This window comes from Nomascus leucogenys, chromosome 2 (assembly GCF_006542625.1).
Source record: "Nomascus leucogenys isolate Asia chromosome 2, Asia_NLE_v1, whole genome shotgun sequence".
NCBI classification, from domain to species: domain Eukaryota; kingdom Metazoa; phylum Chordata; class Mammalia; order Primates; family Hylobatidae; genus Nomascus; species Nomascus leucogenys.
Window position 1 is genome coordinate 70,106,079 of NC_044382.1, and position 144,179 is coordinate 70,250,257.

Consider the following 144,179-nt stretch of genomic DNA (forward strand, 5'->3'; position numbering starts at 1 on the left):
TCAACAAAAAACAAAAAAGAAAAAAACAAAAAAAAAGAATGTGAACATGCAGTGTTTATTTAACTTTCTGTTCCCTGCTTATTTCACTTAAAATAATGTCCTCCAGTTCGATCCCTGTTGCCTCAAATGATAACATGGCTGAATAGTATTCCATTGTGTAAATATACCACATTCTCTTTATCCATTCATCTATTGTTTCCAGATGACTGGATAAAGTCGATACCATATCTTGGTTGATTCTATATCCTGGCTATTGAGAATAGTGCTGCAATAAACAAGGGGGTGAGATGTCTTTTTTTTTTTTTTTTTTTTTTTTTTGAGATGGAATTTTACTCTTGTTTCCCAGGCTGGAGTACAATGGCGCGATCTCGGCTCACTTCAACCTCTGCTTCCTGGCTTCAAGCAATTCTCCTGCCTCAGCCTCCTGAGAGGCTGAGAGTACAGGTGCACACCACCACGCCCGGCTTATTTTTGTATTTTTAGTAGAGACGGGATTTCACCATGTTGGCCAGGCTGGTCTCAAACTGACCTCAGGTGATCCACTGGCCTCGGCCCCCCAAAGTGGTGGGATTACAGGCATGAGCCACAGTGCCCAGCCGAGATATCTTTTTGGTATACTGATTTCCTTTCCTTTTAATAAATATCCAGTAGTGGGATGGCTGGATCATATGGTAGTTGTATTTGTAGTTGTTTCAGTACTGGTTTACATTCCTACTAACACTGCATGAGTTCGCTTTTCTCCAGATCCTCACCAGTATTTATTATTTTTTTGTCTTTTTGGTAATAGCCATCCTAGCTGGGGTGAAATGATGCCTCATTATGGTTTTGATTTGCATTTCCCTGATGATTAATGATTCTGAACACTTTTCTCCTATATTTGTTGGCCATTTGAATGTCTTCTTTTGAGATCATTTGTCCTTTTTTTTTTTTTTCTTTTGAGATGGAGTTTTGCTCTTGTCACCCAGGCTGGAGTGCAGTGGTGTGATCTCAGCTCACTGCAATCTCCATCTCCTGGGGTCAAGCGATTCTTCTGCCTCAGCCTCCCAAGTAGCTGGGACGACAGGCGCCCACCACCATGCCAGGCTACTCGTATTTTTTAGTAGAGACAGGGTTTCACCATGTTGGACAGGCTGGTCTTGAACTCCCGACCTCAGGTGATCTGCCTGCCTCAGCCTCCCAAAGTGCTGGGATTACAGGTGTGAGCCACCATGCCTGGCCCTCATTTGTCCATTTTTTAGATTGGAATTTTTTTTTTTTTTTGCTGTTGAGATGTTTGGGTTTTTTGTATATTCTAGATATTCATCCCCTACTGGATGAGTAGTTTGCAAATATTTTCTCCCAATCTGTTGGTTGTCTCTTCACTCTGTTGATTGTTTCCTTTGCTGTTCAGAGGCTTTTGAGTTTGATATAATCCCATTTACTTATTTTTGCTGCCTATGCTTTTTTTTTTTTTTCCGACAGGCTGTTTCTGTGTTGCCCAGGCTGGAGTGCAGTAGTACAAAAGGTTCACTGCAGCCTCAGTCTCCTGCTGCCTGTGCTTTTGAGGTCTTATTCATAAAATCTTTACGCAGACAATGTCCTGAAGCATTTCCTCTCTATATATTTTCTTCTGGTAGTTTCATAGGTTCCAGTCTTATATTTAGGCCTTTGATCCATTTTGAGTTAATTTTTGTATAGAATGAGAGGTGAGGGTCTAGTTTCATTCTTCTGCATATGGATCTCCAGTTTTCCTAGCACCATTGGTTGAAGAGACTGTTCTTTCCCCAGTGAGTATTCTTCACACCTTTGTCAAAAATCAGTTGGCTGTAGATAAGTGGATTAATTTCTGGGTTCTCTAATCTGTTCCATTGGTCTATGTGTCTACTTTTATATGTCAGTACCATGCTGTTTTGGTTACTACAGTTTTGTTTTATACACACACACACACATACACATACACACATATATACATATATATACACATATATATATTTTAGACAGAATCTAGATTTTTCTTTCTTTAGACAGAGTCTAGATTTTTTTTTTTTTAAGACAGTCTTGCTCTGTTGTTGTTGCCCAGGCTAGGGTGCAGTGACGTGATCTTGGCTCACTGCAACCTCCACGTCCTGGGTTCAAGCGATTCTCATGCCTCAGCCTCCTCAGTAGCTGGGACGGCAGGTACATGCCATCATGCCCGGCTAATTTTTTTTTTTTTTTTGAGATGAAGTCTCACTCCGTTACCCAGGCTGGAGTGCAGTGGTGGGATCTCAGCTCACTGCAACCTCCAACTTCCAGGTTCAAGCAATTATCCTGCCTCAGCCTCCCTAGAAGCTGGGATTACAGGTGTGCACTCCACACCTGGCTAATTTTTGTATTTTTAGTAGAAATGGGGTTTCACCCTGTTGGCCAGGCTGGTCTCCAACTCCTAACCTCAGGTGATCTGCCTGTCTCAGCCTCCCAAAGTGTTGAGATTACAGGCGTGAGCCACTGCACCTGGCCAGGAGAATTATCTTCTATCCTAAGGCAAGAAATCTAATATAATTGCCCTATACATTGACAAGCACTACTCCACACGTGTGACTAATGAATAGAACTCTTACACACCCAGAATGTAAATTTATGAACTTGCATATCTTAGACACACACAGAAAGACATTTCCCCTACTTCAAAGAACAACTTAAATATAACTTAAAAGCTGGGCATCGTGGCTTACGCCTGTAATTTCAGCACTTTGGGAGGCCAAAGTGGGCGGATCATTTCAGGCTAGGAGTTCACGACCAGCCTGGCCAACATGGCGAAACCCCATCTCTAGTAAAAATACAAAAATTAGCCGGGAATGATGGCACATGCCTGTAGTCCCGGCTACTCGGGAGGCTGAGACAGGAGAATCGCTTGGACCCAGAAGGGGAAGGTTGCAGTGAGCCAAGATTTTGCCACTGCACTCCAGCCTGGTGACAGAGCAAGACTCTGTCTCAAAAAAAAAAAAAAAAAAAAAATTAAAAATTAAAAAATTTTAAAACATGCCAGGAGTGGCTGTGGGCACCCATAGTCCCATCTACTTGGAGGCTGAGGCAGGAGATTCTCTTGAGCCTGGAAGTTTGAGGCTGCAGTGAGCTATTATTGCACCACTGCACTCCAGCCTGGGTGAGAGGGAGACTTCAGCACTAAAAAACAAACAAAATAAAACAGAACAAAACACACACTCTCTCCCTCTATCTGTCTATCTATATAACTCAAATATGTCTTGCGTTGCTTTGAGTTCTCCCAAGGTTTCAAGTGCAACCAGTCGTGTGGGAAGTAGGTAATCCCAAGAAACACCAATGGGCAGAGGGGAATTCCAGTAGGGAAGGGATGGGAGCAAGAGTGGGTGTGTTTTCCAGCAGGGTCCCCTGGGAGCCTCTAAAACCTAATCTGTCAGAGAACTCTGGGAGCCAATGTAGAATGCGCATCTGATCCTCCTGCCTAAGGGGCAGGAGTGTGGGGCCTTTATGCACCCCCACCTGTCAGTCATCCATGGAGGGATTGGGGCAGGTTAGTCCACTCCCTGCACTTCTGACCTGTCATCCTGTGGCAAAGGAGGACCTGGGGGCTCAAGGAAGTCCTCAGGCAGGGAAATGCAGTGGGTGGCAGCTGGAAGTCAGGCTGGTGTCACCAGAGTGTCAGGATGAGGGCAGGAAGGCGGGACTCCAACTGCACAGGCCACATTCTCTTCCTCAAGCTTCTACGTAGGCTTTAGTGCCTCTTTTCTCCTGTTTCTTTCAGAATTCATTGGGTGGTGTCATCCCACATACCACAGAGATTTCTCAGGCTTCTCATTCTTGTCAGCAAGCCTTGGAAGGCAGGAAGGGACAGGGACTTCCTCACCTTCCAGCACCTGCAGGGAACCAGCGTGGTGAGCGCTGAATCACGTGTGGCCTCCAGATACCAAGTGACCCATTCTTTCTAAAGCCCTCTTTAAAGCAAGGAGAAAATCCAGAACGCAAGAGGGATGCTCAGGTTTCTGGTTCTTATTTTTCTTTCCAAATGTAAAGAGAATAAATCTAGGCTGGGTGCAGTGGCTACCGCCTGTAATCCCAGCACTTTGGGAGGCTGAGGCAGGTGGATTGCTTGAGCTCTGGAGTTTGAGACCAGCCTGGGCAACATAGTGAGACCTTGTCTCTAGAAAAAAGTACAAAAATTAGCCGGGCATGGTGGCACGTGCCTGTGGTTCCAGCAACTCGGGAGGCTGAGGTGGGAGGTTGGTTTAAGCCGGAGGTTACAGTAAGCCAAGATCACACCACTGCACTCCAGCCTAGGTGACAGAGCCAGACCCTGTCTCAACAAAACAAAACAAAACTTTTCTTTAAAAAAAAAAATAGAAATAGGGTCTTGCTGTGTTGGCCAGGTGGCCTCAAACTCCTGGTCTCAAACTATCCTCCCACCTTGGCCTCCCAAAGTCCTGGGATTACAGGTGTGAGCCACCATGCCCAACCCAAAATACTTTTCAAGAATTATCTTCTAGGCTGGGCGTGGTGGCTCATGCCTGTAATCCCAGCACTTTGGGAGGCTGAGGTGGGTGGATCACCTGGCATCAGGAGTTTGCCTGGGCAGTAGGGTGAAATCCCATCTCTACTAAAAATACAAAAAATTAGCTGGGCGTGGTAGCAGGTGCCTGTAATTCCAGCTACTTGGGAGGCTGAGGCAGGAGAATCACTTGAACCCAGGAGGCTGAGGTTGCAGTGAGCTGAGTTCGCACCATTGCATTCCAGCCTGGGCAACAAGAGCGAGACTCTGTCTCAAACAAACAAACAAAAAAAGAATTCTCTTCTAATATTGTTTTAACTGTTTATCATGCATGAGTATTACCTGTTTTATTAAACACAACTTTAAGAAAATAGAAAGGAAGTATACCTTCTTTGAATACAGCAATGGAAAATGTCATCTGAAATTTCCAGAACTTATTTTACCTTATTATTTAAGGTGAAAGTGACAGATCAAAAGTAAACATTTCCATATCTTTCGTATAGCTTTAAGGCTTTTTTGGTAGTTTATAAGAATATTTTGTCAAATTATGAAATGCTTTAAATTTATGTGCAAATTTTCATGAAAATAATTGTGCAATATGCAGTCATCTATTTCATTGCAGGATGTAATGTTTTAAAGACTCTAATGATTTTAAACTTAATTTCCATTTTTGTACATTTATCTTTGAAAGAAAAAAGGAGGCTAGACATGGTGGCTCATCACTGTAATCCCAGCACTTTGGGAGGCTGAGGCAGGTGGATTGCCTGAGCCCAGGAGTTCGAGACCAGCCTGGACAACAAAGGGAGACCCTGTCTCTATTTCTTTTTTATTTAAAATTCTTTTAAAAAATGAAAAAAAATGAAGGCGATTATTTGAAACAGCTTTGTGAAAATCACTTCAGCTCCATGTTCCATACCTGTTCCATTATATGTAATTTTAAATCTGATGGGCCTAAAAGCAAATCCATTATTCCTTTATTTATCTATGTATTTTCACTGCAGCCTCAAACTCCCAGGCTCATGCAATCCTCCTGCCTTGGCCTCCTGAGCAGCTGGAATCACAGGTGCAAGCCACCATGCCTGGCCATTATTCCTTTAATGCAAGAACATTCATTCAAAAATATCTTCATTTCAGGCCAGGTGCGGTGGCTTACACCTGTAATCCCAGCACTTTGGGAGGCCGAGGTGGGCAGATCACCTGAGGTCAGGAGTTCAAGACCAGCCTGGCCAAGATGGTGAAACCCTGTCTCTAGTAAAAATACAAAAATTAGCCAGGCGTGGTAGTGGGCGCCTGTAATCCCAGCTACTTGGGAGGTTGAGGCATGAGAATCACTTGAACCTGGGAAGCAGAGGTTGCAGTGAGCCGAGATTGTGCCATTGCACACCAGCCTGAGCAACAAGAGTGAAATTCCATCTCAAATCAAAATAAAAAAAACTTCATTTCTTCTTATTTTACTGGAATAATTATCATTATGTTAAATAAACTCACGATATTGGTTCCCACAAACGAGAGTAGAAAAGTGTTCTTCATGGTTTCGCTCTCTGTTTTTTTTTTTTGAGATGAGGTCTCACTATGTTGCCCAGGCTGGTCTCAAACTCCTGAGCTCAAGGAACCCGTCTGCCTCAGCCTCCCAAAGTGCTGGGATTACAGGCGTGACCACTGCACCTGGTTTTACTCTTACTAAATGGAAGAAATTGAAGATAGTAGATTCTTTATTCAAAAAGAATGTGTTCTTTTCATAGGCAAGCATACATTGCTGAAAATGTAAAAATTTTAGGGCAACTGTGTTCTCATAATTAGGACTCCTATATAAGAGCAGGAGGGATAAAAATACATTTAAGCAAACTCTCGAAACCACTTGTTTATAATTTCTCACTCTGCATAGAAAAAAATGACTGAAGTTAATTCTGTTCACTAAAAGAAGAAAATGGTCAATTAAGTGGACCAAAGTAGTCCCAATTAAAGATACACATTTCTCCGATGAGCAAAAATTGGGAATCTTCCATGATATGAAGACGTAACTTTTTTTATTCTTAGATAAAATAATATGTACTTTTATCTCACAAAAGGGACAAGATAAAAAGAGCTTTAGGCCAGGAGTGGTGACTCACGCCTATAATCCCAGCATTTTGGGAGGCTGAGGCGGATGGATCACTTGAGGTCAGGAGTTCGAGACCAGTCTGGCCAACATGGTGAAACCCCATCTCTACTAAAAAATACAAAAATTAGCCGGGTGCGGTGGTACGTGCCTGTATTCCCACCTGCTCTGGAGGCTGAGGCAGGAGAATCACTTGAACCCCAGAGGAGGAGGATGTAGTGAGCTGAGATCACACCATGGCACTCCAACCTGGGTGACAGAGCGAGACTCCATCTCAAAAAAAAAAAAAAAAGATAAAAAGAGCATTAAAACTAAGACCTTGTTAGACACAGTGGCTCGTGCCTGTACTCCCAGCACTTTGGGAGGTGGAGGTGGGAGGATCACTTGAGCCCCAGAGTTTGAGACCAGCCTGGGCAACATAGCAAGACCCCGTCTCTACAAAAATAAAAAAAAAAATGATCTGGGCATGGTGGCATGTGCCTGTGGTCCCAGCTACTTGGGAGGCTGATGTCGGAGCATTGCCTGAGTCCAGGAGGTCGAGGTTGCAGTAGTCCGTGTTCATGCCACTGCACTCTAGCCTGGGCAACAGAACAAGACCGTGTAAGATTTTGAAGCTCTTGATTGTGTACGTGTGTGTGTAAAACAACAGAAGCAGTAGGCAGGCTTTGAGGTTTGGAAGTAAAGAACCCAAAAACTTCCCTAAAAATGAAATTAAGATTTCGTAGGAAAATGCTTTCTCACCTCAAACTACAGGTGTGTTCTACCTACCTTAGGCCTTGTTTTCCATCTCAATAGACCAATATTCAGTCCGTTCCCTAAGTGGGAAACCCAAGCGTCATCTTAGCATTTTCCTTTGCTCCCTCCTCCAAATCCTCTGCATCACCAGTTCATCCATTTATGCAGGAGGAGGACATTAGCAATTGCGACTCCTTCCTTCAGCTGTGGCTGTCTCTGTTTTCTCCTTCATACATTTCTCTGAAGACTGCTTTGACTTCACCGGCTCCATTTCCTCCTGTCTTACACTCCCCCAACTCCCTCCAACCTGACTTCTGACCTGCTCACCATGGAAACATCCCCTGCTAAGATCCCCAGTGATATCCATGCCTCGAAACCAACAGACGTCCCTCATCCCTCTTCACATCTCTCAACTGCATCCATGCTCGTGGCCCCTTCTTCCTTCTGAAGCCACTCCCTTACTTCTTTTTAAATTTTTTTTTCTTGAGACAGGGTCTCACGCTGTTGCCCAGGCTGGAGTGCAATGGCACAATCTCTGCCTCCCATGTTCAAGCAATTTTCGTGCCTCAGCCTCCCAAGTAGCTGAGACTGCAGACATGCACCACCACACCAGGCTAATTTGTTGTATTTTTGGTAAAGACGGGATTTTGCCATGTTGGCCAGGCTGGTCTTGAACTTCTAGCCTCAAGTGATCCACTGGCCCTGGCCTCCCAAAGTGCTGGAATTACAGGCCTGAGCCACCGAGCCTGGCCACTCCCTTACTTCTTGACTGCACTCTTCTGGTTTTTTTCGTTTTTTGTTTTTTTCTTTTAGAATGTATAAAATGAGGCCAGGAGCTGTGGCTGTGGGACACCTGTAATCCCAGCACCTTGGGAAGCAGAGGCAGGTGGATCATTAAGGTCAGGAGTTCGAGATCAGCCTGGCAAACATGGTGAAACCCCCATCTCTACTAAAAATACAAAAATGAGCCAAGCATGGTGGCACATGCCTATAGTCCCAGCTACTCGGGAGGCTGAGGCAGGAGAATCGCTTGAAGCTGGGAGGTGGAGGTTGCAGTGAGCCGAGATCATGCCGTTGCACTCCAGCCTGGGGAACAAGAGAGAAACTCTGTCTCAATCAATCAATCAATAAAATGTATAAAATGTAGAGGCGGGGTCTTGCTTTGTTGCCCAGGCTGGTCTCAAATTCCTGGCTTTAAGTGATCCTCCTACCTAGGCCTCCCAAAGTGCTAGGGCTACTGGTGTGAGCCACTGTACTCAGCCTTCTGGTTTCTTCTACATCTCAGGGGACTCCTGTGTTTCTTTTCAGGTTCATTCTCCAACCAGGCCAGCACTTACTAGATTTCTTCACAACTTCGTCTCAATCCTCCTCATTTTCTCTTTCTAGCTCTTTCTAGACCAGTAGTTCTCAAAGTGTGTTCCACAGATCCTTTTCGGGGGGGCTCATGAGGTCAATACTGTTTTCACAATACTAAATGTGACTTGCCTTTTTTTTGCTGTGGTGGCACATTGGGGCTGTGGACACTAAAGTGATGGGATGAAACTGTTGGTGTCTAGTATGAATCAGGGCATGGGCACCAAACTGTACTAATTATCACTGCATTCTCCCCAGTCATGCACTTATAGGAAAAACAAAGCAAGCTGCACCCAAGACTGTACTTGATGAATTAGTAAAAAACAAATAATAATTTTATTAAACTTTGACTCTTGAGTATGTCTTTTTCCATATAGATACCCGTTATTCTAGCACCATTTACTGAAAAGACTATTGTTTCTCCATCGAGTTAACTTGGCACCCTAGTGGAAAATCAATTGATCATATAATTATGGGTCTATTTCTGGACTCAATTTTGTTCCATTGATCTGTATGTCTTTACTTATGCTAAAACCATACTGATTTGATTGCTTTAGCTTTATACACAGTAAATTTAAAATCAGGTCGCATGACGCATATGCACAGCCAAACACACCCAGGTCAGCTCCCCACCTTTTTTTTTTTTTTTTGAGACGGAGTGTCACTCTATAGCCCAGGCTGGAGTGCAGTGGCACAGTCTCGGCTTACTGCAAGCTCCGCCCCCCAGGTTCATGCCATTCTCCTGCCTCAGCCTCCCAAGTAGCTGGGACTACAGGCGCCCACCACCACGCCTGGCTAATTTTTTTTTTTTTTTTTGTATTTTTTAGTAGAGACAGGGTTTCACTGTGTTAGCCAGGATGGTCTTGATCTCCTGACCTCATGATCCACCCGCCTCGGCCTCCCAAAGTGCTGGGATTACAGGTGTGAGCCATCGCGCCCAGCCAGCTCCCTTTTTTTTTTTTTTGAGACAGAGTCTCGCTCTTGCTGCCCAGACTGGAGTGCAGTGGTGTGATCTGAGTTCACTGTAACCTCCGCCTCCCATGTTCAAGCGATTGTCCTGCCTCAGCTTCCCAGTAGCTGGGACTACAGGGGCATGCCACCACACCTGGCTAATTTTTGTATTTTTAGTGGAGACAGGGTTTTGCCATGTTGGCCAGGCTGGTCTCGAACTCCTGGGCTCTAGTGATCTGCCCATCTTGGCCTTCTAAAGTGCTGGGATTACAAGTGTGAGCTACTGTGCCCAGCCCCCAACCTTTTTTTTTTTTTTTTTTTTTTAAGAAAGGTTTTGCACTGTTGCTTAGGATGGAATCATGATTCACTATAGCCTCAATCTCCTAGGCTCAAGCCATCCTCCTGCCTCAGCCTTCCAAGTAGCTGAGACTACAGGTGTGTGCCACCACGCTTGGCTAATTTTTTTTATGTTTAGCAGAGACAAAGTTTCCCTATGTTGCCCAGGCTGGTCTCAAACTCCAGAGCTCAAGTGATTCACCTGTCTTGGCCTCCCAAAGTGCTGGGATTACAGGCGTGAGCCACTATGCCTGAACAGTGTATATTTCTTTTTTTTTTTAACAGAGCTCACTCTGTTGCCCAGGCTAAAGTGTACTGGTGCAATCTTGGCTCATTGCAACCTTCACTTCCTGGGTTCAAGTGATTCTCGTGCCTCAGCCTCCTGAGTAGCTGGGATTACAGGCATGGGCCACCACACCCAGCTAATTTTTTTTTTTTTTTTTGAGGTGGAGTCTTGCTCTGTTGCCCAGGCTGGAGTGCAGTGGCGGAATCTTGGCGCACTGCAACTTCCGCCTCCCGGGATCGAGTGATTCTCCTGCCTCAGCCTGCCAAGTAGCTGGGATTACAGGTCCATGCTACCACACCCAGCTAGTTTTTGTATTTTTGTAGAGATGGGATTTCCCTATGTTGGCCAGGCTGGTCTCAAATTCCTCACCTTAAGTGATCTGCCCACCTCCACCTCCCAAAATGCTTGGCCTCCAGTGTGTATTTCTAACGGGCTATTCTGGGTGATTTTCAAATAAGTATATTTTAAAGCAGACTTTTTTTCCCCTGTGGTCATACAGAAAAAGCTCTCCATTTTCCTGTGCCATGAATAATACTTGCATGCTCTATCGAGCTATTATGTAAATAGTTAAAACTGTATGCTGTATTTATGAGTTGTTTTCCCTTCTTTTGTGTTGTTAGAGTGGTAAAGTTGAATGGGAGAAATCCAGACCCAATTATCCATGCCTCAGAATCTAAGAGATTTTTAGGATGGCACATCTTCAGTGTCATCTCATCTTCTACTGTGTTTGATTCTGCATTCAACAGCTGCTTTAGAGCTTGCTTAGTAAAACAGAAAATCATACACAAAACGAGAAAATCACCAGCATTATTTATCAAGAGTCGACTATATACTAGGTCCTGTGCTAAATATCCTGGATATTGTTTATAGGTCAGAAACTGTGGGGAAGAATAAACAGAATGAGGAACTTTCTTCTCCTTGAAAATAATTATATTTTATAAGTAACTGAGGCAGAGAGAACTCTAATACTTCCTTTTTTGGAAGAATCGTTCTCCAAGGAGACATGCTTGGGCCAATCATTTAGCTGAAATGATCACTAAACATACACATATACCTTAAAATTAATGAGCAAGGACCATAATAAGGCAAGGTGTTGTATGTGGTATGCCATTTCCGTTTTCCTACCATATACACAATTTGGGTTATTTGACGTGGTGCCATGGGCTAGGAACTCTTAGGGCTGGGAAACAATCTTGGTTTCCCAACAGTCTATATCATATAGGTAAAAACTGTAAAATACCTCACAGTGCAGATGAAATCTAACACTACTAGCTCATTTTGTGCTGCTACGGAAGCAGTGAATTAATTAAGTCTTGTACTGGGGATTGGGCCTTTTATCAGGGCAACTGAGATCAACTGTACAGAAATTTTCAAATTTCCCTTCTCATCAGGCAAACGGATGGACAATGAAGCCGGTTCAGAGGCCCAACCAAGGTAATGATGCACAGGGAAACTCCCTCGAGCCCCAGCTGTCACCTAGTACTTCAAAGACATTGAGAGGTAATGCTGCAAAGTCGTGCTGTCATTTTTTTAATGTCTCACATATATTCCAAGCAATATCCATTAGCAAACAAATATCCAGGAATAGTATCATCTCATTTTCTACTAATAATCCTTTATTTGGTATTTTAAAAAAGATTTTGTAAGACACAAAACTTCCCATTAGAAAGTTGTTTATTTAAAAAATACCTTCTCCCAATTCTGATTCCATATCAAATTAAATCAAGAAGTGATGTTACAGCAATAACTCATCAAAGTCATGAGTAGGGTGGATGGCAATGACCCCATTAGCTCATTAGTATAATCTAGTAAGTGAAATACAAATTCAACTCATTTACTTCTTCACAAAAGGCAAACATAATTGATATACTTCATATCAAAAAACTAGTTTATAAAGCTTGTCTTCATATTTCAGTTTAAGGTTCAGCTGATATAAAATGCCTTAAAAGACCATCCAAGCAATGCTTTCGATTGTCTTTTTTTGCAAAATTCAAGGAAAACATGATTGTTTGAAGTTTCTTCACTGCTGGCGAATTAGTTAAGAGCTACCTGAGATTCCTTTGCACTTCCACTCTTCCACTCTGAGTTTCCAGTGATTAATATATGCCGGAGACATAATTTAGAGAGCCCTAGAAATGCCACACAGATCTCAACACTTAAAAAAGAGTTTCTGGCCAGGCACGGTGGCTCATGCCTATAATCCCAGCACTTTGGGAGGCCAGGGCGGGTGGATCACTTGAGGTCAGGAATTCGAGACCAGCCTGGCCAACATGGTGAAACCCCGTCTCTACTGAAAAAAAAAACAAAAAACAAAAAACAAAAACCAGGTGTGGTGGTAGGTGCCTGTAATCCCAGCTACTCGGGAGGCTGAGGCAGGAGAATCGCTTGAATCTGGAATGGCAGAGGTTGCAGTAAGCCAAGATCGCAGCACTGTTAATACAGCCTGGGCAGCAGTGAGACTCCATCTCAAAAACAAACAAAAAAACCAAAACAAAACAAACAAAAAACACACAAAAAAACCAACAACAGAGTTTCTGACAGGTTTTGAAGTTTTGTTTTTTGTTTTGTTTTTTTTTTGGAGACAGGGTCTCCCTCTGTCGCCCAGGCTGGAGTGCAGTAGCGTGATCTCAGCTCACTGCAACCTCTGCCTCCCAGGTTCAGCCAATTCTCCTCCCTCAGCCTCCCAAGTAGCTGGGATTACAGGCATGTGCCACCATGCTCATGCATGCAGTTTCACCATGTTGGCCAGGCTGGTCTCAAACTCCTGACCTCAAGTGATCCACCTGCCTCGGTCTCCCAAGGTGCTGGGATTACAGACGTGAGCCACCGTGCCTGGCCTGGTTTTGAAGTTTTTACAGAATGTACAGAATGTAAGCATTAAAAAATGACTTTCAGAAACATATACATTCAAAGAAAACTTTTTAGTATTCTAAGCATTGAATACTTTGGGGGAAGAACTGGTTTCTTTTTTGGATTGTTTAAGGAGTCAGTCTTTTCTCAACAGTTTCTTGATAAGCAATAAATCTTCTCAAATTCATTTTCACATTGTCAAGAACACACAGCTGATCTGTGCTATAGTTACCTCTCCCTTCTTTACGTATCTGCAAACAAAAAACAAAAAATCATATGTGACTTGGTGGATATTATTAATTCATTTAAATAAAGTATTTAATTTAGGGTGTATTTAACCATTTGCTGAAGCAGACAGCTGTAAGAATTTGGAAAAAACGTTTTTACTTCCAAAGTAAATGGAACTCGGTAAGTAAAGAATAAACTGAGAATGTGCATTATTAAAAATGATAGTTACAAAGGTGACTGAACAGCAGGTGGTAAGAGTTATATAAACTATAGAAAGGAATTATGTAAACCATGAATTGGGAAAACAACCCCTAACCTCTGAAAGGTCTGCTGTTCAGATTGATTTTCCTAGTTAGTATGCATTGCTATGGTAATAATACTTAATTGTTTTTCTTCTCTCAAAGGTATAAAGCCTTAATGAAATTCCTTTGTTAGGCTGGGTGCAGACTCATGCCTGTAATCCCAGCAGTTTGGGAGGCCGAGGCAGGTGGTTTGCTTGAGTCCAGGAGTTCGAGACTAGCCTGGGCAACACAGTGAGACCCCCCGCCCCCACCTTAAAAACAAAATTCCTTTGTTAGCCCGAGGTTAGTCTGTAGTGTTGTGGTTTTTTTGTTTTTGGAACAGGGTCTCTCTCTGTCACCCAGGCCAGAGAGCCATGCTGCGGTCATGGGTCACTGCAGCCTCGACCTCCCAGACGCAAGTGATCCTCCTGCCTCTGCCACCACAGTAGCTAGGACTACAAGCGGCGCACTACCACGCTGGAGTAATTTTTTTAAATTTTTAGTAGAGGTAGGGTCTCACTGTGTTGCCCAGGCTGGTCTTGAACTCCTGGACTCAAGTGATCCTACCACCTTGGCCTTCCATAGTGCTGGGATTACTGGTGTAAGCCACCATGCCCAGCGCTGGTTTTGTTTGTTGGCTTGTTTTTTGTTTTTAATAGAGATGGGTCTTGCTTCGCCGCCTAGGCTGGAGTGCAGTGCTGCAATCCACTGAGCTCACTGTAGCCTCCAACTCCTGCGCTCAAGTGATCCTCCCGCTCAGCTTCCTGAGTAGCTGGGATGACAGGCATGAGCCACCACTTAACGGCTAACTTAAAAAATTTTTTTGTAGAGACAAGTTCTTGCTATGTTTCCCAGGGTGGTCTTGAAATCCTGGACTCAAGTGATCCTCCCACCTGGGGCTCTGAAAGTGCTGGGATTACAGGTGTGGGCCACTGCGCCTGGCCTGTGGTTTTTTAGATCAATTGTATGGAATCTGAGTTTGATCTCACCTCTAGTCTAGAGCAGTGGCTCTCACGTTTTAGTGTGCAACAGTATCATCTGGAAGGCTTGTTGAAAAATAGACTGGTGGGCCCATCCACAGAGTCTGTGACTCAGTAGGTCTGGAGGTGGGGCCGAGGACCTGCATTTTGAACAAGTTACCAGGCAAGGGCTGATGCTGCTGATACAAGGAGGGCATTTTTGAGAAACACTGCTCAAGAGAAGTTCTTGATTGCACATAAATGCATTTTGTAGCTAAATATACACTGAATAGCCTTTAATACAAATTGTGGCTTCATTTAGCAAAACAAAGAGTTTCACATAAGTAACTACAGGCTAGCCTCTGGCTAGTAAGAAATCTTATTAGAGCTTTATACCTTTGATAAAAGAAAAACAAATGTTATTACCACAGCAATACATACTGAGTAGGAAAATCAATCAGAACAAAGACCTTTCAGAAGTCAGGGGTTATTTTCCCAGTTCACTGTTTAACCTCTTTTAAGCACCTGCTTCTACAGAGTTTGATGACTCTAACTATTAATATATCTGCTTTCCTTGAAGCTGCAGGGAAATAGGGGATATTTTTTTCTTATCTTGCAAGCTCTTTACCCAGAAATTTAAAGGACTGTAACCTTTAAGAACAATATGGCTGGGCACGGTGGCTCACACCTGTAATCCCAGCACTTTGGGAGGCCAAGGTGGGCGGATCACCTGAGGTTGGGAGTCCGAGATCAGCCTGGATGACAAGGCAAATCCCCATTTCTACTAAAAATACAAAAATTATTTGGGTGATGTGGTGGACACCTGTAATCCCAGCTACTTGGGAGGCTGAGGCACAAGAATCACTTGAACCAGAGAAGGGGAGGTTGCAGTGAGCCAAGATCGCGCCACTGCACTCCAGCATGGGCGACAGAGTGAGATTCTGTCTCAAAAAAAAAACAAAAAAAAGTAAAATTAAATAAATGCAAAATGTGTATGAAAGTGCTTTGTAAAATACAGAGTATAATACTGACATATATGAAACACCGTCAAAATTACTAAACTGTTAAAAAAAGAAGAACTTGTCAGATACCATTTTAGCTTCAGTTTCAGTGATTCGATAGTCACACTGTTGAGCTATGACTCAGTCAATAAACATTTTACAAAGTACTGGGGATGCTGTGCTACATATGGGGATTCGTCATGCACATGCTTCTGAGTTGCACAGCGGTAACTACACACACCCTTGTCCCCACAGAATGTTCAGACTTATGTATTTATAAGTTAAATGGCTACAAACCTTCATTTTAAAGACTGGCTGGAATTCTTTCAGAGCAGATAATAATTTAATTTGAATCGAGGCTCTTTCGGCTTCTTTACCATCTGCAAAAACATCAAAGAGGGCATCCAAAGCTTCTCCTGCTACCACAAGGGAAGGATCTTTGGTGGTAACTTCAAGCAGAAAGCACCCAATGTCCTGGAAACAGCAAAACACATTTAGTATGACTAACACCAGTCTCCAAAACAAGTATCAACTTTGAATGTGGCAATAACTCATGCATACTATTTTATATACAAATGCCAGGGAAAAATGAAAACTTTAAGAGATTAGACTTAAATACTTATAAACATACCAAGCATAAGCAAGATAAATTAAACATATTAGAGTTTATGTTCATAAATAAAGTGAATTAAAATCCATAAATGATGTATGATTTTGGAAATCACTAAATTTTCCCCTCTACCTCTCTCAAAAAGGCTTTCTCCATGATGTCAAGATGCATAGAAATCTTATCTGTAACAACAACAACAACAAAAAATCTGCTTTTAAAAGCATAAGAAAAACACTTTAGGGCCAGTCGCAGGTGGCTCACACCTGTAAGTTCAGAACTTTGTGAGGCTAAGGCAGGAGGGTCACTTGAGCCCAGCAGTTCAAGACCAGCCTCAGCAACGGAGCAAAACCTCATCTCTAAAAAGCGTTAAAATAGGACTGATCTGAATCGAATCTAGTCTGTAGATCTAACTGTCAGTTTGCAGGAAATACAAGGATAAAAGAACAAATTTAACACCACAAGGTAGCAATCAGACAAATCCAGAAGGTTGGACACTATATAGGACAACTGATCCAGGAGCTGAGAATAACCACGTGGTGCTGGGGAGGAACTGTTCAAGATTAAGAGAGAAAGAGAAGACCCCACAGGAAACATAATATGTGGACTTCAGCAGTGTAAACAAGCTCTCTGTAAACAGATAATTTTGAGGCAACTGTAAAATTATGAATATGGACTGGGAATGAAACACACTAAGAAATAACTGTTGCCGGGTGCAGTGGCTCATGCCTGTAATCCCAGCACTCTGGGATGCTGAAGTAGGCAGATCGCTTGAGCCCAGGAGTTCAAGCCCAGTTTGGCCAACATGGTGAAACCCCATCTCTATTAAAAATACAAAAATCAGCCAGGTGTGGTAGTGGGCACCTCTAATCCCAGCTACTCAGGACGCTGAGGCAGAAGAATTGCTTGAACCCAGAGGCGGAGGTTGCAGTGAGCCGAGATCGGCTCACCGTTGCTGACTACTGAACTACTGCACTCCAGCCTGGGTGACTGAGACTCCATCTCAGAAAAAAAAAAAAAGAAAAAGAAAAAGAAAAAAAAAAAAAAAAAGCTTTGCAAGTATCATTTTTCAAAAATAGATTCTTAAAAACATCAGTCATCATTGTAAAGTTCTTAGCAGGTTAAGAGGTACTTTATAATAATGAGTTTATTATCCATTAGTCTCATACTTCAGCAATTATTAGCACACCAAAGTGTAATTTTACTATGACTGTCCTTTTAATTACTAGTGATGCTGTACTCCTAACAGTGCAGTTTGTGAACAACTGTGCTAAGTGCTAAGAGCAAATATGCTGAGGGAATTGCTAGTATATTGGCACTACCAGGGTTGCCGCTTAAAATTTATGGAGTGGTATTAGAATTAACTGTGTGGTATTTTTCAGAATGCATGTTGCCTGGTGTGCAAGGAAAATGGTGTGGATTGTTCATTCATCAGCAGGAGAATGTAACATGCATACATTGGATGCAACAGCAAAGGCAGAAGGCATCTTTAAAAACTCTGAATTTGCCCTTTCACTAAAGACAGATTTATTTCTTTAAAAAAGTACCTCTGGAATAACGTTAAATTATAAAATGTGGCTCAACTTTTCAAATACTTACCTAATTAATACACATAGTTAGATCAAACCAAAGGGTATATTCTAATAATATAACTCAATAAAGCAACTTGATATGACTTCTTCTCTTCAAGTCCACATAAGTTTTAAGAAATCCTACACCAGCAGTTCTTCTTCTCCCATTTCTAATTATTTAACATGTTAGGTCAGAAGCAAATTGTTTTACCTTAAGAGTTTCAAGTGTACCATCTTCTTTGGCAAGGACGCTGCCAGTGATTCCTAAAATGCTGACAACATTCACTCTAACCCCGACATTACTACTATGAATGCCTGCTTTGCATAATGTCATCAGCTGATCAGGAGTCATGCACTGTTGAAAGAGAAGAGGACGGTTTTTATAATGTTAAACTCAATTAATTCTATCAGCATGCAAAAACCGGACTGACAGGAATCTCCTCTATAGGCTACAGGATTTTAAGAGTGACATAAACTCCTGGCAGGTAAGTTACTATTAATATATATTCCAGTTCTCCCAGACAGAGCTGGTAATTCTGAACTAAGGTGAACCCTGCTTATGTTGGCATTGTTATCTATTATCAAAGGGGCTCCATTTAATTTGATGAAGACTTTCATTCCAGAAGTACACAGACTAAAGAGAGTCCAATTCCTTTTTAATATTAATGGTAAGAAAAAGGCTTTGAAAGTATAAATAGGATTGTGTAGTTTTAAAAAAATTGGCTGAGTCTATATAAGGTAAGAACTTACTTTGAGATGTTTGTATTATCATAATTAAAGACTGTAAAAACCATTACATTATATGGTGCTTCTACCATGTAGTGGATAATTTTCAGTTTAAGGCTGGGCGTGGTGGCTCACGCCTGTAATCTCAGCTACTCAGGAGGCTGAGGCACAAGAAACGCTTGAACCTGGGAGACAGAGGTTGCAGTGAGCTGAGATTGTGCCACTGAACTCCAGCCTGGGCAAGAGTGAGACTATCTCCTATAAGCAGCAGCACAGTGTGGTGATGAAAGACTTGGAATCTGGAGCCAGACACCCTGGGTTCAAATCCTAGCTTCACTACTTCTCACTCATGTGTGCCCCTACACTAGACTAATTTATTTTTATTTTTTGTAGACATGAAGTCTCACAAAGTTGCCCAGGCTGTTCTCGAACTCTTGGGCTCAAGCAATCCTCCCGCCTCAGGCTCCCAAAGTGTTAGGATTATTAGCATGAGCCACTGCACCTGGCCCTGAACATGGGCTTTGAGTAATTTTCCTTAACCATCACACTGATCCCATAAGCTGCTGCTTACATACCAGGGGAAATCAATAAAAATACTTTATACTCCTGTAGGCCCTAGAGTATAAGGTTTTCTGGTTCATCCAACAGCCACAGGGCAGGCTATGCATCCCATTACCATTCCTACTTCTTAGAAACTGAGGGTCAGATTATGCTCTTCAAAAAAATTCTTAGCTTTGGAAAGCTGAGGCAAGAGGATCACTCGAGGCCAGGAGTTTAAGACCAGGCTGGGCAACATAGCAAGACCTCATGTCTATTAAAAAATTAAAAAATAAAAATAAAGTATAAAAAAATTTTGAAAGCATTAAGAAAAAAATTATATAAAGAAGCAAAAAGAAATAGTGTTATTGTTAGCAATAACAAGAGCATTGTTATTTTGATACTATTAAGTACATTCTGTAGGATAAAGCAAATAATAGTTTTAATGTCACTACAATTTTAATGTTACTATAGCAAACAATTTTAATATCACTGTAGAGCAAATAATTTTTTTTTTTTTTTTTTTTTTTTTTTGAGGTGGAGTCTCGCCTTTTCACCCAGGCTGGAGTGCAGTGGCTCAATCTCGGCTCACTGCAAGCTCCGCCTCCCGGGTTCACGCCATTCTCCTGCCTCAGCCTCTCCGAGTAGCTGGGACTACAGGCGCCCGCCACCATGCCCGGCTAATTTTTTGTATTTTTAGTAGAGACGAGGTTTCACCGTGGTCTCGATCTCCTGACCTCGTGATCCGCCCGCCTCGGCCTCCCAAAGTGCTGGGATTACCGGCGTGAGCCACCATGCCCGACCTATTTTTTATTATTTTTAAAGCCAGTCAAACTTAGCATGGGGGGTTGTATACCAACTTCAGTGACACTAATGTCAATAAGTTCTGATAACCCACTACCATCAGACAAGCTGCAAATAAGAATTTTAATGTCACTGATGTATATTTTTGGGTACAATATACCTTTTTGGGGGATACAAAAAGATACAAATATAAAATCAAAAATCAAGTAAAAACATTGTACCATTTTTTATTTAAACTGGAAATTATCAGGATAAACATTATTTTTGTCTCCTAAAAAAATGCCTATTTCCTAGCTATTTCCACTAAAAAGACCTAGAAACAATGGCAACATGGTAGCAATAAAAACTCCACAATTCACTTTCCCCACTAAAGAAATCAGAGCTTCTTGGAGAAGTAACTAATTTCAGAGTTTTTTTTGTTTTTTTTTTTTTGTTGTTTTGAGACGGAGTTTCACTCTTGTCACACTCTTGTCACCCAGGCTGGAGTGCAGAGCAATCTCGGCTCACTGCAACCTCCGCCTCCTGGCTTTAAGCGATTCTCCTGCCTCAGCCTCCCAAGTAGCTGGGATTACAGGCACGTGCCACCATGCTCAGCTAATTTTTGAATTTTCAGTAGAGACGGAGTTTCGCCATGTGGGTCAGGCTGGTCTCAAACTCCTGACCTCATGTGATCTGCCCACCTCGGCCTCCTAAAGTGTTGGGATTACAGGCATGAGCCACTGTGTGTGGCCAGATTCCAGGTTTTAAGCAAGAAAATTACAAATTGAACCTGGGACATCCTATACCTGGAGGCAAAAGTGATCAAAAACCTAAAATTCTTGTCAAAGAGACACAGGAGCCAATTTGAAGGGACTCCTACTATCCAAAGACGGGATGAATTTGGCAGCAAAAAGCATGACTGTAATGGAATGAAATACAAATATATAAAAAACCCTGAGTTCAAAATGACACTAAAAAGAAAAAAAAATCACTGATCACTTATAGAGATTGCTAGGATACCTATTCTGGGGAAAAAAAGGAAAAAAGAAAAAAGGAATCATAGCTAATAAATGTAAAAAAAAAAAAAAAAAGACAAAATTAGGATATCTATTCTGCAACCCACTAATGACATAACGGCGCCAGGCAACCACAATCACTGGTTATAAAACCATTACGTGAACCCACTAATTAATCTCAGCATCACTATTTTATGATATCATATGATTTGTGATATAAATATAGGAAATACATACAGCACTATAAATTATTCTTGCCAAAAAATCTGGACCTGTCTAGATTACTTATTATAAATACAAAAAATAATCCGGACCTGGATCTAATTAAAGCTCTAGACCTAGCTCCCAGCTCACAGGAAACATGGGGGACAGAGGAATGCTGAACGATGCCATCATGATGAGTTGGCCAAATCTGTCAGTGCGGAAAACGCTACGGAACAAAATGAGAGTTTCTTCAATGGGTAAGTGTGTGGGGAAAGGTGGGGAGTGAGGGAAATGTTATAGATTAAGAGATTTAAGAATGTGAGAATACACTAAAACCACTGAATTGTACACTTTAGTTATTTATTTATTTTTGAGACAGAGTCTCCCTCTGTCGCCCAGGCTGGAGTGCAGTGGTGCAATCTCAGCTCACTGCAACCTCCACCTCCCGGTTCAAGCAAGTCTCCCTGCCTCAGCCTTCCAAGTAGCTGGGATTACAGGCGCCTGCCACCATGCCCGGCTGATTTTTGTATTTTTTGTAGAGATTGGGTTTCGCCATGTTGGCCAGGATGGTCTTGAACTCCTGACCTTACGTGGTCCACCCGCCTTGGCCTCCCAAAGTGCTGGGATTACAGGCGTGAGCCACTGCAGCCAGCCTGAATTGTATACTTTAAATGGATAAACTGCATGGTATGTGAATCAAATCTCAGTAAAACTTTTTTTAAGAGATAATAAGAGACCAAAATATCAACCAAAAGCAACACGTGAACCTTGCTTAGATCCTGATTTGAACAAGCCAATTGTTAAAAGACTTTCTTTTCTTTTTCTGGTTTTTTTTTTTTTTTTTTTTTTTTGAGACGGAGTCTCGCTCTATTGCCCAGGCTGGAGTGCAGTGGCACGATCTTGGCTCACTGCAACTTCCGCCTCCCAGGTTCAAGTGATTCTCCTGCCACAGCCTCCCAAGTAGCTGGGATTATAGGAGTGCACCACCATGCCCAGCTAACTTTTGTATTTTTAGTAGAGACAGGGTTTCACCATGTTGGCCAGGCTGGTCTCGACTTCCTGACCTCAGGTGATCTGCCCGCCTCAGCCTCCCAACGTGCTGGGATTACAGGTGTGAGCCACTGCGCCCGGCCATGTTAAAATACATTTTTAAGGCAATCTGGGAAAACTGAACTCAGACTGCAACTGGGAAAACTGAACTCAGAGTGCAAACCAAAGGATAATAAGAAATATCCGTTAATTTGGAGCCTTGGGGTAATGGTACTGGGGTTAAGATTTTTAAAAATTTAATTTTCTGTCAGATATGCATACTGAACCACATAATAAAATATTGATGGGTCAAATATGATTTGCTTTAAAATACTCCACGAAACAAAAATAAGGACCCAGTGAGATGAATGAAACCATGTCACAAGAATGACAGGACGCTAATAACCTGCTGAGGATTGGCGATGGTGTATGCAGGCTCATAGGGTTATCTCTGCTTTGGACCTGGTAGCACACACCTGTAATCCCAGCTACTTGGGAGGCTGAGGTGGGAGGACTGAATCCAGGAGACTAGCCTGGGCAACACAGTAAGACCCCGTCTCAAAAAACAAAGCAACAGAATTATCTCTGCTTTTAGGAATGTTTGAAAACCTCCTTAGTAAAAAGTAACAAAAGTGGTAAGGCACCTATGGGAGATGAAGTTCACATGGATTGCTGTGAAGGGTCAGGAGGGCATGCTTGCAAAGTCTGTAATGAAATGTTTAAAAAAAAACAAAAAACAAAAAACTGGGTACAGTGGTTCACGCCTGTCATCTCAGCACTTTACGAGGCCAAGGTGGGTGGATCACTTGAGGTCAGGCATTTAAGACCAGCCTGGCCACACGGCAAAACCCCGTCTCTACTAAAAATACAAAAATTATGTGGTGACGCATGCCTGTAATCCCATCTACTTGGGTGGCTGAGGCACAAGAATCACTGGAACCCAGGAGGCAGAGGTTGCAGTGAGCTGAGATCATGCCACTATACTACAGCCTGGGCGACAGAGTAAGACTCTGTCTCAAAAAAAAAAAAAAAAAGATTTAAAAAAAGGACCAATGATAGAGAAATTATTTGCAACATATCTATCAATTCAGTTGTATTGATTAAAAAGCACTTGTTTTGCTAGTAAGCCTATATATTAAGAAATTTTAAAAATTAAATTAAAAGCACCTGTGTGTGTTGCTGATGGTAGGGAGCAGAAAGATATTACTTTTTATCTTAATCACTTTCGTTTTCTTTTTTACAAAGATCACGTATTATTCTTGTAACAGAAATATGTATTTTTAAAAATAGTGAAGTAATGAATTTTGCCTCCATAATACAGAATCTTTACAAGTTTCATACAAAACATTTTAAAACTCTTACCTGGGAAATGTTCTTGGAGGCCATTGTTTGCAAAAGGGCCCTCAAAGCACTACTTATGGCTTCTAGAAAGTCAACATGTTTAGCAAAATCTAAAACACAAAAATGAAATATAAAATTTGCATTTCTCCAAGATAGGCTATTTTGTAGAAGCAACAAATGAAGCAAAGCATGCTAAATGTTAATAAATGCTATTCTTAATAAAACAAACAAACAAAACCCCTCGATATTTAAGCCAAAATACTTAGTTAACAGCCCCCTGTACACTCTATACCTAAGTCTGAAAGATGATCGTGGTTAAAATAATCACTGGAGGTGTTCTACAGACAGTCCTTGACTTCCAGACACTGGGTTTTCATTTGACTCACACTTTAGCACATAACAAATCTGAGCTAGCTTTCGCAGACTGAATTCTGTCATTCATAGATCTCCATCAGGGTGCTGGGTAGACCTACCTTTGGTGGAGTCAGAATGCTTCCTTGCCAACCCAAGCCCACTGCTTAGCCACACACTGTTGCTTGTGCAGAGCCAGGACATGACGGCACCATCACTTTAACTGACCCAACATCCCCTTCCCACTCCTACTCCTTATTCACACACTTTTCTTATTGCCCCTTCTTCCCACACAGGACAAACAGAACACCAGCAGTAAGACATTATGCCGGCACAGGCACGTGCAAGGGACAGTGAGGGTCACCCAGGGGAGTTGGCTCCTTAACCCCTTTGATGGGAAGAGATTTGCTTGGTGTGGTAGACTGTATTTTCTAAAAATGGCCACAGCAATATTTCAAGTCCTGTGTGATCTTCAAGAACCTTGCCACTTCCCATAAAGATGTGAAATCTACTTCTCCTTTCCTTAAATCAGGGTGGGACTTGGTGACTTCTTCAACCAACAGAATATGAAGTGACGGGCTAGGTCACAAAAGGCAGTATGAATTCCAGCCCTGACACATGTGTGCATGCTCTTTTTTCTCTTGACTTCTGCCCTGGGAACCCAGCCATCCTGTTATGAGGAAGCCCGCATCACATGAAGAGGTCACCGCGGGTGTTCTTCCTGACAACCCCTGCACCAACTGCCAGACACGTGAGTGAACAAGACTTCGATGATTCCAGCCCACACTCTGCGAGTTTTCCAGCAGAGGCCCTACACTAGTATTTCTCAGCCTCTGCACTACTGACATTTTGGACCAGATAATTCTTCATTTTGTGTGTGCGCAGGGGTCTCCTGGGCACTGTAGCATGTGAAGGAACATTCCTGGCCTCAACCCTCTAGATACCAGTTGCAATTTCCAAGTTGTAAAACCAAAAATACCTCCAGACGTTGCCAAATGTCCCCAGGTGGGAGGTGGGAGGGGATAAGTGGCCATGGTTGAGAACCACTGGCCTAGACATTGTGGAATAGGAAAAAGCCATCTCCACTGTGCCCTGTCTAAATTCTTGACCAAAGGAAACTTTGACAAATAATAAATGATTGTTGTTGTTAAGTCACAGAGTTTTGGAATAATTTGTTATGTAGCAATAGATACGCTCACTTCCTGCCCCACGGTGCCTGGGACTTGATACCATTCCGATCCCCCACTTTTAGGTTACCCGGGTGGAAGAGAGGCAGCTTCTGTTCAAATTCTAATCCCGGCTGACTGTATTTTTTGGCTCTTTCATTTTCAGATATATATTATGTACCAAAATAGGGGATTTCCTGTAATGATCACAGAATAATAGGAGAGCTTTACACACTCAGCCCTGGGATAGAGAGCTGCCTTTGACATAATTATGTGACTCCTCCTGCCTTCATTTTAGTCTTGGCTCAAATGTTACCTCCTCACAGAGGCCTTTCCACACTAACTGGCCTAGTGTAATGCCTCATATCATTCTGCTTTTATTTTTTTCTTCATAGCTAATATCACATAAAACATTTATTTATACTAGAATGCAAACTCCACGAACATAGTGACCTGGCCTATCTTGTTCACACCTGCATCCCTAGCATCTAGAACAGTGTACGACATAAAGCATTCAATAAATACAAGCTAAAAGAATGAATGACCTTGGGCCGGGCGCGGTGGCTCACGCCTGTAATCCCAGCACTTTGGGAGGCCGAGGTGGGCAGATCATGAGGTCAGGAGATCAAGACCATCCCTGGCTAACATGGTGAAACCCCGTCTCTACTAAAAATGCAAAAAAAAATTAGCCAGCCGTGGTGGCGGGTGCCTGTAGTCCCAGCTACTCAGGAGGCTGAGGGAGGAGAGTGGCATGAACCCGGGAGGCAGAGCTTGCAGTGAGCTGAGATCGCGCCACTGCACTCCAGCCTGGGTGACAGAGCGAGACTCTGTCTCAGAAAAAAAAAAAGAAAAGAAAAGAAAAAAAAAAGAATGACCTGGAAGAGGTTCCTTAACCTCTCAGCTAAGGTTCCTAAATCTCAGCTTCCTCAGCAGGACGATGAAGTAACAAGGCCTGTCTCATAAAACGTGGTACCTAACAGGCACTCAAAAATCAGTGTGAAGTTGTTAATAGCCTGGACCTCCTGGGCTCAAGAAATCCTCCTGCCTCAGCCTCCCGAGTAGCGGGACCACATGCACGTGCCACCACGTCCAGCTAATTTTTCTTGTATTTGTAGAGATGCGGTCTCATCATATGTACAGGCTGGTCTCAGTCTTGAGCTCAAGCAATCCACCCGCCTCAGCCTCCCCAAGTGCTGGGATTACAGGTGTGCACTACTCTGTCCAGGCAATTCGTTGCTATTAAACTTTAAAAAGTTACCATATTGACTGTGAAATGTATATTTGATTAAAGCTCTAGGTACAGCCCTATAAAATTATGAATTTATAAATTTATGAATTACACACAAAGAGGTGATTCAAAATGTCTTTACTCTCAACAACTTTGAACAATATTTTATTTTATTTTTTTGAGACAGAGTCTTGCTCTGTTGCCCAGGCTGGAGTGCAGTGGTGCGATCTCGGCTCACTGCAAGCTCCACCTCCCGGGTTCATGCCATTCTCCTGCCTCAGCCTCCCAAGCAGCTGGGACTACAGGCACCCGCCACCACGCTTGGCTAATTTTTTTTTTTGCATTTTTAGTAGAGACAGGGTTTCACCGTGTTAGCCAGGGTCTCGATCTCCTGACCTCATGATCTGCCCGCCTCGGCCCCCCAAAGTGCTGGGATTACAGGCGTGAGCCACCGCGCCCAGCCTACTTTGAACAATATTTAAGAATTTGTAGCATGTCTAAATGTAGGTACATAATCAACCCACAAGTAATTATACTCAGGTGAATTTTTCAGACTGATTTTAAATTTTTATTTATTTATTTTTATTTTTTTAGATGGATTCTCCCTCTGTTGCTCAGGCTGGAGTGCAGTGGCGAGATCTGGGCTCACTGCAACCTCCACCTCCCGTGTTCAAGTGATTCTCCTGCCTCAGCCTCCCAAGTAGCTGGGATTACAGGCGTGCACCACCACGCCCAGCTAATTTTTATATTTTTAGTAGATATGGGGTTTCACCATGTTTGCTAGGCTGGTCTTGAACTCCTGACCTCAGGTGATCTGCCCGCCTTGGCCTCCCAAAGTGCTGGGATTACAGGTGTGAACCACCACTCCCAGCCTGAATTTTCTTTTTTCTTATTTTTAATTAATTAATTAATTTTTTTTTTGAGACAGAGTCTTGCTCTGTCACCCAGGCTGGAGTGCAGTGGTGTGATCTTGGCTCACTGCAATCTTCACCACCCGGGTTCAAGCAGTTCTCATGTCTCAGCCTCCCAAGTAGCTGGACTACAGGCACACACCACCATGCCCAGCTAATTTTCGTATTTTTAGTGGAGACGGGATTTCACCATATTGGTCAGGCTGGTCTCAAACTCCTGACCTCCGGTGATCCAACTGCCTTGGCTTACCAAAGTGCTGGGATTACAGGCGTGAGCCACCACGCCCGGCCACCCAGCCTGAATTTTCAATATTCTGATATGGAATGGAAAACATATCCCAGAATGGGATACTACCATTTTAATTATAACTAAAAAAGAACGTTCTGATTCTCAAAATCTGGAAAAACAGAGAATCCTAAATGATTTCAGAACTCATGTAATAGAGCCGAATGACAGACTGACCCAATATGAAATACAACATTGCTAAAAAAACGCATTGATGTTTTGAAAACCAATAGCTTTTAATGAAGGAGACAAAGATATTAGTGCTTTTGAATGTAAGGACCAGACTGTACTAAAATGTCCTCCTTTTATCTCTGATATCAGACACAAACATAAATGTAGATATGTACAGAGTATCACAAATGTTATAACTACCATATTCAGAACTGTATTTAGCATTAAAATGAAAACAAGTTAAAGCAGTAGAACCATCATACCTTTAACTCTCAATCATAACACAAAACAGCAGAGATATTTAGCCCCATTCTCCCCACTAAATTCTTTTTTTTTTTTTTTTAATTGAGATAGAGTCTCACTCTGTTGCCCAAGCTGGAGTACAGAAGCACAATCATAGCTCATTGCAGCCTTGACCTCCTGGGCTCAAGCAATCCTCCCACTTTAGCTTCCTTGGGACCACAGGCGCAAGCAAGCTACCATCCTGGCTAATTAAAAAACCTTTTTTGGTGGTGACAGGGTATCACTACGTTGCCCAGGCTGGTCTTAAACTCTTGGGCTCATGTGATCCTCCCAATTCAGCTCCCAAAGTGCTGGGACTTCAGGTGTGAGCCACCGTGGCCAGCCCCCACTAAATTATCTTGTAACAGTTCCCACTATCCATATAGAACCCATAAGATTACATTATTAATAAATCCCAAATGCTTAGATGGACTGTATTAGAATATCATCTCTAGGACGGGCGCGGTGGCTCATGCCTGTAATCCCAGCACTTTGGGAGATCGAGACGGGTGGATCACAAGGTCAGGAGTTCAAGACCAGCCTGACCAACATGGTGAAATCCGTCTCTATTAAAAATACAAAAATTAGCTGGGCGCATTGGCAGGCGCCTATAATCCCAGCTACTTGGGAGGCTGAGGCAGGAGAATTGCTTGAACTTGGGGGGCAGAAATTGCAGTGAGCCAAGATCGCATCACTGTACTCCAGCCTGGGCAACAGAGTAAGACTCCGTCTCAAATAAAAGAAAAAAGAGAATATCATCTCCAAATGTAAGTGATTATCCTTTATCAAATTCATTCTGATAAGAAAATATTCTGTTACTCCAAAATAAATAACGACACTACTTTTCGAGTCATTTTGATTCTCCATTTCTCCGAATGCCAATATTAGGTGATACGAAGGCCACAGATGGGCCCCAAGCAAGCTGGACAGCCCAGAGGTATTGTAACGGCCCTCTTCCCCCAGCAGTAATCATCCAAACCCATTACATAGGCAAGGCCAATTCAGACTACCAATCCCTGGAAGTAACTGAGCCCATGGCATTAGGTGAATACATTTTCAAAATTACTGTTGTGACAGTAATGTGTGGTAGGTGATTTCTACATAAATAACATCATGACCCTCAGGATACACAAAGCATTCTTAACCTAGCAGCATGTCACATTCCTGAACCTTAAAAAAAAAGATGATGTCAAGAATAGACATGAAATGGGAATTTATTTAAAATCAAAGTGCTTAGTTATATTTTCCCACAATTCAGAAACTTCAGGACTCTCAGCTTGGGATGGTTTTCCTGTGATCTTTGCAGTTAATAAATGTGCTGGCCTCAGTGACCACAAATAACCAGCAGAACCAGGAGAAACATACCTGAGTGCTTTCACTATAGCACAGGCACACAGGGAGTTTGTTTCAAGTGAAATAAACTCTGCGTGCTGCCTGGGGATGGGACCGGGGTACCTGGACCAGACTCTCAGTGAGAAATGGCCCAGAGCTGAGAGATGGCAGCTTGTGGAACCAGGGCTGCCAGGGTTACCTAGAGCTTAGGTAGGGCTTGGAAGCAGTGAGAGACTTGGGGTCCTGCTCACCTGGGACCCTGGCTGTGGACTCCCTGCCTGGCTCTGCCCCCTGCCTCTACCCAGGGGAATGGGTGGGGGTGGGCATGAGCAACAGCAGCCCTCTCACTCCCACCCCACAGGACATGTTGCTGGGCTGATGGGAGCCAGAATGCTTGCAAAAGTTGGGGAAAGTCCCCTCCCCGTTTACCATCCAGATCTCTTCCAGGTTTCAAAGGAGGCTAGGAGACAAATACAAAGCTACAGCCATCATCTGGTCTGCTCACACTGACGAGCCGCCTCTGTACTCCAGTGCTTGTCCCGTCCTGCCCTGGAATGGGAATGGGACTAGCACTGCCCATATCCTGACTATATCCTGTCCTGGGCATGGCTGGGCACAGCTTTCATGGGATCATTCCAGCCCGTGAATGCACAGTCAGGGAGTACTTGAAAGGTACACCTGTTAACTGATCAGTGTTGAAAAGGTGGCAGAGACAGCTCAGTAACCACATATGGGTTTCTGAATATTTAATTACTTAATTTTTAAAGATTAATTTAGAACTTGAAAAACATGTACCATTAAACACACAGCACCTCTTAGGAACTTGATGGAATGTAAAACAGATGTCTAAAGAACTGGGGACCAACACTTGAATGGATGTTGACACAAAAACTTGTATTTAGTTAAAAGTGACTCTCTTTTGATCTTTTTTTTTGAAATGGAGTTTCACTCATTGCCCAGGCTGGAGTGCAATGGCACGATCCTGGTTCACCACAACCTCCGCCTCCCGGGTTCAAGCGATTCTCCTGCCTCAGCCTCCTGAGTAGCTGGGATTACAGGTGCCTGCCACCACGCCTGGCTAATTTTTGTATTTTTAGTAGAGACAGGGTTTTGCCATGTTGGCCAGGCTGGTCTCGAACTCCCGACCTCAGGTGATCCACCTGTCTCAGCCTCCCAAAGTGCTGGGATTACAGGCATGCGCCACTGCGCCTGGCCTGATCTTTTAAGAGTTCAATTCTTGGACTTAATGTTGTGTCTGAAAAGGAGGATAAAATATATGAAGAATACACTGAGTATAACACAATGGAATTATCTTATTTGCCAGTGTAGAAAGCAAATATCTTCACGTTTACCCTTAAGTTGGTGTAGAAGCAAATATCTTCTCGTTTACCCTCAAAAAATCCTGAAAGACACCTGGAACCTCAGCAGCTGAGAGAGAGGGGCAGATTCCCACCTCCCAGGCTACCCTCACTCCAGCAATGGATGCTGGGTGGAGTAACGTGGAGAGTTTTCCTTTAGTATAGAAAACACCACTTGTTCTTCTCTCTCAGTCTCTATTGTTTTTGTTTGGTTTGAGCTCCTATAGTTTAATGTGGTCAAGTTAAGTAAGATTTTACTATAAGGAACTACGAAAATCTGTTAGAAGAACATGCGTCAGACTTTGTACAGCTAGTTTTTTTTTTTTTTCCTCCAAGTGAAACCTACAGCTAGGTCATTTAAAAGAATATTTAATTTAACTCTGGTATCTCTATAGATCTTTGTGTGCATATGAAATTAATCCATATCACAGACCTGTAACTTAAGAGAATCAGCTCCTACCATGCAAAGGTGTTTGAAGAAAGATACACGTTAGATGATGGCAAGGTGTAGAATTGTGTGGATGGTATTCTAGCATTTGCCTTACACACACGCACACATGCCTGCATACACACGCTCTCTTATACATGGAGAATCTCTCTGGAAGGATACACAAGTAACTGGTGCAACAGTAACTTGACTCTGGGAGAGGAACTCGGTGTGGGAGAAAGAAGGGAGGCTTTCCAGTTTCTGTCCTCTAATAACTTTTGAATTCTGTACTACATACATATATTAATCAAATTTAAATGCTTATAACTGGGAAGAAAATAATAGAAAATTACTCAATTATTATTATTATTATTTTGAGATGGAGTTTTGCTCTTGTTGCCCAGGCTGGAGTGCAATGGCACGACCTCAGATCACTGCAATCCCCGCCTCCTGGGTTCAAGTGATTCTCCTGCCTCAGCCTCCCAAGTAGCTGGGATTACAGGCATCCACCACCACGCCCAGTTAAAGTTTTGTATTTTAGTAGAGGGGTTTCATCACGTTGTCCAGGCTGGTCTCCAACTCCTGACCTCAGGTGATCCTCCCGCCTCGGCCTCCCAAAGTGCTGGGACTACAGGCATGAGCCACTGCGCTTGGCTGAGAATTATCCAAACACCTTAATGAGGACTTTATGATATTTATGATACAGCCTTGATTGGCCTGATATAAATGGATGCAAACAATTTTAACAAAAAAGAAAATTATAAGCCCAGGAGCTGCTTGCATACCTCGTTTTGACTCTGTACCCCCTGGCAACTATAAATACATGATTCCTGTGTCTGGGAAAGGTTTCTGCAGATTGGATGACAAACAATATACATTTACAAAACCCAAGTTCCTGCCCCTTCAAAATTCTGTTCCGTCTGTGTAGTCTTTCGCAATAAAGCCTAAATATTTACCTGGTTGAGAAAAGAGCAGCTGTGACAGATGCTGTGCAAGTGTCTGAAGGGCTGCGGCTCCTCCCAGGTGCTCCACATCCAGGAGGGACACAAGACTCTGGAGACAGAAGAGGGCTCTGCACTGAATAGTGTTCATTCTGGAAAGGAAGTGAAACAATGCTGTCTGATTCTCCAGAAGTTGCCCATCAGAATTCAGTATTAACTTTTAGCCTAAGCTTCAGGTTCTGACTGGAAATATCTGTAAATACAAGGGATCTATGGCAGTTAGCAAAGAATCACAAGGTGAACTGTTTTTTGTGTTTTCTAAAATTTATTATCATTTTTTAGACAGGGTCTTGCTCTGTTGCCCAGGCTGGAGTGCAGTGGTGTGATCACAGCTCGCTGTAGCCTCAACCTCCTGAGCACAAGTGATCCTCCTGCCTCAGCCTCCTAATGAGCAGGATTACATGTGCATGCAACCACACCTGGCTAGTTTTTTATTTTTTGTAGATAGGGGTCTTGCTATGTTGCCCAGGCTGCTCTGGAACTCTTGGCCTCAAATAATCCTTCTGCCTGGACCTTCCAAAGTGCTAGAATTATAAGGTGAACTGTTAATCTGCCAAATCAAACTGCTTGAATATTCACGGCCTCTGATACACAACTCATTCACGAGTCATGAGGAATATGTTTTAGAAAAATTTCTATGTAGGGTAGCATCCTTAAAATTATAATTTTCTTCAGACAGGGTCTCATTCTGTTTCCCAGGCTGGAGTATAGTGTCACCATCATAGCTCACTACAGCCTTAGACTGCTGAGCTCAAGCAATCCTCCCACTTCAGCCTCCTGAGTAGCTAGGACTACAGCTGAGTGCCACTATGCCAGGCTAGTTTTTGTATTTTTTTTTTCTTTGTAGAGATGGGGTCTTGCTATGCTGCCCAGGCTGGTTTCAAACTCCTGGCCTCAAGTGATCCTCCCACCTCGGCCTCCCAGAGTCCTGGGATTACAGGCGTGAGCCACCATGCCCAGCCTAAAATTATTTTTAATTGTGAAATGTGACATATATATGGTTAAGTACACAACATACATAGAGAGTTTAACAGTCTATGAAGCCAACACCCATGCACCTGGGAAAGAAATAAACACTGCCAGATCCTGAAAGCCCCTGTATCTCTTCCATATAACATCCCACCTCCCTGACACCTACAGGTAACCACCATACAGACTTTTACGGTAAACATTTCCTTGCCTCTTTTTTTTTTTAATAGGTTTATCACCAAGGGATACAACCCTGAACAAAATAGTTCAATGTTGCCTGTTTCTCAACTTTGTAAAAACTGAATCACAGTGTGTGTATTCTTTTATGTCTTGCTTTTTTGGTTCAACAATGTAAGTTCCATCCGAGTTGTGAGCAGTCCTAATTCAGATCCCTTTTACTGCTACATGTATTGTACTGTGTGATTTTGTTAAAATTTATTTACCATTCTAACTCTGATGGACAACATGTTTGTTTATGGGTTGGGGCAACTGTGACACACACTGCTATGAACACTCTCATATACATGTATTCTAGGGCATGTGGGCAGGTATTTTTCTGGTATATATACCCAGGAACAAAACTTCTGGGTCCTAGGCGGAGTCAGCACCTTCTATTTAGTGGCCCATCATTTCATAAAATAAAACAATCACAAATGTTTTTGAAAGTAGAAGAGTTCTTACTTTCTAATCAAAGGTTTCCAAGTAGGGTTCCTAGAACATAGGTCAACTGCAATGCTGTTTGGAAAGGCAGTTTTCTCAAAAATCTAGATTTAAAAGAGGCAGTAAAGCAAAGGTTAAAGAGTAGTCATTTAACACGATTCCCTTATATAAGTCCAATATATTACTCCTAAGTGAAACGGTTAGGCTTCATATAGAATGACCTTTTTGCCTATTTCCAGTACTGTTAGGCTCAGCTTTGTCTCAGATCTTACCACCATCTACAACTTGGAAGTGTGAGCTTGCTTCTTTTGTACACAAAATGAATACCTTGCTTAAGCCTTTCCCATGCTCCATGGTAAGCCTAGAATGAAAATGGATTACCTTCTTTGGGATGAGGTAGTTGGTGAGAGCCGTGTGAACCTCATGGGAGAGGCAGAGGGGAGAGAACAGCTGTCCCCCGCACTCACTGAAGGAATTCTCCATAAATGCATCACTTTCATCACTGCTAGAAAGCTCTTCCCATTCGTCATCAGAGGGATCTGGGAAGCAGGCAAACCACGCAGAACTGGAATAGTTAAGAAAATCTCCACGGGAGTTTCCCTCTTGGCCCAGGGGGAAAATGTCTAAATGTAAACGTTAACAAACCTTCATTGCAGCACATGTTGACAATAATTTCCAGAGCAGTCTGTTGGGCTGTCAGCAATGCTATAGTCTCTCTCAGTTCCTTGTCAGTGGGCTTAAAAAAAAAAAAAAAAAAAGTAAATGACCAACTCTCAATGGTTGGGAAAATGCTTTTGGGGAATTTCCTTAGTGAAAGCCTACTAGAACATTTCTGCATTTGGAATAGAGCACACAGGGAATGGGGTGGGTAAAAGAAAAGTCATGAAGTGCCAGAAGTACAAACGAGCATTATAATTCCTCTTGGTACAGTGGAGCATGCCTCCATTAACTGGGTTTCCATCTATCTGCATGGCTATTCCTTAAGCGTTGCTTAGTTAGCTGGACAGAACAGACAAATATTCAGGAATTCTGAACGGAATTCACCCTGAAACTTATCTACTGTGTCAAGAAGTAGCTGGGCATACTAAGATTTAAACAAGAGTTCATTTCAGACACCAGGCACTTACAAACAACAAACCTGCTTTTAGATGCTTAGCTTAGATGTCTTTCTTGGAATGGCTGTGCTAACAAACACTATTAACGAGCCCTCATATGACCTGTAGAACTTGCTATGGAGCAGACAGACTTGCTTCCTGCCTTTCTTTAAAGACTATAATAATGCATTTCTCTAAGACTAAAGAAAGAAGGAAGCTTATTTTTCTCTGAAAATATATAATGCCAACTTAAACTTAACATTATCAACTAACATTTCTTAAAATGGGTAATATAAATTTATATAACCCTAATTCTCAAATTGTCTATGAAAAGTGAAATAACCATACTGATATTCCAAAACAGTACAGGAGCTAAAAATAATGTATATTTTACTATTTGAATATTTCCAAACTTCAGTTTTCAACTGTCTTTTTTTTACCCCCCTTTAGAGACAGAGTCTCACTCTGTTGCCTAGGCTGGAGTGCAGTGGCACGTTTATAGCTCACTGCAGCCTCAAATTCCTGCGCTCAAGCAATCCTCTTGCCGCAGCCTCTGAGTAGCTAGGGCTACAGGTGCATGCCACCATGCCTGGCTAATTTTTTTATTTTTTATAGAGACAAGGTCTTTGCCAGGCATGGCGGTGCATGCCTGTAATCCCAGCTGCTTGGGAGGCTGAGGGAGGAGAATCCCTTGAACCCAGGAGGCAGAGGTTGCAGTGAGCCGAGATCGTACCACTGCACAACAAAGCGAGACTCCATCTCAGAAAAAAAAAAAAAAAGAAAAAGAAAAAAATTTATTTATTTATTTATTTATTTTTTATTTTTATTTATTTATTCTTTTTTGAGACAGAGTCTTGCTCTGTCGCCCAGGCTGGAGTGCAGTGGTGCAATCTCGGCTCACTGCAAGCTCTGCCTCCCGGGTTCACGCCATTCTCCTGCCTCAGCCTCTCCAAGTAGCTGGGACTACAGGCGCCCGCCACCACGCCCGGCTAATTTTTTGTATTTTTAGTAGAGACGGGGTTTCACCGTGGTCTCGATCTCCTGATCTCGTGATCCGCCCGCCTCGGCCTCCCAAAGTGCTGGGATTACAAGCGTGAGCCACCGCGCCTGGCCTTATTTATTTATTTATTATTATTTTTCTTTTTTCTGGAGAGATGGGGTCTCAGTATATTGCCCAGGCTGGTCTTGAAATCCTGACCTCAGACTTCCAACGTGTTGAGATTACAGGCGTGAGCACCATGTCCAGCCCCAGTGACTTCTTTGTGCAACAATTTAACTGTAACTTCTAATCATATTCTTAAAAAAAAAAAAGCAAATTGCTAATTTAATAGATGTAGCTCAGGGATCCCTAAATTTGAATTCTACTTATTGGTAGCAAGAACCTATATAAAAATCATTTCTATTTGCTTTGTGTGTGTGCTAATTCACCTAAATATACATTTATTAGAGGAGATTCAAAGCTAAACAAGACATGTTGCTGCTGGGCTCTCATCTACTTAAAATATATGAAGATCTGGCTTATTATTTTTTATTCTTTTTTTGGAGACAGAGTCTTGCTCTGTCACTCAGACTGGAGTGCAGTGGCATGATCTCGGCTCACTGCAATCTCCGCCTCCTGGGTTCAAGCGATTCTCATGTCTCAGCCTCCCGAGTAGCTGGAACTACAGGCATGCACCACCATTCCTGGCTAAATTTTGCCAATTTAGTAGAGATAGGGTTTCACCATATTGGCCAGACAGGTCTTGAACTCCTGGCCTCAAGTGATCCACCCACCCTGGCCTCCCCAAGTGCTGGAATTACAGGCGTGAGCCACCATGCCCAGCCGAAGATCTGGCTTAAAAGGAACTCTGGGCCGGGCGCAGTGGCTCACGCCTGTAATCCCAGCACTTTGGGAGGCCGAGGCGGGCGGATCACGAGCTCAGGAGATCGAGATCATCCTGGCTGACACGGTGAAACCCCGTCTCTACTAAAAATACAAAAAAAAAATGAGCTGGGCGAGGTGGCGGGCGCCTGTAGTCCCAGCTACACGGGAGGCTGAGGCAGGAGAATGGCGTGAACCCTGGGGGGCGGAGCTTGCAGTGAGCCGAGATCGTGCCACTGCACACTCCAGCCTGGGCGACAGCGAGACTCCGTTTCAAAAAAAAAAAGGAACTCTGAAATTATGCTCCACCTCTTTATGTAACTCTCTTGCTCAGAACTTTTCTCTGCTTCTTACTGCTATCAAGCTGACATAAAGAACCAATTTAGACGAAATGTTATGACATCTGAGATTTGCTTCAAAATAATCAGTACAGAAAAGACAGTGTGACGGGAACTAGATGAAATCAAATAGACCAGACTTTGAAAATTGGTAACTGTAGAAGCTGGGCAGAGAGTACTCTACTTTTGCATGTGCCCCCCCAAAAAACCAACTTTGGGTTGAACTGCTCTTCCTTTATATCTTTGTGGTTATACCTTCTTAAGTTAAATGATGCAGTTTTGATTCTAAAGGAGTGCTGCAGAAGACACTGGATAGTGTGGAAGACCACAGCTGAATATAATTTGTGTTCCTGGCATCCTACTGGCACTTAAGCACTGGCTGGCTGACTAGCATGTTAATCATCCAGTCTAGTCAGTTATGTTAAGAGCATTTTATTTTCCTTTTCTTCTTTTTTTTTCTCCTCTACCCCCCCCCCACCACCACCCACCACTACAATCTTAAGGAAGACTTTATTTCTATTTTTATTTAGTTTTATTTTTCTGAAACAGAGTCTCACTCAGTTGCCCAGGCTGGAGTGCAGTGGCACAATCTTGACTCACTGCAACCTCCACCTCCCAGGTTCAAGTGATTCTTGTGCCTCAGCCTTCCAAGTTGAGTGACTACAGGCACACGCCACCACACCTAGCTAATTTTTGTATTTTTAGTAGACATGGGGTTTCACCATGTTGGTCAGGCTGGTCTTGAACTCCTGGACTCAGGCAATTTGCCCACCTCAGCCTCCCAAAGTGCTAGGATTACAGGCGTGAGCCACCACACCTGGACAGAAGACTTTAAAAAGCCAGTTTTTACTATAAGAAAACACTGCATTTTTATAAGCACTAAAATAAAAGTAATAAGAAAATAAATCTCTACATATCAGTTAAATATCAATTGTTTTTCAACAGTGGCACTTCTATCTAAACCTTGTTAGACTTGGGTCTCACCCCCAACCTTACTCCCTGTAGAAGGTCCTTGGAAGCAAGGCTGGAGGTGGGGACAATCACACAAGAATGCCATTCTCTCATTCCCAGCAAGGGATTTCAGATCCTTCAAACACAGTATATCAGATAGGATCAACAGAAACCTGAGTAGGATAGTGCCCACAGCTGAAAATGACCCCATAAGCTCTGATTTATCACATCCCCTCTTTCCATGTACAGGTATGAAACAGGCTGGGTACCATGGTGCACGCCTATAATCCCAGCACTTTGGGAGGCCGAGGTGGGAAGATTGCTTGAGACCAGGCAGCATGGTGAGATCTCGTCTCAAAATAAACCAATAATAATAAAATAAAAAGATCTAGGTTGGGCACAGTGACTTACCCCTGTAATCCCAGCACTTTGGGAGGCCAAGGCAGGCAGATCACCTGAGGTCGGGAGTTTGAGACCAGCCTGACCAACATGGAGAAACCCCATCTCTACTAAGAATGCCAAGTTGGCTGGGTGTGGTGACACATGCCTGTAATCCTAGCTACTCGGGAGGCTGAGGCAGGAGAATTGCTCGAACCTGGGAGGAGGAGGTTGCAGTGAGCTGAGATCACGCCATTGCACTGCAGTTTGGGCAACAAAAGCAAAACTCTCTCTCAAAAAAAAAAAAAAAAAAAAAAAAAAAATTCTGTGAGCAACTCAAGTTCAGGGTGGCCTTCCCATTTCTGTTATTTGTCCCAGCACTTAACACAGTAGTTGCACCCACAGTTTGCTCATATGAGGGGAAAAGTGGTTCTATCCACATTTTGATTTCTTTGAAACACCATCAATTTACGCTTCCCGAGACATCACGAACACTGGTAAGCATGAGAGGACATGACTGCCTCCTCCCAACTCAGCCTTCATCGTCCCTCGGCAGCCTCCTGACTGGTCCTCCTGCTGCCAGGCCCCTGTGCTCTCCCTTCCTCCAGCTGCCTGAGTGATCTCTCCAAACACCAACCTGCTTTTTCTCACCCCCTCCTTTATGACACCCCAGGTGTTCTGTCCAAATGGCTCTCTCTGGCAGCCTCTTCCTTAGCTCTCACATAGGGGCTGAGTCACAAGGGCCTACTATACAGATACCATTTTCTTAGAAATCTGTGCATGGCCACAGCACTGTTCTCAGCATAGGCCTTAGAGCCATGGTTTTATGTGTCTGTCTCCCCAACATGGAGGAAGTTCCTGAAGGCTGGAAATTAAGTCTTAATCATCTTTTTATCACCAGTGTCTAGCACAGTGCCTGGCATACATTAGGAGCACAGTAAATGTGAACCTGAATGAATAAAGCCTCACTCACTGTGTTCCCTGTCTTCCTATTTGCTCTCCTCCTTAACAAAGTGTTCTCCCAAAACACTTTGGGAGAACTTTCTCTCTCTGCAGACTGTGTCAGCTGAAATGCTTCCTGCACCCAAGATTGCTCCCCTTTACTGCAATATCACACCACCAGCACAAGTATGCCACCATCACCCACTCCAAGAAAACTACAAACCATCATTCATCTCACAGTCACCCAACCTCTTTGGATCAGTAGTGGATAAATGAAGGTTTGGTTTGCCAGCTTGATAAGGCTAAATACTAAAATAACAGGCAAGAATGCAAGGGATAATTCAGGCAAAGTACAAATTCCTTTAGTTTGAAGACACTCTGGCAGACAGTATGTAACAGAAGTGGGGAGATGCAAGAGTTATGAAGATGATCATCTATTTCTAAAGTGTTCCAAAAGGATAGATCTATCTCATCTCTGAAACCTTCTCCTGTATATAAAAATATTCACTTTAGACAAGAGATTTTTTCCCCCTTTAGGAGATTTTTAATGACATAAAGAGAATCAACAGGAAAATACGACTCATTCTTACAGAAACGCACTTTATAGCTAATTTTGCTATAACATTTTTCTGCAAAGCCAAGGATAACTGCTGGAAAAAAAACAGCTGTATTAATCCATATTTGAGAACAGCAACCTGACTTACCAGAACAGCAACCTGACTTACCGGAAGTAAATCTGAAACGAAAGTTTTCCTTCTGACTTTTCTTTTATGAGAAATTCCTTCCATTTCATCATCTTCAATCAAATCATCCCCATTAGTGTTCTCTAATATTTCCTCAACCTCTGCAGCAGTTTTTAACCTTTGCGTTTCAGCCTCTTTCATTTGAATAACCATTTCACCAGCATCCATTCCCAAAACTTCAGATAAGATCTTTAGTAAGGCATTTATAATTTCTGCTTGACTCTTGCATGGAATAATGTCCTTTAGATTCCAAATTGTGCCTGGGAAAAAATGAGCATAAGGATAAGAAATGCCTGTGAAATATTTTATTAAGTTTAAGTTTTCACAAGACTGGAGCTTTTAAGGCCAGTGTAATTTCAAAAAATCTCAGCCCCATTGCCTTTGTTCATTATTTATTAAATGTCAATGAGTTCTGCACTGAGGCAGTGCCCTTAGTTATAACCCTGCACAATCATCTCCCTTCCTTGGCACACAATGTCTTTCTCTGATACACTGCATTATCAGCAGACCCAGAGAACACTGATCAAGTTTCTTTTAAAATGACAAAGTGAGTGGCATCACTTTCTTTCATTGTAACCTAAGCTGCTCTCCTTAGCAACTTCTTATATTCCAAGAGTGAAATGGAATGTACTAAAATTCCAAGGTCAGTCTGACATACAAACATGAGAGTAGGTTCTTAATTTTTTGATTATCAAAAAAGAACAGGAGCTATCATTAAGTAGTCAGAGTAATTTTTTTTTAAGTTAACTATAAAAATAAAAACACCTCCTGGCTATAAACCCAAAAGAACTGAAAGCAGGGACTTGAACAGATTACATCCATTTTTGCCAGGTGCGGTGGCTCACCCTGTAATCCCAACACTTTGGGAGGCCAAGGTGGGAGGGTCACTTGAGGTCAGGAGTTAGAGACAAGCCTGGGCAACATGGTGAAACTTCATCTCTACTAAAAATATAAAAATCAGCCAGGCGTGGTGGTGGGCGCTTGTAATCCCAGCTACTTGGGAGGCTGAGGCACGAGAATCACTTGAACCCAGGAGGCAGAGGTTGCAGTGAGCCGAGATCTTACCACTGCACTCCAGCCTGGGTGACAGAGCAAGATTCTGTTTCAAAAAAAAAAAATTACATCCATTTTCACAGCAGCCGTATTCACAATATCCAAGTCGTAGAAGTAACCCAAGTGTCCATCAACAGATGAAGAGATGAACAAAATGTGGTATAATACCTACAAGGCAATATTATTCAGCATTAAAAAGGAAGGAATTTCTGACACATGCTACAACATGGATGAACCTTGAGGCCACTATGCAAAAAGAAATAAGCCAGTCACAGAAAGACAAATTCTGTATGATTCCACTTCTATGAGGTATTTAGAGGAGTCAAGGAATGGTGGCTGACAGCACCTGGGGAAAGGGGAAATGGGAAAAATTGTGTTTAAAGGGTACAGTTTCAGTTTTGCAAGATGAAAAAGAGTTCCGGATTTTTACTGCACAACAATCTGAATGTACTTTACACCACTAAAGTATACATTTAAAAACAATTAAAGGCTGGGTGCTGTGGCTCACGCCTGCAATTCCAGCGCTTTGGGAGGCCAAGGTGGGCAGATTATAAGAGCTCAGGAGTTTGACATCAGCCTAGGCAACACGGTGAGATGCCATCTCTACAAAAAAAATACAAAAAATTAACTGTGGCTGGGGACTGTGGCTCACACCTGTAATCCCAGCACAGGGAGGTCGAGATGGGCCAATCACTTTACGTCAGGAGTTTGAGACCAGCCTGGTCAACATGGTGAAACCTCATCTCTATTAAAAAATAAAAAAATTAGGCCAGGCGCGGTGGCTTACGCCTGTGATCCCAGCACTTTGGGAGGCCAAGGCGGGCGGATCACAAGGTCAGGAGATCAAGACCATCCTGGCTAACACGGTGAAACCCTGTCTTTACTAAAAAAAAAAAAAAATACAAAATATTAGCTGGGGGTGGTGGCAGGTGCCTGCAGTCCCAGCTACTCGGGAGGCTGAGGCAGGAAAATGGCGTGAACCTGGGAGGCGGAGCTTGCAGTGAGCAGAGATCGCGCCACTGCACTCCAGCCTGCGCAGCAGAGCGAGACTCTTGTCTCAAAAAAAAAAAAAAAAAATTAGCCAGGTGTGGTGGTGGGTGCCTGTAATGCCAGCTATTCAGGAGACTGAGGCAGGAGAATAACTTGAACTCAGGAGGCAGAAATTGCAGTAAGCTGAGCTCGCACCACTGTGTTCCAGCCTGGGTGACAGAGCGAGAGTCCGTCTCAAAAAAAAAAAAAAAAAATTAACTGGTCCTGGTGCCATGCACCTGTAGTCCCAGCTACTTGGGAGGCTGAGATGGGAAGATCACTTGAGCCCAGGAGGTGCAGGCTGCAGTGAGCCAAGATCGCACCACAGCACTCCTGCCTGGGCAACAGAGGAGGACTCTGTCTCAAAAAAACCCAAAACGATTAAGACGGTAAATTTCATGTGTATTTTACCACTATTAAAATAAAAAAACAGGCCAGGCACAGTGGCTCATACCCGTAATCCCAGCACTTTAGGAGGTCAAGGTAGGCAAATCACCTGAGGTCCCGAGCTCAAGACCAGCCTGGCCAACATGGTAAAACCCCGTCTCTACCAAAAATACAGAAATTAGCTGAGCGTGGTGGCGCACGCTTGTAATCCCAGCTACTCGGGAGGCTGAGGCATGAGAATCACTTGAACCTGGGAGGTAAGGTTGCAGAGCCAGCCACTGCACTCCAGCCTGGGTGAGAGAGCCAGACTCCATCTCAAAACAATTAAAAAAAAAAATCTAAAAAAAAAATCTCTCAACATAAATTATCTCTGCAAGACCAAAGGGCAAGAAGAAAACAGATACATAAACTAAATAAAGTACATACTAAACAGACCTTCAGATAATTTCTTACTTCTGTATTCAGAGATTCTGGAGAGAAAAGAGTTGGTGGTTAACAACAAAAAAAAAAACTTATGGAAAACTAAAGTGGTCAATTTCTGAAATCACTGGTTCATAAATAAGTGGGGATTCTGACCACAGCATCTCTTTATCAGGTTAATAGTAGTTTGTTAAATTCAAAACAAATCTATTCTACAAGGATTTACAACTATAGACAACTGCTTGAAGTAAGGGTCTCTTCTCAAATATTAAAATTTTCAGAACAGATAAAAGCACAGAAGACCTGATGTGCTGAAATGAATGACTAAATTTTGCCCCCACCGCATCCACACCAAAAGCTACTAAAACAATATACTATGCTGTAAGGCTAAATTTTACCTGTTACCAATGTCTTCAATAGAAGGGATTCCATGGAACTGACAGGAGAAAGCAGTGCTGATTCCAGCATGTTCAATGCTGTAGGACTGAAAGACTTCAGCAGCTCTGGGTTATCCTCAGTCACTGTCTGCAAACAATATGCTATGAGGCAAAAAACAAGTACTTAGAAACAAATGAATTCTGCTTTGGATAATTTACACCAGTATAACTCATCAATAAAACGTTGAATCGTTACCACTTCCTTAGACACATGTAGCTTTTGCAAAATATATATGCTTTATCTCAGGGTGATATGCGCGAATGAGGCTTCCCAAACTATCAGTGCTGGAAAAGATCATCATGTTTCTTTTCTTTTTAAATTTCTAATCCTGTACAGATCTATACTTTTTTTTTTTTTTTTTTGAGACAGTCTTGCTCTGTCGCCCAGGCTGGAGTGCAGTGGCGCATCTCAGCTCACTGTAACCTCCGCCTCCCAGGTTCAAACAATTCCTGTGCCTCAGTCTCTCAGGTAACTGGAATTAAAGGTGTGCACCATGATGCCTGGCTAATTTCTATATTTTTAGTAGAGACAGTGTTTCACCATGAAGGCCAGGCTGGTCTGCAACTCCTGGTCTCAAGTGATCTGTCCGTTTCGGCTCCTCAAAAGTGCGGGGATTACAGGCATGAGCCACCATGCCCAGCCAGATCCACACTTTTTACAAAATACAATTAAAAAGACTCTTTTTTTTTTTTTTTTTGAGATGGAGTCTCACTCTGTTGCCCAGGCTGGAGTGCAGTGGCGCAATCTTGGCTCACTGCAAGCTCCGCCTCCTGGGTTCACACCATTCTCCTGCCTCGGCCTCCCGAGTAGCTGGGACTACAGGCACCCGCCACTATGCCTGGCTAATTTTTTGTATTTTTAGTAGAGACGGGGTTTCACCTTGTTAGCCAGGATGGTCTCAATCTCCTGACCTCATGATCCGCCCACCTCAGCCTCCCAAAGTGCTGGGATTACAGGTGTGAGCCGCCACACCCGGCCTAAAAAGACTCTTAAATGTGGCAATGTTGTTACTATAAATGTTTATAAAAGTTTATCCTCAGGCTGGGCGCAGTGGCTCATGCCCGTATCCCAGCACTTTGGGAGGCTGAGGCAGGAGGATCACTTGAGGTCAGGAGTTGCAGACTAGCCTGGCCAGCACGGCAAAACTCCATCTCTACTAAAAATACAAAAATTAGCTAGGCATGGTGATGCACGCCTGTAATCCCAGCTACTTGGGAGGCTGAGGCAACAGGATAGCTTGAACCCGGGAGGTGGAGGTTGTAGTAAGTCGAGATTGCACCACTGCACTCCAGCCTGGGTGACAGAGCTGAGACTCCATCTCAAAAAAAAAATTTTTTTTTACCCTCAATTTATGTACTTATCAAGGACCAGTAGCAAATAGCCCTAGGTTTTGGGATGTCTGGCTTCCTTTAAATTTATCATGACCTTCAAAGTTAGGGTTATTTCTGGCAGAGCAATAGTTCTTTAAGAAAAAAAGTAGTTTATATAAAAGTATGAGCAAATTAAGAGATGCGTAAAATGTTACATCATGCCCATCAAAATTACTCAAAATGCATGCTACTGCTGTGGTTGACAATACATTTATATAGAAATCCATATATATGCATTTCTGTACATATATCCAAATGTAGTATCTTTGTCATTAAGAAACTAATTAAATTTACTTTAGCCAACAGCCATGATTGCTACCATACAGGTTCAAAAAAAGTTATATGAATACATGGGATGGAATCTTACAAGTTCATTTTACTATATGTAAGCATTGCTTGACTTTAGAAGCAAAAGTAATAATGTATTTAAAAAAATCATTAATCTAGCTACATGGAGAAGGCAAACACTATTATACAATGCAAAATGACTATTCTAATCCATTTCAAAAATGCTCATTAAGGGAAAGAAAAACTAAAAACAGAAATAAATCTATAAGACTAAAGGCACAAAAATAGAAGTGGTTTTTCTCGTAAAAGATACGAACTAACTTTCCTGAAGTTCTTATTGTAACAAAAACTGTCCTCTGAGATTAAGTCACCTATCAATTTCCTAAAAACGGCTGAATTGTTTTTAAAATCCCCATTTACTCACAAGTCCCCAGCCCCACCAAGATTCCATTTGGAGAAATGATTTTTAAAATTTTCTCAGTAGTATTTATTCTACTATTTTCCCTCAGTTCTGTTCTCTTAAAAATATCCATTAGAGTTAAGAGAAACAGCAGTCAGGGGAATACACTTTTTCCTCCCCAGGAGAAATGCAGTTCCACAAAGGGAGAGCTGGATGCCTGCCGTAATGATCGGTAGAAAAGAAATGCTCTCCCTCAATTGTTTCTCCACTCCCATCCAGAATTCTGCTGAGTTGCCCATGCTCTGACTTCTGCCTCCTGCCACTGAGCTGAGGGTCCTCAGTGGTTCCTCAGCCCGATAAAGAGAAGGCACAGCAGCCAAGGCCACTGAAGTTGCTGGACTTTGCCTTCCCTGTCTCATGAAAGGCACGAAGCCCTAAGTGGAATTTCAATCACTTCTTTTCCTCTTTTTCTCTCAACAAAACTCAGGCCGTCAGTTTTCTGCTGGAAGTATGAGATAGTAGCACAATACATTTAAGTAAGTTTAGATTCCAATTAACTGGCTTAAAGGCCTGGTAGTTGTGGGTTACTGTTTCTTAGTAAATGGAGATATGAAAACTTCAAGAAGTAATAAAGGCTGCTAAGAATGGAAACAGGCTAGAAACCACATATCCTCACACAATTACCTTTCTCCCTTTCTGAGCCAAAAGCGGAAAAACTGAATGAGTAGGTAAAGAATTAATATTAATCACAGATTTAAGACCCAGAAAAAACAGGTGCTGAGCTACACATTCACATACAACGAGAAAAAAAATCACTCCAGTGGAATAAACACGCTAAAGCTGCATAAAAATCTTTGAATAAGGCTACACATTCTTAATAAGTCATCACCTTTTCTTCACTTACCTACTGAAATAGCCAGGTCAACATTGGTAGGAAACCTACTTAAATACTTTAACACAATCTCCAAACACCCTTCTTTGTTGAATATAGACACTGCTCTACTACTGCATTCACTAAATTGAAGGGGGAAAAAAAAGTTTTACTATTCACATTTTAACAGTAGGAAATCAACCATAGCAATCCATAAAAAAACAAATCAGGCTTTATAAACCAAGGAGTTGGAATCAAACACCCACCATTTTTATTGATGAAGGAACTAACACCCATTCATATTTACTGTACATGAGAACTGGCTATCTATATTTTATTTCTATCACAATGGGACCTTTTCATCAATCTCTTTGCCATGATGCCAGTTTCCTTATAGAAGGTTAGAGCTGGCAGAGATCTTGTAAATCGTTTAATTCAACTCCCCATTTTATAAATGCAAAGACCCAGGCCCCAAGTGGTAAAGTGGCCCATCAAAGAGCACACACTTTGTTAGTGGTAGAGCCAGGCCCAGTACCTAGGTTCCCTGGGTCCAGGCTACTGTTTTTTCTTTCCTCTATACCACAATGATAGCAAGTTAAAGGAAGATAAAAGGCCTCTATATTTATGACACAAAAACACAAATTTATTTTTTATTTTTTTAACCTACTGTATTTTAGAACATTAACAAAAACACACATTTAAAGGAAAATAAAATTATATTTTATTCAAGCCTTTAGAGTGCAATTATAATTTCATCAAGCAGAATTTGCAGTCTACAATAGAGAAATTACAATAAGTGTTTTTTAAATTATACTACCTTTTAATAAGACTCAGAGAGCTTTCAGTGTTATGAATAAGCAAACACATTAAATATGAGTTAACAAGGCTAATTATAATAATTGTATCCATGTTTCCAGAGGAAATATCCATGTTGTATATATGTTTCCTCCATACATACAACATACACACATGACATGCTAACAGCTAACAGAGCTGACTAAATTATTAAACTAAATCTGTTATGTAATGAAAAATATTTCATATCTGCTATCTACCTACCTACCTACCTATCTAGTTATGGCAGCATGAAGGAGCCCACAGTCTAGTCAGGAAGACAAGGCATACGTGTGTAAAGATAATTTGAAATATAAATGATGAAACAAAAATGTTAAAAGTTATAGTAACTCAGTGATACAGAGAGGGCTCATAGGTATTCAGAAAAGAGAAATCACCTTGGAGATATATTCAGATTCTTTTCAAGGAAATTTTTTTAAAACTTCCAAAATGCAACAATTTCTATGACTTAAAGTTATCTGGTGCACAGAAAAACAGCACCCATCAGTTTTTGCTCAAATGCCATTTCCTCAGATCTGATCTCTCTAATATTTCTGGTGGAATGCATTCATTAAAATGAAATCACAGGCAAGGTCAGATTGCTACGTAGGCATTTCAGGATCCAACTTAATCTTGTATTCTAAGAAACATCTGTGCTTTTAGGTCAGCCACTGTAATTGCTGCTGACTGAAGATAAGAAACTGTGACAGAGTCTTGCTAGAAATGTGGGACATAAAATGGGGCAGAAAAAAGTAAATCCAGGTTGTGTTTCTAGCCATTTCCATTCCTAGCAGCAAGTCCACTCCACCCTCACCACTGCTACAATCACAGAATGGAGAGTGGCCTTCTTCCTCCTGGGGCCAAGGGAGCTCTTCTTAGGCATCTACTTCCCACTCAAGACAGTAAATGCCAGGGAAGAGGAAGAAAAGCACCAGCCAAGGTCTGTGGTCCCTATCTCAGTCTAGAGGCCAAACCAAAGTTGCACCTGCATCTGGGACTGACCAGCTTAAAGACAAATCCTGCTCAGGGTGTGCAAGAAGTCGGGGGAAAGGAGGAGCCATAGGTGCTAATGGTCATGATTCCTCCTATCTTTTGTCAGATGCAATGACTGGAGAGGAAAGCTGTAAAACCAAAGATGTAGTGATGCAGTGAGAAAAGGGATTGGGAAGGAGGGTTGATTTTAGGTCACTTGATCCTGTCTCCTACCAAGTCTTTTTTTTTTTTTTTTTTTTAAGATGGAGTTTTGCCCTGTCCCCCAGGCTGGAGTGCAGTGGCACGATCTTGGCTCACTGCAAGCTCTGCCTCCAGGGTTCAAGCGATTCTCCTGCCTCAGCCTCCCGAGTAGCTGGGATTATGGGCATGTGCCACCACACTCAGTTAATTTTTTAATATTTTTGGTAGAGACGGGGTTTCACAATGTTGGCCAGGCTGGTCTCAAACTCCTGACCTCAAGTGATCCACCTGCCTCAGCCTCCCAAAGTGCTGGGATTACAGGCATGAGCCACCATGTCCAGCCCCTACCAAGTCTTAACATCCCAGATTAACAGGCCTACCAAGGGGAACACAGATTCCCACACAGTATAACAGAGAATAGCGGCCTGGGTACTGCTATAGCAGGAGACTGTGTTTGGTAGGCATCTTACCATATATTCCACAGCACGTTCACAGCCTCATTGGCTATATTCTCAATAGAATTTCTGTTCTGATCTTTTTTCTCCTGTGGAGACATCTCATTTGAATCCAGTCCAGCACTACACTGTAACCAAATATCATGATTAGCACCCTGGTTCCTAAGAAGAATTAAACAAATAGGGTAATGATGGTGATGAAACACAAAGGCTAGACATCAGAAATTACCATGGTTAACAAGCCAATCAAATCCTTACAAGCAATAGTACAAAATCAATACGAAGTATTTTACCTAATAAATGTAATAAAACACAGTAAGAAGGCAACAAAAGATGAAATAAGAGCTTCTACCTAGCACCTTCTGTTTTTTTTAATTACATAGCACCTTCTAAAGTACTATTCTAAGCATTTTACATGTATCAAGTCATTTAATCCTCACAATAAACCTATCAGGTAGGTGAACTATTATTATCCCCAATCTCCAGCTGCAAATGGGAAAGTGAGGTACAGGGAGGCTGCTGAAGGTGTTAGATTAGCATGTGGTGAAGCTGGGATTCAGGCCCTAGCATTTGGCTCCAAAGCTGGTACTCTTAAGCCCCTCTAGTATCGCCCAGGATACCCTCTAAAGCAGGGCTTCTCAATCCAGATACTACTGAAATTCTCCACCAGAAAATTCTTTGTTGAGGAAGGAAGGGCTATCATGTGCATTTGGGGATGTTTAGCAGCATCCCTGGCCTCTACCCACTGGAAGCCAGTGGCAACCTTTACCCCACAAGCTCTGTAACAACCAATGTCTCTAGACATTGCCAGTTATGCCCTGTGAAGCAAGATCATACCCAGTTGAGAATCACTGCTCTAAAATGACTGATGCCTCTCATAAAAACTGGATATTCTTTATGTAGCCTTAAGTGAAAATTACCCATCAGTACAGAATAGTGGACCAGAGGCACTCCAGAGAGAGAGCTCCTTAACCTCTTAACTGTGTCATGCAATAAGACTGGAATGAGATCAAACATGAGAACTTACTGTAATCTTCACAAGTTCCTAATGTCTGTGCCTCGGCTTTGTCATCTGTAAAATGGGAATAATACCTGCCTCATAGGATACTGTGAGGATTAAATTATATAATATCCAAAACATGAAAACAATACTTGGCACATAAATAAGCAATGACTAAATACTAATTATTTTTATTGTAAGAAGTTTAACATCTAAAGGAGCGAGTCTGTACAGTTTTAGGAAGGTCTTTTCCAACTATCATAAAAATAAAGCTACAAAATAATAGAGATTAGTATCAATAATGAGAGTAGATTGGTGTTTCCAGGAAAAGGAATGAAATTTCCATAAGATGTTTAGATAGAAGACAAAGTCACTAACACCAAAGTACTAAAAAAAGTCTAAGTTTGCATCCCAAAAGCTACCATCGAGATACTGTAAAAACTGCATACCTCTTTTAGCAGCGCAACCAGAGGGGTCATGATATCCTTAGTCACCATGTCATCACAAACTTCAAAACCTCCACAAGCACTGAGATTTCTACACAAGAAGTTCAAAACATGTTTTACTTTCACATCACATGTCACAGAACACTTCTACCCTCTCACATTTATTTCTATTTTTGGCCATATTTAAGGTTTCCCAGAGGAAATAGCTTATTGTTTCTGTCATAAGCTGCAGAACTAATCCAGAGATTTCCATCTGTTCTGATCCATGTTCTACAAGATATAAACAGATGACACTGTCATATAACAACTTAGTTCTGAGGTCTGAGACAGTATACAGGTGCATGGCTACAAGAAGGGGACAGGGGAGACTTTTCTCATGTGAATAAATCACATCATGTATGAAGGAACCTTTTCTTGGAATCAAGACTACAAGGGCAGGGCTAGGTGCTGTGGCTCACACCTGTAATCCCAGCACTTTGGGAGGCTTAGGTGGGAGGATCACTTGAGCTCAGGAGTTCAAGACCAGCCTGGGCAACATAGGGAGACCCTGTTTCTAAAAAAAAAAAAGAAAAAGCGAACTGCAAGGGCAGCAAGGTGGGGCTACTGAAAATGACACCCCCTAAAGCAGCCCTGGGTAAATTTTAATTGGAAAGACATGACTTCCGAGTACACAGCACTATGCTAGTCCCTAAGGATATGGAGATAGTCAGAAGATGCCCTCACAATGTGCCAGGATCCCGCAGCCTGTGTACGCTGTGGGAGGAAGGGAAGGGCTTTCCACATGCTGTTTCCTCCCTAAAGGAAGAAGAGCGTCTATCTCCCCTCCATCAAGTGGTGAATGCCCATTCATCCCTCCGAGCTCACCTCAAGCACCACTCACTCAGTCTTCTTCCCTGAACCCTTTGTACCCTCTTGTAGCACCCTTTGTCATTACCATTCATTGTAATCATACACTTATGTAACTGTTTGGTTAATGCTTGTCTCCCTCAATAGACTTCAAGATTTCTTAAGGAGAGACATTGCCTTGCTCATTACCCCATGCCCACAGCCTAGCTCAGTGTCTGGCACACAGTTGGCACTTTATACATATTTGCTATACCAGTAAATGAAATATAAATAACAAGTAGAGACAGAGCTGTAAGAACTACAACTACTAACCTCTACTCTTGCCCCCTCTGCAGTCCATTCTCTGCACAACCAGCAGAGCGGCCTTCACAAAAGGAAGCATGTCACTTCCCTGCTTAGAGTAAGTCCTCAGCCCTACACCATCGTACAGCTCATCCCTCTCTCCAGCCTCACCTCCTGTAATTACCCATCCCTGCTCTTCTCAGCCACCTACCTACCCTCTCTGCTCTTTAACCACGTCAAGCCACCTGCTGCTTCGCTTCTTTGCTGCTGCTGCTCCCTTTGTGGGGAATACTCTTCCCCCTATTTTCCCATGCCTCCTGGCTCTCTCACACTGCAGATCTCCGTTCACAAGTCATCTAAAGAGCACCTTTTTTTTTTTTTGAGACAGGGTCTTGTTCTATCACCCAGGCCGGAGTGCAGTGGCGTGATCATAGCTCACTGCAGCCTCGAACTCCTGGGCTCAAGCAATTCTCCCACCTCAGCCTCCTGAGTAGCTGGGCTTACAGGCACCCACCACCATGCCCGACTAATTGTTTAAGATTTTTCTAGAGACGGGGTCTTGCTATGTTGCCCAGGTTGGCCTTGGACTCCTGGCCTCCAGTGATCCTCCTTCCTTCGCCTCCCAAAGCAATGGGATTACAGGTGTGTGCCACCGCGCCCGGCCCAAGAGCACCCAATTCAAACTTCCCACCCCCAACTCATCATCATCTCGTTTTCCCACAGTAATTCTCACTATTTAATATTATGTTTTACCTTTTTACTAGCTTCCTGTCTGTCTCCCCATCAACATGACTTGTGCCAAGACAAGGATCTTGGCTGTCAACAGATCTCGCTCAACGGTCTTGGCTGCTCAAAATCCCCTGCATCTAGAACGATTCCTGACACATGAACTGAAGAGTTCATCCAAGCAAGGGACCCTAAGGAGGACTTTTGGAGAGGGTAAAACGTGCGCAAGGCGTGAGGGCAGGACGCCTGAGCAGGTGGACGCTGCAGGTGAAGCAGCCAGGTGGACAGATGAGATGCGTGTGGTTCGGGAATACTGGGGTTCTCCGGCGCCTGGAGACTGGCTTCAAATCTCTGCAAACGGGAGACCGGGCCAGTGCCTGGTGGCACACAGAAGGCGCCGGCTGACCGCTGCCACCGCCCGCAGCCCAGACGCTGGGGAGGCCAGCGGTGGGCACCACCCCGGACCCTTCCCGGCTCACCTCAGCGCGCCGGCTGCAGTCTCCCTGACGGCCAGGCTGGGGTCCAGCAGCAGCGGCCCCAGGCGGCGCACGGCGTCTCGTCGCGCCAGGCCCGGGAGTGCCGGCCGCTGCTGCACCAGCCGGGCCAGCCCTGCGCAGGCGCACTCGCGGACCTCGGCGCTCGGGTGCTGGAGCTGCGGATGAGAGCGAGAAGGGTCAGAAGGAGCGCAGTGCGCACGCGCGCGGGGCAACCTCTTCTCGACCTCCCGGCCCGGCGGAGCCCTCGCTTCACCTTTTCCAGCAGCTCCGCCGCCGGCCCGTCGTCCTCCTCGCCTCCGGTCCCATTCGCCGCCGCAGCCGCCTCGGCCTGACAGTCGCCCGTAGGGGAGAACTGAGGTCGCTTGAAGCGCTTCGTCCGGCTCTTGCCCATGGCGACGTGCGCCGTGCGGCAGACCACCAAGAGAGGAGGGCAACAGCAGGCGGTGGAGGCTGCCGCGCCGGTAACAAGGTCCGTTGCTGCTGCTCAGCTGGGCCGGCTGACGGCTGGAGCACACATGGGGAAGCCGTGCGCAGGCGCGCGGCGCGTCGTCGGTCGGGTCGTGGGGGGGGGGGGGGGGGGGGGGGGGGGCTGGCGCGCGGAGCGCGCAGGCGTGGAAGAGGGCATAGGCGGGGCCAGCTTCGGCAAAGGGGCGGAGTCTTGTGGGTTTACCGGGGAAGTAGGAGGCTGGACTAGAATAGTAACGCCGACCCGGGCGAGAGGATCACTTGAGGCCAGAAGTTCGAGACCATCTTGGGCAACATAGGAAAACACTCCACCCCCTGCCCTCCCCACCAAAAAAATTAAAAATTATCTGGGCATAGTGGCGTGTGTGTGTAGTCCCAGCTACTTGGGACCTTGAAGCCGGAGGATCACTTGACCCCAGGAGTTTGAGGCTGCAGTGAGCCGTGATCTTGCTACTGCACTCCATCCTGGGCGACAGAGCGAGACCCTGTCTCAATCAATCAATCAAGCAATCAATAAGTTAGTAACACTGACTATAAATAATCAAATGTGATTAAGGATACCTAACTTGCAAGGTTATTGTAAGTTCTGTAAAGTTCATAAAGTTCTGTAAAGTGCCTAACACCAAGCCTGACATAAGTAGATACTCAAAAAGCATTAACCACGATTTTATTTTGTGTCCCCAGCACCTCCCATAGCTCCTGTCATAGAGACTAGTTAATGTTTTGGAACGAATGTGTGTCTATATTTGATAAAACAGAATCGCTTAAGAACCTAATCTCCCTGCCTTAGTTTCCTCATCAGTGAAGTTGGGACATCAATAGAATATACCTCATGGAGTTGTTACGAAGACTAAATGTGTTCATATGTTTAAGGTGCTAAGAACAGAGACTGGCAGATAATAAGCACTATGTAAATGTTTGGAAACTTACTTAACAAAGAGATCCTTTTGCAAATACTTGTTGAGTACTAGGTACAGTGCTGGGCATTGGAATAAAAGAGTAATCAAGACAGTTTGGTTCCTGTCCTCTCTCCCTGTCCTTATGGAGTTTACAGTCCAGGGAGAGATCTGTTGAATATATAATTATATGGATAACTTTGGTTATAATTGTGGTAAATACTAAGCAGAGGGAAAACTACAGGAGAATCTTAGGTGGTCTTTATAATTAGACATGTAACGAGTGAGTACTCAATATATGCATAGCTTTGGGTCAACTTTCTTTTTTTCTTTTTGTTTCTGAAACAGAGTCTCACTCTGTTGTCCAGGCTGGAGAACAATGGTGCGATCTCGGCTTATTGTAACCTCTGCCTTGGAGTTCAAGCAATCCTCCTGCCTTAGCCTCCTAAGTAGCTGAGATTACAGGCATGTGCCACCATGCCCAGCTATTTTTTTTTTTTTTTTTGTATTTTTAGGAGAGACGGGTTTTACCATGTTGGTCAGGCTGGTCTCGAACTCTTGATCTCAAATGATCTGCCCGCCTCAGCCTCCCAAAGTGCTAGTATTACAGGTATGAGCCACCGTGCCCAGGCTCAGGTCAACATTTTACTGGAGAAAAGTTCCATTCCATGGTAACCCTATTGTCAAAGAGTTGACTGTCCAGTAAGGGAAATAACATTAATTACTATGGCAAATTTTAGAGAGTAACAGAAGTATAGCTCATGTTGCATTTGGGCCTATCAAAGATCAATCTTGGGCTGGGCACTGTGGCCCACACCTGTAATCCCACCACTTTGGGAAGCCAAGGTGAGCGGATCACCTGAGGTCAGGAGTTCAAGACCAGCCTGGCCAGCATAGCGAAACCCCATCTCTACTAAAAATACAAAAATTAGCCAGGCATGGTGGCATGTGCCTGTAGTCCCAGCTACTTGGAGGCTGAGCCAGGAGAATCTCTTGAACCTGGGAGGCGAAGGTTGCAGTGAGCCGAGATCACGCCACTGCACTCCAGCTTGGGTGATGGAGCGAGACTCTGTCTCAAGAAAAAAAATCAACCTTGGAGCCACTAAATATATGTTGGTGGGTTTTACTTCCTGTATATCTTATCGGGCCATTGATCTGCCTGTCACCTACCTAGTCCAGGCAACCGTCTTTTTGTTTTTTTGTTTTTTGTTTTTTTTTGAGATGGAGTCTCTTTCTCGTTGCTCAGGCTGGAGTGCAATGGCATGATCTCGGCTCACTGAAACCTCCATCTTTTGGGTTCAAGTGATTATCCTGCCTCAGCCTCCTGAGTAGCTGGGATTACAGGTGCATGCCACCACGCCCAGCTAAATTGTATTTTTAGTAGAGATGGGGTTTCACCATGTTGGCCAGGCTGGTCTCGAACTCCTAACCTCAGGTGATCCACCAGTCTTGGCTTCCCAAAGTGCTGGGATTACAGGCGTTATCCACCACGCCTGGCCTAGGCTACCGTCTTTTATCTTGAGCACGTGGCTTTCTGGTCTCTCCTTTCCACCCTGCCTGTCCCCCATCCATTGAGCAGCTAGAGTGATCTCAAAATATCCCTCCACCTTTCTCCTTATATTGTATTCACTTTCTCGCTTAAAACTTTTCAGTGGCTGCTGGGCGTGGTGACTCACGCCTGTAATCCCAGCACTTTGGGAGGCTGAGGCGGGTAGATCACTGAGGTCCTAAGTTCAAGACCGGCCTGGCCAACATGGTGAAACCCCGTATGTATTAAAAATACAAAAATTAGGTGGGTGTGGTGGCGTGGGCCTGTAATCCCAGCTACTCAGAAGGCTGAGGCAGGAGAATCACTTGAACCCAGGAGGCAGTGAGTCCGGATCACACCACTGGTCTCCAGCCTGGGTGACAAAGCAAGACTCCGTCTCAAAAGAAAAAACCAAAAAAAAAAAACAAAAAACTTTTCAGTGGCTTCCCTTTCTCTTTGGATAAAGATCAAAATCTTACTAGGGCTGCAGGGTTTCACCCCGGCCCCCAGCCTCACCTCTTCATTTTGCTCTTTCAGCCAACATCTATGGGGCCTCAGGGGTTTGCACAAACCGCAGCCCCTACCCTATGAACTAGTGAACAGTCTTCATAGGCAGAGACAGGGACTTTGTAGTAAGAGACAGGTCTCCCTTGAGAGAGCAGGTACCTTGTTTCTTTGCTTCAAAGCACATATCAAAATTAGTCGTAATTTTCAATTTCTTTGTGAACAGTTATACAATTGCCTTTCTCCCCAACTGAACACTAGCACCTATAAAGACAAGACAGTGCCCATTTTCACACATCACGGTATCCCCAACACTACCCCAGAGCCTGGCACAAGATAGTCATGCAATTTCTTGAATGAATGGAGAGACCACATAGGAAAGAGTAGGGCATTAAATCTAGATGGAATAAGATGACGAGAATTGAGATGAGATAGAAACAGATTCCTCCTGTTTCTCTCACTGTGGGGATGAGCAAGAAAAAAGTGGTTCAAAACTCAGGCTGGGCGCGGTGGCTCATGCCTGTAATCCCAGCACTTTGGGAGGCTGAGGCGGGCAGATCACCTGAGGTCAGGAGTTCCAGACCAGCCTGGCCAGCATGGTGAAACCCCGTCTCTACAAAAAATACAAAAATTAGCCAAGCATGGTGGTACATGCCTGTAGTCCCAGCTACTCAGGAGGCTGAGGCAAGAGAACCACTTGAACCTGGGAGGTGGAGGTTGCAGTGAGCCGAGATCATGCCACTGCCCTCCAGCCTGGGCGACGAACGAGACTGTCTCAAAAACAAACAAACAAAAAAAACCTTAACTAGACGAGCACAGAGGAATTTTAGGGCAGTGAAAATACTTTACGTGATATAATGGTGGATATATGTCATTGTACATTTTTCCAAACGTCTAGAATGTATAACACCTAGAGCAAACTCTAATGTAAACTACGGATTTGGGGTGATAATGGCATGTCAATGTAGGTTCATGGTTGTAACAAATGCATCATGGTGGAAGATGTTATCATGGGGGAGGCTATGCGTATGTGGGGGCTGGGAGTATGTGGGAAATCTCTGTACTTCCCTCTTTTTCCGTGAACCTGAAACTGCTTTAAAAAATAAAGTCTTCGGCCAGGTTCAATGGCTCAAACCTGTAATCCCAGCACTTTGGGAGGCCATGGCGGCTGCATCGCTTAAGCCCAGGATTTCAAGACCAGTGTGGGCAACATAATGCGACCTCATCTCTACAAAAAAAAAATTAGCTGGGTGTGGTGGTGTGTGCCTGTAGTCCCAGCTACTTGGGAGGCTGAGGTGGGAGAATCACTTGAGCGTGGGAGGTGGAGGCTTCAGTGAGCCGAGACCACACCACTGCACTCCAGCCTGGGTGACAGAGTGAGACCCTGTCTCAAAAAATAAAACTAAAGTCTTTAAAAAATATAAATAAATATAAATACCATAGCTAGAGCAGAGCTTTGTGGTCTGTTATCATTACTCTTTCCAGTGATAAATTACCATTGCTGCTAAAATGAATAATTAGCTTTATGTAATGAGCTTAAGAGCCCTTCTGAGAGCCGTCCTCAGTCAATTGTCAGTCTTGGAAGGAGCCCGGTGATCTTTAACCAGTCTAATCTTCCTTCACCAGTCATTTTTTAAAATGCAGTGAAGTAATGATTATCTAACCATCCCTTTTTCCTTCAAATTATCTTTGTCAAGAGGGAATTTTTGAATTAGACTGCTTAGAAGCCTCTTCCCTTGAGACAAGTTGGAAATAAGCTTGTCATCAATTATTGGTCTGACAAATAAAAAAAAAAAAAGGAGTTAGGCTGGGTACAGTGGCTCACCTGTATTCTCAGAACTTTGGGAGGCCAAGATGGGAGGATCACCTGACTTCAGGATCTTGAGACCAGCCTGGGCAGCATCAAGAGACCATAGCTCTACAAAAAGTTTAGAAATTAGCCAAGCACAGTGGTGTTTGCCTGTAGTCCCAGCTACTTAGGAGACTAAGGTGGGAAGATCGCTTGAGCCCAGGAGTTCGAGACTGCAGTGAGCTATGATTGCACCACTACACTCCAGCCTGGGCCATAAAGTGAGACCCTATCTGAAAGAAAAAAAAAAAAAAAGAGCTGCTCTGCCAGACTCCTGTTCCTCCCACTTCGAATTTTTATAATGTAATCTTCCTACAACACATTCAGATAAATATTTTCTAGAACATTTAGACAGTCCCATGGTCCTGTACAGTCAGGTTCAGCCTTTTACATAACATACACAATGTGGCCACAGCACTCTGCCATGTCCCTCCAACACCACATCTCCAGCCCTGGGAGCCTCCTCAGTCTTCCCAGAAACTCTGTGGGACTTTGCTTTCCTCAGGCCTGGAGGACTGTAGAGCTGGGCAAGCTTCCATAACTCACATTGGCGTTAATCATCGCCATTCTCCTAGTACACAGTCTCTGATCCACTTACAGTTCCTGTGAGCTTTAGGGACTCATTGTGGGAAGAATGAGAAATATAAACCCAAAAGATGGTCAACCCCTGGGGCCTGGCCTACTGTCCTCCATTTCCTGCTGCCGCAGCAGATGCTGCACCCTTGGGCCAGCTGTGTACTTCATGTGCCCTGTACCTCTCTCAGAATTGTTCATGGAGCCAGGTGTGGTGGTGCACGCCTGTAGTCCCAGCTACTCAGCAGGCTGAGGCAGGAGGATCGCTTGAGCCCAGAAGTTGGAGGCTGCAGTGAGCTAGGATCATACCACTGCACTGCAGCCTGGGTGACAGAGCGAGACCCTGACCCAAAAAAAGAAAAAGTAATTGTCCATGAGTTGTCATCAAAGGTATACATGTGAGGCCAGGCACGGTGGCTCATGCCTGTATTCCCAGCACTTTGGGAAGCCAAGGTGGGCAGATCACTTGAGCCCAGGAGTTCAAGACCAGCCTGGACATTGTGGCAAATCCTGTCTCTACAAAAAATACAAAAAATTAGCCAGGCATTGTGGCGCAAGCCTGTGGTCCCAGCTACTCCAGAGGCTGAAGTGGGAGGATCACTTGAGCCCAGGAGTTTAAGGCTGCAGAGAGCTGTGATTGCACCACTGCACTCCAGCCTGGGTGATAGAATGAGACCCTGTTTCAAAAAACAAAAAATGTATACGTGTGAGCTGCCCACACTAGCCTCTGAATTAGCAGTGCCTGGCACTTCGCTGAATTAATGTCCCTGGCGTGTCCACTCCCTCCTCACAGTTACTGTCCTCTGTCTCAGCTGGCCCTACATAGAGTGACTCAGTAGTCACCAACAAGGAATGTTACTGCTGGTAAAGTCATCTGCAAGATGATTAGACACTGGGTCTCTAGTTCCAGTTCTGCCACTAACAGGCTGTCTGAACAAGGGAAGTTTTCTTTATTTACATGGACTTGGTAAGGGTTTTTGAAATATTAGAGGCCTGGGAACCATTTTGATGATTTCAAGAAAGGAAGGAAAATCACCTGTTGAGTGCCTCCTGAGCAGGTGTCAGAACCTGGGATAGGCACTGTTGCTGGTCATCCCCCACTTGGTCCTCAGAACTTGCTGAGATAGGTGTGACAATTGCATAACTGCTGACAGCCAACCCAAGGAAGTCACTGCAAAGGGACCTGCTACCCACTGAATTTCACACCATTCATTCATTCATTCATTCACTTAGCAGATATTTATAATTGAGTGCTTGCCAGGTATCAGTCCCTGCAGCAGGTGCTAGGGATAATGAGAGAACCAAGCTCCAGTCCATGATGTCATGGCCTTTACAGTCTACCTAGCCTTGCAGCTCTATGCTGCCTTTGACGAAGGTCCTGTAGAAGAAACTATTACTCACTCGCTGCCACTAGCCCACACACCGTGTCCTCCTGCTGCTCAGCCACCCGCTTCTCCACGATGGTGATGGAAGAAGAGATCATCGTGTTCATCACTGACAATGGCTCTGGCAGGTGCAAAGCTAGCTTTGCTAGGAACGATGCCCCCCGAACCATGTTCCCCTCCATTGTCGGGTGCCCCGGGCACCAGGTCATGATGGTGGGCATGGATGGGCCAAAAGGACTCCTATGTGGGCGACGAGGCCCAGAGCAATGGCAGCATCCTGACCCTGAAGTATCCCGTCGAGCAGGGCATGGTCACCAACCGGGATGACATGGAGAAGATCTGGCACCACACCTTCTACAATGAGCTGTGTGTGGCCTGGAGGAGCACCCAGTGCTGCTGACTGAGGCCCCCCGAACCCCAAGACCAGCAGAGAGAAGATAACTTGGATCATGTTTGAGACCTTCAACACCCTGGCCATGTGTGTGGCCATCCACGCTGTGCTGTCTGTCTAGTCCTCTGGGCACATCAGTGGCATTGTCACAGACTCTGGAGACAGGGTCGCCCACACAGTGCCCATCTCCCTTAACCAACTACCTCATGAAGATCCTCACCGAGTGTGGCTACAGCTTCACCCCCACGGCTGAGTGGGAGATCGTGCCTGACATGAAGGAGAAGCTGTGCTACGTTACCCCGGACTTCAAGCAGGAGCTGGCCACCGCCATGTTCTCCTCGTCCCTAGAGAAGAGCTATGAGCTACCCGACGGCCAGGTCATCACCATCTGCAGTGAGTGGGTCTGGTGCCCAGAGGCAACTCTCCAGCTTTCTTTCCTGGGCATGGAACTCGCAGCATCCATGAGACCACCTTCAGTTCCATCGTAAAGTGTGATGTGGACATCCACAAATACCTGTAGGCCAAGATGGTGCTGTCCTGCGGCACCACCGTGTACCTGGACATCACAGGCAGGATGCAGGAGATCACCACCCTGGCACCCAGCACCATGAAGATCACAATCATCGAGTCCCCTGAGCACAAGTACATGGTGTGGATTGGCGGCTCCAACCTGGCCTCCCTGTCTACCTTCCAGCAGATGTGGATTAGCAAGTAGGAGTACGAGGAGTCGGGCCCCTCCATCATCTACTGCAAATGCTTCTAAATGGACTGCGAGCAGATGCCTAGCATTTTCTGTGTGGATTAATTCAGAAGAATAAATTTGCCCCTGGCAAATGCATACACCCCATGCTAGCCTCATGAAACTGGAATAAGCCTTCAAAAAGAAATTCGTCCTTGAAGCTTGTATCTGATATCAGCACTGGATTGTAGAACTTGTTGCTGATTTTGACCTCGTATGCAAGTTAACTGTTCCCTTGGTATTTGTTAAGTATCCTGTACATATCTTGGATCTCATCCCTTAGTACATGTGGCTTGGTCACTTTGTGGCTGAGGTAAGAACGTGCTTGTGGAAGACAAGTCCACGGCTTGGTGGCCCTGCGTGGCCAGCAGTCTCCCACCAGTGCAGGATGTTAATATGTTAGGGCTGAGTGTTCTGGGATTTCTCTAGAGGCTGGCAAGGGCTCCTGAACCAGTTGTTGCTGTCCTGCTGGTCTGTCAGGGTTGGAAAGTCCAAGCCACAGGACCCAGTATCCTTTCTTAGCTGATGTTTTCCTGCCAGAATACCATGGCTGTTACTTGCCTTGAGTTGGAAACGGTTTGCATTTACACCTGTAAATGTATTCATCCCTTTAATTTATGTAAGGTTTGTGTGTGTGTGTGTGTGTATGCAGTTCTCAATTCTTTTAAGAGATGACAACAAATTTTGGTTTCCTACAGTTATGTGAGAACATTAGGCCCCAACAACACATGAGTGCATAAGGAAAAATAAAAGTGCTGGTGGAAAAAAAAAAAAAGAAAAATTATCCAAAACTTGTAAATAAGGAAAAAGGATAGCTGCACATTTTTTCTGTTTCTTTTCTTTATATATGTTTTTTAAATCTTTTTGGAGACAGGGTCTTGCTCTCTTGCCCAGGCTGGAGTGCAGTGGTGTGGTCTTGGCTCACTACAACCTTCACCTCCTGGGCTCTAGCCATCCTCCCACCTCAGCCTCCCGAGTAGCTAGGACTACAGGTGCCCATCACCATGCCTGGCTGATTTTTTTTTTTTTTTTGTAGAGACGGGGTTTCACCATGTTGCCTAGACTGGTCTCGAACTCCTGAGTTCAACTGTTCTGCATGCCTCAGCCTCCCAAAGTCCTGGGATTAAAGGCATGAGCCACTGCACCTGGCCTGCATATTTTTTCAATATTACATTGTCCCAATGTCTAACAGACCCATGAAATGATTATTTCTCTAAGGCAGTACCATCAAGCAGAATTTTCCACAAAGAAAAAAATGTTTTCTGCCTGCCCTACCCAGTACAGTAGCTACTAGCCAAACATGGCTATTTTGTTGTTGTTTTTTATTTTATTTTATTTTGTGGAGATGAGGTCTCTCACCCTGTTGCCCAAGCTGGTCTTAAACTTTTGCCCTCATGCAATCCTCCTGACTTGACCTGCCAAAGTGCCGGGATTACAGGAGTGAGACACTGCACTTGGCCCACAATTGGCTACTGAACACTTGAAGTAAGGCTATTGCTAGGAACTAAATTTTCAATTTTGGTTAATTAAAAACATTTTTTTTGTTGTTGCCTGCCCAATTTTCCAACAAGCCAGATGTCCATAGAACTGAAGCTTGAGAAATGTACGTTTCTTCTGTGGGATGCCCCTGCTGCCTGTTGACCAACTCCTCTTCCTTGCTGCTCCTGTTATCCTCCCATGATGTGTAAACCCCTAACTTTACTCGGGGAGGAGGAATGGATTTGAGTTTTATTTCCGGTCTCTCCCAGTGATGTCACCTGAAGAAAGCTTTCTTCCCTGCAATACTTGTTGTCTCAGTGATTGGCTTTCTGTACATCAAGCAACAGGACCTAGACTGAATCCCTGGTGTTCATTAACATTATGACATTAAAAAGTAAATAAAAATAAAATAAAAAATAAAAATAGCTACACGTGACTAGAGGCGATGGATTTGTAAAGTGCAACTCTAAAGCAGTGCATCTGACCTGGGGGCAATTTTGCCTCCCTGTGGGACATTTGGCAATGTCTGGAGACATTTTGGTTTTCACAACCGTGGGGGTGCTACTAGCATCTAACAGGTAGAGGTGGGTACCACTGACAGTGTGGGTTGGATAATTCTCTGGTGTGGAGGTTGCCAGTCTGGGCTGGATAATTCTTTGTTGTGGAGGCTGTCCTGTGCATTGTACAATGTTTAACAGCACCCCTGGCCTCTACCACCAGATGCCACTAACTCCCCAGTGGTGACAACCAAACATGTCTTTGGCCATTGCCAAATGTCCTCTGGGAGGCAAAATCACCTTTAGTTGAGAACCATTGCTCTGGAGAAATATATGTTTTTATTTGACCATTTACTTAGGGGCCTAGACTCTTATGAAATTAGATGTGAATTTATATATGAATAAATTGCAAATGATTTTGATTTTGTCCAGTTGAGATGCAAATTACTTCTGTCCAGCAGAAAAGATAACCCCAAAGGATAGAATTTCATTGCCTTGTAGAATATTAAGCAGTTTCATATCTAACCTAGAAATCCCACTTAAATACATTTTTCCACACTGACTATATAAATTTCTGTTTCTCTATTGAACCAGTGTTACCATCCTCCCAGTTCCTTCATTAAAAAACATGTACATGCTCACCCTATGTGTATATGAAGGTCAGAATTTTAACTTGAAAACCATCCTTTGATACTGTTTATTCATAAGGAAATAAAGGTGTTCACCAGGCACTATGAAGTAAAAAGGCAGGTTACAAAGCAGCATAAATAGCATAATCACACTTTTGGAAACACACAACACAGAGAAAAACTCATGGAAGTATATATACCTGGACCTTTCACATTTGTAAAAATGGGAAAAAAAAAAAAACCAAAACAAAGTGTACATACCAAAACGTTTCCTGTGTTTGCCTCTGGGCAGAATTAAAGGATATATATATATATATATATATATTTTTTTTTTTTCAGATGGAGTTTCACTCTTGTTGCCCAGGCTGAAGTGTTGGAATGCAGCAGTGCAATCTCAGCTCACTGCAACCTCTGCCTCCCAGGTTCAAGTGATTGTCCTGCCTCAGCCCCCCAAGTAGCTGGGACTACAGGCGCGTGCCACCACGGCCGGCTACATTTTGTATTTTCAGTAGAGACAGGGTTTCACCATGTTGGCCAGGCTGGTCTCCAACTCCTGACCTCAAGTGATCCACCCACCTTGGCCTTCCAAAGTGTTGGGATTACAGGTGTGAGCCACCGCACTGGGCCAGATATTTTTTAAAAAGTCTTATTATTGCCCTGTTTGTATTTTCTGGGTTTTCCAAAATGATTGGGTAGTATTTACATAATTTTTTAAATTATGAAATATTTTTTAGAAGAAATACAATGCAATTCTGGCCTCCTCCGCACAGTCCCCATCCTTTTCTATTTCCCACATGCCCACCTATGACCCCCCGGTGGCTGCCTTTGGCTCTCAGAAGACTCATTTGGTATCTGGACACCAGGTTAGTTGCAGCACAAGTATTTCATGTAGTACAAAGATCTTACATTTGTAGAACTTTTTTTTTTTTAAGAGACAGGGTCTTACTCTGTCGCCCAGGCTGGAGTGCAGTGCTGTGATCATAGCTCACTGCAGCCTTGAACTCCTGGGCTCAAGTAATCTCCTTGCTATAGGCCCACACCACCACGCTAGGACCAATTTTTTTTTTTTTTTGAGACAGGTTCCCATTGTTGACTAGGTTGGAGTGCAGTGGTGCAAACATGGCTCACTGCAGCCTTGACCTCCTGGGTTCAAGTGATCCTCCTGCTTCAGCCTCCCATGTAGCTAGGACCACAGGTGTGCACCACCACGCCTGGCTAAGTTTTTGATTTTTTTGTAGAGACAGAGTCTCTCTTTATTGCCCAGGCTGGTCTTGAACTCCTGGCCTGAAGCAATCCTCCTGTCTCAGACTCCCAAAATGACATTTGTAGAATTCTTTTTTTTTTTTTTGAGAAGGAGACTCGCTGTGTTGCCCAAGCTGGAGTGCAGTGGCATGATCTAGGCTTACTGCAACCCCTCTGCCTCCCAGGTTCAAGCACTTCTCCTGCTTCAGCCTCCCATGTAACTAGGACCACAGGTGTGCACCACCACACCTGGCTAAGTTTTTTATTTTTTTGCAAAGGCAGGGTTTCACAATATTGACTAGACTGGTCTTGAACTCCTGACCTTGTGATCCACCTGCCTCGGCCTCCCAAAGTGCTGGGATTACAGGCATGAGCCACTGCACCAAGCCGACATTTGTAGTATTCTTATAAAATTTTCCACTTTAAAAAATTATGATTTTCTGCCAGGCATGGTGGCTCACACCTGTAATCCTAGCACTTTGGGAGGCTGAGGCAGGTGGGTCACTTGAGGTCAGGAGTTCCAGACCAGCCTGGCCAGCATGGTGAAACCCCATCTCTACTAAAAATATATTTTAAAAAATTAGCCGGGCATGGTGGTGAGCACCTGTAATTCCAGCTACTTGGGAGACTGAGGCAGGAGAATCGCTTGAACCTGGGAGGCAGAGGTTGCAGTGAGCCAAGGTTGAGCCATTGCACTCCAGCCTGGGCAACAAGAGCGAAACTCTGTCTCAAAAAATTAATTAATAAATTTAAAATTTCATTTTCCAAGTAAACTCACTTAATATTGCAGTTTCTTTTCTTTGCTCCCAGGTGGGCAGCATTTCCCTTCTATTTGTAGTTTCTTGTTTCCTTTGCTCAGCTCTCAGTGACCCCACTCTCAGTCTAGGAACTTCTGGTCTCCTCTGAAGAGCTGGTACATTCCCATCTAGTTTTTTAAAAAATTGATACGTAATAATTGTGCATATTTATGGAGTACATGTGATACCTTGATACATATAATCCATACAATGTAATAATCAAATGGGGTAAATAGCATATCCATCATCTCAAACATTCATCATTTCTTTGTGTTGGGAATATTTGAATCTTCTCTTCTAGCTATTTTTTATTTGTTTTGTTTTAAATTTTGATTTTTTATATTGACAAGCAATAATTGTATTTATTCATGGGGTACATAGGGATGTTTCAAGACATATAATGTATAGTGCTCAGATCATGGTAATTAGCACGTTCATCATCTCAAACATTTATTATTTCTTTGCGTTGAGAACGTTCAATATTCTCCTTCTAGCTATTTTGAAATGTAAGATAAATTGTTGTTAATTACAGTTACCCTATTGTGCTACTGGACACTAGAACTTGTTTTTTCTATCTGACTGTGCGTTTGCACCCATTAACCAAGCTCCCTCCTCTACTTCCTTCCAGCCCCTGGTAACCATCATTCTACTCTCCACTTCCATGAGAGCAATTTTTTTAGCTTCCCCATATGAATGAGAACATGCAATATTTCTCTTTCTGTGCCTAGCTTATCTCACTTAAAATAATGACCTCCAATTCCATCCATGTTGCTGTGATAGGATTTTATTCTTTTTTGTGGCTGAATAGTATCGCACTGTGTATATATACGACATTTTCTTTATCCACTCATTGGTTGATGAATACTTAGGTTGATTCTATAACTTGGCTATCGGTTTTGTTTTGTTTTTTTTTTTGAGGCGGAGTCTCGCTCTGTCGCCCAGGCTGGAGTACAGTGGCGCAATCTCGGCTCACTGCAAGCTCCGCCTCCCAGGTTCACGCCATTCTCCTGCCTCAGCCTCTCCGAGTAGCTGGGACTACAGGCGCCCGCCACCACGCCTGGCTAATTTTTTGTATTTTCAGTAGAGACAGGGTTTCACCGTGGTCTCGATCTCCTGACCTCGTGATCCGCCTGCCTCGGTCTCCCAAAGTGCTGGGATTATAAGCGTGAGCCACCGCGCCCGGCCTAACTTGGCTATTGTGAATAGTCCTGCAATAAACATGTCGGGAGCAGGTATACCTTTGATATACTGATTTCCTTTCCTTTGGATAAATACTCAGTGGTGGAATTGCTGGATTATACAGTAGTTCTATTTTCAGTTTTTTGAGGAAACTTCATGCTGTTTTCCATAATGGCTGTACTAATTTACATTCCCAGCAACAGTATATAAGAGTTCCCTTTTCTCCACATCCTTGCCAGCATTTGTTATTTATTTATTTATTTATTTATTTATTTATTTATTTATTTATTGTCTTTTTGATCATAGCCATTCTAACTGGAGTGAGATGACAGTTCATTGTGGTTTTGATTTACATTTATCTGATGATTAGTGCTGTTAAGCATATTTTCATATACCTGTTGGCTATTTGTGTGTCTTCTTTTGAGATGTGCCTATTCATGTGGTCTTTGCCCCTCCTTTTTTTTTTTTTTTTTTTTTTTTGACATGGAGTCTCACTCTGTCGCCCAGGCTGGAGTGCAGTGGCATGATCCTGGCTCACTGCAACCTCCGCCTCCCAGGTTCAAGCAATTCTCCTGCCTCAGCCTCCAGAATAGCTGAGACTACAGGCACATGCCACCACGCCTAGCTAATTTTTTTGTGTTTTTAATAGGATGGGGTTTCACCATGTTGGCTATGCTGGTATGGATCTCCTGACTTTGTGATCTGCCTGCCTCAGCCTCCCAAAGTGCTGGGATTACAGGCATGAGCCACCACACCCAGCCTTTGCCACTTTTTAATGGGATTATTTGGTTTTTTGCTGTTGAGTTGCTTGAGTTTCTTGTATATTCTGGATATTAGTCGCTTGTTGGATGAATGGTTTGGAAATAATTTCTCACATTCTACAGGTTGTCTCTTTACTCTGTTAATTGTTTCCTTTTCTTCTTAGTTTAATATAGCCTATTTTGTCTGTTTTTGTTTTTGTTGCCTATGCTTTTGAAGTCTTAGGCATAAAATCTTTGCCTAGACCAATGTCCTGAAGCATTTTCTGTCTGCTTTTTTCTAGTAGTTTTATAGTTTCAGGTCTTGCATTTAAGCCTTTAATTCATTTTTAGTTGATTTTTGTATGTGGTGAGAGAGGGGTCTAGATTCATTCTTCTGCATAGGGGTATCTAGATTTCCCAGCACCGTTTATTGAGAGTGTCCTTTCACCAGTGTATGTTGTTGTCACCTTTGTCAAAAATCAGTTGGCTGTTTGTGGCAGATTTCACACAGAAAAAAAAAATCAGTTGGCTGTAAATATGTGGATTTACTTCTGAATTCTCTATTCTGTTCAGTTGGTCTATGTGTCTGTTTTTATGCCAATATCATGCTGTTTTGTTTATTATGGCCTCGTAGAATCTTCTGAAGTCAGGCAGATGCCTCCAAACTTTGTTCTTTGTATATTGCTTTAGCTGCTTGCATTCCCATCTGGCTTTAATTGTGTCAAGGCAAGCCCTGAGTCCTCTAAAGGTTACTCTATTTTTGTACTTGTTTTATTTGTTTTTAACTGATCAATGGGCTAATATCACTTCAGTTTTTAAATAAGTAACTATTACTATTAGTGATCGTATTTCTGTTTTTGTGTTACCTTCCATGCTACATCAAAAATCAGGATTATCAAATTTTCAAGTAACAATGGAGGTAAGAAATTTTTATTTTTATTTTTTCTTTTTAATTAATATTTTTGAGACAGGGTCTGACTCTGTTGCCCAGGCTGGAGTGCAAGGCATGATCTCAGCTCACTGCAGCTTCCACCTCCCAGACAGAAACCATTCTTCCACCTCAGCCCTCCTGAGTAGCTGGAACTACAGGTGTGCACCACCATACCTGGCTAATTTTTGCATTTTTGATAGAGACAGGGTGTTGCCGTGTTGCTCAGGCTGGTCTCGAACTCCTGGGCTCAAGTGATCCTTCCACCTTGGCCTCCTAAAGTGCTGGGATTACAGGCGTGAACCACCACACCCAGCCTGGAAGTAAGGATTTTTTTTAAAGTAACTGATGGAGTGACCGGGTGTGGTGGCTCATACCTGTAATCCCAGCACTTTGGGAGGCCAAGGTGGGTAGATCATTTGAGGTCAGGAGTTTGAGACTAGCCTGACCAACATGGTGAAACTCCATCTCTACTAAAAATACAAAAAAATTAGCCAGGTGTGGTATTGAGCGCCTGTAATCCTAGCTACTTAGGAGGCTGAGGCAGGCGAATCACTTGATCCCAGGAGGCAGAGGTTGCAGTGAGCTGAGATCATGCCACTATACTCCAGCCTGGGCGACAGAGTAAGACTCTATCTAAAAAAAAAAAAAAAAAAAAAAAAAGTAACAGATGTCTTGTTTTATGTATCTCAAATAAATAAATAAATAAAATGTTTACAATTGATTACTTAGGGAATCTGTGTCAAATGTGATAAAACATGCAAAGTTAGGTAAACTCTAAAGAATCATGTCTGTTGATGCCACATTATACTTGCAAAAGAAATAGATAACCTTGGCTGGGCGCGGTGGCTCACATCTGTAATCCTAGCACTTTGGGAGGCTGAGGCAGGCCGATCACAAGGTCAGGAGTTGGAGACCAGTCTGGCCAACATAGTGAAACCTTGTCTTTTCTAAAAATACAAAAAATTAGCCGGGTGTGGTGGTGTGTACCTGTAATCCCAGCTACTCGGGGGGCTGAGGCAGGAGAATCGCGTGAACCGGGGAGGCGGAGGTTGCAGTGAGCCAAGATTGCACCATTGCACTCCAGCCCGGGCAACAGTGCGAGACTCCGTCTCAAAAAAAAAAAAAAAGAAAAAGAAAAGGAAATAGATAACCTCTCTATAAAACATTCAGACTTACAATTTTCATTTCAATTATTTAACGAATAGCAAAAGGGACAAAAATAAACCAATTGCTGATATATCCTTTCAATTATTTATTTTGTACTAAGAGGTTAAAAATTTTTTCAAATAGAGAACTAATATTTAAAAAGATTTTTTGGCCAGGTGTGGTGGCTCATGCCTGTAATCCCAGCACTTTGAGTGCCAAGGTGGAAGGGTCATTTGAAGCCAAGAGTTTGAGAGCAGCCTGGGTTACATGACAAGACCCTGTCTCTATGCAAAAAAAAAAAAAAAAAAAAAAGCCAGTGCGGTGGCGCATACTTGTAGTCCCAAGTACTCAGGAGGCTGAGGCAGGAGGATCACTTGAACCCAGGATTTCAAGGCTGCAGAGAGCTATGATTGTGCCACTGCACTCCAACCTGGGCAACAGAAATTCCATCTCTAAAAAGTAAAAATAAAAATATGAAAGTAAACGGTGTTTTTTTTTTTTTTTTTTTTTTTTGGACAAAGCCAATAGCATTGCTTGAGCCAGATCAATTTTGTGTTGTAGAATATTTACATCTTTACCTTTGAAATCTATTGCCTGCTTTGTTGGCTGTTTAGCCAAGATGCACTGAAAAGCAAACAAACAAACAAAATCAAAAACCACCTAGGTTTCAACAGCAACAAGTCACACCTACTTGGTAGGAGTTATTTTTTTATTTTTTATTTTTTTTGAGACAGGGTCTCCCTCTGTCGCCCAGGTTAGGAGTGCAGTGGCACGATCTTGGCTGACTGCAACCTTTGTCTCCTGGGGTCAAGCGATTCTCTTGCCTTAGACTCCCGAGTAGCTGGGACTACAGGTACGTGCCACCACGCCCGGCTAATGACCTCCATGTTTAATGTTAAATGACCAGTCTCTAGGGAATATGGAATCAAAGGCATGGAGACAGAATCCCTATTTTGTTTGGGGAAAAGGGGGATAATCTTTGTTCCAACATAATATTATGTTGGGACATTTAATATCATCTACAATCCAGTCCTACCTGTACCAAAATAAAGTCTCAACCAACTCTGATTGATTCTTCTCCTTTAGGAATTACATAGTATACAGTGATTAGACACTGAAGAAAATAAAGAAAAACAATTGAAAATATATGAAGAAACAGAAACATGAGATTTCTCACAAGGCCCTGGATAAAAAAAAAAAATACCAAAAGACCCTTTGAAAATAATCACTATTTTTGAGCTTATTAATACACAGAGATCATTTTTTTTTTTTTTTTGGCCGAGTCTCTGTTGCCCAGGCTAGAGTGCAGTGGCGCATGCATCTCGGCTCACTGCAACCTCCACCTCCTGGGTTCAAGCGATTCTCCTTCCTCAGCGTCCCAAGTAGCTGGGACTACAGGCATGTGCCACCATGCCCAGCAAATTTTTGTATTTTTAGTAGAGATGGTGTTTTGCCATGTTGCCCAGGCTGGTCCTTAATTCCTGACCACAAGTGATCTGCTCACTTCGGCCTCTCAAAGTTCTGGGACTACAGGCCCAGCTCATCACTTTGTTTAAACGAAGTCATAGGTCAGGTGCATGTCACTGTACTCCAGCCTGGATGACAGAACAAGACACTGTCTCAAAACCCCACCACCCCAAAACGAATTCATGCTAACTTACCAAGAAAATAGTAAACAAACTAACATTATAAACATTTTTACTAATTGTCATTTATTTTGCTAGTGTTTCTCTCTCAAAAATATGCAAAAATACCACTACAGGACTATCCACCTGTCTCCACCTCTTGCAGTCTTGGGACCGGGAAAGAGGCTGGTCCATTAATCTTCACTGTAGATGTCCCTGCAAAGGGCAGGTGCATGTGGCTGCCAGTGACATTGGGTAATCAAGATTAGTCTGACAGGCTCTGGATCGGGAACCTGAATTCTTTGCACACCAGGGAAACTCTGGCTCACTTGCACTTGTATTCTTCCAATTTATGCTTTCTCTGCAAGGGCTTCCATTGGACAATGAAGAAAATCTGCTAACATTCGAGTGAGTTGCTTCCTCTCATCTATTTCTGCTGCCATTCTGCCATTGTAATCTGCCGGCAACATACACGCATCCATCATTTTAGAAAGTCTTTCTCCGGGTTCTTTATCTGCTATTTTATCTAGTAGAGATACTTCTTGGTCTACAGCAGGCAAAAAAGCGATCCTCTAGTGAACTGCTGCATCACCCAAGGCTGCATTTTCTAGATTTTGTAATGCTGTCATGAGATTTAGAGTCTGTGATGGTGGCTCATTTGCAGATCCCAGAGAGGAACAGTTTTTATTTTCATTCATCTTTATCTGTTTATAAATTTGCTTCCTAGGCTTCTTATCACCACACAGAGCTTAAGTTGCTGTAATACATTGTTTCATTGTTTCTTGTTTGTTTGCTTGTTTGTGGTTTTTTTGAGACGGGGTCTTGCTCTGTTGCCCAGGCTGGAGTACAGTGGTGCAATCGTGGCTCACTAAAGCCTCAACCTCCTGGGTGGAAGTGATCCTCCCACCTCAGCCTCCCGAGTAGCTGAGACCACTGGAGCACACCACCATGCCCAGCTGATTTTTTTTTTTTTAGAGATGGAGTCTAGCTATGTTGCCCCAGCTGGTCTCAAATTTCTGAGCTTGAGTGATCCTCCCACTTTGGCCTCCCAAGGTGCTGAGATTATAGGTGTGAGCCACCACGCCTGCCTCTAAATACATCATTTGCATAAACAGACCTTTCTTCCCAAATAGACAACACTCTTCCAATGTGCTTCTGTGCTTCTTACAACTCTCATCAGTTTCACTTGAAACATGCTTAAAAGCCTCCACTATAACCAGTGCAAATCTTTTGTAAGCTCTGGCCCCTTCCTTTTGCTTTGTATTTTAGTAGAGACAAGGTTTCACCATGTTGCCCAGGTGGTCTCACTGGCAAGGTAAGAAAACTAAGCTTCCTGTTTGGCTTTGCTCTCTGCAACTCCAGCTACCACGCGGTGACCATGGGCCCGGGTGCTTCTTGCTGTGGTGAATGAGCCACAGGGACCAGGTCTGCATGCTCTGCTGCGAGTTGCTCAACCCTGACAGCTCCTTCTCCAGCGCCGCCTCAGAGAAGACCGACATCCCTTTCACCCCACATTCATGCCATCCCACACTGTGGGGTGATGGGAGGAGAGTTAAGTCCCCCTCTCGCAGCCTTGCCCCCTCACCTCACCCTTTCCACACCCTCACTACCACCCTGCTTGGTAGGATTTAATCCTAATACATATTACCCTAAATCCCATCTAACTCATCCGAACTTTGGAAAGTGACACACCTTAAGTGGTTGTGATTAAAACAGGCATTAACTTGTTTTGCTCCAGTGTGCTAAGAAACATTTGAAAGACATCCTTTTGGTTTTTGTTTGTTTGTTCGTTTGTTTGTTTTTGAGACAAGGTCTCACTCTGCCGCCCAGGCTGGAGAGCAGTGGCGCCATTATACTCATCACAGCCTCGAACTCCTGTGCCCAAGCGATCCTTCCATCTCAGCCTCTTGAGTAGCTAGGACTACAGGCACACACCACCATGCCTGGCTAATGTTTTTAAAAATTGTTTGTAGAGATGAGGTCTCTCTGTGCTCCCCAGGCTGGTCTCCGACTCCTGGTCTCAAGAGATCCTCCCGCCTCGGCCTCTCAAAGTGCTGGGATTACAGGCGTGATCCACTGCGCCTGGCCAGTTTGATGGTTTTCAATAAAGCTACATACATAGGCAGCTCATGACCCAGCAATTCCACTACATGGTATTCCCAAGGAAAGTGATGTATCCACACAGACTTGTACACGATTATTCATAGAACCTTTATGAATTATAGCCCCAAACTGAAAACAACCCAAATGCCCATCAATCCGTAAATGGATAAACAAAGAAAGGAACAAATTGCCAACATGTGTGTTAACACAGATAAAATCTCAAAAGCATGTTGGCAAAAAAAAATCAAAAGCATGTTGAACAAAAGAAGCCAGAGACAGGATTATTATACTGCATGATTATACTATGATGTCATTTGCATGAAAATCTAGAAAAGACAAATCTACAATGATAGAAGTAGGACAGTATTTTCCCGAGGCCAGGAATTGGGGATGGGACCTGGCAAAGGAAACGTTTAAGAGGATAACAATATTCTGCGTCTTGCTCATGGTGATTGTTACACAGGTGGCACATTTACTAAAATTCACACTGTACAGCTTAAATGGATGCATTTTATTATATGCAAAATTTTTTTTTTTTTTTTTTTTTTGAGACAGAGTCTCACTCTGTCACCCAGGCTGGAGTGCAGTGGCACGATCTCCGCTCACTGCAACCTCCACCTCCCAGGTTCAAGTGATTCTTCTGCCTCAGTCTCCTGAGTAGGTGGGATTACAGGTGCGTGCCACCACACCTGGCTAATTTTTCTATTTTTAGTAGAGACGGGGTTTCACCATGTTGGTCAGGCTGGTCTCGAACTCCTGACCTCGTGATCGTGATCCACCCGCCTCGGCTCCCCAAAGTGCTGGGATTACAGGTGTGAGCCACCGCGTCCAGCCCAAAGTTGATTTTTTTAAAGCCCACAGAACCTGTCTCTGTTTTGATTAGTTCCCCAGATTCATTGTGTTTTTTTACGTTTTTGTTTTTTTTTCTTTTTTTGAGTTTCGCTCTTGTCACCCAGGCTGGAGTGCAATGGGTGACACTCGTCTCACTGCAACCTCTGCCTCCTGGTTTCATGCAATTCTCCTGCCTCATCCTCTGGAGTAGCTGAGATTACAGGCGTCCGCCACCACTCCCGGCCGAGTTTTGTATTTTTAGCAAAGACAGGGTTTCACCATGTTGGCCAGGCTGGTCTTGAACTCCTGACCTCAGGTGATTTGCCTCAGCCTCCCAAAGTGCTGGGATTACAGGCATGAGCCATGGCGCCCGGCGTGCAGATTCATTGTTAATTTTAATGGGTTGCACTCCCTGTTTGGAGAGTGAGCTTCCTGCTGATGGTCAGTATGCATGTATATATGTTTTTTGACAGCAGGTCTCACTTTGTTGTCCACAGCTCGCTGCAGCTTCCTGGACTCAAGAAATCCTCCGGCCTCAGTCTCCTGAGTAGCTGGGACTACAGACATGCACCACCACACTTGGCTAATTTTTTTGTATTTTTTTGTAGAAATGGGGTCTCACCACGTTGCCCAGGCTGGTCTGGAACTCCTGGGCTCAAGCGATGATCCCGCCTTGGCCTCCCAAAATGCTGGGATTACAGGTGTGAGCCACAGCACCCGGCCGGTCACTATTTATTGATCCCTCGATATGTGCCAAATGCTGCTCTAAGAGCTTTGCATATATTAAGCTACTAAATCTACCAATCATGCCACACAATGTCAACAGCTCCATGTTAGAGATGGGAGAACTGAGGCACAGAGAGGGCAAGCCTCTTGCCTAAGAGCACAGCATGTGATTTTGTAAGTGACAAACAATTTAACCTACATGGTCAGGCTCCAGAGTTTAGTTTGTAATAATTGCAATACACTGTCTCCTACTGAATTTGCTGATAGATACCTAAGAGCTAGTAAATTAAGGAAATCAAAGTTTTCATTAATAGATAACACCAGGTAAAAAGAGGAACGTAGAAAAGTGACTAAATATGAGAGCAGGGGAAGGGTTCCCAAATTGGGCAATATGCTTTCTTTTTTTTTTTTGAGACGGAGTCTTGCTCTGTCCCCCAGGCTGGAGTGCAGTGGCGTGATCTGGGCTCACTGCAAGCTCCGCCTCCCGGGTTCACGCCATTCTCCTGCCTCAGCCTCCCGAGTAGCTGGGACTACAGGCACCCACCAACACGCCCGGCTAATTTTTTGTATTTTTAGTAGAGACGGGGTTTCACCGTGTTAGCCAGGATGGTCTCGATCTCCTGACCTCGTGATCCGCCCGCCTCGTCCTCCCAAAGTGCTGGGATTACAGGCTTGAGGGGCAATATGCTTTCTATACCTGTTTCCCCACTTGTGAAATAAACTACTCCACCTAGCAAACTCACACTTAGGCACCTCACTGAGAAAAAAGTATTTCACGTGCATACACAATTTAAAAAGTTAAGGGCCAGGTGTGGTGCCTCTTGCCTCTAATCACAGTACTTGGGGGGCAGAGGCAGGAGGACCGTTTGAGTCCAGGAGTTGAAGACCATCCTGGGCAATATAACAAGACACAGTCGAAGAGAAGAGGAAGAGAAGAGAAGACAAGGAAAGAAATTCTGGAAGGAAGGAAGAAAGAAAAAAAAGAAGAAAAAGAAGGAAGAAAGGAAAGAAAGAAAGAAAAGAAAAGAAAAAAGAAAAGAACGGAACAGCAGGTTCTTGCCTTCTCTAGAATCCCAAGCCCTCTATGGGAAGTAAACACTCCAGCCCCTTCTGTTTCTCCTGTTATTATCTCTGTATTCCCAAATGATAAGCTATCACGCTTTCTGATTTATCAGTATCATATGTTATCTCTTGATTTGCTGGCCTGATAGGTAAGGACTTAGCTCTCCAAAACTCTCTCCCCCATTTCTCCTTTGCCCAACAAAATTGTACCGGAATTCTCTATTAAATCACTCTAAATTTCTAGGACAATGCAAATTTTTCTCACAGCTGAACTAAGAAGCCCACTAAACCACAATTCCTTTCTTTGTTCTTGGAATTAGTAATTGCCTTTTTTTTCTTATCCTGGTTTTCCATCAATTTGTCATTATTTTTCCTCTAATGTCCAACATCTTTGTCTGTCGCTGCATACATTTAAACGTACCCATTCTGCTTTCTTCCTGATGGTCTCCTTCCTAACCTGGTGCTGTCATCGGGACTGGGTGCTCTCTCTCTAAGGATGCTTGTGGCTTGTGTGCCGGAGTCCCATTTCCCGTGTGGCTGTTAGCACGTGAAGAGATGGTAGTGATGTTCACCATGATAATGCTGCTGGTTTATTGTGGAAGCTCTCAGCAGAAGTCACTGTACATCATTTTGTTATCTCTCTCCTTTTTTAAAAAAAGATTTCTGTACCCATCCATCCACTAACTGTATGTCATTTATTGAAAATGTACTCCATATGCATAAATTGAGTTCACATATGTAATCACATAGAATTCAGAAACAGGGATTTCAGAAACCTAGGTCCTAGGTTGTGAAACTGCTACTATTCAAGTATCCTTTTCTGGATCTCAATTCAAATAACCCAACTCTTAAAGGATACACTTATGGGACAGTTGGAAGAGTTTAAGCAGAATATTTGGTATAAAATTGCTACAAAATTATTAGCGTTTAAGGTATGATATAGTATTGTAGTTATATGTAAAATTTTTCTTAGCTTTTGGAGATAGTTACTGGAAGATTTCTGTATCAAGTGATGTCTGTGATGTACTTCAAAATAATCCTTTGTCGGGGTGAGGGAGCAAGTTGAAATAAGGTAGGCTGAGCATCTCAAAACTGAAAATCGCAAATCTGAAAAGCTCCAAAATTCAAAACGTTTTTGTTTTGAGACAGAGTCCAATCTGTCGCCTAGGCTGGAGCGCAGTGGCACAATCGCGGCTCACTGCAACCTCCGCCTCCCAGGTTCAAGCAATTCTCCTTCCTCAGCCTCCCAAGTAGCTGGGATTACAGGCACCTGCCACCATGCCTGGCTAATTTTTGTATTTTTATTAGAAATGGGGTTTTGCCATGTTGGCCAGGCTGGTCTCGAACTCCTGACCTCAGGTGATCCGCTTGCCTTGGCCTCCCAAAGTGCTGGGATTACAGGCATGAGCCACCATGCCTGGCCCAAAATGTTTTGAGTGCTAACCTGACACTTAAAGGAAATGCTTGTTTTGCAGCATTCAGATTAGAGAGTTTTGGAGTTGGAATGCTCAACCTGTAAACATAAAGCAAATATTCCAAAATCTGAAATCTGAAACACTTCTTGTCCTAAGCATTTTGGATAAAGGATTCTGAACCTGTATAAGAAACAAGATTGGCTATGTGTTGATAATTGCTCAAGTTGGGTGATGGGAGTTCATTATACCACTCTCTCTATGTTTACATGTGTTTAGAACATTCCAGAACAATTTGTTTTTAAATGGTTTTCAGGGTAGGCCAGGAAAAAAAATAAATCTGATAATTGTAGGAGACAGAATTTAAAACTCATCTTCTAGCAAGGATATATTTCTTTTTTAATTTACTTAATGAACTTACAGTAGACTTAGTTATTTTAGTTTCCCTACTATTATTTAAATTACAAATCTGAGGCAGAAGCGGGACGATCACTTGAGCTCAGGAGTTCAAGACCAGCCTAGGCAACATAGTGAGACTCTGTCCCTACAAAAAAATTAAAAAGTTAGCTAGGAATGGTGAGAGCCTGTAATCCCAGCACTTTGGGAGGCTGAGGTGTGAGGACTGCTTGAGCCCAGGAGTTGGAGGCTGCAGTGAGCCATGATTGTGCCACTGCACGCCAGCCTAGGTGACAGAGCAAGACCCCAACTGAACAAAAAAAAAATAAAATTTATGTTTTAGTGTATTTTTGTATTTATATACAAACTCAATTTCAATACCAAAGTCAAGATTCATCCATTTGTTCAACAGCAATTGAGCATCTTCCATAGATGCCAGCACTCTTGGGTACTCAAGATACACCTGTAACAAGGACTCAGAATAGCGACTCAAAAATTAGTTTGTGATTAAAAAAAAAAAGCTGGAAAGCTATCTTTTACATACATTATTTCATTTCATCCTTCTAGCTATTCTGCAAGATAGCTATCTAATAGGCCTAAATGAAATTGAGGTTCAGAGAGAATAAGTCACTTGCCCCACTGGCTAATGGAGGAAATGGGACTATAATCCACGTTGATCTGCCAAGTCTGGGTCCTTCCACTGCATGTGGCCCTGAGCTCTCTCACCTGCCGGATGGCATGAGGCTTGATTGGAAGCACTCTCATCTGTTAGATCAACTCTCCACAGCGTGCTCCTGGAACACAACTGCTGTGTACCACTCTAGCAGTCAAGCAAGCAAGAGAAGCTGACTTTGAGTAAACTGAAAACCAATTATTTAAAGGATATTGGGTACTTCAGGATTTTGGAGTGGTCTAGAGAGACTGGTTCAAGGTTAAAGTTCCAGAAGAAAAAAATGCCCAAACCCATCTTACGGAACTGGTCGGATGAGGAAACTGATGCCACCACCACTGAGTGCCACTGAGTGCCCTGCCACGGAAACACAGCTTTACCACCTCCCCGCATGCCTGGGTCCCAAATGCAGGAGTCCAAAGTCTTCTGGGTTGTCCTGAGAGAGGATGGACTGACATAGCCAGCATTCCCCAAATCTAGCACGGGTGCTCAGAGGGAGCTGGGCAAGGCAACCACTCTGCGATTCTCTCTGTGGGCTGTTCAATACATTTGCATGCCTCTTCTCCAATTAAAAAAGAGGAACTGGACAGACAGAAACCACAACAAACACCCTCCGTCCCCCAAATAATGTGAACAAGTCTTTGGTGAAATGGCAGAAAAGCAGGCAGTTTAACAGGTTTCTCTACTGCAGGGCCACTCGGGACATTCATGCATTCATTCATTCATTCGTTTGAGGCAGAGTGTCACGCTGTCGCTCAGGCTGGAATGCAGTGGTGCAATCATAGCTCACTGCAGCCCTGGCCTCCGGAGCTCAAGCCATCTGCCTGCCTTGGCTTCCCAAGCAGCTGGGATTACAGGCGTGAGCCATCGTGCCCAGCCAACATGGAGCTTTTAATATGCTTTACAGCATGAACAATCTCCAGGAGGAGGATGTAGTAGTTCCCAAATATTGGTGATCATGGAACTTTTATTTCTGTAACAGGCTAAATACGATGGAAAAAGTGGTGCTGTTGGTAGGTTTTATGCTCAATTGCTTCTTCTCCTGTCCTCTGCTAAGTCCTATTCATTTGACATTAAAAAAAAATTTTTTTTTCCTTTTTTTGAGACAGAGTTTTGCTCTTGTTGCCCAGGCTAGGGTCCAATGGTGCGATCTCAGCTCACTGCAACCTCTTCCTCCCGAGTTCAAGCGATTCTCTTGCCTCGGCCTCCCAAAGTGCTGAGATTACAGGCATGAGCCACCACGCCCAGCCTATTTTTTTAATATTAAAAAAATTCCCCACTTTCCAAGGCTGACCTATCATTTGCCCTCTAAGAGGTTTTTGGGTAAGCCCAGGCACAGATTTTTTTTTTTTTTTTTAAAGGTTTTATTTCTGATTCCACTCCCTGAACTCTAGTTCTGGGGCCCACATATCTCATCTGTGCTATAGCAGTCACTCCCAACTGGCCTCCCAGGTCCTGCCCTGTCAGTCATCACAAATGCAAATCCAGTTGTCACTTCCTTAACTGAAAACACTTTGATGGCTTCCCATTGCCCTCGTGAAATGCCATGTTCTGGTTCCTACTTCCTTCCCGTTTTCTCTCCTGTCACGGCCCCCTCCCCCGCAAAACTTTTCCCCCTACTGGCAACACACACCAGATGTTTGCTAATCACCTACTTTGGAAAGCTGGTCTGGCTGGGTCCTCTTCCCATGGACTCCTGTAGCATCCTACATTTTTACTTTTCATGGCACTTAAACCGCATGGTAACTGCTTGACCACTTGACCACTGGTCTGTACTCCCCACCAGATAACAAGTTCTGAGGTTCTGAGAGGGCAGAAATTCATTTTGCTTTTTTTTTTTTTTGAGGCAGTCTTCTGTCACCCTGGCTGGAGTCCAGTCACACAAGTCATAGCTCACTGCAGCCTTGAACTCCTATGCTCAGGCAATCCTCCCACCTTAGCCTCCTGAGTAGCTGAGACTGTGGGTGTGTGCTATGCCCAGCTAATTTTCACACATTAATACCCAGCAAAACACTTGCCATGTAAAAGTGAGTCTATAAAGTGATGAACACACTTTAAAATAGGGTAACAAATATCTTTTTATTTTTCTCTGTCTCTCATACAGTCAGACTGGCATAGCAGGTATCAGTGGTACACTAAAAACATCAGATTTTAATGTGTTCCATGATGAAGCAGACAAGATGCACTTCCTATCTTTGGTGGGAAAAAAAGAAATTATACTTACCCTTTGTAAAAGCATAGAGAAAGTTTAGAATCTGAAGAATAAGACTCAAATTTCTATGGTTTCAACAGAACAGGGAGTGAGAGAAACCTCAGTTGCTGAGGGCAGGGCATTTGTCAGAAGGATTGTTAAATCTTTATAAAATGCCAATCAAGATGGCTAGTTCTAAAGGAGAAAAGAGCGTCTCAAAAAGCAGCACTATCAGATAGTCATGAGCTTGAATGTTTTCAGAGAGGTTCCTCAGGAAAACACCTAACACCATTTTCTGAATGAGAGGCCAAATATCCTCTCTTTACCTTTAATCGTTTTCAGGACTAAAACGTTTGCTTGGTTCAAAATATTAGGTGAAATTTCCTCATGGTTATCTCAACTAAGATGTTGGCTTTGGGCAAAGTTGTAACAATGAGGGTTTTTTTTCCCCCCTTAAAGATTTGGGTTTCGGCCGGGCGCGGTGGCTCACGCTTGTAATCCCAGCACTTTGGGAGGCTGAGGCGGGCGGATCACGAGGTCAGGAGATTGAGACCACGGTGAAACCCCGTCTCTACTAAAAAATACAAAAAATTAGCCGGGCGTGGTGGCGGACGCCTGTAGTCCCAGCTACTCGTAGAGCCTGAGGCAGGAGAATGGCGTGAACCCGGGAGGCGGAGCTTGCAGTGAGCCGAGATTGCGCCACTGCACTCCAGCCTGGGCGACAGAGCGAGACTCCGTCTCCAAAAAAAAAAAAAAAAAAAAAAAAGATTTGGGTTAACAAACTTACTGAGCATTGACTCTGCAGCTAGGCACTATTTAAGTGCTTTACATGAATTAAAACTTTAAGACTTGAAATAAGCCTGGAAGATTAGCATTATGCCTGTATCCTAGATATTATCTCACTGTACCAAAGAAACTGGCATTATGCCCATTTAATAAATGAGGAAACTAAGGTTGCATAATTTAGCTAAAGTTACAAAACTACCAAGTAGCAGATCTGAGATTCAAATCCAGGCAGTTTGGCCTAACAGTCTACATTCTTAACAGTAGTATTATAATGGCTCTTGAATAAATTCACTTCACACACATAAAGATCCATTCAATCTGAGTCAGAGATTTGGATTTTGGTGCTGGCTCTGTCTTTAGTAAGTTGTGGGGATTGCGTGTAGACACTGCCAATCTGAGACTGTCTACCTGACCTGTAAAATTAGATGATTGGATTCGATCAGTCACCTCCTAACAACGTGAGAGAGGAGATGAGAAGGTAGAGGTGGTGGTTAGACACATCACAAGGATCCTTGGCCCATTCCAAACAAAGACTCTTTAGGAAAATGAGTTGTTCTGCTAGAAGTTAAGGTATGAAAAATCTCTGGACTATAACAGATTGTTTTCTTTTGAAGCCCATGGAATCCAAGTAATGTGGCATCTGGAAGTCCCCTCCAAGTGCATGCAAAGACACAGGTGGGTTTTCCTAGAGGAGGAGTCAAGTCTTTTATTAAACACTCAAAGGAATTCATGACTCCAAAAAAGATGAAGGGCCTATAAAATACTTCTTCAGCTTTATGCTCTTGGAGGAAACTGGCAATCCAAGTTTGTAAAGAGCAATATGACAAAACCTGTATTTCCTGATTAACAGCCAAGTGTTATTAGACTATGATGAATAAGACATATTAAAAGTAATCATAACCTAATAAACTAGGTACCTACAGGTGCTACTTAAAAATTTGCTGTCTTGGACACAGAGCTGAAGTAAAATATCTCATCTGGAACTAGCTTATATCTGATACAGACAATATGTTTTAACATTTTTTTCAGAGTTACAAACTTACAATAAACCAAAGAAAAAGTCCAATCACGAGTTATATATAAAGTATTTATTTTTTATGCACATATTTACCTACAAAATTTACAGAAAATAAAACAAAGCAGAATATATAGAATACCCTCTTAAGACTTCTTAGGAGCAGAGGGTTTTATTGCTGCAGTTCAAAGAATAAAATTTTATACAAGTGAAAGCTAAGATGAACACATTTAAGTTAAATGGCAGCCTTGTTAAAAAGTTTTTTTATCTTGTTATTGAATTTTCAGCTTTATGTTAAATGAAATTTAAAAGATTGCTCATGAAATAATTTAAACCTTTTCAAAATCTAATGAACAGGTAAAAGGCACCTCCAGTACTTTAAAATATTTACAGCAATCCCAATAGTTTAATTTTAAGGGCTATTATAGTACATGTGGCTATTATGCATACACAGTATGTCATTAACACTCTCTAAACAGTGAGAATTGTAGACTCTAGTTTGTGGCACCGCTCCCAAGTTATTCTGGTGAAGGCGTAGGATGACCAATTACACCTGTGCAACACTAGTGTCACAGCCTGTCTACCACAGCGTAAAATCCAGTTATCTAAAACAATGACTATCAAAGTCCCAGACAATACATAATTTATCAGTAGACTTGTATATTCACAAGTCTTTAGGGTATTTTAAAAATAATTAAAGAGGCCAGGCATGGTGGCTCATGCCTGTAATCCCAGCATTTTGGGAGGCTGAGGCAGGAGGATCACGAGGTCAGGAGATCGAGACCAACCTGGCCAACGTGGTGAAACCCCGTCTCTATTAAAAATACAAAAAAATTAGCCGGGTGTGGTGGCATGCACCTGTAGTCCCAGCTACTCGGGAGGCTGAAGCAGGAGAATCGCTTGAACCCAGGAGGCAGAGGTTGCAGAGAGCCAAGATCGTGCCACTGCACTCCAGCCTGGCAACAGAGCGAGACTCCGTCTAAAAAAAAAAAAATTATTAAAGCAATATAAGGGATATTTAGCATTAAATGAAAATAATGAACTAAAAATATAACCACAATAGTTGCTGGAGTTCAATATCTGGTTTAACAGAAAGTGTTTCTCAAAACATCTGTAATTTCTTACAACATAATGGAGAGTTTTCCTCAGTCTAAGCTGAATCCAATGTTTTTCCTGCAGTATGATTAGAAATGTAAGAATGAAAGGCACACATAATAGCCAGTTTTAAAGAGCTGTGGGGATGGCAAGCAGATGTTCCTGAAATAAGTGCAGGAGAACAAAGTCCACACAACGTTTTCCTCTTTGTTTAACATTGGCATTGATTTGCTATTTACAGTAGTTTGCAAAAATACATTATAAAAACTGAATGAGGTTCTGTTTCTAAGTTTAACTTAGTAACATACATACATACTTCATCTGCAAAAATCTTTGCAGGATCTGAAGTACTAAAGTGACACTAATACTGAAACACAGGTAATCAAAAGTACCAAAGCACTGATAATGAGTCACCATCATCAAGATAATCCAGGTAAATATTGCACACTTCTTGTCAGTTGCTGCTATGACCTTTACATATCCAACCGCAAAAGGAATCCTTTATGGCTTTTTGCTGTATCACTTATTCGAAGAAAGGCTATTTTAAGTCCCATAACAATGAGTGAAGATTGTCACTGAACATGAGGCCTAGGTTTCAAAATTAGTTTTCCTGTCTGCAAAAATGAAAAGACAAAGTTTTTTCAATACACAGTTCTAGTAAAAATACCACTGCTTATTTATAAACCTTAAAGCGTATGTGCAAGGAATAAGAACGCTTCTCTATAGTCAAGATTAAACAATTAATAGTTATGCTTTCAAAGCTTCCTTTGTTTGGAGCTTCCTTCTGAGCTCTTTATTTTAAAATACTACATACATCTTTTTTTTCTCCTCTTTTCATTTTTTGTAGAGATGGTGTCTTGCTATGTTGCCCAGGTTCATCTCAAACTCCTGGACTCAAGCAATCCTCCCGCCTTGGCCTCCCAAAGTGCTGGGATTACAGGCGTGAACCACCATGCCTGGCCTCTTTATTCTAATTTCTGTAATGAATAGGTATTACTTGTTTAATGACTTTTTAAATTGAAGACTAAGACACTTTTATAAATAAAATAAGCAAATCAAAATAGAAGCTACCTATCAAAATTGTGAGACACCTTTATTATACACTGGTACATGATAGTTTTTAATTTACTTAAAGACAGGGTCTCACTGTCGTCCAGGCTAGACTGCAGTGGTATGATCACAGCTCACTGCAGCCTCAAACTCCTGGGCTCAAGCAATTCTCCTGCCTCAGCCTCCCAAGCAGCTGGGACTACAGGTGTGCGCCACCTGCCTGGCTAATTGTTACATTTTTTGTAGAGATGGGGTCTTGCTAATGTTGCCTAGGCTGGTCTCAAACTCCTGGACTCAAGAGATCCTCCTGCCTCAGCTTTCCAAAATGCTGGGATTAGAGGCATGAGCCACCATGCCCAGTCTCCCATCATCTACTTTTAAAAACACAATAGGTTCATACGTCCACAGTCCACAAATTAATCTATGACCTTATTTACAAATAACATATGTAGCATATCACTTGATAAATAACAGTACTTTATAAAACCAATATCCGCTGAGCCATTTTTGGTCAATAACAAACAACCACTGTACTTCACTGAATCTAAGATGCGTCAGTTAAAAGATGCATCATGATTTTATGTCATTAAGATTACATTGTTAACTCTCCCAATTTGTCAGATCTCATTGATTGTAAGATGGATCTCAATGCCAAATATGTTAAATGTAAAAGTATCTTAGAATCAATGCTCTAAGTATATTCTCACTATTCATTCCACAGAAAAAATTTATTGCTAATAAAATGTCTACATTTCTAAAGCCAAAAATTTCAGTGTTTTCATGCAGGTCTATAATTTTCTAACCAAAAAAATACTTACATCATCACAAGACATATTGTATTCTGCTAATACCGTTCGACATCGAGCAGCTATACTGAATACATGTGGTCAAAGGAAAATTTCTAGTTTCAAGAGTAAGCTTTGTTTTTTTTTTTGAGACAGAGTCTTGCTCTGTAGCCCAGGCTGGAGTGCAGTGGTGTGATTTCAGCTCACTGCAACCTCTGCCTCCCGGGTTCAAGCGATTCTCCCACCTCAGCCTCCCGAGTAGCTGGGACTACAGGCACAGACCACCGCACCTGGCTAATTTTTTGTATTTTAGTAGAGATGGGGTTTCACCATGTTGCCCACACTGGTCTCGAACTCCTGAGCTCAGGAAATCCACCCATCTCGGCCTCCCAAAGTGCTGGGATTACAGGCGTGAGCCACTGCGCCCGGCAAGAGTAAGCTTTTAACCATTACCTAGACCAAGAAAGAACTTCACAGAATGAAATTTAATCCTTGGTAAAGGATACATTGATGGTGCAACTACTCTCTTGTGTATTCCAGCAAAGAACAAGCCTATTAGAGTGATACAGCTAATGGTGAAAAATGGGTGATTCCATAATGATGTGAAGAAGGACACCTGTAAAAGAAGAGATGAAAATATAAAAATGTTAAAAATCTTAGAATGGCTGATTCCTACCTTCCCACTTGTACATCAGTATATGTAATATTTTTTATCATCTGAACTATGAGGATTTGAAGACTTCTAATAATCTTAGTTCTCTGTATTGCTGTGTTGTAAAAATAAAAATGTATAGGCTTTCTATCTTCTATAAAGCAAGATAAATATAGCAGTATTCCCTCCATTCATTTCAAATACTTGAACTATTACAAATTCATTCCTATAATCAAAAAACAACCCTATCAAAAATATTTACTGAACTCTGCATTGAATGAGTGAAGATGAGGCCTCTGGTCTCAATGAAAACACAAATCAAACATGATTTAGTTATTTAGCTACCTTCCCTGTTTTTTTTTTTTTTTTTAGACAGAGTTTCACTCTTGTCACCCAGGCTGGAGTGCAATGACACGTTCTCAGGTTGCTGCAACCTCCACCTCCAGGATTCAAGTGATTCTCCTGCCTCAGCCTCCCAAGTAGCTGGGATTACAGGCGCCCGCCACCACGCCTGGCTAATTTTTGTATTTTTAGTAGAAACGGGGTTTCACCATGTTGGCCAGTCTGGTCTTGAACTCTTGACCTCAGGTGATCCGCCCGCCTCGGCCTCCCAAAGTGCTGGGATTACAGGCGTGAACCACCATGCCCAGCCTACCTTTACTATTAAAAAGCTTCCTTAAAAGAGTTGAGCAGGCCGGGCGCGGTGGCTCACGCCTGTAATCCCAGCACTTTGGGAGGCCGAGGCGGGTGGATCATGAGGTCAGGAGATCAAGACCATCCTGGCTAACATGGTGAAACCCCGTCTCTATTAAAAAATACAAAAAATTAGCCGGGTGTGGTGGCGGGCACCTGTAGTCCCAGCTACTGGGGAGGATGAGGCAGGAGAATGGCATGAACCTGGGAGGCAGAGCTTGCAGTGAGCCGGGATCGCGCCACTGCACTCCAGCCTGGGTGACAGAGCGAGACTCCGTCTTAAAAAAAAAAAAAAAAAAAAGAGTTGAGCAAACTCTGCCATTCATAACTTGGTCCCAGTCTAATTTTCATCTCCTGCCATATTTCCACACATACGCTGCCTTGTTCACCTCTCTCCCTCCACCTGGCTAACTCTTACATATCCTCATAACACTCAATTCCAGCATCACCCCTTCCTCCCTGCAGAGGCAAAAAACAAATTTGGTTTTGAAGCTACTGAGATCTAAATGACCACAGGACATTCAAGCAGGGAAAAACGATTAGTAGCTATCCATAAAGAACTAGAATGAAAGAGAAAGGGCTGATTTCAGATCTGGGCATATCAAATGATAGCAGAAAACAGGACAATCCACAAGTCTTAAGAATATGTAGAGGGACAAGGGTCCAGGATCCATGACTGGAACAAGAGTAGCCACCAAAATGGAAACATCGACTGGAGACACAGAGAAGACAAGCATTTAGAGCCTGTGTAGAAAGAAATCAAGTGGATTAGTAACTAGATGGGAGCAAGAGAATCAAGTTAAGCACATTCCCACTCCACTCTCACAGCAGATGCGCAGGTACGCGTTTCAAGACAGAAGCGCCAGGTAGATGGCCCAGCATGGTACTGGTTACAGAAGTTTGTCAAATGAAGAAATGAGAGGCTGAAAATACCAGAAAAGAAGCTCCCAGAAAGATGATGACCCAAGGAAAAGTTAATATTCCAGAAGAACGTCTTCTTCAAACCTCTGAGGACAGTGTCTCACAAGCCAGCTCTGTTGTGTGTGGCCTGCACCAGGTTAGCATATATAGTGCTTTATGTCTTCATTTTAATTAGGCCATCAGTTTCAGCCTTCCTCCCTCCATGGCAACACTCCAGTGCATCGAAACAGCAGTTCTCTCCAGGCCAGGCAGTCAGGTACTTCCTGTGTGCCATATTCTTTCTCTCCCTAGGTTCTTCCAGCTAGCCACTAGCTCCTGAGTTTGCAACTCTTGCTACAGATACAATTGCTGGTTAAAAATCCTGTCAGGTTTGGGGTTATTAAATACTGAAATATAAAGAGCCAACCCTTAGGCGAATAGTTATATTCTCACCTAATTTAGAAAATTATATTAACTACATAGTTTTGGGCCTATTTCAAATTACATTTAATTCTGTGTTTTATTAAGATCTCAACTAGCTGAAATCAGCTTATATTTTTCCCAATTAGAAGTCAGACTCATTTCCCAAGATGGATCTTTTTCAATCTTCTTGCCAGCCTCCTTCCACTCTTCCCCTAAAGATGACTACCAAGTGCAGCCTTAAGATCAGATTTTTATAAATGAACACACAAGAGAGTTTCCTGTCTGCCATAAAAATCCTCTATTAACATAAAATTCCATCACCAATCTCCCCTTGCTTCCTATCCTTTTAAATATCTCCACCTCAGCAGATAAAAGGGAGACTATATGCGAAATAAACCTCTCTGGCTGTCTGAATTGCCATGGAGACTGATGACAAAAGCCTTCTCTTAGGTTTTTCTTCTGTAAAACCTAAAAGGTACAAATAGAGCTACTCAAAGTAGTCTACTTAACTGCAGCTTAAACCGGGGAGGGGATTTTTAAGATTTGTGAAAATTACATCATTACTCCCTAAATAAAACTGCACTGGGGGAAAGAAACTTCACTGAAAAATTGGAGACTAACTACTTCTCTAATAAAAAAAAGCCCTGAGTTTGAAATTAAGGCACAAGTTAGTAGAAAGAGGTGGAAATTTGAGAAACATGCTATCAACTTTCATCAAAGGATGCTTCAAGGAATAACATTATGAAATCAGTTATTGCATTTGGTATAGGGATATTCTTGCACAGTGCCCAATGGGAGATCCCTCAGTGTTTCCTATATTAAACTTCAGGCAAGAAATTTTTTTTCAGAGATAAATGTTGGGAAAGAAAAGCTTTGCTAGCCCAAGGAACTGATATATGTGTTATCTTACAGACAATGAAAATCACAGAATTAACTGTGACTTCACTGATTAGATTACTCAGAGACTAATTTATAATCCAATTGTGGCAACCGTGTTGGGCTACATGGCCTATACATCAGTGAGCTGGTTTCCCTTCTGGTTTTGACCTCATGGTTCAACTTGTTTTTATCTAGTCCTGACTTTTTATTATACTTGTATTTTGCTATTTTATCATATGTGTTTCCTGTAAAGTCATCTCCAGTGCTTTATGGGATGAAGAAAGGTATTAACAGAGATAACTCATAGAAGAAAATGTTATTTTATAATTTTTTTCTCTCCCTCTTTTTTTCTGAGACACGGTTTAGCTCTGTCACACAGGCTGGAGTGTAATGGCACAATCATAGTTCACTGCAGCCTCCATCTCCTGAGCTCAAGTGATCCTCCCACCTCAGCCTCCCAAGCAGCTGGGTACAGCATACTACACCTGGCTGATTTTTAAATTTTTTGTAGAGATGGGGTCTTGCTATATTACATCGCCCAGGCTGGTCTTGAACTCCTCCCTTGGCCTCCCAAAGTGTTGGGATTCCAGGTGTGAGCCACCATGCCTGGCCTATTTTAGAACTTTTAAAAGCTGGCACTGATGACACTCAATGAACAAAGCAGAATGAAGAGAATACTCACACTGAAGTAAAAATGAGAGATATTAAAAAAATGTAAAAATGATAAATTCAGAAGTGAATGACAAATAACAAATAAATGTCTAAGAAATAATAGCATCTCTTAGACCTTTTCCCTGTAAAGATACTTAATTCACAACAGCCAGCCAAAATCTTCCTTGAGCAAATTAATAAAAGGCATATTTTTAATGACAATATCACTAGTAGTAGTAATAGGTAGTGTTTGAATACTTTATCATTAACAAAGCACTACAATATCCATTATCTCATTTAATTATGCTAATGATTTTAAAACAAAACTTCTACCTTTTGTGTCTCAGGGTCTATTAACCAGTTCCAGGCACCAGTAGCTGTACAGACAGATACCACTATAAGAAGCACTGATGAAAGATAAACACGAAATTAGTAAGCAAATACATACTTAATATGTGATACTATCACCACCAGTTCCTACTAAATGACAACCAAAGAATATAGCACTTTATTAAATGGAAAATGCACTAACTAGACTCAGGAATTAGGAGGCTTGCCATCTGGCTTCAAGGAATTCTCTTAAACATTGTGAACCTTAGTAATTAAGGTACTGTTTCTCTTATGATTTGGTCAGAACTTATGATGATCAATGAAATAAAAAGCAATTCGATGGTGACACTTCAGTAGAAGAGTCTATGCTATGTAACGTTCACTGTGCTTAGTGAAGATTTTGCGGATCTTGTAAACTCAAATTAAAAAAACAACAAACTCATTTTCTACTATAAACAAACCATCAGACACTCCTTTTTGAATGTACTGAGAAGACTGACTAAAGGATTTTGCTTTGCAGATGACTGCCATGGTTACATTAAAGTCAGTGCAGGAAGTATGGAGCACACCAGTTAGTATCGGATTTTCTTTAAGGGACTTAAAGAAAGGTAGGGTAGAAATTACTGCCAGTAAAACTTAGAAAAGGTCTTTCTCTCCACTGAGCTAGAATGATTTTAGAAATTCTAAATAAATCATAAGTAAAACTTAAGAATGGTATTAGTAAAAAGTAATAAAGGGGCATCAAGACCCAGTTAATATTCTGGAGATGATGACCGTTGCCTTTCAGCTAGGATGCATACATTTTTTCAAATGTGGAAATCCAGTTTCCAAGAGCAACAGAAATATAGCAAATATAGAAATATAGTAAAACCTTAATTATCTAGAATTCCTTGACGTACTTTTAGAAGAGGTAAACTAAAGGAAAAAAATCTTATTTTAGGTATTTAATAATAGGATCAAAATATCAAAACTATGTTCTGAACTCAGAACAGACTGAACTAAATTTCTTACAATTCTGTATTTCCAGAAATACACGCACTATATTACACATGTATGTTTTAAGAAGATAAGCAAAAGCAAAATCAATACACTAGAAAGGACCTCATACACATGCTTTATTTGATTGGTTCATTAACCAAGTAAGTGCTAAGACCATGAGTCAGAGAAAAAGTAAAGTATATTTATATCACATTTTATAAGATAGGGCAGTATCATATACATTTTAAAAGATTTTCAAGTAACAGTGAAACACAGGTTTTGGGGATAATTCCTAGGTAAACCAGAGAACCTAGGAAAATCATTACCTGTAAATTCTGACCAACCAGAATTCTCACAGCATACTAATAAAACGTTGCAAACAGATTTAATAAAAATTACACAAAAAATCTTGCCAGATCCTTAGATCCTTAGCTTCAGTAGTGCTTTTTTGGTCTAGCAAACTGATTTACACTTTGAAATAAAGTAAATCCTCAATGTATGCTACTACACTTCCTTCTTGATAGCAATTAAATTTAAATAATGACCATCCAGGAAATTAAAACTATTTGGCCCGGCGTGGTAGCTCACACCTGTAATCCTAGCACTTTGGGAAGCCAGGATGGGAGGATCACCTGAGGTGAGGAGTTTGAGGCCAGCCTGGCCAAAATGGAGAAACCCCGTCTCCACTAAAAATACACAAAAAAATTAGCTGCACGTGGTGGCGGGCACCTGTAATCTCAGCTACTAGGGAGGATGAGGCAGAAGAATCACTTGAACCCGGGAGGCAGAGGTTGCAGTGAGCCGAGATGGCGCCACTGCACTCCAGCCTGGGTGACAGAGCGAGACTCCATTTCAAAAACAAAAACAAATAAAAACTATTCCAAACATATATCAACAAAGCATTTTGTTTGATGATCTCATGGCTTGTATATTTGTCCACATTTCCTATATATTTCCATGGGCAAGTAATCACTGTTCAAATTATATTTTGTAGCATTCATGATACTTATGAATAGATAGTGAATTTTCTAGGTCAGACTTCAAAGCAGCACAATTATGCTTTGTTAAAAATCAACTAAGGGTAATTTTGTAACTTTTCCAAGTATACATTAAATAATATGACTTTACTTTTTTTTTTTTTTTTTTTTTTTTAAAAACACAGGGTCTCCCTCTGTTCCCTAAACTGGAGTGCAGTGAACATAGCTCACTACAGCCTCGACCTACTGGGCTCAAGTGATCCTCCCAAGTTGCTGGGACCTCGGGGTGTGCCACTATGCCTGGCTAAAATTTTTTTTTTTTTTTTTTTTTTTTTTTTTGAGTAGAGATGGGGTCTCTCCATGTTACCCAGACTGGTCTCAAACTCCCATGCTCAAGCAATCCTCCCGCTCTGGCCTCCCAAAGTGCTAGGATTATACACGTGACTGAGCCCTGCCAATGTGACTCTTCTTACTAAAATTTTATTCCAATAGTTTGTAGGCAAATCATAAAACTGATAAACGGGCTACTGAAATTTTTATTAGATATGTCTTTATCAAAACTCTAATAGTTAATTCAAAAATTTAAATATTTTTATTATTCATTTATTGAGACCAGGTTTTGCTCTTGTCGCCCAGGCTGGAGTGCAATGGCGCAATCTCGGCTCACTGCAATCCCCGCCTCCCGGGTTCAAGCGATTCTCCCACCTCAGCCTCCTGAGTAGCCGGGATCACAGGTGGCGCCACCACGACTGGCTAATTTTGTATTTTTAGTAGAGACAGGGTTTCACCGTGTTGGCCAGGCTAGTCTTGAACTTCTGACCTCAGGTGATCCACCTGCCTGGGCTTCCCAAAGTGCTGGAATTACAGGCATGAGCTACGGCGTCTGGCCAAAAAATAGGTTTTTTAATGGAAAAACAAAAACAACCACACGAAATAGACTGTTCTTTTGAGAAAGCCAGTTATAATTTCCTTTTCTTAAAAATTTCTTCATAAGGCATTGTTTACAATGTTAAATAAATTTACACAAATATTTTACATAAAAGCAAATCATTCCTATATAAGGATAAAAGTATCAATTGTTAGTTTTCCCTTAAAATAACATTCAGGAACTTACTTCTCCAGCGTCCAGTAGCAGGTTGCAAACAATGAATATATTCAGTAAGTCTCCTCTCAAAAGCCTTGAGATCTAGGTAGAAAGATGTCAATTTTCTAATTAGCCACTCTTACTCGTCTGACGAAATGTCAGAGTATTTACCTAACATTAAGACGACATGTGAGATACTCTTAACTGCTTCAGGTCTTACACACTAACTTCCATGTATCACTGCACTGTTTATTTCATTTACTATGACAGCTTTTTAAGCACTCGACAAAAACATTAGGGTTCTTTAATTCCAATTTCTCATATAAGAAAACTTGCTGATTCACTTTTAGAAGCTTCATAAAATGGTATGGGGAGAAATAAGCAGCAGCCTCGGCCAGCGCCAAAAGCGAACATTTTCAGGGTTGCAAATAAAATTAAAATCAGGTCGAGTTTTAGCTCTTTGGGAACCAAGAACTTCCTATTAGAACTACGTAGTGCCTAACATCAAAGTCTTCGAGGTCTACCTGACTGCAATTACCCGCCTCCGGTTTCCAGCTCTTATATTTAATTAATGGCTACGCTGTCTGGCCTTACTAGACTTCTTGACACTGATAGCGGGTGGGTGTGGAAAGACATTCCCCTTGCCCCCTCCGAAGGGGGTACAGGTGATCTTCGTGGCACCTAGTTCTAGAAGACAGGGGCGTCTAAGCTGCTCCGAGTAAGTGGTGGGGTATCCTTTCCGCAGTGGCGTGCTTTAAACTTTAAAACACCGAGCAGCACTTCCTAACCTTGGCAGTTACCGGAAACCACCGCAGGAATCAGGGATACAACTCGCGGGGCTGTGAGAATGAAATGAAATGAATTAGCAGGCTGCAATGCACGGAGTGCAAGTGTCTGCCAATGAATAGAAAATAAAAATAGAAGCTGGCGAGGAACTCGACCCTCTAGGCTTGTGGAGACTGAGGGAGCTGAGGCGCCGCCCCCCGCGTCCAGCCAGGTACGGCCGCCTCCGCGCCCCCAAGCTCCGGGCCTCGAGCTCCATCCTCCGCGGCCTCCTCCCGGGGCGGGGGTCTTCACGACGCCGGCCCCTCCGGAGCACCGCCAGCTTCCGAGAGGAGACGTGGGACGGGCCCGGGCGGCCCACCCTACCTTCCGCCTGCTCCAGCGAGTTCATGTCGGGCGGCAGCTCGGGTCACCGCCGCGGCCCCGTCCGCATCGCAGCTTCCGCGGCCCCCTCCCAGCCCGCAGCGCCAACTCCCACCTCTAACCGCTCCCCGCTGCCCCTCCCCGTCGCACCGCCCCGTGCCTAGACCCGCTACGCTCATTGGGCTCCTCTACCAGACCTCCAACTAAGACGGCTTTCTATTGGCTGCCTCTTGCACCGGCCTCGGAGCCTAGCGTCGGACGGTCAGCCGGAGGGACCAAGAACTGCCGGCGGCCAGGCGGGCGTAACGCTGGCGCCGCCTCCTGCCCCGGGGAGGAACTGCAGCCCTCCGGAGCCAGTTCGTTCATTCATTTATTCCCGGTTCCCCGCTTGGTTCTTTCATTCCTCAAATGTTGATTGAGCGCCCACTACCTTCCAGGCATTATTCTGGTCGCTAGCGAGGGATACAGAAATCAAAGAGCTGGTTCTGTCCTCAAGGATCTCAAGGAGTAATGAAATCTATACAGAACTAACTAGAACCCTAAATAACAAGTTTCCTTAATTATGGTATCTTAGATAACCAACCCCTTAAGTAAACACTTCTCTGTTGGTTACTTTCTTCTCACATCACCCAGCTTTCATAATTCCTAAATGAGGCAAAGTATAAGCCCAAATACCTGTAACTTAAAAAGAGATCTGTAAGGGATTGACTACATTTATATTTGATCACAAGTCCTTCTTGTTCATTTATTGGTGGCATTCTTTCATTCAAAACCATTTTATTGCCTAACATGCTAGACACTGTATTGATACGGGTATGAGCCAGGTAGACAGGATTCCTGCCCACAAAGAGGAAGGGCTACAGCAGGCAACAAACATGCAAATAAGTAATTGATTTCAAATAAGAATAGTTCTGTTAAAATAGAGATCCTGGCCGGGAGCGGTGGCTCAAGCCGGTAATCCCAACACTCTGGGAGGCTGAGGCGAGTGGATCACTTGAGGTCAGGAGTTGAGACCAGCCTGGGCAACATGACAAAACCCTGTTTCTACTGAAAATACAAAAAAATTATCCAGACGTAGTGGCGCATGCCTGTAATCCCAGCTATTTGGGAGGCTGAGGCACGAGAGTCACTTGACAGGAGACGGAGGTTGCAGTGAGCCACTGCACTCCAGCCTGGGTGACAGCGTGAGACTGTCTCAAAAAAAAAAAAAAAAAAAAGATCCTAAGGCTGATGGACTAGATTTTTTTGTGGCAGTAACATACCAACTTATAAACAAGACCTAAGGCCCTGCCAGGCAGGGGTTAAATCACTCACCCAGACACTTAAAGAATAAACGATGTTCTAACTGCCACAATGTCTGTTTTTTTCCTCTAGCAGCTAAACAAGCAATATTAAAACAATTGCAGCTTACCAACTACCAGTCACTGACTAACTGATCCCTTTGTTCCACAGGCCATAACTCCTGCTTTCATTAGACAAGAGACTGATTTCAGTAACTTTCTCCTGATAAGAGACCACCCACCACAGACTGGCCCTAGCCAGTTTACAGAGGCTGCACACTGAGTGCCTTTATGTTCTCTGCTTCGCCTTTTGATGTAAAGGGTCTAATTGTAATGCATTTAAATGTTAAGTCTCTACCCCAAAGTGAACATGTGACCCATGTAGCATGCATGATTGTTTATTATGCATGTGTGCACCCCTCTTTCCTGAATAGCTTCTCCTATAACCTGTTAAATATGTATACTTGGCCAACCCATTTGGCATAAATTCCTGCTTCACCCTTCTCTCCTTCAAAGTGCCTGCTTTTGGTCTCTGCCAGAGACCATACTTCCCAGCCTATAAGGATGGCCAGGCTGCAGGCTCCAACCCTTCAGAAATAAACCTCTTCAGGCCGGGCACAGTGGCTCATGCCTGTAATTCCAGCACTTTGGGAGGCTGAAGTGGGAGGATCACTTGAGTCCAGGAGCTCCAGACCAGCCTGGGCAACATAGTTAGATTCAGTCTCTACGAAAAACAAACAAACAAACAAAATATTTAAACATTAGCTGGGCATGGTGGCATGTGGCTGTGGTCCCAGATACTCAGGAGACTGAGGCAGGAAGATTGCTTGAACCCAGGAGTTCAGCGCTGCAGTGAGTTATGATTGCACCACTGCACTCCAGCTGGGGTGACAGAGCAAGACCGTGTCTCAACAAACAAACAAACAAACAAACAGAAATAAAGCTCTCTTCCCCAAATTTATGAACCTCATGATTCTTTAGTTGACAGTTCTATGGAGGGAGTAACAGTAATAGGATACAGTGAGAAAAAGGAAGGTTAGCAGGAGCTCATGCTTTGGGAGGGCTTCATGCTTTGGGAGGGCTTCATGCTTTGGGAGGGCTTCATGCTTTGGGAGGGCTTTGGGAGGGCTTCACAGGCATTTGAGCTGAGAACGAAAAGATGGATGAGAAGAATCCAGCCATGCAAAGATGAGGGCTAAGAAGGTTCTAAGCAGCACTGCAATTATTCCCCTATTGGTATTTTGTGTCTTTAATTCATCCTCAACCTTCCTCCTTCCCATTTGTCAGCAGAATTAATTGACACCCCCTACCCACCACTTCATTTTGAAGGTTCCTCTACCATAGCACTTTTCAGTTTTCCATTTAGGGAGCCTTCCTTTGGGACCAAACCCTTTCCATGTGTTATCACCCTTAACCCTTTCAGGTGATATTTTTTAAACTGTGGGTCAAAATCTAGAGAGGTTTGTAAAATCTGTGTACTGAGTCATGACTATTATTATTGTCTTTAATTTTTTTGTGGGTACATTGTAGCTGTATATATTTATGGGGCACATGATGACTATTTTTTTTTTAATGAATTAAGGCCAGGCACTGTGGCTCACGCCTGTAATCCCTACATTTTGGGAGGCTGGGACGGATGGATTGCTTCAGCTCAGGAGTTTGAGACCAGCCTGGGCAACACGGCGAGACTCTATCTCTACAAAATATACAAAAAATTAGCTAGTCATGGTGGTGTGTGCCTATGGTCCCAGCTACTTGGGAGGCTGTGATGGGTGAATCATTTGAGCCCAGGAGGCAGAGGTTGCAATGAGCCGAGATCACACCACTGCACTTCAGCTTGGGTGACAGAGTGAGACCCTGTCTAAAAAAAAATAAAAAATAAAAATACTAAAAAGAAACCTAATTGGAAGTGAGGATGTGGGGTTTCACGGCCCGTTGTTTCCGTTGTGTGTGGGTGTGTGTGCCTGCTCACCGTGTTCTCATCACAGTACAAAGCATATACCTGAGAGTTCCAGTTTAAAAAAAGCTTGAAAGTTCGAAAGTCATCAAGGCCCATTTCACAACAGAGAAAGCAAAAATCAGTTTGCCCGGATCTCACAATTATTGTCATAGCCTGAATTTAAGCCCTAAGTCAAACTACCCCTTTTGACTTCTTGCTCAATGTTCCATTTCTCCGTCTCCAAGTCTAATTCATCACATTTCCCTTCGGCATGCAGCAGTGCTTAGAGAATGGCTATTGAACATCTGTTATATGACAGGCTCTCCTGGGCTAGATCCTGGGGAGGTGAGGAGTGAAGACAGACTGATGAATAGGGCATTGCAAAGCATTGTGGTGACTGGAGGCTTTGCTGACTTGCCTTCAAAAGGCAGAGTTCTGTTAACTGCAGGGCTTTTGTTTGCCTGAGGGGGGTGTGCAAGTTTCTAGCAAGAGCTTGGGACAACAGAGGGAACAGTAAGGACTGCCTCCTCGGGTGTTGCCTCGCTATCCTTCACTCTCAATTGTGTTAAATGTTGAACATGCTTTTGAAAGGGTGCATGTTATTTGCCTGTCATTGATGTCTACATTTATGGATAGAGGGATTGGGGGACATAGGGGAGGGACACAGGAAAACAGGGTCTCATAGTCAGGTTAAGGAATTTGGACCATGAGGTAGTTGGGGAGATGAAAAGGAACAGATTTCAGAACTTCATATCCATGGGACTTGGCAAGGAGAGGATAGTAACACATATTTAAGGAAGACATGTTCCAGGGACTAGGGTATGAGCTGAGGATGCAAAGATCTGTAAGACTCACTCCTACTGTCAATGAAGGTAGAGTTTAGTGTAAAAACAAAAGAAGACAAAACACTAATGACCCTTAAAACAGCAATGATAAGATGAAGATCAGCTGCTAAGAGGGATCGCCTATAAAATAGCTAAAGTTGGTTATCTTTTACTAGGGTGTTGCCACTCTGCCTTTTATTAGTTCAGGAGCATTGAATCGTCTTTAAACCTCACAACAACAGCACTATGAGCCAAGGGGTGCCATCAAATTCATTTTAGAGATGAGTTTATAGATGAGTAGATGAGTTGATCAACCCTGAACCCTGTAGCTGGAGATATATTCTTTCTCTCTCGTTCTCTCTTTCCACGTGGTACATCAGATCAGATAGCAAACCCTATTAGCTCTACCCTCAACATATATTAAACATTTCAGTCTGGACAACACAGTGAGACTCTGTCTCTGAAAAAAATAATAGTTGGACATGGTCCCAGCTACTGGGAAGGCTGAGGTAGGAGGCTTACTTGAGCCTGGGAGGTTTAAGTTGCAGTAAGCTATGATCACACCATTGCACTCTAGCCTGGGTGACAGCAAGACCTTGTCTCAAAAACAACAAAAACAACAACAAAGAATCACTTCCCACCACCTTCACTACTACCTGGTCCACAGCACCACCTGGGATTGATTATTACAGTGGCCTCTAACTGGCTTCCAGCTTCTACTCTATCTCCAACAGTGCTTTGTAAAACACTAAAAGATAGCATGGCAATCCTGCTCAAAACCCTCTGGTGGCTCCCTAAAATGACTGTAACAGTGACGGTGATCTTCAGATAGTTTCTCTTGCTGTACCTTGTAAAATAATTTTGACAAGATTATATGCCACGTCACATGTTTTTAAAATGGCATCGCAAATTTTCATCATGGGTTTAAATACTTGTAAAAGATGTAATTTCTGGTAAGTTGTAGGTATTGACATTTGGAAAGAAAGCTATTGCATCATTCTTTTTTTTTTTTTTGAGATGGAGTTTCATTTTGTCGCCCAGGCTGGAGTGCAGTGGCGTGATCTCAGCTCACTACAACCTCTCCCTCCCCAGTTCAAGCAATTCTCCTGCCTCAGCCTCCCTGAGTAGTGGGACTACAGGCACATGCCACCATGCCCTGCTAATTTTTAGTAGAGATGGGGTTTTGCCATGTTGGTCAGTCTAGTCTCCAACTTCTGAACTCAGGTGATCTGCCTGCCTTGGCCTCCCGAAGTGCTGGGATTACAGGCGTGAGCCACTGCACCTGGCCCATTGCATCATTCTTTTTACATGTATTCAATGGAATAGAAATACCACGGCAGGTTGATATTCACCACCATCCTTTAAAAAATATATGAATATCTCAGCTGGGCATGATGGCTCACCCCTGTAATCCCTGCACTTTGAGAGGCCGAGGTGGGCAGATCACTTGGGGTCAGGAGTTCAAGACCAGCCTGGCCAACATGGCAAAATCCTGTCTCTACCAAAAAATATAAAAATTAGCCAGGTGTGGTGGTGTGTACCTGTAGTCCCAGCTACTCGGGAGGCTGACACATAACAATCACTTGAACCCAGCAGGAGGAGGTTGCAGTGAGCCGAGATTGCACCACTGCACTCCAGCCTGGGTGACAGTGTAAGACCCTGTCTCAAAAAAGAAAAGAAAAAAAATGAATATCTCTTATGAACATAGACAAAAAAGTCTCAAAAAAATTAGCAAATCAAATTCAGCAACATATCAAAAGTATTATACACCATGATGAAGTGTGATTTATCCCAGGAATGCAAAGTTAGTTTAGCATCAGAAAATGAGTTCATGTAATATGTCATATCAGTAGTAAAATGGACAAAAACCACACAATTTGATAAGGATGCACTCATATATTGCTAGTAGGAATTTAAAATGGTGCAGCCACTTTGGAGAATAGTTTGGCAGTTCCTCAAAAAGGTGAACATGAGATAAACATACAGTTACTATATGAACCAGCAATTCTTCTCTTAGGTATATATCCAAGAGAATTGAAAACATACATTCAAGTAAAACCTTATGCATGAATGTGCATAACATCATTATTCCTAATAGCCAAAGAGTGGAAACAACTCAAATGTCCATCAAATAATGAATCGATAAACAAAATGTGAGGTAAATACACAATGGGCTATTACTCTATTTTGCAACAATGAAAAAGAATTAAGTACTGAAATGTTACAAAATGAATAAACCCTATGTTTCCATTCATAGGAAATATTCAGAGTAGGTAAATCCTTAGAGGCAGAAAGTAGAATTGTGGTTGCCAGGGAAAAAGAAAATCAGGAGTGACTAACAATAGATATAGGATACTTTATGAGGGTGATGAAAATGTTGTGGAATTAGATGGGGATGATGGTTGCATGACTTTGTAAATATAATTAAAACACTGAATTATATATATATACATATATATATTTTATTTTAATTTAATTTAATTTAATTTTATTTTATTTTTGAGATGGAATCTCACTCTGTCACCCAGGCCGAAGCACACTGGTGCGATCTTGGCTCACTGCAACCTCCACCTCCTAGGTTCAGGTGATTCTCTTGCCTCAGCCTCCCGAGTAACTGGGATTACAGGCATTCGCCACCACGCCCAGCTAATTTTTGTATTTTTAGTAGAGACAAGGTTTCACCATGTTGGCCAGGCTGGTCTCAAACCCCTGGCCTCAGGTGATCCACCCACCTTGCCCTCCCACTGTTCTGGGATTACAGGCGTGAGCCACCGAGCCCGGCCTGAATTGTATACTTTAAAAGGGTTAATATTTTTACTTAAAAAAATATTTCAATATTTTGGGGAAACGGGTGGTGTTTGGTTACACAAATAAGTTCTTTCTTGGCGATTTCTGAGATTTTGGTGCACCCATCACCCGAGCAGTGTACACCGTACCCAATGTGTAGCCTTTTATCCCTCACCACCTCCAACCTTTCCCCGAAGTCCCCGAAGTCCATTGTGTCATTCTGATGCCTTTGCCTCCTCATATCTTAGCTCTAAAAGGGTTAATTTTATGGCATGTAAATTATATCTTAATTTTAAAATATACCATTAACTTCTGTGCTTCAAAGGATAACACTGAGAAAGTGAAAAGACAACATACAGAGTTTAAGCAAATAATTGCAAATCATGTATCTGGTAAGGGACTTGTATCCAGAATTTATTTTTTAAAAGAAAAAACCTCTTATATCTCAACAATAAAAATATAAGTAACCAGGTGGCTCACGTCTGTAATGCCAGCATTTGGGAGGCTGAAGCAGGCAGATCACTTGAGGCCAGGGATTCGAGACCAGCCTGGCCAACATGGTGAACACCCATCTCTACTAAAAATACAAAAATTCGCTGGGTGTGGTGGCGCGTGCCTGTAGTTCCAGCTACTCAGAAGGCTGAGGCAGGAGAATTGCTTGAACCCAGGAAGCACAGGTTGCAGTGAGCCAACATTATGCCACTGCTTCTAGCCTGAGTGACAAAGTGAGACTCCATCTCAAAAAAACAAACAACAACAACAACAACAACAACAAAAAACAACAAAAAACCAAAAATATAAGTAACCCAATTTAAAAATGGACAAAGGGCCGGGCGTGGTGGCTCACTCCTGTAATCCCAGCACTTTGGGAGCCCCAGGTGGGCAGATCACTAGAGGTCAGGAGTTCAAGACCAGCCTGGCCAACATGGTGAAACCCCGTCGCTACTAAAAATACAAAAATTAGCCAGGCACAGTGGCACGTGCTTGTAACCACAGCTACTCAGGAGGCTGAGGTGGGAGGATCAGTGGTGCCCAGGAGGTCTTGGTTGCAGTGAGCTATGATTGTGCCACTGCACTCCAGCCTTGGCAACAAAGTGAGAATCTGAAATTAAAAAAATAAATAAATAAAGTAAAATAAAATACAAAATGGACAAAGGATCTGAATGAATGCTACTACAAAAAAGGTCTATGAATGGCCAAGAAGCATAGAAAAAGATGTTCATCATTAGCCACCAAGGAAATGCAAGTCAAAATCACACCACAGTGAAATACTACCTCACATCTATTAGGGTGATTATAATAGTAATCATGATAATAATAATCAAACATAGTAACAATAGTTGTAGAGGATATATATATAAAAATTAGAATCCTTATCTATTACTTATGGAAATGTAGAATGGTGTGGCCACATTGGCAAGCAGTTGGGCAGTTTCTTAAAAACATAAAGTCATCTGGGTGAGGTGGCTCACGCCTGTAATCCTAACATTATGGGAGGCTGAGGTGGGAGGCTCTCTTGGGCAACATAGGGAGATCCTATCTCTGTAAAAAATAAAAACATAGCAGGGCATGGTGGTGCAGGCCTGTAGTCCCAGCTACTTGGGAGGCTGAGGTGGGAGGATAGCTCGAGCCCAGGAGATGAAGTCTGCAGTGACATGTGATCACACCACTGCATTCTAGCCTGGGCAACAGAGGAAGACTCTGTCCGAAAGAATCAAATAATACACAAACGCAGAGGTTGCAGTAAGGTGAGATGGCACCACCGCACTCCAGCCTGGGTGACAAAGCAACACTGTCTGAAACAAAAACACAACAAACGAACCCATAAAAATCACCATATGACCCAACAGTTCAACTCTCATCTACCTAAGAAAGATGAAAACGTATGTCCATAAAAAGGCTTGTATGTGAACATTCATAGCAGCATTATTTATAATAGTAAAAAAATGGGAGCAAATGTCTACCAGCTGATGCATGGGTAAGCAGAAGGTGATAATATATCTGTACAATGGAATATTATTCAGCAATAAAAGGGAAGGAAGTTCTGCCACATGCTACAACATAGATGGGCCTTGAGGCCACTGTGCTAAGTGAAATCAGCCAGTCACAAAAAGACAAATACTCTGAATCCACTTATATGAGGCACTTAGAGTAGTCAAACTCATACAGATGGAAAATAGAATGGTGGCTTCCAGGGGCTGGGGGCGGAGAGAATGGAGAGTTAGTGTTTAATAGGTATGGAGTTTCAGTTTTGCAAGATGAAGAGTTTCGTTTCATGCATGGATGGTGGTGATGATTGCACAGCAGGATGAAGGTATTAATATTGAACTGAATTGAACTGCACATTTAAAAATGGCTAAGATGGTAAACTTATGAGTATTTCACTACAGTTTTAAAAAATTAAAGTCACATAGTGACCTATCATCAAAAAAAATCTTTGTCTTGCTCTTTCTAGATAGATCCTCCTGCAGTATTGTGGAAACTTCCTGTTTTGCTAAAGATTTATTTATTTTTTTTTTTGACGGAGTCTTGCTCTGTCGCCAGGCTGGAGTGCAGTGGTGCAATCTCTGCTCACTGCAACCTCTGCCTCTTGGGTTCAAGCAATTCCCCTGCCTCAGCCTCCTGAGTAGGCTGGACTACAGCTGCGCACCACCACGCCCGGCTTTTTCGTATTTTAGTAGAGATGGGATTTCACCATGTTGGCCAGGGTGGTCTGGATCTCCTGACCTCGTGATCCGCCTGCCTCGGCCTCCCAAAGTGCTGGGATTTCAGGCCTGAGCCACCGCTCCTGGCCTTGCTAAAGGTTTCTCACTTGGTCAGACTGTCTTACGCCCTCAGTTTCTGGAAAATGTATCAAAAAGGCTTTACTAAAATGTGGCAAATTGGAACAAATGTTACCTATTCTTTCTTCACTTAGAGACAACTTGTTTAGCCCAATAGGCTCAGAAACAGTTGGGGAAATTGTAACATTGGTGATATAAGATACATCTTTGCTAATGTTTTTTGAAAAATAGAAAAGCTTTTTATCTTATCATATATCTTAAATATATTTTCATCAAAACCTCGGAGGAGTCAATTTAGTTCATTTAATTTGGAGACATTATTCACCGTTTTCTTTAATGCACAAAGCCAGCTCCTATTGTCAAACCGTTCAGTAAAATCAGACTTCATTTCTCTTAGAAACTTTACTTCATTTTTCAATGCAAATCCTTGTGAAAACTCAACATGTTTGTAAAAATTGTTTGTATTCAAAGCAATGCTTTACTCATTTTTTTTTTTTTTTAAGACAGAGTCTTATTCTGTCACCCAGGCTGGAGTGCAGTGGTGCAATGTCGGCTCACTGCAACCTCCACCTCCCAGGTTCAAGCGATTCTCCTGCCTCGGCCTCCCGAGTAGCTGGGATTACGGGCATGCGCCACCACGCCCAGCTAATTTTTGTATTTTTAGTAGAGATGGGGTTTTACCATGTTGGCCAGGCTGGTCTCCAACTCCTGACCTCAGGTGATCCGCCTGCCTAGGCCTCCCAAAGTGCTGGGATTACAGGTGTGAGCCACCACACCCGACGTTTTTCTTCAGACAGGGTCTCATTCTGTCACCCATACTGGAATTTAGTGGTGCGATCACAGCTCACTTCAGCCTCAACTTCCCAGGCTCAAGGGATTCTCTTGCCTCAGGCTCCCAAGTGGCTGGGACCACAGGCGGGTGCCACCACACCTGGTTAATTTCTAAATTATCTGTAGAGACGGAGCCTCCCTTTGTTGCCCAGGCTGGTCTCAAACTCCTGGGCTCCAGCCATCTTTGCTGTGACCTCCCAAAGTGCTGGAATTACAGGCATGAGCCACCGTGTCCAGCCAGTGCTTCACTCTTAACCGAGAATCTAAACAGGACAAGAAAGCCAAGAGTGCAGGATGGATTTATTCCTCGTGGTTTGAGGAGGCTTCGAGCATGTCCTTATTTTGAATAAGATGTCCTTCTTGTTCCTGCAGCCAGTGCTGTCTTCCATGCACCTGGGCACAGCCCCATTGTAACTCAGCGGGGTGAGAGATGGGCCTTTCTTCTGTAGATTGGGGTTAAGGGCGATGGTGAAGCAGGGGAGGGAAGGAGGAGCAGGACAACTGGGAATTCTTGCCCTCAAGAGTCTCCCTCCCTTCTTCCTCAGTCTGGAGGTCAGAGGAGGCTTCTTAGAGGACATGGGGCTCCAGTTGATTCTCCCCAGACCTGCTGTTTATCCATGGTCACCATTTTAGTAAATGGCCCTGTGTGCACCCACTATTTGCTCAGGCAAGAACTGGGGATCATCCTTGAGTCCCCTTCTTAATCTCACATCCATTATCCAATCCATCAGCTCTGTCACCTTACTTCCAGAATGGATCCCAAATCCAGTCATCTCTCACCCGTACCATGGTCACCCAAGTCCTGGACATCAGCACAGTTGCCAGGTCTCATCACTATCTCCCTGCTTCACCTCTTGCTCTCCTTCTGGTCCTCCTTGGACAGTAACCAGAGAGGGCCTGTCACTCCTTATGTAAAACCTCCTCATTGCTTTCCTTTGCACTTAAAATAAAATCTGAGTAATATTCCACTGTGTAGGGTGACCAACTTGTCCCAGGCAAACCAGAACAGTTGGGCACCCTACACAAGACCCTGTAGGCTTGGACCTTGCCTACCTCTGCAGATGCTTCTCACAGGTCTCCCCCCACCTTCCCGCCACATCCCACCTCTACCCTTACTCCCTGCACTCTCCCAGGCTTACTTGGCTCCAGCCCCATTGGATCCTTCAAAGAGCCACGCTTGTTTTAGGATTTTTGCATTTGCTGTCTCTTCTCACAGGAACTCTCCTTCCCTGGCTTGCTCTTGCAATGTCAGGCTTCAGCTCAATGCCCTTTCTGCAAAGAGGCCTTGGATCACTCCAGCTTAAGTATTTCTCTTTCTCTCTCTCTCTTTTTTTCTTTTTTTTTGAGACAGAGTCTTGCTCCGTTGCCAGTCAGAAGTGCAGTGGTGCAATCTTGGCTTGCTGCAACCTCCACCTCCCGGGTTCAAGAGATTCTCCTGCCTCAGCTTCCTGAGTAGCTGGGATTACAGGCACGTGCCACCATGCCCGGCTAATTTTTGTATTTTTAGTAGAGATGGGGTTTCACCGTGTTGGCCAGGTTGGTCTTGAACTCATGACCTCAAGTGATCCACCCACCTCAGCCTCCCAAAGTGCTGGGATTACACCCCTCCCCGGCCATAAGTATTCCTCTGCCATCACCACCTGGACCACTGCATCCTGCTTACTCGCTGTGCAGTTTGAAGCTCTCTGTGCTTTACTTTCTTACCCATGACTGAGGCAGGTGCTGTCCTCAAAGAACTGTAGAAGGGATCCTGTGAGATAATTCTTGCCAAGCCCTCAGATCACTGCTGGAACATAGAAAGTGCTCCATACATATGGTCACAATTACCCTGTTCTGTTTTCTTTCTAGCACCTGTCAATATCTGACAATCGTATTTATTGATATTTCTTCCATGTTTATTGTCTGTCTCTCCAACTAGAATGTGAGCTGCATTAGGGCAAAGACCTATTTTGCTTTCCTCAGTGACTATAACCATGCCTGACGCATATCAGGAGCTCAAGGTGTGTGTTCAGAGAATGAAACTTAATGGTTGCACAGCACTGTGAATGTACATGTACCACTGAATTGCATGTGTAAAAATGGCTAAAATGATGAAATTATGCTATATATGTATTTTAAGGTTGTGTATATTTACCCCCATGAAAAAGCACACTGATGTCCCATAGTAAATATTTAATAACTTTCCTAGGTTAAAGCAAAAGTGAAAGAAGCTAAGTCTGGGTGCTCTTGGAGGAATTAGCTGCTCAGAGAGGGCGCAGCCTGGGCTTGTGGCTTTCTGGGACTCATTTTACATAACACCCCTTCTCTTCACGACCTCTCATTGGTGTGCACACCTTCCTGAGGAGGTCAGGGGAGGTGGGGACTGGACATCCCAGGAGACCCTGCCAAGGCTGAAGTGCTCTGTCCAGGTGTGTCCACAGCGGGCTGAGCTCCACACATCTGGTGTTGTCACTCTTCCCCGGTGGTGTCTCTGCAGCTGACCAGTGCTGTGCCAGTTAACAGCTGTGTGATCTCAGGCGAGTTACCCAACCCTCCTGTGCTTCAGTTCTTCCTCTGTGGAGTGAAATAGCAAGAGAAGCTTTCTTACAGGATGACTGTGAGGATTGAATGGTTAGTGCCTGCAAAGTGTTTAGAAAAGTGCCTGGCCTACACCCACAAGTGCTATATAAATATTAGCTATTATTATTAATATTTTTGGCCTGGAGTTGGTGGTTCACACCTGTAATACCAACACCTTGGGAGGCTGAGGCAGGAGGATTGCTTGAACCCAGGAGTTCATGACCAGCCTGGGCAATATAGTGAGACCCCTTCTCTATCAAAAAATCAATGTTTGTATTACCGATTCAGTTGCTTAAGCCAAAAATTTAGGAATTATACATGCCCTTCCTTTGTCCCCATTTCCATCAGCAAATCCATTCTTCAAAATGTATCTTAACTTCTTCCACTTTTTCTCCTAAATGTTCTCAAGTTTTGCCTTTGACACTGAAGCCTTTGGGCTGGTCAGGAATGTATTCAATCTCTCTTTATTTCCATATGGACCACCACTTGTGCCAGCACTGTTTACCAAGCCCTTTCTTTGTTGCCCTGCTTGGCCAGTGCCATCATAGGCTACAGCCAGTTTCTACATCTGCGAGGGTCTGTTTCTGGGCTCTGCTCTGTTCCACTAGGAAGTCTTTTTCTTTTTCTTTTTTTTCTTTTTGAGACAGAGTCTCTGTCTCCCAGGCTGGAATGCAATGGCATGAGCTTTGCCCACTGCAGCCTCAACCTCATGGGCCCAAGTGATCCTTCCACATCACCCCCCTGAGTAGCTTGCTCGCTCTTTCTCTTTCTCTCTTTCTTTCTTTCTTTCTTTCTTTCTTTCTTTCTTTCTTTCTTTCTTTCTTTCTTTCTTTCTTTCTTTTCTTTCTTTCCTTCTTTCTTTCTCTTTCTCTCTTTTCTTTCTTTCTTTCTTTCTTTCTTTCTTCTTTCTTTCTCTTTCTCTCTCTCTCTCTTTCTTTCTCTCACTTTGTCACCCAGGCTGCAGTGCAGTGGCATGATCTCAGCTCACTGCAAACTCCGCCTCCTGGGTCCAAGTGATCCTCCTGCCTCAGCCTCCTGCGTGGCTGGGATTAAAGGCATGCACCATCATGCCCGGCTAATTGTTTTGTGTTTTTAGCGAAGATGCGGTTTCACCATGTTGGCCAGGCTGGTCTCGAACCCCTGACCTCAAGTGATCTACCTGCTTTGGCCTCTGAAAGTGCTGGGATTACAGGTGTAAGCCACCATGCCTGGCTAATTTTTGTATTTTCTGTAGATACAGGGTCTCACTTTGTTGCCCAGGGTGGTCGCAAACTCCTGACTCTGGGGCTGAAGCAATCTGCCCACCTTGGCCTCCCAGCATGCTGAGATTATAGGCGTGCGCCTCGGCCTCCCAGAGTGCTAGGATTATAGACTGCACCTGGCCTGAGCAGTCATTATTGATCTTCCCTCCTCCTCACTCCTTACATGCAATCCATCAGCAAGTCCATCCTCCCTCCAAACACAGCGAAAGCCCTTCTACTCCACTCTTCATCACTGCTGCTGTTATTTTTCTTTTTCATTTTGAGACAGGGTCTTGTTCTGTCACCTAGGCTGGAGTGCAGTGGTGCAATCATAACTCCTGAAGCCTCAACCTCCCTAGCTCAAGTGATCCTCCCTCCTCAGCCTCCTGAGTAGTTGGGACTACAGGCATGTGCCACTGCACCTGGCTAATTTTTAAAAAAATTTATAGAGATGAGGGTCTCACTATGTTGTCAGGCTGGTCTCAAATTCCTGGACTCAAGTGATCCTTCCACCTCAGCCTTCCAAAGTGCTGGGATTACAAGCCTGAGCCACTGCACCTGGCCTACTGCTGTTCTTTTTCTTTTTAAACTTTTATTTTAGGTTCAGGGGTACATGTGAAGGTTTGTTACATAGGTGAACTCTTGTCATGGGAGTTTGTTGTACAGATTAATTCAGCACCCTGTGTATTAGTCTGTTCTCACTTCTATAAAGATATACCTGAGACTGGGTAATTATAAAGAAGAGGTTTAATTGACTCACAATTCTGCATGGCTGGGGAGGCCTCAGGAAACTTACAATCCTGGTGGAAGGTGAAAAGGGGAAAAGGGAAGAAAGGCATGTTTTACATCGAGGCAGGGGACAGAGTGAGCAGGAAGGGAAGTGCCACACATTAAAACCATCAGCTCTCATGAGAACTCACTCCCTATCATGAGAACAGCAAGGGAGAAATCTGCCCCCATGATCCAATCATCTCCCATCAGGCCACTGCTCCAACATGTAGGGATTACAATTTGAGATGAGATTTGGGTGAAAACACAGAGCCAAACCATATATTTCTGCTTCTGGCCCCTCCCAAATCTCATGTTCTTTACACATTTCAAAACACATCATACCTTTCCAACAGTACCACAAAGTCTTAACTCATTCCAGCATTAACTCAAAAGTCCCAGTCCAAAGTCTCTCATCTGAGACAATGTAAGTCCCTTCTGCCTATGAGCCTGTAAAATCAAAAAGAAGTTAGTTATTTCCAAGATACAATAGGGGTACAGGCATTGGATAAATGTTCCTGTTCCAAGTTGGGGAAATTGGCCAAAACAAAGGGGCTACAGGCCTCATGCAAGTCTGAAACCTAGCAGGGAAGTCATTAAATCTTAAAGATCTGAAATGATCTCCTTTAACTCCATGTCTCACATCCAGGGCACACTGATGCAGGGGTGGGCTCCCTAGGCCTTGGGCAACTCTGTCCCTGTGGCTTTGCAGGGTACAGCCCCCATGGCTGCTTTCATGGGTGGGCATTGAGTGCCTGCAGCTTTTCCAGGTGCACAGTGCAAGCTGTTGGTGTATCTACGATTCTGGGATCTGGAAGACTGAAGCCCTCTTCTCACAGCTCCACTAGGAAATGCCCCAGTGGAGACTCTGTGTGGGGGCTCCAACTTTACACTTCCCCTCTGCATTGCTCTAGTGGAGGTTCTCCAGGAGGGTTCCATCCCTGCAGCAAACTTCTGCCTGGACATCCTGGCGTTTCCATACATCCTCTGAAATCTAGGGGGAGGTTTTTAAAGCTCAACTCTTGTCTTCTGTGCATCCTCTGGCCCAACACTATGTGGAAGCCACTAAGGCTTGGGGCTTGCACCCTCTGAAGCAAAAGCTGGAGCTATACCTTGGTCCCTTTTAGCCATGGCTGGAGCTGGAGTAGCTGAGATGCAGGGTGCCATGCCCTGAGGCTGCACAGAGTGGTGGGGTCCTGGGCCTGGCCTACCACGAAACCATTTTTCTTTCCTGGACCTCCAGGCCTCAGATGGGAGGGGCTGCTATGAAGATCTCTGAAATATCCTGGAGACATTTTCCCCATTGTCTTAGCTATTAACATTCAGCTTCTCTTTACTTATGCAAATTTCTGCCGCCAGTGGCTTGAATTCCTCTCCAGAAAATGGGTTTTTCTTTTCTACCATGTGGTCAGGCTGCAAAATTTCCAAACTTTTATACTCTGCTTCCCTTTTTAAACATAAGTCCCAATTTCAGACCATCTCTTTCTTCAAACATATGAGCATACACTTTTTGAAATAGCCAGATCACATCTTGAACACTTTACTGCTTAGAAACTTCTTCCTCCAGATACCGTAAATCATCTCTCAAGTTCAAAGTTCCACAGATCTCTAGGGCAGGGGCAAAATGCCACCAGTCTCTTCGCTAAAGCATAGCAAGAGAGACCTTTACTCCAGTTCCGATTAAGTTCCTCATCTTCATTTGAGACCACCTCAGCCTGGAACTCATTGTCCATATCACTATCAGCATCTTGGTCAAAACCATTCAACAAGTCTCTTGGAAGTTCCAGACTTTCCCACATCTTTGTCTTCTTCTGAGCTCTCCAAACTGTTCCAACCTCTGCTCACTACTCAGTTCCAAAGTCACTTCCACATTTTCAGGTATCCTTATAGCAGTACCCCACTCTTGGTACCGATTTTCTATATTAGTCCATTCTTACACTGCTATAAAGACATACCTGAGTCTGGGTAGTTTTTAAAGAGAAGAGATTTAATTGACTCACAGTTCTTCATGGCTGGGGAGGCCTCAGGACACTTACAATCTTTTCTTTTTTTTCAGAGACAGGGTCTTTCTCTGTCACCCCAGCTGGAGTGCAATGGCACAATCTCGACTCACTGCAGCCCTGACCTCCCAGGTTGAAGTGATACTTGTGCCTCAGACTCCAGACTAGCTGGGACTACAGGTGCATGCTGACATACTTGGCTAATTTTTTTTTTTTTTTTTGAGACAGAGTCTCTCTCTGTCACCCAGGCTGGAGTGCGGTGGCACAATCTCGGCTCACTGCAACTTTCATCTCCCAGGTTCAAGTGATTCTCGTGCCTCAGCCTCCCAAGTAGCTGGGACTACAGGTGTGAACCACCACACCTGGCTAACTTTTTGTATTTTAGTGGAGACGAGGTTTCACCATCTGGCTAATTTTTATATTTTTATTACAGGTGGGGTTTCGCTATGTTGGCCAGGCTGGTCTCAAACTCCTGACCTCAAGTGATCCACCTATCTAGGCCTCCAAAAGTACTGGGATTACAGGCATGAATCACCGTGCCCAGACAGGAAACTTACAATCATAGTGGAGGGTGAAAAGGGAAGGAGGCATGTCTTGCATGGTAATAGGAGAGAGAGCGAGCAAGGGGGGAAGTGCCACACTTTAAAACCACCAGCTCTCGTGAGAACTCACTCCCTTTCATGAGAACAGCAAGGGAGAAATTCACCCCCATGATCCACTCATCTCCCACCAGGCCCCTACTCTGACATGTGAGGATTACAATTCAAGATGAAATTTGGGTGGGGGCATAGAGCCAAATTGCATTGCCCAGGAATAAAGCCCAGTACCCAACAGTTATTTTTTCTGCTCCTCTCCCTCCTCCCATTCTCCATTCTCAGGTAGATCTCAGTGTCTTGTTTCCTTCTTTGTTTTAAATTTTATTAAATTAGTGTTACATTGTGAATATTCCTTTGAAATTGGTTTGTTTACCATTATTAATTCTAAGATTCATCTGTGTTGATATATGAGTTCTCATCATTTAGCTTGCACTTATAAGTGAGAACATGTGGTATTTTGTTTTTCTCTTCCTGCATTAGCTTGCTGAGGATAATAGCCTCCAGCTCCATCCATGTTCCCACAAAAAACATGATTTTGTTCTTTTTTATGGCTGTTATTTTTCAGCTGGACAGTTGCAATGGTTCCCACTCCCCACTTCCACTCTGGAACCCCTGCACCCCCTGTATTTCTCCATAGTGTAACCCAAGAGGGCATGTTCCCCTTTCATCCCTTTTAAAATGACAAAATAATTAAATATGTACAAAAACATTTAAGTATATATATGTAGCATATGGAGGTGGTGAGGCATGGCCATTAAACAGCCCCTGTAAATACCCCTTGCACTCTAGGAAATGGAACAGTAGCAAATCCTCTTATGTCTCATTTACCCTTCTCAATACTCTTGGAAACTGGTTCGTTCTTTCGTTCCTTCCTTCCTTCCTTCCTTCCTTCCTTCCTTCCTTCCTTCCTTCCCTCCTTCCTTCTTTCTTTCTTGAGATGGAGTATCGCTCTGTCATCCAGCCTGGAGTGCAATGACACAATCTCAGCTCACTGCAACCTCCACCTCCCGGGTTCAAGCGATTCTCCTGCCTCAGCCTCCTGAGTAGCTGGGATTACAGGTATGCACCACCATGCCCGGCTACTTTTTGTATTTTCGTATTTTTAGTAGAGATGGGGTTTCACCATGTTGGTCAGGCTGGCCTTGAACTCCTTGCCTTGTGATCCACCCACTTCAGCCTCCCAAAGTCTGGGATTACAGGCGTGAGCCCCTGCACTCGGCCTTTTTTTCTTTTTTTTTTTGAGACGGAGTCTCGCTCTGTCTCCCAGGCTGGAGGGGAGTGGCGCGATGTCGGCTCACTGCAACCTCTGACTCCCAGGTCCAAGCGATTCTCTTACCTTAGCTGTGACTACAGGCACACACCACCACACCCTGCTAATTTTTGTATTTTTAGTAGAGATGGGGTTTCACCATGTTGACCAGGATGATCTTGATCTCCTGACCTCGTGATCCACCCGCCTTGGACTTCCAAAGTGCTGGGATTGCTGGTTCTTTCTAAAATTATTCCCTTGCTTTCCTTTAGAGCTTTACTACATATGTAGTATTCGTAAGTAATTTATTATTTGGTTTTGCTTGTTTGTAAATTTTATTAAAATAGTGTCATGTTGTGAATATTCCTTTAAAATTGGTTCATTTGTTTACCATTATTAATTCTAAGATTCATCTGTGTTGATGTATGTAGCCATCAGTCAGTCATTTTCACCACTATTGAATGATCCATTGTGAAAATCCATGATTTATACATACATTCTACTGTTGATAGCCATTTGGTTGCTTCTTCTTTTCTCTTCTCCTTATTTCTCTTATGCACAATGCTTGTACCTGTCTCCTGATGTACAGGAGTTTCTCTTGGGTAGTGGCTAAAAGATAGTTAGTACTTTTCTCTCCCTCCACTCTTGATAAGAAGTGTCTTTAATGCCACGACCCAGTACACACAGACACATATAATTATTGTGACTTTTGGTGATGCACTTTGGCGGCATTTTCTATGCTATTCTATTTCTTTTTTTTAGAAGATGTTAGCCAGGTACACTGGCTCACACTTGGAACCCCTGCATCCCTGGTAATTCTTTATAGTGCAACCCAAGAGGGCATGTTCCCCTTTTATCCCCTTTTAAATGAAAAAATATTTAACATATACAAAAATATATGAGTACATATATGTAAGCATATGGAGATAACAAATGAGACATCAGAGGATTTGCTACTGTTTCATTTCCTAGAGTGCAAGGAGGGCTCACAGGGGCTGTTTTATGGTCATGCCTTGCCACTTCCGTATGCTTACATATAGGTACTTACATGTTTTTGTACATATTAAATATTTTGTCATTTTAAAAGGAATAAAAGGGGAACATGCCCTCTTGGGTTGCACTATGGAGAATTACTGGGGGTGCAGGGGTTCCAGAGTGGAAGTGGGGAGTGGGAATCGTTGCAACTGTCCATTGCATTGCTACCCAGGAGGCTGAGGTGGGAGGATTGTGTGAGCCCAGGATTTCGAAGCTGCAGTAAGCTATGATCATACCACTGCACTTCAGCCTGGGTGGCAGAGCAAGACCCTGTCTCTACAGAAAAGAAAAAGAAAAAAAAGAAGCTGATACAGGTTACAAAAGGATTTCATGACTAACAAATTCGTAGTATGAAAAATCTTGAGTGCATATATGTACATATACAGAGATGGTGAGGCATAGGGCAGTTTGGGCATAAATGCAGGAGTGGAATTGCTGAGCCATGGGGTATATATGGACATGTTCATCTTTATTACATAAGCCAAATGATTCTGCAATGTAGTTATAATAATTGACCCCTCCCCAACCCAGAATAAGAATTGACATTTGCTCTACATCCTCACTTCTTAATTTGTGCCTGTCCAGTGAGTGTAAGATGGTATCTCATTATGATGTAGTGATATGCCTTTCCATGTCTTTTGCCATTTTCTTAGTGGATTTTTTGTCTTCACAATTTGTTAAAGTTCTTTATATTTCATGGATAGTAATATTTTCTTGATTATATTTAATGAAAGTATCATCTCCCAGCTTATATCTTATTTTTTCACTTCCTTTATCAGCAAAGGATGATGAACAGAATTCTTAATTTTAATTTAGTCAAATTTGCCAATAGTTTCCTTTACAGTATTTTTTGGACCTTGTTTAAAAAATTATTCTCATTTATGAGGTCATAAAGATATTGTACAAAGTTTTCTGCTAAAGATATTTTTACAACTTTGAATCTTTTAACACCAGGCGTTTATGCAAGTTCTTTTTATTCCCATATGGGTTACCAACTGTCCCAGTACCATTTACTAAATAGCCCATTCTTTTCCCACTGACCTGCTGGGGCAAGGGTGTCATGATCAAGCTTCACCAAGTGTATGGGTCCCTTTCTGCCCTCTCCTCAGTTCCGTTTGTCAATATGTCTATCCCTGTCAATACCACACTATTGTGGTTAAGGAGTGTCTTGAGTATTCTTGGCCCTTTGTTCTTCCATATCCACTTTAGACCCAACTGGTTTTATGAAAACCTCTGTTGAGACTTTGGAATTAATTGCATTGACTCTAGAAGTCGTTTTGGAACATCTTGATAATATTGACTATTCCATCAGAAACACAGGACAGCTTTTCATTTATTTACACATTCTTTAATGTCCTTCAATAATGATTTGTCATTTTATCCATACTGTGGATTTAAGAGAGGATTTTACAAATGTTAATTGGGCTGGGATAGTGGCTCACTCCTACAATCCCAGCACTTTGGGAGACTGAGGTGGTAGAATTGCTTGAGGCCAGGAGTTCGAGACCAGCCTGGGCAACAAAGCAAGATCCCATCTCTACGAAATAAAATAAAATAAAATAAAATAAAATAAAATAAAATAAAATAAAATAAAATAGCAATCATGCAGGAGGATCCCTTGAACCCAGGAGTTTGAGGCTGCAGTGAGCTATGATCATGCCAGGGCACTCCAGCCTGGATGACAGAGTGAGACTACGGCTCTCAAAACAAACAAACAAAATCTAAGTTAGATCTCTTCCCTTTCATTGCTCTTAAAATAAAGCCCAAATTCCTTACCTGGATGTGCAACCTAGCCCCAGCTACTTCTTCAATTTTATCTTATAAAACTAGCACCCTCATCCAAGGTTGGCCAGTCTCACGATTCTGGTCGATTCCTCTTTCTCAGTCCAGGAAAGCAGCAACAGCCAGGCAGGGTTTACCCTCTGATAGGAAGGACTCCCACCCTCTGCCCGGCTAACATCTATCTCATATGCCTCTACTTCTTCACTTCTTCTTCCTCCTCTTTTTTTTTTTTTTTTTTTTTTTGAGGCAGAGTCTTGCTCTGTTGCCCAGGCGGGAGTGCCCTGGCATGATCTCGGCTCACTGCAACCTCCGCCTCCTGGGTTCAAGCGATTCTTCTGCCTCAGCCTCCTGAGTAGCTGGGATTACAGGTGTGCACCACCACGCCTGGCTAATTTTTGTATTTTTAGTAGAGACAGGGTTTCACCATGTTGGCCAGCCTGGTCTTGAACTCCTGACCTCAGGTGATCCACCAGCCTTGGCCTCCCAAAGTGCTGAGATTACAGATATGAGCCACCATGCCTGGCCAAATGCCTCTACTTCTAAGAGACCTTTTTTGAACATCCTATTCAATATTGTCCAATCCTGCCCTTTCATAGCCAGAAGGAACACCCTGTTCTCTCCCTTCCAACTGTTAATCACTTTTGGCAGTTTATGATTCATTAGTGTGTGTTTGTTTAATGTCTAGCTTCCTGAACAGCCTGAAAGCTCCCTGAGGGATCTTGGCTGTTTGGTTCACCAAGGCACCTGGAACATTGTTTAGCACATAATATATGCTGAATAAATGCTTGTTAAATAAAGAAAGGGTGGAAAAGAGGGAGGGAGGAAGGGTGGGAAGGATGTAGGGATTTCCATCCTATCCTATAGTGAGGAAAGAATAAACAAAGCCAAATAAGGGACATTAGGAGCAAAAATGAGTGAATTTAACATGGGCTTTGATACAGTTTGGATGTTTGTCCCCTCCAAATCTCATGTTGAAGTGTGACCTCCACTGTTGGAGATTAGGCCTGGTGGGAGGTATTTGGGTAGTTGGGGTGGGTCCCCCATAAATGGCTGAGTGCCATCCTGACAATAATCAGTGCATCCTGGCTCTGTTAGTTCAGAAGAGAGCTGGTTGTTTAAGGAGCCTGGTGCCTCCCCTCTCTCACTTGCTCACTCTCTTGCCATGTGACATGCCTGCTTTTATTTTACCTTCTGTCATGAGTAGAAGCTCCGTGAGGCTTCACCAGAAGCTGAGCAGATGCCAGCACCATGCTTCCTGTACGGCCTGCAGAACTGCAAACCAAATTAGCCTCTTTTCTTTATAAATTACCCAGCTTCAGGTATTTTTTTTAATTGCAATGCAAGAATGGAGATATATATATATATATACACACATATATATGGATATGGATATATATAAATATTATATATATATATATATATATACCCTCTTGGTTTTGTCTCTCTGGAGAATCCTAATACTCATATGTATAAAAATCTATATGTGTGTGTGTGTGTTGAGAGACAGACACACAAAGAGAGATTTATTTTAAGTAAATGATGCACACGATTGTTGAGGCTGGCAAGTCCAAAATCTACAGGGTAGTTGTCAGGCTGGAGACCCAGGCAAGAGCCGATGGATGTTGCAGCTCAAGTCCAAGGCCTTCTGCAGGAAAATCCCTTCTAGCTGGGGGCAGGCCAGTCTTTCATTGGATTCAAGCCTTCACCTGATTGGATGAAGTCTGCCCACATGGTGGAGGGCAGTCTGCTTTACTCAGAGTCCCCTAATTTAAATGCCAATCTCATTTCAAATCACCTTCACAGAAATGTGCAGAATGATGTTTGTCCGAATAGCTGGATAACTTGGCCCAGTTAAGTCGACACAAAATTTACCATTACATTCATGAACACATATCTTTGTGCAAATGTATAAACTTTTATATGAACTAGATTTCTAGCAGTGCAATTGTTGTTTCAAGGGATACAAACAATTGTCAAACTTGTGGAAAGATATTGCTATGCTATGCTCCTAAGGGGCTACAGACTAAGAGGTGCAAACTCCCTCCAACAGTATATGAGCGTGAGTTTGGGCATGTGTGAACCTGGCCACTTTGAATACATGTTTCTCTAAATCTCTGCTTTGTTTCTGCGTCAAGACCTTTATACAAACTTCTTTGCAGCCTAGAATTCCTTTCTTCCCCACAACATCCTTTGCTTAGTTACTCTCCTACACAAATTTATCTACCTATACCCTCACCTAAGTTAGGTCAAACTCTCCTGTTTATTTTTTATTTTTTGAAAGGATCAAGCATAATTTTATTTACTGAAAGAATTGTTCCAGCTTTGCTGAGGTATAATTGACAAATAAGATTTGTAAGGGCTGCGCAAGGTGGCTCACGCCTGTAATCCTGGCCCTTTGGAAGGCCTAGGTGGGAGGATCACTTGAGGCCAGGAACTCAAGGCCAGCCTGGGCAACATAGCAAGACCCTGTTCTATGAAAAAAATGTAAAAATTAGCCAGATGTAGTGGTATGCACATGTAGTCCTGGCTATTTGGGAGGCTGAGGAAGGAGGATTGTTTGAGGCCAGAAATTCAGGGTTACAGTGAGCTGTGATTATACCTCTGCACTCCAGCCTGAGCAACAGAATGAGATTCTGTCTCTTAAAAAAAAAAGGCATACATTTCAGGTGTAGGACATGATGTTTTGATACACACACACACATTGTGGAATAATTACAACAATCAGGCTGATTAACATACCTATCATCACATAGTGACTTTTTTTTTTCTGGTGAGAATACTTCAGATTTACTTTCAGCAAATCTTTCTTCCTACCTTTCTTTCTTTCTTTTTCTGCCTTGCCTTGCCCTGCCTTGCCTGCCCTGCCCTGCCCTGCCCTGCCCTGCCCTGCCCTGCCCTGCCCTGCCCTGCCCTGCCCTGCCCTGCCCTGCCCTGCCCTGCCCTGCCCTGCCCTGCCCTGCCCTGCCCGCCCTGCCCTGCCCCCTGCCCTGCCCTGCCCTGCCCTGCCCTGCCCTGCCCTGCCCTGCCCGCCCTGCCCTGCCCTGCCCTGCCCTGCCCCCCTGCCCTGCCCTGCCCTGCCCTGCCCTGCCCTGCCCTGCCCTGCCCTGCCCTGCCCTGCCCTGCCCTGCCCTGCCCTGCCCTGCCCTGCCTGCCCTGCCCTGCCCTGCCCTGCCCTGCCTTGCCTTGCCTTTTCTTTTTGAAATGGAGTCTCGCTCTGTTGACCAGGCTGGAGTGCAGTGCTGCGATCTCGGCTCACTGTAACCTCTGCCTCCCAGGCTCAAGTGATTCTCCTGGCTCAGGCTCCTGAGTAGCTGGGATTACAGGCAGGAGCCACCACACCTGATATATATATATATATATATGCATTTTGTATTTTTAGTAGAGATGGGGTTTCATCATGTTGACAAGGCTGGTCTCAAACTCCTGACCTCAGGCGATCTGCCTGTCTCTGCCTCCCAAAGTGCTGTGATTATAGGTGTGAACCACCGTGCCTGGCCACTTTCAGGAAATTTCAAGTATATAATACAGTATTTTCAGCTACAGTCATCTTGCTGTACATTAGATCCCCAGAACGGTTTCATCGTGTGTAACTGAAAGTTTGTGCTCCATGGCTGACACCTCCCGCTCCCCCACCCAATGCTTCTGCCTCATGCTTTTGGGTACCATCCCGCCCTTCGCAGCCAGGGTCACCTCCATCTGCAACTGCATGTTCGCCTCTGTTCTCCAGGCTCACTGGCCTTCTGTCAGCTCTCACATGTATCAATCCTGTCCTGCCCGAGTCTCTGCATTTGCTGTTCTCTCTGCCTGGATCTCTTTCCCCAGTTCTTCATGAGACTGGCAACTTCTCATCCAAAACCTAGCTTCAAGGTCACCTCGCCTTCCTTCCTCCTCTCCTACCCTACCCTACCCTACCCTGCCCTGCCCTGCCCTACCCTGCCCTGCCCTGCCCTGCCCTGCCCTGCCCTGCCCTACCCTGCCCTACCCTACCCTTTCTGACCCAGGCTGGAGTATAGTCGGCTCGCTGCAGACTCCCTGCTTCCGGCTCCCGTGATTGTCCTGCCCCGGCCTGCGGGCTGCCTGGGATTGCCGGCGCGCGCCACCACCCCTGCCTGGTTTTTCTCCTTTGGCTGGAGGCGCGGTTTCGCCATGTCGGCCAGGCTGGTCTCCAGCTCCTGACCTCGAGTGCTCTGCCCGCCTCGGCCTCCCGAGGTGCTGGGACTGCAGACGGAGTCTCGCTCACTCGGTGCTGGGTGTTGCCCGGACTGGAGTGCGGTGGCGTGGTCTGGGCTCGCGGCAGCCTCCGCCTCCCAGCCGCCTGCCTTGGCCTACCAGGGTGCTGGGATTGCAGCCTCTGCCCGGCCACCGCCCCGTCTGGGAGGTGGGGAGCGTCTCTGCCTGGCCGCCCATCGTCTGGGAAGTGAGGAGCGCCTCTGCCCGGCCGCCACCCCGTCTAGGAAGTGAGGAGCGCCTCCGCCCGGCCGCCCATCGTCTGGGAAGTGAGGAGCGCCTCTGCCTGGCCGCCCCGTCGGGGAAGTGAGGAGCCCCTCTGCCTGGCCGCCCCGTCTGGCATGTGGGGAGCGCCTCTGCCCGGCCGCCCCGTCTGGGAGGTCTACCACAGAGGCCAGAAGCAATGTGGGGGCTGGACGTGGTGGCTCACGCCTGTAGTCCCAGTACTCTGGGAGGCCGAGGCGGGTTGATCACTTGAGGCTGGGAGTTTGAGACCAGCCTGCCAACATGGCGAAACATATGAAAAATACAACAGACAAACCAACCAACCAACCCAGCGACAACAAAACAGGTCTACCCTGGAGTCATACTCTAATTTTTTCTATTTTCCTCCCTTTCTGATCCTTTATCCCACTTTCTTTTTCTTCCTCTTCCTTCTCCTTCTTGTCAAATAGAGGATTGAGTTATTATCATTGATCCATACAAAGTCCTTCTCTCATTTATTTTCTTTAATTCCCACCCCCCATTTCTATTCCCCGTCTTCCCATGTGCAACCTTCCTAATATGTTTGATATGCATCTTTTTGTTTGTATGTATTTTTAGAAAATGAAAAAAACAAAAAACAAAAACAAACAAAAAATTAGTTTGTCATTGAAGCAGGGTATTTTGACTGTCAATTTGACCATTCAGAATATTTAATATACCACGATTTATTCTTTGTAAAAAACAAAACAAACAAACAAAAAACAAACAAACAAACAAACAAAAAAGGTCACCTCCTCAGAATGGCTTTCCTGACCTGCCCATCCATCTCTGAACCCATTCCCCAGGGCCACTACAACAAATTACCATGAACTTAAGGGGCTTAAAACAACAGCAATTTATTCACTCACAGTTCTGGAGGCCAGAAGTCCCAAGTCAAGGTCTTGACAGAGTTGTTTCCTTCTGGAAGCCCTGAGGGAGAATGTGTTCCATGCCTCTCTTTTACTTTTTGGTGGCTACCAGCAATCCTTGGCATTCACTGGCTTGTAGATGCATCATTCCAACAACCTTCGCCTTCATCTTCGCATCACCCACATCACCTCATTCCCTGAGTCTTCTCCCTTTCTCTTATCTTTTTTTTTTTTTTTGAGAAAAGGTCTCACTTTGTTGCCTAGGCTACAGTGCAGTGGCATGATCACAGCTCACAGCAGCCTTGAACCCCTGGGCTTATGCAATGCTCCTGCCTCAGCCTCTGGAATAGTAGAGACTATGAACACACGTCATCACACTGGGCTAATTTTTAAATTTTTTGTAGAGACAGGGTCTTGCTGTTGCCCATGCTGGTCTCAAACTCCTGCGCTCAAGTGATCCTTCTGCCTTGGGCTCCCAAAGTGCTGGGATTATAGACATGAGCCACCATGCCCAGCCCCTTTCTATTCTCTTCTTTTTTTTTTTTTTTTTGAGAGGGAGTCTCGCTCTGTCGCCCAGGCTGGAATGCAGTGGCTCGATCTCGGCTCACTGCAAGCTCCGCCTCCCGGGTTCACGCCATTCTCCTGCCTCAGCCTCTCCGAGTAGCTGGCACTACAGGCGCCCGCCACCATGCCCGGCTAATCTTTTTTTTGTATTTTTAGTAGAGACGGGGTTTCACCATGGTCTCGATCTCCTGACCTCGTGATCCGCCCGCCTCAGCCTCCCAAAGTGCTGGGATTACAAGCGTGAGCCACCGCGCCCGGCCTCTATTCTCTTCTAAGGATACTTGCCATTAGATTGACGTCCCACCCACGGAATCTAGGATGATCTTATCTTGAGATCTTTAACTTAATCACACCTGCAAAGCCCCTTTTTCAAATCAGGTCACATTCGCGGGTTCTGGGTGGACATATATTGCGGGGGCCCACCATTAACCTCCTATACACTCTATCACATTATCTTCTTTCATTTTTTGATGTTCAGAGTAATTACACATTTGAAATGATCTAGTTCAGTGATGTTTTCTAGTTGCTGGTTATCACTCATTACTCGGTTTTGAAATCCAGTGGGCCTGGACAAGTATTTTTAAATTTTAGATGAAATTTATTAAAAAATGAAATAGAGAATATGAGAGCCTGTCACATTTAATAAGCATGATGGCTGAGACTACTTCCATTCATACTGCTTCAATATCAGGACTGAGAGCTGAGACCACTTGGCTTAATTATTTGTCCCAGAGAAATCTTGTCCAGGAAGACAAGGTGAGAGAAGAATGTGGAGAAACTGGAACCTTTGGGTACACTGGGTGGGAAGGTAAAATGAGGCAGCTGCTGTGGAAAACAGCGTGGTGCTTCCTTACAAAACTAAGATTTGATTACCATATAATCTATCAATTCTACATCTAGGTGTATACCCGAAAGAATTGAAAGCAGGGTCTCAAAGAGATACTTGCTTTTATTTTTATTTTTTATTGTTTTTGAGACAGGGTCTTGCTCTGTTACCCAGGCTGGAGTGCAGTGGCGCAGTCATGGCAGGTCTCAAACTCCTGGCTCAAGTGATCTACTTGCCTTGGCCTCCCAAAGTGCTGCGATTACAGGTGTGAACCACTGAGCCTGGTCTCAAAGAGATAACTCATGTTCACAGCAGCGTTATTCACAGTAACTAAAAAGTGGAAGCAACTCAGGTGTCCATCAACAGGTAATAGATAAAGAGAATGTGGTATATACACACGTGTTAGTCTGCTCAGGTTGCCATAAAATACCATAGACTGGGTGGCTTAAACAACAGAAATTTACTTTCTCACAGTTCTGGAGGTTAGGAAGTCTCAAATGAAGATACCAAGCAATTTGGTTTCTGATGAGGGCTCTCTTCATGGCTTGCAAATGGCAGCCTTCTTGCTGTGTCCTCACATGGCCTTTCTTTGGTGCATGCCCCTGGGAGAGAGAGCACAAGCTCTCTGATGTCTCTTCTTATAAGCACACTAGTCTTGTCCAATCATTGCCCAAACCTATGACTTCATTTAATCTTAATTACTTCCTTAGATGCCCCATCTTCAAATATAGTCACACTAGGAATTAGGACTTCAACATAGTAACTTTGGGGGAACATGAATATTCAGTCTATAACAATGCACAATGGAACCTTAGCTTCAAAAAGAAGGAAATTCTGACACACGCTACAACATAGATGAAGCTTGAGGATCATATGAGGTATCTAGAGTAAGTCAAATTCATAGAGACAGAAAGTAGAAGAGTGGTTGCCAGGGACTGAAGGAGAGTACTGTTTAATGTGTAAAGATTTTGGGTTTTGCAGGAAGAAAAGAGTTTGGGAGATGGATGATGGTGATGATTGCACAACATGTGAATGCATTTAATGCCATAGGACTGTACACCACTTTCACTTTTACATTTATTTATTTATTTTTCATTATTCTTCAACAGCTCTCAAGTGGGATGCTTTCACTTCTTTTGTGTATATATCCAGAAGCAAATCCATTCGGTTCTTTTTTATCGCTTCTAGTTCTTTGCTGAGATTTTTCATTTTTCATGTTTTAAGAGGACTTGTAATTGATTGTTGGAGAGTTTTTGTGTTGGCTGCTTTGAAATCCTTGTCAGATAATTCCAACATTGGATTCGTCTTCTCAGTTGATTGCATCTTCTCCTTCAAGTGGTCATTTTTCCTGGTTCTTGGTATGACAGGTGATTTATTTATTTATTTTTTTTGAGATAGAGTCCCACTCTACTGGCCCAGGCTTGAGTGCAGTAGTGTAATCTTGGCTCAGTGCAGCCTCTATCTCCCAGGCTCAAGCAATCCTCCCACCTCAGCCTCCCAACTAGCTGGGACCACAGTTGCACACCACCACACCTGGCTAATTTTTGTATTTTCTGTAGAGACGAGGTTTTGCCATATTGCCCAGGTTGGTCTTGAACTCCTGGGCTCAACTGATCCATCCACCTTGGCCTGGCAAAGTGCTGGGATTACAGGCTTGAGCCACTGTGCCCAGTGACAGGTGGTTTTGGATTGTAAATTAGATATCATGTTAGGATACTCTGGGTTCTCTTTAAATCTCTTATTTTAGCAGGCAAGCATCCTTTTTAGGTTTGGCATGGAGGTCCTAGCTACTTTTGTGGGCTATGGTTCCAATGACAGTTTAATTTTCAGTGTCTTAGAGGCCTGCTTTGTTTTCTGTGCCTCTGGGGCTCCTGCTGGTCTCTGCTCATGCTGCCTGAGCAGGTGGAAGAGGGGAGTCTCAGGCCCATGGGACAAAGAGGCTCTCCTGGCTGGCGCCTTGTATTGGGGATGGAGAGTATTTCCTGAACTAGGTGTTTGTCATGCTGGGATCTTCCCACCAGTGCCCTCCAGCTGCCTCAGTGCTTCTTCCAGTCAGGGGAGGGGAGTATCAGGCTCATAGGGTCAAAGAGGCTCCCAGAGCCAGGCTGTTCGTCCTGGCCACGTCCCTCTTATAGTTCTTGCCCAGATGTGGGGGGATGGAGTCTTAGTTCCATAGGGACAAAGAGGCTCCTGTAGCAGTCTGCTTGCTCTGTGTGGCTGGGTGCCTCCTGCCAGTTCCTCCTGTCTGCTTTGGCACCTCTTGGCAGGGGAGAGGACTCTTGGGCCCAGCTAATGCTCACCCTGGCTGCTTAGTGTTGGTGGGACTTCCAATCTGTCTCCCTGCTGGTAGTGTTGGACTACCCTGGTGTTGTCAGAGGTCCTGTTCAGTCTGGGGGAGAAATGACCATATCTGTAACAACAGTGTGGGTTGGGAAATGCCAGGTCTGGGTTGGGTTTGGGGGGAACATAAGATGCCCTGCTGCTTTGTTGTTCTTCTAGTCTTGGGACCCCAGACCAGTTTGCCTTCTTCTTGCTGTCTTTCAGATTTCTCTCTTGGTTGCCTCTTGCATTGTTTCCAGGGTTTATAGTTTTGCTTTGAGGGGAGGAGCAGGGAGAAACTGTTCTATGCCACCTTGACCCACCAGGTACTTTGAGCACTGGAGCAGTGGTGAAGCTCCAGGGTACCCATTCCTGGATTCATGTCTCTCAGCTGGCATAACACAGAGTTTCATCCTCTGCCAATTAGACAGCCATCAGAAGATGCTCAGAGTCCTTTAGAAACAGACAATAACCGGAAGAAAAACAGCTACACGAGACTATGAGATCAGGTAGATGACATGCGAAATAGACAGCTTCTACTCCAAATTCCAAATCAAAACCTCACCTTGCTTTTCTTTTTTTGCCTTTTAAATCTTCTTTGATATAGTCTACTTACTCTGCTCTCCATTCTTTGCTCATTTACTTGAATGTAAAGATGAAGATAATTTTTTTTTTAAGAGATAGGGTTTCACCCCGTCACCCAGGCTGGAGTGCAGTGGTGCAATCATAGTTCACTGCAGCCTTGAACTCCTGGGCTTAAGCGATCCTCCTGTCTCAGCCTCTCCAGTAGCTGGGACTACAGGTGCACGTCACCACATTTGGCTAATTTTTTAATTTTTTTGTAGAGACAGGGTCTTGATATGTTGCCCAGGTTGGTCTCAAGCTCTTGGCCTCAAGTGATCCCCCTGGCTTGACCTCCCAAAGTGCTGGGATTACAGATGTGAGCCACTGTGCCTGGCCAATAATTGCTTTTGTTACCTTTTTTTTCTAGATTTATGAATTTTGTTGCTTATTTCTGGGTATGATATTAATAGGTGGTTATAAATGGCTCATTCAATAGCCAACATTCAAAGGAAAAAATGATTGCTATGTATGTTTCCAGCTTTGTAGGCTGGTCACCTCATTATTCCCCATTCCATACCCTGAACAAGTGGAACACCCTCTCAGAGACAAGAACATGGGAAAAAGACTTCCTTAAAAACTTTTCTGAAAATTGCTATAATCATAGACCCAAGGAACAGCCTAATTCACCTTATGATGTGATTCCCAAGAAAAGAGAGAGAAAGTGTCTAGGAAGACTAGACCCAATCTTGAGACCCAAAAGTGAGACCGGCAAGGGCAGGAGAAGTCACATGTAGTTCTCCGTGCTGGAAGGAAAGTTCCACTGGCCATGCCCAGCCAATCCATGCTGCCTGCTTCTCCTTGGTTCCTCTTCCTTCTTTAGCTCAGAAGAAGGAACTCCTTGTTTTCCAAGTAATCCCAGCATGGAGAATTTATGATGGCTGTAAATTCTTTAACATTCCTTCCATCACAGGGTCTAAGTCCCCTTCTCTTGAATCAGAGTTCTCTTTGCTATTGCTTGGATCTATAGAATACAGCGAAAATGATGTTGTGTGTAGTAAGATAAGGCTGTAAACCAGTAAGAACCGATTCTTTTGCTTTAGGGAATTCATCCAAGCCAATCTATCTGGACAGTTTGCTGAATGAGCTCTCCCATCTGGATAATAGATTGCTCATCTGGGAAAACAGCTTGCCTATCAAACAGCAGTTTCACTGATTGAGACTGGTTTTAAGACCCTTGCCCTGATGTGTTCACCAGTCCTAAAGTATTATGTCATGAAACGTGCCCAATCCCAATCAATTTCTGTCTTGAAAGACCTGCCTTGAACCACTTGAGCCCAGATCCCAAAAATATACATTTCCTTTCTTCACCTTCCCCTTTCTGAGATACTACTAAGATTGTCAAGGTGGTGGTCTCCATGACTGGAGAACATCTAGCAAAGTTAGCTTTGCTTGATGGCTGGTTTTTTGGTGGTCTTTTGAGGAGCTAACAGGCTATGAGGTAGGCATTGTTTTGTAAAACTTGAGTTTCAGTTTTATATAGATGTGTCTGTGTTTGTGTGTGTACTGAGAAGTGATGTAAAATGAATCTCAGCTGTGGGTGATAAGCTGCGTTGGTTCATTGTCTTCTCATACTAGAATGTAAGCTGATGACCACAGAAATTTTGTCTTCTCTGCCATACCCCCAATGTTTTGAACAATTTTTGGCACACAAATGTCTTTCTCTCTCTCTTTTTTTTTCCTTTGAGACAGAGTTTCGTTCTTATTGCCCAGGCTGGAGTGCAATGGCATGGTCTTGGCTCACTGCAACCTCTGCCTCCCGGGTTCAAGCAATTCTCCTGCCTCAGCCTCCCGAGTAGCTGGGAATACAGGCGCCTGCCACCATGCCCGGCTGAATTTTGTATTTTTGGTAGAGATAGGGTTTTGCCATGTTGGCCAGGCTGGTCTTGAACTCCTGACCTCAGGTGATCTGCCTGCCTCGGCCTCCCAAAGCGCTGGGATTACAGACATGAGCCACCACACCTGGCTTCGTTTTTTTTTTTTTTTTTTTTTTTTTTGAGACAGGGTCTTACTCTGTCACCCAGGCTGGAGTAGTGAGACAATCATAGCTCACTGCGGCCTTGACTTCTGCAGCCCCTGCACCCCTACCACCTCACAGAGGGGGAGCTTGGGGAGGCCCAGGGGCACCTTAGATCCTCAGTTTTCCTACTCCTTGTGGGCCTCAGTTTCCCTAGCTGAGGAATGGGCATGTTGACCCCAGAACTCGGGGAGATCCAGCAGCTGCTCAGGGTCCCTCCAGCCTCCCCTGCGGCCTGCAGGCTTGTCCGCTTGATTTCCCGTCTTGGCGCATGCTCCGCATTTGCAGGCTGGTGCCATCTGGATCAGCCCTTGGGAGAATATGGCTGCCTCCTTTCCTAACTTCCTTCAATGTTTGTGGAGGCAGTGAATTTGGGGATTATAACCGGCTTCTGGAGTCAGACCTAGATGTGAATCTGGTTGGACCACTGCTGAGCTGTGTGACCCAGGGCAAGGCACTTTACCTCCTTGTGCATCTGTTTTCTCATCCCTAAAATGGGGATAATAACAGAACGTACCTGTAGGAACTTTTGGTGGTTAAATGTGTTAATATGGATAAAGGTTTGAACCAGAGAGAACCTTCTGATGCACCGTTATCCACCTGCCTCCACTTCCCTGCCCGTCACCACAGTTATAATCTTGCTTCTGTGTTTACTTAATTACTGTTTTGACTGTTTAACATTTGATGAATACTTTTTCCCCAAGAAGCAGGGCAGAGCAAAGACAACTTTGCTCATCCTGTATCCCAGCACCTAGCAGGTGTCTGAGTGGAGGAGTCTGAGGCAAGTTTGGTCAGGCTAGGGGGTAAGAGGTGAGTTTGACGGTTCTACGTCAGTCTGAAAGAAGAATTTCAACAAGTACTGTAGTCCCTCATATCCACGGTTTTGTTTTCCTCTGTTTAAGTCAGTCAACCTGGGTCTGAAAATATTAAAATAATTTGGCTGGGTGCAGTGGCGCAAGCCTGTAATCCCAGCACTTTGGGAGGCAGAGGCAGGTGGATCACCTGAGGTCAGGAGTTTGAGACCAGCCTGGCCAACATGGTGAAAGCCCCTCTCTACTAAATACAAAAAATTAGCAGGGTGTGGTGGCACATGCCTGTAATCCCAGCTACTTGGGAGGCTGAGGCAGGAGAATCACTTGAACCCGGGAGGCAGAGGTTTCAGTGAGGCGAGATTGCACCATTGCACTCCAGCCTGGGCAACAATAGCAAAACTCCATCTCAAAAAAAATATATATATATGTATATAGATAGATAGATAGATACAGAGATATAGATAGATAATTTGAGAGAACACATCCACATAACTTTTATTATAGTATATTGTTATAATTGTTTTCTTTTATTATTGTTGTTATTAATCTCTTACTGTGCCTAATTTATAAATTAAGCTTTATCATAGTTATGTGTGTATAGGAAAAATCATAGTATTTTTATTTTTTATTTTATTTTATTTTTATTTTTTTACAGAATCATAGGCTTCAGTACTATCCATGGTTTGAAGTATCCACTGGGGGTCTTAGAACATATCACTTTGGGGGACTGTTGTATAGGAGGGTTGGGTCTGATACGGAAGCTCAGACTCCAGGGAAAATCAGTTAAGGTCAGTATTACCATTGAAGGACATAGGTTCTTGAAAGCCTGACACTTTTTTTAAATTTTAATTTTTATATATGTATTTATTTTTGGTTATCTTTGTATTTCAGCTTTGTCCCAGTCCCAGGGGCAATGGAGGTCAAGAGTTGTTTTGCAAGGTAAATGCCTCCTGTGGGGCTTTCCCATAATGAAAGGATGAGAGAGAAAAGATGCAACCTGACATTCGGTGCTGGCTGGCTGGCTTGCTTTCTTGTCTTCTCTCTTTCTCTTTCTCCTTCTCTTCCTATAAACTAAATGAGCTAAATCAGAGCAAGACACAATCTTGCTCTGCTACCCAGGCTGCAATGCAGTGGCACGATCATAGCTCACTGCAGCCTCTACCTCCCGGGCTCAAGCGAGCCTCCCACCTCAGACTCTTAGGTAGCTGGGACCACAGGCATGAGCCACCATGCCCAGCTAATTTATATGTGTGTGTGTGTGTGTGTGTGTGTGTGTGTGTGGGTTGTGTGTGTGTGTGTGTGTGTGTGTGTGTGTGTAGCTGGGGTTTCCCTATGTTGCCCAGGCTGGTCTTGAACTCCCAGCTTCAAGTGACTCTCCCTCCTTAGCTTCCCAAAGTACTGGGATTACAGGCATGAACCACTGTGGCCCAGCCTAGTGTTGGCCTTCTAATGGTTCTCTCAGTTAATATTGAGAATGCACTGAAATCCCCCGCACTTGCTGTGGGGCAGGTGACTTCTAGCTTCTAGAGTGAGGTCTCATCCTCCCAGTTCCCATGGCAGTGAGCTGACACGGGGTGGGGGCCCTATTCCCAAACTCTTGGTGGAAAAAAAATGAATTTTCCTCTTGTACCTTTGTAAGTTGACAGTAAAGTATTTTTCATCATACTTCTAAAGAGTTATAAAGGATATCATTACCATCCTATCCTGTATGTATTGTATGTATGTTTTAATCATATTTTAAGCAAAATCCAGGAGTTATAGATTGTTCATTTAGTTTATGGAAATTGTCTGGCAAAGCATCTCACTGGCCAACGTAGGTCTCAATGTGTAATCCACAAGTCTGACTTCATTTTATTTAAAAAGCTTTATGTTTTAGTGAGGTATAATTTACATATCACAAAATTCGCTCATTTTAAATTTAACAATTTTTAGTAAACTTACATTAACCATTGCCACGATCAATTTTAGTTTATTTCTTTTATTATTATCAATTTTTTAGCACCAGTTTGCTATTGAAATAATATTTTTGTCAAACCAAAAAGATGCCCTGAGCCTATTTTCAGTCAGTCACTCCCCATTTCACCCCAGGCAACCAATGATCTGCTTTCTTTATCTATGAATTCGCCTTTTCTGGCTATTTCATATAAATGGAATCATAAACATATAATACGTAGCATTTTATGACTGGCTTTCATTTCAGCACAATGTTTTGAAGTTTAGCCACCTGGTAGCATGTATCAATACTTAATTCCTTTTTATTGGTGAATAGTATAATATTTCATTGTATGGATATACAACACGTTTTTTTCTTTCCTTTTTTCTTTTCTCTTGGCCTCTTGAGTAGCTGGGGCTAAGGGGCATGCCACCATGCCTGGATAATTTTTAAATTTTTCATAGAGATGGGGTCTCACTATGTTGCCCAGGCTGGTCTTGAATTCCTGGCCTCAAGCAATCCTCCCAACTCAGCCTCCTGAGTAACTAGGACTATAGGTGTGAGCCACCATGCCTGGCTAAGTTTAACATTTTAAGAATCTGCCAAACTGCTTTTCAAAATGGCTATGGCATTTGACATTCCCACCGGCTAGGCATGAGTTCCAGTTCCTCCACATCTCACCAACACTTGTTTTTATTGTAGCCATTTTAGTAGGTGTGAAGAGGTATCTTATTGTAGGTTTTTTTTTTTTTGTCTCTTTGTGAATTTTTATTTTGGTGAAATGCACAGAACATAAAATTTGCCATCTTAACTGTTTTTTTTTTTTTTTTTGAGATGGAATCTCACGCTGTTGCCCAGGCTGGAGTACAGTGGTGCAATCTCGGCTTACTGTAACCTCTGCCTCCCAGGTTCAAGTGATCCTCCTGCCTCAGCCTCCTGAGTAGCTGAGATCACACCCGGCTAATTTTTTTTTTTTTGGATTTTTAGTAAAGATGGGGTTTCACCATGTTGGCAGGCTGATCTTGAACTCCTGACCTCAAGTGATCCACCCACATCGGATTACAGGCGTGTAATCCACCGTGCCCGGCAATCCAAAATGCTGGGATTACAGGTGTGAGCCACCGTGCCTGAAATCTTAACCATTTTTAAGTGTACAGCTCAGTAGTGCTAAGTATATTCATGTTGTTGTGAGAGATCACCAGAACTTTTTCAGCTTGCAAAACTGAGGCTTGTCATTCGTTAAAGAACTCCCTAACTCCTTTCCCTTTGGTCGCTGGCAGCCACCATTCTACTTTCTGTTCCTGTGATTTTGACTACTCTAGATATCTCATATAGTGGATTTTTAGTTCCTAGTTATTTATTTTCCTTCTCTCCAGTCTAAGGGAATATTCTGCCATTACTCTCTTGATCTTCTGCAGATGGTTTTATTGACTTAAACTTGTTTTTTGTTTTTGTTTTTTTTTGCAGAGAAATAGAGTTGGGGTGGTGTTTCTGGGTTGTCATTAGCTGGTTTTCATTGTTATGGTTGTTTGAAAATTGGCTAAAATGGGGTGTGGGGGGGTTGGAAGCAAGCATTGTGACTTGTAAAGCTTTCTGTGTTATTAATATTGTGAAAATGGTCTTCTAATTTAATCCTAAAAAATAACCAATTTGTTTCTTTAGGACTTAAGATGTCTTCATTGGTTAGGCTTCACAGAGAACAATATGGAAACCTTCAGTAGCTAAAGTGAATTTTTTTTTTTTTTTGAGATGGCATCTCTCTCTGTTGCCCAGGCTAGAGTGCAGTGACATGATCTCGGCTCACTGCAACCTCCGCCTCCTGGGTTCAAGTGATTCTCCTGCCTCAGCCTCCCGAGTAGCTGGGACTGCAGGCTTGTGTCACCACATCTGGCTAATTTTTATATTTTTAGTAGAGACGAGGTTTCGTCATGTTGGCCAGGCTGGTCTTGAACTCCTGACCTCAGGTGATCCACTCATCACAGCCTCCCAAAGTGCTGGGATTACAGGCGTGAGCCACTGCGCCCGGCCTATTACAGCATTTCTGTTAGTGATGGACCGCATATATGACGGTGGTCCCTTAAGATTATAATGGAGCTGAAAAATTCCTATAACCTAGTGACTTGACTGTCCTAAAGTTGTATTGCAACTCATTACTCGTGTGTTTGTGATGATGCTGGTGTAAACAAACCTACTGTGCTGTCAGTCATATATAAGTCTAGTATATACATATAATCTAGTCTAGTACAGTATATAATACTTGATAATAAACAGCTAAGTTACTGGTTTATGTATTTACTATATTATACTTGTGACCATCACTATACACTTTATCATTTAGAGTGTACTCTTTCTACTTATTAAAAAAAGTTAACCATGGCTGGGTGCACTGGCTCACGTCTGTAATCCCAGCACTTTGGGAGGCCAAGGCGGGCAGATCACTTAAGGTCAGGAGTTCAAGACCAACATGGTGAGACGTTGTCTCTACTAAAAATACAAAATTAGCTGGGCATGGTTATGGGCTTCTGTAGTCCCCAGCTACTTGGGAGGTTGAGGCAAGAGGATCACTTGAACCTGGGAGGTGGAGGTTGCAGTGAGCCGGGATTGTGCCACTGCACTCCAGCCTGGGCAACAGAGTGAGACTCCATCTCAATTAAAAAAAAAAAAATAGTTAACTGTAAAACAGTCTCGGCAGGCCCTGCAGGAGGTATCCAGAAGAAGGAATGTTATCCTAGGAGATAGCTCCATGTGTGTTATTGCCCCTGAAAACCTACCAGTGGGATAAGATGTAGAGATGGAAGACCGTGATATTAATGATCCTGACCCTGTGTAGGCCCAGGATAATGTGTGTGTTTGTGTTTTAGTTTTCAACAAAAATGTTTAAAAAGTTAAAAAAAAGTAAAAACCTCATAGAATAAGGATATAAAAATATTTTTGTACAGTGTACAGTGTGTTTAAGCAGTTATTACAAAAGAGTCAAAAAGTTAAAAAAAAGAAAAAGTTTTTAAGTTAAAAAAGTTACAGGAAGCTAGGCCAGGCCTGGTGGTTTATGTCTGTAATCCCAACACTTTGGGAGGCTGAGGCAGAGGATCACTTGAGGCCAGGAGTTCAAGATCAGTTTGGGCAACATAGTGAGACCCCCATCTCTACAAAAAATTTTTAAAAAATCAGCTGGGAGTGGTGGTGTGTACCTGTAGTCCATGCTACTTGGGAGCCTGAGGCAGAAGAATTACTTGAGCCCAGGAGGTCGAGGCTCCAGTGAGCTATGATTGTGCCACTGCACTCCGGCTTGGATGACAGAGTGAGACCCTATCTTTAAAAAAAAGTTACAGTAAGTTAAGGTTAATTCATTATTGAAGGAAGAAAATTAAAAAATGTAGTATAGCCTAAGTGTCCAGTGTTTATAAAATCTACAGTAGTGTATAGTAATTTCCTACCAAGCTTGTCCAATCTGCCTTATTTTGTTGCTGTTGTTGTTGTTCTGTTTTGTTTTAGGCTTTTAGCAGCCTGAAGCCATGGTTTTTGGTTTCTGTTTCTAGTGATAAGCAGAAAAGAGGGGCGAGGAATGGGCTTTACTGGCCCAGCCAGAAACAGAAACTAAGAAGCCATGACTGTGTTCTCTCTCTTGGATAGCCCTGGAGGCCTTCGCATTCTCTCACCACTGACTCATCCAGAACAACTTTCAGTTATGGCAAGCTCCATTCTTGGTAAGTGCCCTATACAGGTTATATTAGTCTGTTTGAGTTGCTGTAAAGGAATACCTGAGACCGGTAATTTATTCACATAAAGAAAAGAGATTTTGGCTCAAGCCTGTAATCCCAGCACTTTGGGAGGCCGAGGCGGGCGGATCACGAGGTCAGGAGATCAAGACCACGGTGAAACCCCGTCTCTACTAAAAATACAAAAAATTAGCCGGGCGTGGTGGCGGGCGCCTGTAGTCCCAGCTACTCGGAGAGGCTGAGGCAGGAGAATGGCATGAACCCGGGAGGCGGAGCTGGCAGTGAGCCAAGATTGCGCCACTGCACTCCAGCCTGGGCGACAGAGCGACTCCGTCTCAAAAAAAAAAAAAAAAAAAGAAAGAGGCTGGAGGCTGTACAGGAAGCATAGTGCTGGCCTCTGCTTCTGGTGAGGGCCTCAGGAAGCTTCCACTCATGCAGGAGGTGAAGGGAGGCCAGCATGTCACATGGCAAGAGAGGGAGCCAGAGAGAGAGGATGAAGCGCCAGACTTCTTTTAAACAGCCAGTTCTCGCAATGAACTAATAGAGTGAGAACACACTTATCACCAAGGGGATGGTGCTAAGCCATTCATGAGGGATTTGCTCCCATGATCCAACACCTCCCACCAGGCCCCACCTCCAACCTTGGGGATCACATTTCAACATGAGATGTGGAGGGGCAAGCATCCGAACCATATTGCATGTGTACACTTTTTATCTTTTTGAGACTGCGTCTCACCCTGTCGTCTAGGCAGGAGTGCAGTCGCACAGTCTTGGCTCACTGCAAACTCTGCCTCCTGGGTTGAAGCGATTCTCCTGCCTCAGCCTCCTGAGTAGCTGGGACTACAGGCGTGCATCACTACAGCCAGCCAATTTTTGTATTTTTAGTAGAGATGGGGTTTCACCATGTTGGCCAGGCTGGTCTTGAACTCCTGACCTCAAGTGATTCACCCACCTCAGCCTCCCAAAGTGCTGGGATTACAGGCATGAGCCACCATGCTCAGCCCACTTTTTATCTTTATGCTGGTATTTTTACTATCCCTTTTCTTTGTTTAGATACATGAATACTATTGTGCTACAGTTGTCTACGGTATTCAGCACAGTAACATGCTGTACAGATTTTTAGTCTAGGAGCAATAGGCTACACCATATAGCCTAGGTGCGTAGTAGGCCATACCATCTAGATTTGTGTAAGTGCATTCTCTGATGTTCATGATTTCACTACAACAGTGAAATCATCTAGCCACACATTTCTCAGAAGTGCTGTATCCCTGCTCTTAAGTGATGTATGACTGTCTTTGTTTTTAAATATTCAAACAACATTGAAGTGCATAGTACAAAAAAAGTGAAAATCCCCTAAAGCGCCAACGCTGAGCATTTGCCAGTGTTTATGGTTTGATGTGTGTTCTTTAAACTTTTTGTTATATTGCTGGAGAAGTCTGTAAACAAAGTATACTCTCGGTTTTTGTGTGTTTGAAGGTAGTTTGCAGACTTAATTGCTTATGAGCCATCATTAATATTTCACCTCTGCAAACACCAAAATAGATACCCTCAAATCTTTGCACTTTTTCCCTTTCATTGTTGTTTTCCTGCGTTACTTACAAGTTCAGTGGTTCTCACTCAGAGCTGGTTATGCCCAAAGAGCCTGAGTTGGGCCCCCCAACCCACTGTGGCCTTGCTTCTCAAACCTCTGGATGCCTAAGAATCACTTGAAAAGCTTGTTAAAATGCAGTTTCCCAGGCCCCATCCCTGCTGTTTTTTAAATTCTAGGGCCCAGGGTTTATAAGTACTCAGCTCTGGCAACTCATGCTAGTAATCTTGGAAACATTTTAAGAATTCTGCACCAACGAATTGCTGGTACCAATGAGGCAAGGGAATAGGGTCTGGAGGCAGGGAACCTAAGGCCAACTTCCTCGAACTAAATTGAAAGGAAAACCCTAAGTTTCCATGCCTAAGTAACCAAAGGACCAGAGGGTACTCCCTTTGCAAACCCTCACCTTTTCTGTGCGGCAGATGGGAAACTGAAAGTACCTCTGATTGGTTGTTTTCTTCAGCCAATCAGACTGATTGCGGGCCACTACTTTATTTACATGTGGTGAACAGCAAGTGGCCAATGGGAATCCTCTAGCCGGTATTTGGACCCTAGAAGATTCTGCATCTAGGCCCTTGAGCAGCTGCTCGGGCCGCTCCCACCCTGTGGAGTGTACTTTCGTTTTCAATAAATCTCTGCTTTTGTGGCTTTATTCTTTCCTTGCTTTGTGTGTCTTGTCCAATTCTTTGTTCAAAATGCCAAGAACCTAGACACCCTCCAATGGTAACACCAATTCTCTGGGCAGCCTTGCAGCCTGCAAAGCCCACCTGCAGCCAGCATGCGACACCTGGCTGGATGCTCTTGGTCGTAGTCAGGCTGCCTGTAATAACAGCCTGTGGGGGACCAGGCGTGGTGGCTCACGCCTGTAATCCCAGCACTTTGGGAGGCCGAGGCAGGTGGATCACCCGAGGTTGGGAGTTCGAGACCAGCCTGACCAACATGGAGAAACCCTGTCTCTACTAAAAATACAAAATTAGCTGGGCGTGGGGCGCATGCCTGTAATCCCAGCTGCTTGGGAGGCAGGAGAATCGCTTGAACCCGGGAAGGGGAGGTTGAGGTGAGCCAAGATCATGCCATTGCATTCCAGCCTGGGCAACAAGAGTGAAACTCCGTCTAAAAAAAAAATCCTGTTGGGTGTTGCTCTAGATTGGGGTGTGCACACCCGACTCTGGCTGGCCCCGTGACAGCCCTGGTCATAAGCCTGTTGCCTGCCTGGTATGGAGCAGGAACTCCTGCTCGCTGGCATTGAGTGAGTGAGCCAATGCTATTTGCTTTTCCCTCCCTTGGCACATTTGAAACGGTAAATCAGCAGCATTCATATACACTACAATAGTACCTCCTTATCCACAGTTTCATTTCACAGTTTCAGCTACCCATGGTCAACTGCAGGCCCAAAATAGGTGAATACAGTACAATAAGATATAAATATATAAAAGCATATTTATATATAAATATATAAAAATTTATATTTATATAAAGAAATACATAAATACTTAAAATATATATTATATAAATCATATAAATATAAATCTATGTATAAATATTTATGAATGTATTTATATAAATATATAATATTTTTGTTCTTTTAAGAATATGAATGTGTAGGAATTTGTTATAACAATAGAAAACTAATAAATCATTCAAATGCCTTATGGTTTTGAAGATTTCTGTCTGCAGCCTTGGCCTCCCAGGCTCAAGCCATCCTCCCACCTCAGTCCCCTGAGTAGCTGTGGCTACAGGTGCACACCACCATATCTGGCTAATTTTTTGTGTAGATGGGGTTGAGACCAGCCCAGGTCTCAAACAATCTGCCTACCTTGGCCTCCAAATATTTAATATTATATATATGATATTTATATAGATATTATATAAAAATAAATAAATAAATATATATATATATATATAGAGAGAGAGAGAGAGAGAGAGATAGGTCTTGCTTTGTCGCCCACGCTAGAGTGCAGTGGTGTGAACACGGCTCACTGCAGCTTCAACCTCCCAGGCTGAAGACATCTACCCACCTTAGCCCCCGAAGCAGCTGTGACTACAGGTGCATGCCACCACACCTGGCTATTTGTGTGTGTGTGTGTGTGTATGTGTGTTGTAGAGATGGGGTTTTGCCATGTTGCCCAGGCTGGTCTCGAACAATCCACCCTCCTCAGCCTCCAAAGTGCTGGGACTACAGGTGTGAGCCACTGCATCTGGCCCAGTAAGATCTTTTAAGAGAAGGAGAGAGAGAAAGACCACATTCATACAATTTTTATTACAGCATATTGTTATAATTGTTCAATTGTATTATTATTGTTGTGAAACTCTTACTGTGCCTAATTTATAAATTACACTTTATTGTAGGTGTGTATGTATAGGAAAAAGCATAGTATATATAGGGTTTGGTGCTGTTTGAGGTTTTTTCAGGCATCCTTTGGGGGTCTTGCAACATGTCTCCTGCAGCTAAGGGAGAGCTACTGTATAGCCTCCTACCAAAGGAGAATAGAAAAAACCCTGTAAAATGCAGACAGAAACATTCAAAACCATAAGGCATTTGGGCCATTTGTTTTCTATTGTTATAACAAATTCCCATGCATTCATATTCTTTTTTTTTTTTTTTGGAGATGGAGTCTCACTCTGTTGCCCAGGCCAGAGTGTGGTGGCGCAATCTTGGCTCGCTGCAACCTCTTCCTCCTGGGTTCAAGTGATTCTCCTGCCTCGGCCTCCCAAGTAGCTGGGACTACAGGCGTGCGCCACCATGCCTGTCTAATTTTTGTATTTTTTAGTAGAGACAGGGTTTTGCCATATTGGACAGGCTGGTCTCAAACTCCTGACCCCATGATCTGCCCTTCTTGGCCTCCCAAAGTGCTAGGATTACAGGCATGAGCCACCATGCCCGGCCTCATATTCTTAAAAGGACACAAATTTATTATCTCACAGTAGTGTGGGTCAGAAGTGTATCATGGGTCTCACTCGGTTAGAATCAAGGTGCATGCCTTTCTGGGGAGGCTATGGGAGAGGATCCATTTCCCTGCCCATTCAGGTTATTGGCAGAGGGCAGGTCCTCTGATTTGAGGACTGAAGGCACCATTTTCTTACTGGCCATCAGCTGAGGACCATTCTAGAGCCTACTTGCATTCCTTGGCTTGAGGCCCCCTTCTCCCATCTTCAAAGCCAGCAATGGCATGTCCATCTCACACTTCCATATATTGTTATAATTGTTCTATTTTATTATTAATTATTGCTGTGAATCTCTTATGGTGCCTAATTTATAAATTAAACTTTTTCATAGGTATGTATGATACCTGTGATCTCTTCTCCTCCTCCAACTCATGTCTTATTGCATCCTGCAAAGATTCTCTGCTTTAAGGACCCCTGTGATTAGATTTGGCCCATCCAGATATCCGGGACAATTTCCATCTCAGGATCTGTAACTTTAATCACACTTCCAGAATCCCTTTGCTATATAAGTTAACATAGTCACAGATCAGGGATTTGGGGTGGGAGCCATCTTTGGGAACCATCATCTTTTGCCTATTGTGGGCCATTTAGGACAGACGGTCTCAATAGCCCCTGAGAGCATCATTCCATCATGGCACAACAGTTATCCTATTTCTTTTTTTTTTTCTTTTTGAGACAGGGTCTCCCTCTGTCATGCAGGATGGAGTGCAGTGGTGCGATGTTGACTCACTGCAGCCTCTACTTCCCAGGCTCAAGTGGTCCTCCCACCTCAGCTTCCCAAGTAGCTGGGACCACAGGCACGCACCATCACCCCTGGCTAATTTTTTGTATTTTTTGTAGAGACGGGTTTTGCTGTGTTGCCCAGGCTGGTCTGGAACTCTGGGCTCAAGCGATCCGCCCACCTCATCTCCCAAAGTGCTGAAATTACAGGCCTGAAGTTATCCTATTTCTTTGATTCTAAGATGCCATTCATTTAAAAAAAACTTTTTGTTATGGAAAATGTCAAACATAAACAGAAGTAGAGGAACAGTATAATTTACCACTATGTACCCATCACTTTGCTTCTGTAAATACCAGCTCCTGGCCAATCTTGTGTCCTCTCTACCTTCCCTGTTTCTCTAGCTTGAAATTATCTTGAAGCAAATCTCAGCAAACATATTTTTGTCTATACGTGTTTCAATATGTATTGCTAGAAGCCTATGTAAGATGCAGTCATAGTTTACTAATGTATCTCCTCCAAATTACTAATTTAATATCATCAAATATCCAGACACTGTATTTTCTTGTTATGCTGTACAGTTATTTATAGTTTATTTGAATTTACTGTTTATTTCAATAAAGCCTACATATTGCATTTGTTAGATGCCTCTTAAAAATTGTGGTGAAATGTACATAACATAAAAATTATCATAACCATTTTTAAGTATACAGCGTAGCAGCATTAATGCTTTCACACTTTTGTGCAGCCATCATCTCCATCCACGTACAGGACGTTTTTCTTCTTCTTAAACTGAAATTTTGTGCCCGTTAAATAATGACGCCTCCTTCTCTCTTCCTCCCAGTCCTTGGTAGATATCATTCTACTTTCTGTCTCTGTAAATTTAACTATTCTTGGTATTTCATATAAGTAGAATCATGTAGTATTTGTCCTTTTGGGACTAGCTTATTTTGCTTAGCCTAATATCTTTGCGGTTTATCCATGCTGTAGCATATAACAAAATGTCCTTTCAAAAAAGTTATGATTTTAACCGTTTTTAAGTATGCAGTTCAGTAGAATTAAGTATGTTTGTATCTTTGTGAAACAGATCTCTAGAACTTTTTCATCTGCAAAATTGAAACTCTATATCCATTAAACAACAACTCTCTTATGCCTCATCCTGACCACCCCCTGGTAACCATCATTCTACTTTGTGTTTCTATGAATTTGATTACTTTTAGTTACCTCATATAATTGGAGTCACACAGTATCTGTCTTTTTGCAGCGGCCTTATTTCCCTCAGCATGTTCTGAAGTTTCACCCACATTGTAACGTGTGACAGGATTTCCTTCCTTAAAGGCGTCAGAGTATTCCATTGTATGTGTGATGGTTAATTTCATGTGTCAACTCGACAGGGTGCCCAGATATTTGGTGAAACATTATTCTGGATGTTTCTGTGAGGGTGTCTTTGGATGAAATTAACATTTTAAAAAACATCTTTAAAATTAATATATAATAGTTGTGTGCTTTTTTTTCTTTCTTTCTTTGAGATGGGGTCTCACTGTGTTGCCCAGGCTGGAGTGCTGTGGCTACTCACAAGTGCCATCCTAGGATACTTCATCCTTAGACTCCTGGCATCAAGTGATTCTCTTGCTTCAGCCTCCCAAATAGCTGGGACTATAGGTGCATACCACTGTGACTGGCTTTGTAAGCTTTTTTGAAGGCTAGAATTTTACAGGACATGTAAACTTGTTTCCAAGCAAACATGGGGTCAGTTTTGATAGACATTTACTCTCTTATTCGAGGAATTGAAGCCTTTCCATGCATTCTGTAAATATTTAGTTATTTATTTATGTTTTAGAGACAGGGTCTCACTCTGTTGCCCAGGCTGGAGTGCAATGAAGATCATGGCTCACTGAAGCCTTGAACTCCTAGGCTCAAGTGATCCTCCTGTCTCAGCCTCCTAAGTAACTGGGATTCCAGATGTGCACCACCATGCCTGGCTAAATTTTTAATTTATTGAATTTGTTGGTAGAGACAGGGTCTTGTTATGTTGCCCAGGCTTTTTTTTTTTTTTGAGATGGAGTCTCTCTCTGTTGACCAGGCTGGAGTGAAGTGGTATGATCTCAACTCACTGCAGTCTCTGCCTCCCAGGTTCAAGCAATTCTCCTCCTAAGCAGCTGGGATTACAGGCACCTGCCACCATGCCTGACTAATTTTTTTGTATTTTTGGTAGAGTCAGGGTTTCACCATGTTGGCCAGGCTGGTCTCGAACTCCCAACCTCAGGTAATCTGCCCGCCTCGGCCTCCCAAAGTGCTGGGATTACAGGCGTGAGCCACCGTGCCCAGCCTATGTTGCTCAGGCTTCTATAAATATTTAGAGCACGCTGTGTATTGGGCATTGAGTGAGCAAGAAAGGACACATTTTGAAGCACATGCTTAGCCAATTTTTAGTGCTCCATAATTACTTATGAATAAATGAAATTGGATTCCCAGCTCACACAGGTGTCCCTAAAGCATGTACTGTAAGGTTGCCAAGCAGGTATAATGAGCAGGGAATTCTTGGTGTGTCTGTTTCTGAAAAGATACTAGGGAACTAAAAAGGACAGAGTAGAAAGTAGAACTGTCATTCTGCCTAACATGGTGAGGTATTCCAAGAGGGAAAGGAAATGCTATTCAGTCCCTTACCACGTCTCTCCATTTACACACAGCTCTGATAGGGCTTCTAGCACTTTGTGTGGGTGTCAGGTAATCGGCCAGGGCCTTAGAAGCCTCTGATGCAGCCTGAAAGATTTCACTCCTGTTTGTCATCTGCATTCCTTAGATAACTTCTCCCAATTACTAGGGTCAGCATTTTCTTTCTTCTATTTTTTTCCACTTACATTTATAAAATAATAAGGGCAAAATGCAATAAAATATTAAACTTTGTTGACCCATTTAAACACTTTACATGGAAGAAGCTGTCAAGGTTGCTGAGAATGCAGAGCAGCTCTGAAGTTTTCCCATGGGACAGCCTCAAGTGTTGGCCCGGTGGTGATTGAGGGGCCCTGGCGTACAGCGAAGTGTAGGTGTTCCAGTTGTGGCAGTCACAAAACATCAAGGAGGTTCCAGTGCTGGTTCCTGAAACTAGAGAATTACCGAATCACTCGAGGCCTAATTGTCTTTTTTTTTTCGAGATGGAGTCTCACCCTGTCACCCAGGCTGGAGTGCAGTGGTGTGATCTTGGCTCACTGCAACCTTTCCTCCCAGATTCAAGCGATTCTCCTGCCTCAGCCTCCTGAGTAGCTGGGACTATAGGCACCCACCACTATGCCTGGCTAATTTTTGTATTTTTAGTAGAGATGGGGTTGCACCATGGTGTCCAGGCTGGTCTCCAACTCTTGACCTCAGGTGATCCGCCTGCCTCAGCCTCCCAAAGTGCTGGGTTTGCAGGCATCAGCCATCGCGCCCGGCCCCTAATTGTCTTTATGTACAGCATGTGAAGGACTGGGCTCTCTGAAACCCAGAGATCTAAACTGTTTGCTTGGCAAACTCATCTGGGTGGCAGTTACTCATGGAACACCTACGCTGCGGCAAGCACCATTCCAGTTGCTGGGAAATGGCAGTGCACAGGCAGGCAGAAATCCCTGTCTTCTAGATGTTTACCTCCTGCTAGGGATTAGAGAAAACACAAATAAGTGAAGCTCCCACCTGTAATCTGAGCACTTTGGGAGGCCGAGGTGGGACGATACCTTAAGGCTAGGAGTTTGAGACCAGTGTGGCCAACACAGTGAGACCCTGTCTCTACAAAAAAAGTAAAAACTTAGCCAGGGGTGGTGGCACACACCTGTAGTCCCAGGTACTCAGTAGGTTGAGGTGGGAGGATTGCTTGAGACCAGGAGTTCAAGCCTGCAGTGAGCTAAGAAGGTGCCACTGTACTCCAGCCTGGGCAACAGAGTAAGACCCCATCTCTAAATAATAATAATAATAATAATTAAATAAATAATAAAATAAAATAAACCAAAATAAAACAAATAATAAAATTTAAAAAACCAGCTTTGAGGAATACTGGTCCATACCATGCATGGTAATAGTAATGATGGTGACATGTGTGTGTGATAATAGTAATGATGATGTATGTGTGATAATAGTAATGATGATGGCATGTATTTGTGATAACAGTAATAATGATGTGTGTGTGATAATAGTAATGATGATGGCATGTATTTGTGATAATAGTAATGATGATGTATATGTGTGTGATAATAGTAATGATGATGTGTGTGTGATAATAGTAATGATGGTGATGTGTGTGTGATAATAGTAATGATGGTGATGTGTGTGTGTGATAATAGTAATGATGGTGATGTGTGTGTGTGTGATAATAGTAATGATGGTGATGTGTGTGTGATAATAGTAATGATGATGTGTGTGTGTGATAATAGTAATGATGGTGATGTGTGTATAATAGTAATGATGATAACATGTATATGTGTTAATAGTAATGACTATGACGTGTGATAATAGTAATGATGGTGACGTGTGTGTGTGATGATAGTAATGATGATGACTTGTGTGTGTGATAGTAATGATGATGGCATATATATGTGTGGTCATATATCAGATGCTGATGAATGTCCTGCAGAAAAGGGAAGGCAAGGCAAGGCAGAGGGACAGGGAGTGCAGGTGGGAGTTGGGGGAAGGCGAGGAGGGCCCTACTGGGAAGATGGCATTTGGACAGAGCCCTGGGTGGAAGGGAAGGAGCATGCCATGTGGTTACCTAGGGGACAGCAAGGGGCAAGGCCTTGTGGGAGAGAACAACTATAAGCCCATTAGAGAACAAGGTCAAGGTGGGGGCTGGGGATGGGGTGTGGAGCACGGGGGCCCCAGATCATGGGGAACATTCTAGGTCCCAGTGAGGACTTTGGCATTGACTCTGGGCCAGGTGTTGGCAAAGCCGTGGGTCTGGCGTGGAGTCTACATCACCATAGCCCTCCTTCCATGGGCTTTTGAGTTACCCCAGAGGGCATTGCCAGGCTTTAGAGCAGGAGTCCACCACCTGTAGCCTTGTAGCCCTTGGGCCAAATCCTATCCACTTGTTTTTCTACAAAGCTGTGCACAGTGAGCCAGCGACTTCCCTCTTACCTGGTCAGTGAGGTTCCTTTATACATTTGTGATGCCATTTGTAATTGTTTTGTCACATTGTATATTCCATCCTGACTTCCTAAATGATTTTTTTAAGGTGCATACTTTGAGATTCACTCTTGGTGCTGTAAAGGTCAATGGGTTTTGGCAAATGTGTAGTGTCATGTACCCACCATTACTGTGTCATACAGAATGGTTTCACCACCCTGGAAAAACCCTGTGCATCACCATTCA

The 144,179-nt window shown here is 43.4% G+C and overlaps 2 protein-coding genes and 2 pseudogenes across 6 annotated transcripts; 1 reads left to right on the forward strand and 3 right to left on the reverse strand.

Annotated features, from left to right (window-relative positions):
- Window positions 1-11,030: 11,030 nt before the first annotated feature.
- HEATR3 (HEAT repeat containing 3) lies at window positions 11,031-52,919 on the reverse strand. Of its 3 annotated transcripts, XM_030797318.1 has the most exons (16): window positions 52,593-52,919; window positions 52,322-52,494; window positions 49,992-50,079; window positions 48,558-48,670; window positions 46,114-46,223; window positions 43,112-43,252; window positions 39,807-40,084; window positions 34,163-34,253; window positions 33,899-34,056; window positions 33,539-33,621; window positions 31,844-31,980; window positions 23,397-23,485; window positions 17,951-18,094; window positions 15,859-16,035; window positions 14,591-14,757; window positions 13,263-13,343 (listed from the first exon to the last, which is right to left on the reverse strand). In XM_030797318.1, exons 1-15 carry the CDS (start codon window positions 52,728-52,730, stop codon window positions 14,620-14,622), a joined length of 2,058 nt encoding a protein of 685 aa, XP_030653178.1. In that variant the 5' UTR covers window positions 52,731-52,919; the 3' UTR covers window positions 13,263-13,343; window positions 14,591-14,619. The 3 variants fall into 3 exon arrangements, with proteins under 3 accessions (XP_030653189.1, XP_004087410.2, XP_030653178.1); XM_004087362.3 differs by lacking the exon at window positions 14,591-14,757 and having other exon boundaries at window positions 11,757-13,343; XM_030797329.1 differs by lacking the exons at window positions 14,591-14,757; window positions 46,114-46,223 and having other exon boundaries at window positions 11,031-13,343; window positions 52,593-52,890.
- Window positions 52,920-59,620: 6,701 nt separating this feature from the next.
- Window positions 59,621-60,693, forward strand: LOC100586038 (annotated as a pseudogene).
- Window positions 60,694-71,128: 10,435 nt separating this feature from the next.
- Window positions 71,129-72,433, reverse strand: LOC100588049 (annotated as a pseudogene).
- A 9,744-nt stretch (window positions 72,434-82,177) lies between these two features.
- On the reverse strand, window positions 82,178-93,907 carry CNEP1R1 (CTD nuclear envelope phosphatase 1 regulatory subunit 1). Of its 3 annotated transcripts, XM_003263034.3 has the most exons (7): window positions 93,773-93,867; window positions 93,412-93,462; window positions 92,654-92,725; window positions 89,588-89,661; window positions 85,563-85,672; window positions 85,090-85,144; window positions 82,178-83,835 (listed from the first exon to the last, which is right to left on the reverse strand). In XM_003263034.3, exons 1-7 carry the CDS (start codon window positions 93,795-93,797, stop codon window positions 83,794-83,796), a joined length of 429 nt encoding a protein of 142 aa, XP_003263082.1. In that variant the 5' UTR covers window positions 93,798-93,867; the 3' UTR covers window positions 82,178-83,793. The 3 variants fall into 3 exon arrangements, 2 of the variants coding, with proteins under 2 accessions (XP_003263082.1, XP_003263081.1); XM_003263033.3 differs by lacking the exon at window positions 93,412-93,462 and having other exon boundaries at window positions 93,773-93,907; XR_004026533.1 differs by lacking the exons at window positions 89,588-89,661; window positions 93,412-93,462 and having other exon boundaries at window positions 93,773-93,907.
- Window positions 93,908-144,179: the final 50,272 nt, after the last annotated feature.

Coding starts and splice junctions, on each gene's coding strand:
- CNEP1R1 (XM_003263034.3), bottom strand. CDS start 93,797: ATGAACTCGCTGGAGCAGGCGGAAG. Junction 93,463..93,772: donor CTCGCTGGAGCAGGCGGAAG/GTAGGGTGGGCC, acceptor TCATTCTCACAG/CCCCGCGAGTTGTATCCCTG. Junction 85,673..89,587: donor TAGACCCTGAGACACAAAAG/GTAGAAGTTTTG, acceptor CTTCTTTTACAG/GTGTCCTTCTTCACATCATT.
- HEATR3 (XM_030797318.1), bottom strand. CDS start 52,730: ATGGGCAAGAGCCGGACGAAGCGCTTCAAGCGACCTCAGTTCTCCCCT. Junction 48,671..49,991: donor TGGTTGCGCTGCTAAAAGAG/GTATGCAGTTTT, acceptor ATTTGGTTACAG/TGTAGTGCTGGACTGGATTC. Junction 43,253..46,113: donor TGACCTGGCTATTTCAGTAG/GTAAGTGAAGAA, acceptor TTTGCCTCATAG/CATATTGTTTGCAGACAGTG.